The 139,195-nt window shown below is 34.7% G+C and overlaps 2 protein-coding genes across 3 annotated transcripts; one reads left to right on the plus strand and one right to left on the minus strand.

Annotated features, from left to right (window-relative positions):
- Positions 1-22,687: 22,687 nt before the first annotated feature.
- PAR-1 (Serine/threonine-protein kinase par-1) lies at positions 22,688-57,921 on the plus strand. Its single transcript, XM_051212042.1, has 5 exons — positions 22,688-22,738; positions 25,447-26,287; positions 29,924-29,977; positions 38,489-38,537; positions 53,433-57,921. The coding sequence occupies exons 2-5, from the start codon at positions 25,625-25,627 to the stop codon at positions 53,465-53,467; spliced, it is 801 nt and encodes a 266-aa protein (XP_051072183.1). The 5' UTR covers positions 22,688-22,738; positions 25,447-25,624; the 3' UTR covers positions 53,468-57,921.
- A 58,861-nt stretch (positions 57,922-116,782) lies between these two features.
- Positions 116,783-127,560, minus strand: TRMT61A_1 (tRNA (adenine(58)-N(1))-methyltransferase catalytic subunit trmt61a). Of its 2 annotated transcripts, XM_051212043.1 has the most exons (7): positions 127,345-127,560; positions 126,497-126,718; positions 125,555-125,827; positions 124,393-124,564; positions 122,438-122,590; positions 120,194-120,429; positions 116,783-116,941 (listed from the first exon to the last, which is right to left on the minus strand). In XM_051212043.1, the coding sequence occupies exons 2-7, from the start codon at positions 126,665-126,667 to the stop codon at positions 116,828-116,830; spliced, it is 1,119 nt and encodes a 372-aa protein (XP_051072184.1). In that variant the 5' UTR covers positions 126,668-126,718; positions 127,345-127,560; the 3' UTR covers positions 116,783-116,827. The 2 variants fall into 2 exon arrangements, with proteins under 2 accessions (XP_051072184.1, XP_051072185.1); XM_051212044.1 differs by lacking the exon at positions 125,555-125,827 and having other exon boundaries at positions 127,466-127,560.
- Positions 127,561-139,195: the final 11,635 nt, after the last annotated feature.

Consider the following 139,195-nt stretch of genomic DNA (forward strand, 5'->3'; position numbering starts at 1 on the left):
GTTTTGCTGTTACCTCTAGCATGCAGCGTGACAAATGCAAAGTTTTATTTCACGAAGCATGTACGGATCTTACAGTAACTGCTTACAACAGACTTAGTAAAGTGGATCGTGGGTGGGTTTGTAGCACATTCATCGTGAACGCTGAGGTTTTACTGAACAACTTCATCATTCTCATGACAGAAAACGTTGTCAGCAAACCAGAAAAAGGCAGTCCTAAAACGCATAAACAAACAAAGACGCGTAGTGAGGACAAGAAGATGGACATCGACAACACCAGTATCGTCCGAACATGCATCGACACTGGAGAGGACATGCTGAAGCTCAGCACCATCATAACATCGACAGTACTAGACTTCCTCGGCAAACTTTGGTCTCCCAGTACAGGATCCCTGAATGCAACCGTGGTCCCCAAAAACTGTGGGCGGTTTGACCCTTCTCAACAAAGTTGAAAAAGACTGGGTGTCACCGTCTAAGAAGCATAACATCCCAGGAATCGTAGTAAAATCAACTGGTGATTTGGCCGTACAGTCTACCTCTAAGATTGTTCAGCCGGTCAGAAATGAGCACTAAAATTTAAAACACACTTCAACCACCAAACAACAATGTCCTCAACGTGAACGTGCCCGAGAACCTGGGAAAACAATCACTGTTGCAGATGGTTTGTAGTGGCATTGAACAATAACCGCACAATCCACAAAGCTGAACATGAGACTACTCAGAAATAGATATTCAATATTTAACGCGGATAAATACCTAACAATGGAGAAGGCGCGAACAATGAATTGAATGGACTGGGTTGATCGAGTGGCATGGCTCGGCCATGCAGGCGTGGTCTCTGCTGAATGTTACCTTATATCTTCTATTCATATTAAATATATTGTTCCTTCTCTAGCCTAACCTTGTTCTACATCATGTATTGGTAATTGATACGATACGGTGGGTTGGTGTAGTCGATGGTGTGACTTCCACGTAAGATCTTATAGATTAGGCAGTTATATCATGACAAATCTACAAATTTAGGATTAGGCCTATTATAAGAGCAGTACTAATATCATAGTAGACCATAAATCTACATTGGTGAGCCCAACTAAAGAAGCGCAACCTATTATTGTTAAGTCTTAGATCCACCTTAACCTTCTCAATCGATTTTTATTTGTATAAACCCATTATTCTAATAGTCCTCATTAATGCTCACATGTATTATCGTAATGTTATATTGATTAGTTCCCACAACATACTAGCTCATTCGATAGTAAAACTGGTCGTCTATATTAACTTATTAGCTTTGACGGTTCGTTAACAAGCTTTAATAGCATTTACATGCTTCAGCGACATAGACTTGTTTGAACATCAAGCTCTAGCAATTGTGACCTGTAAATAGCGCAAATATACATTGACTAGCAATGCAATCAAGGACTAAATAGTTATCTGGATCTAATTCTCAGTGTTCCTTCACTTAATACCTCATCCTGCTTTAAACTGCACTATCCTGAATTATCTTTTCTTCCGACCACTGCCTGACTAATTTCATATTTTCGAGTTCCATTGCCAAACAACAAGGATGACACTTCTCCAAAAACTTACGACAGCTCGTTCAATGGCGATCACACAATTATCTGGATTCATTCGATTGTTCTGATCAGAGCGAGTGGCAAAAACGTCAACAGCATCAAGCACATCGGAATTAATTGCCATACCACATGTTTTATTCTGGATATTTTTGGATCATTACTACTCCTCACGAATGGCGTTATATATGTCGTCCACTGAATAATCTAATTTTCAAAAATAATCCAGGCGAGTTCAACTATTTTACTGGATGATTCTTTTTTGTACTTAACATGTATATATTTTCCAGTTGCTTTTACCATATATTTCTAAGTGTCCCTAGGCTAAATGCAGTAACTTCTTATGGAATGTTTATAACGCATCATATTCCTGCCTGGAGTTTCACAAGCAGTCTTAACTCTAAAATTATTTATCCGGTCATGTTCATTATTTTCAAATTGTCATATACGTCAACAACCTGCTTGTTAACCTGGCCCGTACATACGTTACACTATATCTTCATGTCTTCTAAATTTAGAAATCATCTGAATCGCCTTTAACATTTATCAATAAACCCATCATAGTCGCTGTTGCTAATCGTATTTGGGTTTATGGATTAGCCTAAAATGCGAACATAGTTTAGATAATAAGATTGAGAATTTAGGTACTATTAACTGCACTAGTAAAATAACTAAATCCTCAGGTAGCTGTTGGTTAAACAAACGTTTAAAATCAAAACTCCGTAGCCTACTAGAATTAACACTAAACGAATCTTTCTGAATTAAAATTTATAATTAAATTAGGCGTCTCGGATTCTTTAACGTTACAAATTTCTGATAATTTCGAATCACCTAAAGCAACAATATCTATTTTTCCACTGACTAATCCTCATTCAACACTATAACTAGTTAAACATAATAGTTTCAGGATATCGTCATAAAGCATTGCCATGACTTGACAATCACGTAATATGATTGATAAAATTAATGAAACCATTAACAAAATCGGTCAGCAAATTGACTTACAATTATCACTAGTGTTATTTTTCTTTTATCTTCATTCACTACAGATGATTACAGTATGTTTCTCTATCAGTTGCTTATTCAGCAAATATCTCAAAACTTTGTCAGTGTAATTGGAGGTTTAGCGACACAATAATGCATGCAAATAATCAGAATAAGCAGTCGAGCAAATCTCCTGCAAACTGAAAACATCAATGTCGAATTTACCCCAACACTGACTAAGGTTCAAGCCATTATCATAGACATGAGTTGGGAGTGTACTCCCCTTGGTTACAACTTATGTTCTCTTTGATAATCACATGAGCATCAATCACTATTAATCATCTTGTAAAAACTTATTTAGCTAAATACATCTTGCAGCACCACATCACTTCGTAATATGACCCATAGGCTTAACTGATTTTAATAACTTATAACCACTATATCTCAATTAAATCGTATTCCGCCTTATAATAAACTGCATACTTGCAACTAACTTGTATGCCCAATCAGCCGGCAAGTACAAATACAAATAAATAGTCTACCGCAGATCAGAACATTGAGTCTAGAGCATGTCTCTTACGAATACACTCATGTTTAACGATTTGTTCCTAGCTATCTGTCCAAAATTCATATAATCATCACTCACGTATTTAAATTTTGTTTTGATGAACATTCATGTGTATTAGTAGTATTACTAAATTCTATCACGGTCAAGTAAAAATGAGGTTGAGAAAATCTCCCCGTAACTAAATAAACCGTATCAAACTAACTGGAACACTAGTTGGAATTCTTCTCCACGGTATACTTTTGTTCCTTCAGTTAGCCTACTAATACATATGCAATTGGAAATCAACTCATATGGACAACATACCGGCATAATTGTAAATTGATTTCATAATTTAAACCAAAACTAATACCAATATTAACATTTCTACAATATTCATTACTTTAATATTTCTAAACACAAAATACTTACTACCTATACGTCAAGTTATTAACCAACGGCTGTTAACACGCATTGTTTTATTATTATTACTGTAATCCCATTTTTTATAGCTCAAATAATCTTCACCCAAATTGTCATTTTAAGTGTGTTAAGCATGAAGGCAGATTTTTTTAAAATTATTACATGTATTTCCCGACCAGATGCTGCCGCCTTCTTTTTGATTTATCTTTCAGCTTACCAATACCCGAAGGATTCTTATTAACCTTCAACGCACGACGATCCCATCCAATTCGGTATCGAACCAACATCACGTTGATTCCGGTGGGAGAGTAGTGTAGTGGCATTGAACAATAACCGCACAATCCACAAAGCTGAACATGAGACTACTCAGAAATAGATATTCAATATTTAACGCGGATAAATACCTAACAATGGAGAAGGCGCGAACAATGAATTGAATGGACTGGGTTGATCGAGTGGCATGGCTCGGCCATGCAGGCGTGGTCTCTGCTGAATGTTACCTTATATCTTCTATTCATATTAAATATATTGTTCCTTCTCTAGCCTAACCTTGTTCTACATCATGTATTGGTAATTGATACGATACGGTGGGTTGGTGTAGTCGATGGTGTGACTTCCACGTAAGATCTTATAGATTAGGCAGTTATATCATGACAAATCTACAAATTTAGGATTAGGCCTATTATAAGAGCAGTACTAATATCATAGTAGACCATTATTCTACAGGTTCTCTCATAATCATGAACCTGAAAGACAGCCCTGATCTTCCTTCAGTCTGCAGGACAAAAATGACGGGATGCTCCGGAAAGATTTAATCAGGAGACTCAAACTCCCAAGAATAGAGCTGTTGACGGTCACACTGCTCATTCGCGGAAAGGACTCTGTGCATCAAAATCACCCAAGACTACTTCGTTTAACGCTTACTAACGCCGCCGACGTAGAGGATGTGTTACTGGTTGGTCATTCACTGAAATCAGATGAAACTGTAAGAACACTGCCTGATATACCGTATTCTGAGCTCAATCTCATCAGGAACACTCCCCCTAAGGACAGAGGATATCAAATCGGGGAAACCTGTATAGGTAGGTTACCTGTCTACTCACATGGGACTCATATAGATAAACAGGGCAGGGAAGCTCATGCGCTTCAAATCGAAACCGTAAACTGCTTATATACGAGCGTCGCAAGTTTACCGAACAATATGGATTAAGTGCGTGAACTTACTAACGCTAATAATACTTATCTGATCGGAATATCTGAAACACGGATATCTTCTCAATTTACGGACGGGGAGCTAGCAATACCCGGGGTGTCTTTGTTTCTTCACGGCAGAAAAACTGGAGTGGGGGACGGAGTATCCTGATACTTTGATTTTGCATAGAGGTTCACCAGCCACAAATTTACTTAAATAAAAATAGAGTCATAGCACTCAAATCAGTACATGATCAATGAATTATTTACATAGGAAGCCTAACGTTTGAAGCACATACCCCGTTTATTATTTCTGAATCCAGACCCCTAATTGGTTTCACAATGAAAAATTCCTTCACAACGGAGGCAAAGCTTACCTTAAATATTGCACTTTTATCTTCACAAATATGAATACCGTAGACAAGAATAGAAAATGTTTAAAGACGCTTGACACGTCAACTGCTAGGATGTGACTCTTTCGTGACTGTAGGTAGCTCTCGTGCTACTGATAGGAGAAACCGAACTAATAGTGAATAGGTCTTTATTTCGATCTTCGCGCAGTCACAGTGGAGCGTGGGATTACCTATTCAGACAAACAAAGCCTCTCAGCATTCAATGTAAGATAGTAGGAAGTATAACGCTTATACAAAATAAGGAAGTGAATGAATACTTGAACTCTATTGTTTTGACATATTCTTAGTAGTTTGAGGTCAACTATTAACCAATCAACCTAATCTGTTACAACTCCACTCTCGACTACACATAAAGATGTAAGCACTTCTCCTTAGAACTTTTATGGTACCGTCGGCTAAAGAATAATCTAATATTTATATACATAGCAATATATGGACTTACATTTCTAACCTCCTGCCCAACCATGATCTGTGGCCCAGTTTACAAACCCAGGAACAACACATATACACTACTTACTGTGATACATCAAAAACCAATGCGTTGTACGTTTTTTACGGTGCGGTATGGCTTATTGTGGAACAGGTTGCCAATAACTATCCATAACTGTGACACTCACTAAGTTCAAAAGACTGATAACTCTGTTACTAGACTCTAAAGAGCTTCATCAACTATTCCTTGGACTCCCACCCACTAGTGAGGCACTTTATTATGGAGCGCTTAGTATTTACACCGATCATGAATATAACGGACTCCGTTGTCATTAATATGAATATAACCAAATGATGAAACATATGGTTTACCCTCTTCCACTAATCATTGATTATTAGTCATGTCCTTATGCACCTACTCGTTACTTTCAGATTTCGAATTGCTCTAATGTTTAAAGTTGTATTATTCTTCCTAAGTGTCAAGTCTTATTTCTTTACAAGTAGCCATATAACTAATTAAAATTATGGATTCTGATCAACTGAGGTATATCATAAGAACCTTATAATGTCATAAACTCTTGTGATTCTCTCAATGTTTTGTTTTTTCACTCTGGAAATTTATATTCCTATACTCTTTCACATTCTTTGACTTGCTATCTGTCCTTACCATCTCTAAACCACATATAATCTGAGCAGTACCCAATAACTTATACCATTAGTTATCTCCATGGTAGTGTGATACAATACAGAAGCTTTAACCATCTCATCTGATTTACTTGTATCATGGAACTAGTAGAGATAGTGTATTCCAACAAGAGGCTTAGATTAAAGCAATATTCATGCACACCACAAACTTAAGAGAGCCTAACATTACAAAAACAGGAAGGGAAATGTTACTGACCGGTAAACATGGTGGTGATAAGTTAACTCTAATCTACACATGTCCGTGTAGCATAACATTTTGTCAAATTACGGCTCCTTATGGTCCAGTGGAATGTCACGAACAAATGGTACTGATGATAATTTGCTATGCAAAATACCTCTTTAAATCGGGTTTGAAACGCTGAATTGGTTCCACTTCCTACCGAGTAATCCTATTAAAAGCAAAACCAGACAATTCGCTAAAATCAAAGCCTACTCATAACCCTATAAAATCTATAAAAATAAAAACGAGCTGAAATGGCTTAGTCAAAATGGGAAGTCAGCCATTTGTGTATCATAATACTGTTTCCATTACCATATTTTAAAACTACACATAATTCTATACTTTCAGCTTCTTCTCAAATTACCTCCATTTATTCACTCCTCTACCCACTCATACCCTATTTACGCTTATTTTCTCCAACGTATTAGAATGCTCTTTCTTGAAAAGTACCTCAGCAGAAGAGAACTAGACTATGTAGTCATACCTTAACTATTCCTTCATAAATAAGAGAACTTTGATAGGTATGAGCATTGTCTGCTCTCCTTCGCGTCCTTTATTTTTCTTGCCTTCCTTTTCAGCCTCCTCGATATATGCCACCGAAAACTTGTATGGAACGGGGGACATCAGCTTGTATCTTCATTAATGCCTCAGGTGTTCCAGAGGGATATAAGGGTACGGTTTACAGAAGCTCTCAAATTTACGTGAATTTACTCCCGACTATCAGTTGCACGTCTCAACGCAACCTCCATACTGACGATACGAATCTTACTAATATTATTTACATTCATTTGTAAAATTGTTATCCCCATAATTTTATGGTCCATGTACTTTTAAAAATATGAAACTCACTGAGTAACCCACCGCAATAAAGACCGTATCTTCTGTAACAATTTGATCTTGCTTGTAAACTGGAATGTCTCATGTAATAGACTGTTATTAGGGGAAAAAGTTATAGTTGTTATTCCTACATAACCTTCAACAGTTTTATTCATCCCCATCTATAGTACGGAAACAGTATTTTCCCTCTCTCTCCAAATGGATAAGGACACCCTGAAAAGTATCCAAAGGCAAGCCACGAAATCAGTTCGGGGACTCAAATCCAAGCCTTATAAAGAGCACCTTCAATCACGAAACCTTTACCCATCAGAGTAAAAGTGTCTTAGATGTGACCTAATGGCTTACAGAATGCTACATACTTTTGGACATTCCCTTAGACACCTACTTAAGCTCAGTCCCAACACGAAACTTAGGGATAACACCCAGAAGCTGGAGACAACACGGCAGAACGAACTGTAGACATACATTCTAATTTTTAAGAGTAGTCAAATGCTGGAATTCGTTGCTGGATGAGCAAGTCCAGCCGACCTTTAAGAGTCATAGAAGAGGAAACTTAATATATTCTTAGGGATTGAAGATGGTATCTTGCCAACCTTTTTTTCCTCTCTTGTATCGATAATATACCTCGGTTTCTGCCTAGAGGTACTTATGATTCACTGCTACTAGATACGGAAGCCCGTTAAGCTAAAGATTCCATCCAAAACCATTTGAAACATTTGAAAAACCTGTAGACAGCTTATCAAACACTCTAGGTGGAAGGTCAACACAAATGAGCTTTCACACGATCGAACGACATAATTATTCTTTTTTCTCGTCTTTTACGAAATATCGAGTTCCATTTTAAATTAAATGGACTTTTCCTATTGACGGAGTGTACAAAAGGTTTAAGATCGGGAGACAGAGCTACTTTTGATGTAGCATGAATTTGTAGCGTGGTGTCGAGTTGAGATTAACTATGAACACCGCTACAGAGAAACACGTGCCAAGTAAATCAGAAGGCGAAGGTTGAACGTAACCAAATAAATCCATAAAATCCCCGAGAAGCCAAATATCAGAAGGCAATTAATGGACCAAGTCGAGTTATATTTGCTGGCGATCTCGTGGTATCGAAAGGATACCGAGATCGTGCCAGGATACAAGCTTGGTTACAGAACGTAACCGAATTCGCGCGAAGCCACAATCAAAGTATAAGAATAAGAATGGAAGCACAATATAGCTGTCATTAGCACAGTCAAACAAAAGCACATTAAAACAAACACTGGTACAGTTGGTTATAATAATGATTCTTTTTATTAAACCAGTCGTGTTCTCGTGATAAATGTGTCACTACAAATTTATTGATTCGTACGAATATTACGGACAATTTTTGCTTTGATTTATCATAACCAGATGACAGAACAGTCAACGTGTTAGGATTATATTCGAGAATGTTTACGTTAAGTTTATCCTTCATGTTTACTTATACACTCACTCAATTCATTTTAGTAATCTTACACAGATTGATGCTTGACCAACACCACAAGTAGTCGTTCTTGATTGTTTTCTACAATCAACAGACATAATACTGTCAGTATCATGTAGTGGTTTTCTAATTTATGCCGTTACAAGGAGCATGAATGGGCAGTAATAATGACTGTATCTTGATTAGACTCAATAATGGTGATATACTACCTACGAAATGAGTCTACTCGTCATGCCTATTTTGTGGCCGATAGAGTAGCACATGTATTAGATGCTCCTCATAAGAGTCATTGACGATTCGTACCATCAAAAATTAACCCAACTGATTTGGTATCTAGAAGTATGACTTGTGTAAATATGCTTGTTGAGGGCTGTGCATATCGAAATAGTCAGCTGCCTGTCTACTGATGGCTTCTTATTAACCCTTCTTGGATTTATAAATGAAAGGGTGTAACTGTCAGCCTAACGGCATGGCTAGGTGATAGAGACGAACAAAACATTTGGCATATGTGTCTTGAAAGAGATGGTACAATGAGTACTTAACCACCCTTCATAGGCGATATAAATAGAGGAGTCCTATGGGGAACTTCCAAGGGGGGATGTCGTATTTATAGCTGGTAAGTTTGCCGCAGGCGGTTGGCCTTTTGAAGTAGAGCAAACTGCTCACATCAGTGAGGACGGGCTTGTTAAACTGTAGGTGTGTTTTTGAGTCACTGTATTACCCGGGTGACGTCAATAATAGTCTTTGCTCGCCTAAGTCTATTGGCTAGCCAAAAAGATCCAGGAAACTGCAGTGGTTATTTATTTGATTAATCAATTGTTCTCTATGGTGGTCTGGCTTTAAGTGACTCATGAAGTTAACTATTACATTACTATAATCTTTACAAACTCCCCTTATGATAATAATCAGTTATTATTTAACTGCTGCTTCAGCGTTATTTGGTTTGCTAATTTGCGTTCATTTGCGTGATATGATCGGGCTAACTGTGTAGTGCTGTAGAATCATGGTCTACTTCGTCATTAGTACTATTATAATAGTAGACCTAATCCTAAAATTGTACATATGTCATGATGTGACTACCTAATCTATAAAATCTTACGTGAGGGTCACATCATTGTCTACACTGACTCGTCTTATCTCAATAATCACCAATATATGATGGAGAGCACATTTGGGCTAGCAATAGAACAGTAAATTTAATATGAATGAAAATACAATAAAATAAACGTGAAGAGTTTCAAAGGTTACATTTTGCTTTTCAGTAAATGAGATGACGGACCTTGTTTGTATAAATCATTATTAGACACATTGATAATCAATAGGTGACACAATCCACTTTCGGAAAATCACCAGAGAGACTTCTGAACCGGGTTGTAGTTTCACTGAAACGGAGGTTCACAGGCAGTCTGTTCTACATGGTTGAGTAGCGAATAACGAAAAAATTCTGGCGTAAGTTTGTGTAGGTTCTAGGAATCGCTAGAATATTCCCCTTATTGCGTAGATTGTGGGATGACATTAGAGAGTATGAAGGGGTGGATACCGAAGAGTAGAAAACACCGTTAATAAGCCGGTAGATAAAGACAAGGTTTGATTTGATACGTCTGATTCAGAGAGGTTCCAATTTGAGTTGTTGACATCTTTGATGATAATCTTTGTTGTCAGAATACTCCAAAGCAGCTTTAGGGAACATTCTTTGAACACCTCCAACTTTAATCAGTTCATTATGTCTGCAATTATTGTAAACTGAAATACCATATTCAAGAATGGGTAAGATACATTTTCTGCGTAATAATAATCTCGATTCGATATTATCGAAGTTTATAATTATTAATCCGATAAGCTTTCTAGCTTTGGATAATTGAGATGCAATATGCTCGGTAAAGTTCAAGCTGTTGCTATATTTTAAACTCAAGTCACGAACAGTGTTAAGGGGTTTCAGTGTATGTTTGTGTATAGCCAGATTTAGGTTAAGGCAGCGGCCAATGTGAATAAATCCACTTTTTTCAACATTAACTAGCAAATTTCACGAAACAGTCCATTTGTATAACTTGTTTATTTCTTTTTGGATTTACTCTGAAATATAGCTTTCTTTGGTGGTAGAAGAGAATGAATAAACTACTTTTAGGATATTGGCAAAAAGGAAAGGTTTACCATACTGAAAGAGAGAATACACGTTATTGATAAAAAGGAGAAAGAGTAATGGACCAATCACGGTTACTTGTATAACCCCACTGGTTGCATTCACAGGTTTAGAGTAGCAAGATCCAAAGCGAACGATTTGGCTACGTTCTTCCAAAAATGTTTTGAGCCAGAATAAAAGAGGATTCTGCATGCTAAATGAAGAGAGTTTCAGAAGAAGAAGTTTGTGTGAGACACCGCCGAAAGCCTTACTAAAATCGAAGTAAAGGATTATCCCTGAATGACCAACATCTCTTCTCTGGGTAATTTGACCAAAAAATTCCAGGTGCGATGTGAAGCATGGGCGTTTAGCCATAAACCCATGTTGGGATGGGCTAATCAGACTAGCCGAAAGTAAAAACTATATTAGCTGCTTTTGGATGATTTTTTTCCGTGGTTTTTGAGAGCACGGATGTTAAATTAATTGGCCTGTTGTTAATAATATCACAACGTGATCCTTCTTCGAATCTAGGGGTGATAAGAGGTGTTTTCCATACAGATGGACAGATTCCATATTCCATGGGTAGGTTGAAAATTTTCAAACAAAACAGTGTGAATTATCTACTGTCTTATTTCACAAATGATGAAGGGATCCCGTCAGGTCCACCATCATAAGACTTTTAGAGGGCAGCTATTACCTGTTTGATGTTGGAGGGTATAAAATCAGTTTTCGATAGGTATCTGGATATCAGCATTGGAAATGTATTGATAGAGCTTTCAGTTCCAGTTTTGTAACATTGCGGGAAGTGTTTTCTGAATTGTTCGCAAATAATATCAGGGTCGTCAACAATGATTCTGTTACCTATGAAGAATTTGGTCGTGCCAGGAGAATTTGACTTTACACGGGATATAAAAAGCCGAAGCATTGAAAATTCTGGGATTTTACTACCTGGTGCTTTATTTTCTATATTCATAAAATACTTGCGTTTAGATGAAACATTTCTGTTGATGAAGTTGAGCATACTCTGAAGCGCATACACGTCATTATGCTCGTAGTAGCGGCGTTTTAATCTCCCTGGCTTTTTTTGAAAGTTTTAAAAGTATTCTGACCCTTATTAGCATTATAAGCTACATGGCCAATAACTGGAGCAGTGCAATCAAGGCAATATATCAGGTTGTAGTATAGATTGACAAACGCAATGTCAACATTGTTCGTGGTAAAATAAGTTTCTCATGGTAAACAATGAATAAGAGTTTTTTGATCAAAATATTTGCTCTGATACATCATTGAAGCTTAAGAGTTCAGTTGTATGACGTTTAAAGAATGAGTGATACTCAATACAATTCTATGATCACTCATAATAGACTCATGACTGGTATGCACTGAGATAGAGTCTATGCTGATTGTAAGCAATAAATCAAGCATACTAGTCCCCCTAGTCTGTTTTCGGACCTGTTGAGCCCATCCACAAATTTCTAGTGTTTCAACTAGCTTGTTATATCGACTTGGTACCGAAGTCGAACCCATGTAATTTTTGGCAGATTAAAATCACCTCCGATGATTTTAAAAGTATGCGGTTGGTGCGAAGCAATGGAAAAGATGTTTGTTAGTAATCTATCAAACTTAGTATCCGCATGAGGTGGTCTGTATATGCATCCCACCAGTAGATTATTTTGAGATCCACAGTTTACAGTAACCCAAGTGGAGCCGTCTATAGCATCAAGAGATTTATTCTCAAATTTGCACTCCTGAACGTCTGAACAGACATAGATAATTGTACCGTCTCCTAATCCATAACATCTATCGGTTCCAAAGAAAATGTAGTTATCTACATTCAAGGAATGATCGGATATAGATGAATTACACCACGTTTCCGTAATAAGTACAATGGTTGAATTTACAAGGAATAAAAGGGTTTTAAGATGAGTAATTTTATTGGGCAGAGAGCGAGCATTGAACGAAAGAATAAGAAACTTAGGTTTATCGTGGTGAAGCAGTTTCGAGTATAAATCGCAAATGGTAGTTCCGTGAATACTCGTAGGATTGGCTAAGGTAAGAGTTGTGCTGCGAGGGGAAATAGATTCAACAACTTTGTCATCATTTGAAATATGTTTACCGTTGTTGGCAGAAAAGCCGGTGGCATCACAAAAAGTCTTTTCACTGCTATTGCACATAACATCTGATATGGGCATAGTGTACATATTGGAAGCCGGACCGAGAAGGCTATGAGGTCTATGTGTGCGACCAAGCGACCATTTACAATTCAGATTGCTATCTATACATGACGTATGGGTGACATGTTCCAGAAGTTCATTTTCAAGGTTTGTGGTTAGTTTCGGCTTCTTCATAATTTGGAGAGGATGGGATGCTGTTAAACATACTTGCGATGGTTTGCGAGGTTCGACTATATCAACGTTAAGTTTGTGGTCAGTTATATGAATGTTATGATTAGTTTTCCTGTTATCCGTTGCACAGTTACTGTAACTGAGTGTTGCACTAACAGGGGTTTGGACTGTGCTATCTCATTCGTCATCAGCACAACTACTTCAGGTTGATTCTAAGTCAACATTCTTAAGAGGATTGACACCACCTACATTGGGATTACTGTCTTCTGGGTTTTGAGCTTTAGGAGATTCAGGAGAGGTTTTCAGTGGCGGCATACTTGTAAAGCTAAATGTCCTCTTAGAATCGGACTTAATTTTACGACCGTTAGGATTATGATGCGTTTGGGGGGTTTGAAGTTGTTGGTTTGTAGCTATCTCTTCCTGCTTTTCGCTGGCATGGTGTTCTATCTGGAAGAGTCTTAATATCCTCGAAAATCCGTTTTTGTCTCAATGAAGTGGAGAAAGTTAAAAACTCACAGGCGTCTACAGATGGGTTGAATTTGAACAAGATCGGTGAGTGCATACTATAGTGTCTTCTTTTTAATCTTGTGCATACACATGTTAAGTGTGTCATATTGCTGGCTCTCAGCAGACAATATTTGATATTTTTAAGGGCATGTGTGTCCGGTATATTAATCGAAATTACTTCTGATACAACACGATCTAGGAAATTATGTACGTCATTCATTTGGTCTGGAGTCTCTGTGAGGTTGGGGTTGGTGAGATACTTAAGCGGATTTAGAATGTTCATGTCAACTTGCAACTTTTTTATATCATCCATATGGTTGCAGTTTACCAACAGAGTCTTCATCATGTCTGCAATGAAAACAACTGGTAAAAGCTTGTCTGCTTCCTGGTTAACAGTGTAGCTCACTTCGTTGAAACTGTCGGAAATCGTGTCAGTAGTAGCGTTAGATTGTGCCGTTTTCTTACGTTTGGCTGGACGCCTAGAAGCAGGGGTCTTCATTTTCTTTTGTGACATGATAAGAAAGTGACGTATGGCAGATGGATTGAACAAAATGTTGGGAATGGAAATGGGTGAAAAATCAATTCCGAGGGCTCAAGTTAGTCTATAAATCAAAACCCATGTTTTAACCAAGAGTGAATGTATCGTGAGGATTAGTGAAGGTATCAAAAACAAGAAATGAGAATGGTTTGAAGATAGTAGTGGGGATGTAGTATGTATGTCAGTATCTGTGTGGAAGCAAAATAGAACATGACTTCAATTCACTCATGTCTGTAGGGCAGAACATTTTGTTTAATTAAGGCTCCTTATGGTCTAGTGGGGTGTCACGAACTTATGGGATTGATGCTAATTTATCATGCAAAATGCCTTATTAAATCGTGTTTAGAACGTTGAATTGATTTGACTTAATACCCAGTAATCCTATTACAAGCAAACTAGACAATTCGCTAAAATATGAAACCTACTCAAGACCCTATAAAATCTAAAAAACTAATCTATAAATAAAAAGGCTTCAATGGCTTCGAAAAAAGGGAGATAGCCAACTGTGTATCACAATACTGTTTTTAGCACTATGTTTCATAACTACACATAATCCCATACTCTCAGCTCTTTTCTGAATCATCTCCGTTTGTCAGCTGTTTATTCACTCATACATTGCTCACACTTGTCTTCTTTAACCTATTAGAATGCTCTTGCTTAGTAAATACTCTAATAAAAGAAAATTAGACTGAGTAGCCATACCTTAAATTTTTTGCATGAACATTGGCTGCTCTGCCTCTCGCTCTTTCTTTTACTAGTTCACTTTTTCAGCCCCTTTGAGATATGGAACGGGTGACTTCATCCTGCACCATCCTCAAAGCCTCAGCTATTCCAAAGCGATATAATGTTGCAATTTCTAGAAGCTCTCAACTTCAATGGATCTATTCTTGGCCATCAGTTGCACGTCGCAACGCCACTTTCATGAAGCGCACCAACTGTTATACTGACTACAGCCATTTACACTTCATATCTTATAAATTATCAACCCTGCTGAGTAATTTACTACAGTGGATATGTAGAATTCTGGTCTACTATGATATTAGTACTGCTCTAATAATGGACCTGATCCTAAAATTGTGGATTTGTCATGATATAACTGCCTAATCGATTAGATCTTGCATGGAAGTCACATCATTGTCTACACCAACTCGTTGCATCGTAACAATCACCAATGCATGATGTAGAACAAGGTTAGGCTAGAGAAGGAACAATATATTTAATATGAATAGAAGATATAAGGTAACATTCAGAGGGGCCACGCCTGCATGGCCGAACCATGCCATCCGATCAACTCGAATCAATTCGATTTATTGTTCCCGCCTTCCTAATCGTTGTGTTTTTCTGTGTTAAACGTTGAATATCTATTTTCCGTGTAGCCACGTGTTCAGCTTTGAGGACTGTGTGGTCAGAGCTCAATGCAAAGGCATATATACATATTCGCTCATAAAAAATCAGTCAGGGTTGATAAACAATTAATTAACAGGGTCAGAACGTGACTATAGAGGAATGAATTGGCCTGTACAGAAGCTAGAATAAGATATATGTGCTTAACATGGCGGCCGACACTACAAACTCTTATTGGGTTATAGTCACTGAACCTCTCGTAGTTCATTCTAATGTTATTCTAGACGCACATAATTCGTCTGTGTTCCAGACCTTTGTTTTGTGCTGTTGATGGATCATAGGAACTTTATACTCAATAAGCAACAGAGTTCACCCATTCATGAGCCTCATTATACTCTTTATATGAGAAGAGTCAACAGGCGGTTAATAACCAACAATACTACCCATCATGGGCCTATGTTTTCAGTAATATAGCTCGTCTTGATCTTCGCAACTACGGCATTTATCATCGATTCTTTGCTACAATACAGTCCATCATACCCTTACTTTGTCCTCATGATTGTCATGTTGGTTGACAACTAGCCTGTAATTCCCGTAACACTTAGTCGATCAATTGAACTAGAATCAATCAAATAGCAATCTGAGTCATTATTCATTTATGCACCTGTCACCCTATCTTGCATGTATACTGTGAACTTGTAGAATTATGGTCTACTATGATATTAGTACTGCTCTAATAATGGACCTAATCCTAAATTTGTAGATTTGTCATGATATAACTGCCTAATCTATAAGATCTTACGTGGAAGTCACACCATCGACTACACCAACCCACCGTATCGTATCAATTACCAATACATGATGTAGAACAAGGTTAGGCTAGAGAAGGAACAATATATTTAATATGAATAGAAGATATAAGGTAACATTCAGCAGAGACCACGCCTGCATGGCCGAGCCATGCCACTCGATCAACCCAGTCCATTCAATTCATTGTTCGCGCCTTCTCCATTGTTAGGTATTTATCCGCGTTAAATATTGAATATCTATTTCTGAGTAGTCTCATGTTCAGCTTTGTGGATTGTGCGGTTATTGTTCAATGCCACTACACTACTCTCCCACCGGAATCAACGTGATGTTGGTTCGATACCGAATTGGATGGGATCGTCGTGCGTTGAAGGTTAATAAGAATCCTTCGGGTATTGGTAAGCTGAAAGATAAATCAAAAAGAAGGCGGCAGCATCTGGTCGGGAAATACATGTAATAATTTTAAAAAAATCTGCCTTCATGCTTAACACACTTAAAATGACAATTTGGGTGAAGATTATTTGAGCTATAAAAAATGGGATTACAGTAATAATAATAAAACAATGCGTGTTAATAGCCGTTGGTTAATAACTTGACGTATAGGTAGTAAGTATTTTGTGTTTAGAAATATTAAAGTAATGAATATTGTAGAAATGTTAATATTGGTATTAGTTTTGGTTTAAATTATGAAATCAATTTACAATTATGCCGGTATGTTGTCCATATGAGTTGATTTCCAATTGCATATGTATTAGTAGGCTAACTGAAGGAACAAAAGTATACCGTGGAGAAGAATTCCAACTAGTGTTCCAGTTAGTTTGATACGGTTTATTTAGTTACGGGGAGATTTTCTCAACCTCATTTTTACTTGACCGTGATAGAATTTAGTAATACTACTAATACACATGAATGTTCATCAAAACAAAATTTAAATACGTGAGTGATGATTATATGAATTTTGGACAGATAGCTAGGAACAAATCGTTAAACATGAGTGTATTCGTAAGAGACATGCTCTAGACTCAATGTTCTGATCTGCGGTAGACTATTTATTTGTATTTGTACTTGCCGGCTGATTGGGCATACAAGTTAGTTGCAAGTATGCAGTTTATTATAAGGCGGAATACGATTTAATTGAGATATAGTGGTTATAAGTTATTAAAATCAGTTAAGCCTATGGGTCATATTACGAAGTGATGTGGTGCTGCAAGATGTATTTAGCTAAATAAGTTTTTACAAGATGATTAATAGTGATTGATGCTCATGTGATTATCAAAGAGAACATAAGTTGTAACCAAGGGAGTACACTCCCAACTCATGTCTATGATAATGGCTTGAACCTTAGTCAGTGTTGGGGTAAATTCGACATTGATGTTTTCAGTTTGCAGGAGATTTGCTCGACTGCTTATTCTGATTATTTGCATGCATTATTGTGTCGCTAAACCTCCAATTACACTGACAAAGTTTTGAGATATTTGCTGAATAAGCAACTGATAGAGAAACATACTGTAATCATCTGTAGTGAATGAAGATAAAAGAAAAATAACACTAGTGATAATTGTAAGTCAATTTGCTGACCGATTTTGTTAATGGTTTCATTAATTTTATCAATCATATTACGTGATTGTCAAGTCATGGCAATGCTTTATGACGATATCCTGAAACTATTATGTTTAACTAGTTATAGTGTTGAATGAGGATTAGTCAGTGGAAAAATAGATATTGTTGCTTTAGGTGATTCGAAATTATCAGAAATTTGTAACGTTAAAGAATCCGAGACGCCTAATTTAATTATAAATTTTAATTCAGAAAGATTCGTTTAGTGTTAATTCTAGTAGGCTACGGAGTTTTGATTTTAAACGTTTGTTTAACCAACAGCTACCTGAGGATTTAGTTATTTTACTAGTGCAGTTAATAGTACCTAAATTCTCAATCTTATTATCTAAACTATGTTCGCATTTTAGGCTAATCCATAAACCCAAATACGATTAGCAACAGCGACTATGATGGGTTTATTGATAAATGTTAAAGGCGATTCAGATGATTTCTAAATTTAGAAGACATGAAGATATAGTGTAACGTATGTACGGGCCAGGTTAACAAGCAGGTTGTTGACGTATATGACAATTTGAAAATAATGAACATGACCGGATAAATAATTTTAGAGTTAAGACTGCTTGTGAAACTCCAGGCAGGAATATGATGCGTTATAAACATTCCATAAGAAGTTACTGCATTTAGCCTAGGGACACTTAGAAATATATGGTAAAAGCAACTGGAAAATATATACATGTTAAGTACAAAAAAGAATCATCCAGTAAAATAGTTGAACTCGCCTGGATTATTTTTGAAAATTAGATTATTCAGTGGACGACATATATAACGCCATTCGTGAGGAGTAGTAATGATCCAAAAATATCCAGAATAAAACATGTGGTATGGCAATTAATTCCGATGTGCTTGATGCTGTTGACGTTTTTGCCACTCGCTCTGATCAGAACAATCGAATGAATCCAGATAATTGTGTGTGCCATCTAAAATGAACTTATGATTGCAGAAAACTTATAGCTGGAACTCACCGTATTTTTTATTTTGGAGAAGTGTCATCCTTGTTGTTTGGCAATGGAACTCGAAAGTATGAAATTAGGCAGGCAGTGGTCGGAAGAAAAGATATTACAGGACAGTGCTTAGTTTGAAACAGGTTGAGGTATTAAGTGAAGGAACACTGAGAATTAGATCCAGATAACTATTTAGTCCTTGATTGCATTGCTAGTCAATGTATATTTACTCTATTTACAGGTTATATTTGCAAGAGCTTGATGTTTAAACAAGTCTATGTCGCTGAAGCATGTAAATGCTATTAAAGCTTGTTAACGAACCATCACAGCTAATTAGTTGATATAGATGATCAACTTTTATTATCGATTGAGCTAGTAAGTTATGTGAACTAATAGATATAACATTACGATAATATATGTGACCATTAATCAAAGGACTATTAGAATACTAGGTTTACAGAAATAAAAACCGATTGAGGAGGTTAGGGTGGAAATAAGGATTAACAATAATAGGTTGCGTTTCTTTAGTTGGGCTCACCAATGTAGATTTATGGTCTACTATGATATTAGTACTGCTCTAATAATGGACCTAATCCTAAATTTGTAGATTTGTCATGATATAACTGCCTAATCTATAAGATCTTACGTGGAAGTCACACCATCGACTACACCAACCCACCGTATCGTATCAATTACCAATACATGATGTAGAACAAGGTTAGGCTAGAGAAGGAACAATATATTTAATATGAATAGAAGATATAAGGTAACATTCAGCAGAGACCACGCCTGCATGGCCGAGCCATGCCACTCGATCAACCCAGTCCATTCAATTCATTGTTCGCGCCTTCTCCATTGTTAGGTATTTATCCGCGTTAAATATTGAATATCTATTTCTGAGTAGTCTCGTGTTCAGCTTTGTGGATTGTGCGGTTATTGTTCAATGCCACTACAAACTCAAACCAAGGCCTGGTTTCTTTAGTTCGGACTTACTTAACAAGTAATAAACAAGACTGGCACCTGTGATTTGACACTTAGCATCCAGGTCATAATATTCTCCTGCCCGATGAAGTTTATTGGTGGCCTTGATGATGGACGGAATAATAACACATTTCAGCAGTTCTAAAATATCCGAAAACCTTGATTTAGTACCTTCATCGGCGAGACTCTAATTAAGGGACGAGCCAATCAGAAGCGTTTGAGCAATTTCAATTATTAACCAATCAGAAGACAGTTAGTATAAAGTAAAAATATATTACAAGAAAGTAGTGAATTACAGTGGATATTCTTCTTTTACATGATTTAAAAACTTGTTAAGGTTTGATAAATGTTCAGAGGTTCTGAATTCATAATGCATACGGTATAAAAACTCGTCCATATGGTTAGGCATTAAGGTTGTAGCCTCTCAATAAACACCTCTGCTCTAAAATCCGCCGTAAACCGATCGTATATTAGCATCACGCCTCGAACTTGGCTCCGTGACCTTGAGATTGCTCAGACGTTCCTTTTGGGCTCGTCCCTAAATTGGAATCCCGCCACCCTAACCCTAAACCCTAATCCTATGGACGAGTTTCTATACCGTATGCATTATGAATTCAGAACCTCTGAACATTTATCAAACCTTAACAAGTTTTTAAATCATGTAAAAGAAGAATATCCACTGTAATTCATTACTTTCTTATGATATATTTTCACTTTATACTGTCTTCTGATTGACTAACAATTGTCAAGGTCATTCAAGATTCGTTCAAAGGTCGTCCCTAAATTAGAGTTTCGCCCCTTCATCATCCGTAGTCTCACTTAGCTTTATCCGTTCTCTTAGGTGTTTAGGTGACTCTTTGACTACGACTTGTAAGACAGACACTGAAGTCGTTCATTACCATGTATTCAACGACGTTGGGATACTCACTCATACAAGCAAACTGTTTGGAAACACACTGATGACCTCTAAGTCACTTTCAGCATGTCGACTATAGCTTTTACACCCTAAAATGACCTACGAACCACTATTGAACACCTATCAAACCTTTACTTGACCATATCTTATGTTTTTGCATAACCACAGTTTCGAATGACGATCTACTCCATTCCAATTGGTTTCAAGTAGCCTTTCAACGCGTCTGTAGAGATGAGTAAAATTTTTATTATAATCATCTGTTTGGAATACTAAGTGAACCTTTGTGATGGAGCAATTATGCTAGTCCAGTATGATGGTTCATATGTCACTAGGGCATGATGATTTTGAGGAGTCAAAGGATCAGAGAAATTACACGTAGCTGTAGCCAAACCTTGCATGAAGCCAAAGGAATGCATGTATCCCTTAGAGATCATATTTTGGCTGATGACCAACCATAAGGATTAAAGGTCAATTTCTGAAGCGACTCATTAGTTTTTGAAATATGAAATTAATTGGATCTGGCATCTCAAATAGACCAATTCTGACGAAGTTTTGTGTGTTGTTTGGGTCTACTAGAGAAGCGTGATGAGAAAGATAAGTCTGATAGTACTATTCAACAATAATCCGGGCCAAATCTTCAAAGTGATGTAGAATGGCTTTAAATGATGTTGAAACACCACTATAACCTATAATCACTATAAATTAAAAGAACGGATGATGGAGGTAGCGTTTATTTGAACAGCAACAGTAGCGTGTGTACATATAAATAATTATGTCTGTTTTTTGGATGGATACAAGGAAACAATATATATTGGATAAAAATTTGGTTACATATAAAGTGTCACAGATAAAGAAAAAAAAGGTCACTATTTTCTCATTATGAAACCCATTCAATAAACATGTCAATTAAGATGTGAATTGAATGCTTACTTTACCGTGCACATATTGACAGCTTGACATATAACTTCGTGCAAATAAAATCTGTAAGAGATACCAAAACAGAGTTTGGACTCAGTTCCTTTGGACGAAAGTGTGTTGTTCTAATCACAGGCAGTTGTCTCTAGCTTTTTGAATATATTTTCAACTAGCATTTCTCTTGGCGACAGATAAAGCTTGTCTAGATAGAGTGATTTGTAGGCTTCCTTTATATGAATTGTGCCGACCTCATGGTACAAGCTTATGCACCTATAACATGGTTTATCAGTGTAAAACATCATTTGACATAAAGATATCGCAAGTATACGGAGTTTGACAACGCCTTAAACAGTTACACATTTATAATAGAAGTATACCAACTAAGTAAAATCAGTAGCCAGAAGCGAAGAGGTTCTAAGATATATTTGGGAGGCTATTGATATGTCGAAGGAACGCTTGATGTAAGCTGACTGATAGTTGAAAGGGCTGAGTAGCATGGTATACCCACTTGTGATCTGGTACGGATGAGTGACCAGGCGCATTCAACTAGGCGAGTCCACCAAAACTTATGCCGTCAGCATCAAATGTCGACGATTTACAGTGACATTTATTTTGGGCGTTTATTTACCACTACAGACAAACTAAAAAAACAGGTGATCACTTCTTGATTGAAAGTAGTGATTACGAACACCCAGTCATAAATTTTGCTCATTAAAGTCAGAAGGCTGACTACCAGTGTAGTTGTTGGACCTTGAAAGAACTCTAAAATTTAGTTTGTTCACATATTAATCGGCATGTTGCCTTTCTTGTGTGTTTATGTAGTCACTTTTTTCCCGTAAAACACTGAACAGTGTTTGTTTTACCAATTAAATAAGCTCCCAGTCCGAGTTTGTGCGAGAAATGAACTACTACTCTTGGGCTGCGGTGAGGATGTAAGTCGTTGTGTTGTGCACAGATTTCACATTGAATAATAGTCTTCAGTGTTTAGTTAAGTCTGTAACGTCTGACGTCACTTTTTTTACACGGAACGACTATGAGACTGTTCATTTTCAAGCCCCATTTTGAGTTTACTTTCAGTTTTGAGATTATCATATCAAAATGACTTGCAGCAATATTTCAAAACATTTGGCTAGTACCCTGAATTTAACAGAAAGCTACACAAGTTTAGTCTTTGCTGGGGTGTCATGATTTTTACTCAGTCATGAGTTATATAGTTTATAAAAACTGGATTACTTTTCAGACTAACTTACGACCAATTTTTTAGAGCTTTAATTCAAATATGTATGCTAAAAATCTGACTTTTGGGTTCTCCAGTTTAGTAGGCATCCTACGCTCGTTTATATACGGTCACCGTGATTGTGTTTCTGTTGATGTTACGGCTTATAATCGCTCTTAAGACTGTGTCACTTTTATATTTCACGTAAGTTAGATTAGTTGTTAGTAGGGAAAGTGATGCATTGAAGCACTATATTTTTTCACGAGTGGTATTTCTCGGGATTCCGTTCCTTATGTATTCTTTTAGGCCTGTGTTCTAGTCTATGAGTCCGATTTCTTGTGTACATGCACCAACAATTTATGACTTAACTCCTAGTTAGAGTCAAAATCAGTGTCGATCTTAAGTTGTGGGTGATCTTAGTCAAGACAGAGAGTCAGATTTCGCCACATTTTAATTCTGGGTATTCGGTAACTTATTTCACGAGCTGGAATTTATCCTCCACTGGTATTAGCCGCTTTGTTAAGAAAACAGTTAGATAACCCAGTGATGAGCTGTAGCTCCTAACTAAGGCGGTTAATCTGTTTATTTTGTAAATTACATGCGTAAACCGAACGATCTTTTAATTGATTTCAACTGCTGCTTGCTTAATACGTTCAAATTCATCTGTTAACTGGACACGATATACATTTTATTGTTATTTTTGATATCGGTTTAACCAGTGGTTTGTGAATAAATTATCCTTCGTCTACAGTTAACATAACTATTTCATTCCCTTGTCATAATTAGCAATTAGCAGTTATTCCAGAGCCATAGCAAACCATATGTACTATTAGCAATATCATTATCAAGTTACAAGATGCTTATTATAATAAATAGGCTTCAAAATTTAGATTCGGAATCAAGCATGATCCATAAACGTACGTGTGTTTACTGACTATTCTACTTTGTTTTTCGTGTGGATTTAACGCAGAGCTCTATAACTTCTGGCCCGATAATTTCATCTCTGTGCTTATAAGGTATGAGAACTTGAACCAATGTACGTTGTGGTGTGCTACTTATATTGACATAAGTAGTATATGATGTTGATGTTAGTCGTGAACAGAAGGTCTGGCAGCAGGGAGTCAAGAGGATCGAACAGTAAATAATGAAAACAAAATGCAATTTGTATGAAAATGCAAGAGCAATGAAGTCTGAACCATTTTGAGACAATCGACGGACATTTTGCAAATTAAGCATTTACTCTATGATTGTTAGATTTTATTAACAAGTCCTGTAATTTTGTTTTAAATACATTCAATTGTCCCCACTGGTGTTCTTGTTCACTACACGTAAGTACAGGGTTCTACGTTATGACTAATGGTAACATGCGTTATTTGTTTTAGGTTAATTGATCTTAATTTTAACAGTTTGATTTTTTCACGTGTAGGTACCCAGTGTATTTTTGTGAAGTATTTTTTCAATCTAGTCAAAAGCAAGGTAGTTTAACGCTTGTGTTGAATAGTTAGGTTTAAAAAGCTAAATACCACCAAAACTGCAGGGATTTAGGTTAAGGTCAACTAACATTCCCTGATTAACGTAGACATCTCATCGAAATCATGACCCCACACACGGAAATGAAACCTAGGACCTTCGTTCTCGAGTGAGAACATTTGACCTTTAAACTGCTGACCTGGGAACCATCAGTGTTGTCTAACATCAATCAATACACGATAGATATTACAGAGGCAAGTAGGTGTTACACAGTGTGTACAGTTGTGTGTTCAATCTGTTTGATATAGTGATAAAAAGTTAGGTAGAGTTTATAACCTCACGTCTTAAAAGTTATTTCTCGGACTGAGGAGATAGCCTACAGTTTTTGGTCGCTATGCACTTTATGGATTAGTAAAATATCGTGGTCTAACAAAGACGAACCTGTTTTAATTCTTTACACCTAGATCTTAGCAGTATGTTTGCTGTAAAATTTAATAAACAACGTATGTAACTGGTAAGTCAGCAACTAAAACTTTTGATTTCTAGTTTGCTACTCACATGCAAGATATCCACCTATTCAATTAGTTAGTCATTCAGTTTTTGAAATGTTAATCATGCCTAGTATTACCGTCGGTTCCTTATTGATGTTAAAATCTGTCTCTATCTCTTTGGTCAATTGTAAGCTGATGAAAGAAACAAAGAGATTCAACTGACCATGAATTGTGTAAAGTTTCAGACTTAGAATAGATTTCTTTCGAAGTATTTCATAGTGGTAGTCGAAAAGTTTTGACTCTTACTTTAAGATGAAATTATTTTCATGTATCTGAATTCTTGTTAGGTAGTCTGATGCTTTCATTTATTGGCAATGGTTGATTATTTGACCGGAAACATTTCATGATGGAACTAGTTGGAGCGCATTCTCCTGTTACTCACATGTTACTTTTCAATTTTCAGCATACAGTTGGAGTTGTATGGTGTATTAGAAGATGAGTTTATTTGTACAAATCCAGCTTAATTGAAAAGCAAACTACAATAAATGCTATACATAATTCTAAACTGTTTTCTACATAATTTTTGTCAAATAAACAGCAGTTGGTCAATCCCAATGCCTGTCAAGACAGTATCATGAAACATGCCCTCAAGTTCCCATCCAGCCTACTATTCTAATCCAAATAGTGTATTACCCCAAGAATCCATATCGATGCAAACATATTACTACAAGAACAGTGTCCCCGTATCCGGTTTGGGTCCAAACCCATCAACAGCGACTCCCCGTGCATCAGCGCTCCCTCAACAAACATCCCTAACTACAAATAATCATTTAGGTGTTCCTGGATCCGCCCGTTTATCATCCCAGTCACCTCATAATGGTCATCCATATGGGAATTTTCGAAATAGTCAGTCAAATGGTCTTCCTAATAACCAAGATGTAATGTCGGTTTCAATGCACGCCCCATCAAATTATTATTATTGGCCTTCTGGGACTACACCTGGACCTAACACTACGCCATACAACTACAGTGATGTTTCGTCACATACATATGCAACCCCTACACCAGTATCCAAACCAAACAATACAGCTGGTTATCTTAACCCTAATAAAAATGGTCTGACTAACAAAAATAGTCCATCCAATCGGGTAACTCAGCAGTTAAAGAATACGACATCTAATTCAAGTGGCAGGCCGTTATGGAAAGATCGACCACATGTTGGGAAATATAGTTTAATCCAAACTATCGGTAAGGGAAACTTTGCAAAGGTCAAACTTGCCCAGCATTTGACAACCGGAATGAAGGTTAGTTCTTATATTTTCATTCGTTAATGACAGTAATGAGACTTTTAGATAAAAGGTATTATTATTGTTAATATGACAGAGTGTGATTTTTCTTTTAACGAATGTTCCTAGTTTTACCATTTCATCTGATTTTCTTTTATCATTTGCCTTAGTCACCAAAGATGATTAGTTATATGTATGAAAAATGTGCTGCATAGAGAGCACTTAATTGTTTTCAAAGTAATTTTTGTCCCCCATCATTTTGTGAATAAGTTATTTAATGTAATACTCATGAAATTTGGTTAGTTGTTCATTTCCCTTTCTGTCTGTTCTGTTTGTGAGCGGCTGCTTCACTGTAATGCGTCGTTGAAGTAAATTTTCACTAACTTTTATAGTGATTTGTTTCCAAGCAAACTGCTTGGAATTAATTGTGGTTTTCAGATCAAAATAAATTTATAATATCAAATTTGTTTGCTAATTTAAAACCTTTAGATTATTTTCTATTTACATCTTGTTATTTTGTCTGTGAGATTGGGTCAACTACCTGTGCAGTTTATAATTTTATGTAGTCGATTGATTTGATTCGTTTTACCACCTCTTACGCGAGGGACTATTGTCGTGAGTGTGGCTAATTTCTATAGTACTTTTTAGTATTGATAGAACCAAATTATGCGTTAGAATTCTCCGATATCAGACGCATTCACATAAGATTCTGTCAGTCTTACGTACAGTCCGGAAGCTAACATACTTCCTACCGCACTAAAATCAAATTTAAGACAACCTGTGGTGTACGCTACTTATGTCTACAGATATAAGTAGTATATAACACCAGTCAGAAGTTGAAACCCTGACAGTAGAAGGCTAAGAAGATCAAGTTGAATGGAAAACAGAAACGGAAATAGAAAGGAATTGTGACTCAGAAAAATCGTACAGTGTGAAGGAAAAATGATGGAATGTTGCAAATAAAGTATTCCCTCTATGGTTCTCATATTTCGCCAAGAGATTTTGTAATTTTGTACTAAACTACATTTGGTTGTCACCACCTATGTTTTCGTTCATCACAACCGTACGCTTTATTGCGTCACCAAGTTAAATTTACAGGGAAACGTCCAACTGTTCAGTATCTATAGCACTTTTGAGCCGTTAGCAATGTCGATTTATTATCTCAGTGGTCAGGTTATTTTCTGATTATCAAAAATATGTCACTATGCATTTCCGCATCTTGGATTACTTTTGATCATTAGATAACATTATATGACACGGTTAATAGATATTAGTTTTTTAATACACTCATACGCTAAACAAAGATCTCAACACTGAATATGTCTTCAGACAAATGGTAATGAAATAATTCATCTTTATGTTGTGTTCTAACTGTGGGACACAGTACAGATAATTTTCTGCTTACATGAACGTCGTTTTAAAAATTAACTGATTTCCAACTGTTATTCAGTTAGTCAAAAGCTAACCACTCACAGACTGAAAACTTTGTCCATTTCTGAACTTCGGAAGAGATAACGAATGGTATCTAGATGTACTAAATATCCGTGTTACTGTTTACATCTGTATTCAAAAGTAATCCACTTGATAATAACTGGACGTAATCCCATCTGATTGGTCTCAATCACTGATTGTGTCAGTCTACAAAAAAACGACAAAAGTCCTCTTGTGACAATCACAGAGGAATCAGTTTGACTAATATAGTGTCTAAAATGTTAGCTTCAATAATACTTCGATGCCTAACTAAAGCTCGTGAAGAGCAGACTATAGGAAATCAGGCTGGTTTTCGACCTGTACGTGGTTGTATAGACCTGATATTCACACTACGTCAGATCCTAGAAAATAGACACACATTCAGATGGCCCACAATGGTAGTATTTCTCGACCTTCAAGCGGCATTCGTTTCTGTTGATCGTGAGGTTCTATAGCAGTGTTTGTTACTGAAAAAAGTACATTAACCTTATAAAGGCTGTCTACTTGAAAACAACCAGTCGAGTGAGAGCTTATGGTGAACTGACATCAGGATTGAATACCTCAAGTGTTGTTCGTCATGGCTGTCCACTCTCTCCATTCTTGTGTCGTATACGTGCTTTTAGAGATAACACTTTCGTCTTCTAAATTTCCAGGAGTTGAATTTCTACCAGGAGGTTCACTTGTCGACTTAGAATATGCTGATGACATAGTTTTATTTGGTGGAGACGCTGACAAAATGCAGAGTCTTCTGACCACTCTAAGCAACAATGCAAGCATGGTCGGGATGAGATTCTCCTCCTCGAAATGCAAAATATTACTTCAGGATTGGGTGGCATCGTCACCCGAACTAATGATTGGGAGTGAAGTAGTTGAGCGTGTCGACCCCTTCACTTATCTTTGGAGTCTCATCAGCCCTTGTGGTCTGGTGTGTGACGAAATCTCAGCACGGACACAAAAGGCTCGACTAGCTTTTACCAACTTGCGTCATTTATGGCGTAGGCGAGATATCCGTCTACCAACCAAAGGACGTGTTTACTGCGCAGCAGTTCGTTCCGTCCTACTTTATGGCAGTGAAACATGGCCGGTAAGAGTAGAGGACATCCGTAGGTTACTAGTATTTGATCATAGGTGTCTTCGAAATATTGCTCGTATATCCTGGGACTATCGAGTAAGTAACGCAGTTGTTAGGAAACGGGTACTAAGTAAGGATGGCAAATCAATTGATGAAGTAATGAAACTTCATCAGTTGAGATGGCTGGGACACGTGTTACGTATGCCCAACGACCGACTGCCCCGACGTGCTATGTTTTGTGGTGTATGAGTAGGTTGGGAGAAAGCTAGGGGAGGCCAGACCAAAACATGGCACAAGTCCATGAAGTCACTGACAAGTGGATTGAGTCATGTTCATGGGTGTAGACTACCTGGTTGGGGACCGCGAGATGATAGCAACCGATGGTTAGAGACCTTGAATGGCATGGTTCAAAATCGTTTGGAATGGCGCAGGTGCGTACACTCTTTGTGTTCTTCCAAATTCTAATCTCCTGATTCCTCCTTGTCTCTTTTTTCTCTTTCTAAATTTATTTCACTGGATTATACTGCTTGAATAACATCTTCAGACCCTGATCTTTCCGATTACTGTTTGTACTTTTACTACCTCTACCACTGTGGGATTTGAATCGACCACTGCATCTCTGTGCTAATGTGGTGTGGCAACTCGAACTGATGTATGCACGTATGAAGTTCTACGTTTTCACTGACTGACTGACTGATAATTCTAATTGGTGTTTTCAAAGTTTCGGTAAAAAATGTATGCATAATTAAAAATATGGCGTAAAACCAAGCTCGAGCTTGAGTTGAGAGGTAATTAATGTGATTTTTCTACTATTACTGATTTTGAATCATGTCATTTCAAGTTTCCATTATCCCACTAATTGAATCTACTAACACAGCTTGAACCAATAGTCAATGACTTTGTAGTTTAATGTTATATATTTAACTGCCTGCCCCTAGATTTTTTTCCACAACCTACTCCAATGCTAACCAGCTTCTGTTGCAAAAGGGAAACGTGTATTAGTTTTGACGAAATGAAACTGTTCTCTATGATATGTTGCTATCCTTACCTGGTTTACTCAATTATTCTGCTGTTTTCTTTTTTCCTCATTGTCATGATCCTCGTCTACAAAGGTTGCGGTCAAGGTAATCGACAAGACATTATTGAATCACTCAAGTCTACAGAAGGTAGGTAATTTTTCGATTGAGTTGTTCATGTTATTTTATGGAAAAGAGAAGATAATAAGTTAACAGCAGGTTTTATTATCAGCTGAGCGGATTTTAAAGCTAAGAACTGTTGAACAGTTGTTTTGTGTTGGGAAATTTCTTCATCCTATCTATTGGTATTGAAATTGTAATCACCATGACACTGATAATCATGGTTCTTGATTATGACTTAAACTTATTTGTGCTGTTATATAACTTATTTCATTGATGTTTATAGTGTTGTTATACCGAACAGTATCGGGTTAATATGGAATAGCTGGCCAGTACTCTTAGGTTTCCAGTGATCTGTTGATGTTACTCTATTGCGAAGGATTGCTGACATTCAGTGGCAACACCATGTCAGTAATGCAGAGGTTCGGCATCGTTTGTTCGGGCACAGAGATGATAATGCAATTAGTGTCACCATCTTGAAACACCGACTTCGGTGGCTTGGACATGTTCTACGAATGTCGTCCCAGGGAATTCCACGTCGTGCATTATTTGCCGACTCTGGGACTGGTTGGAAGAAGCGGAGAGGTGGTCAGTGCATGACATGGTGTCGTGGTATGAAAGAAAGCTGCAAAGGGCTGGCTTCTGTCGGTCCTTCACGACTCCCTGGTTGGGGTCTGAGAGATGGTGCTACACAGTGGCTAGAGACGTTATCAGATATGGCTCAGAATAGAAGCCAGTGGCGATCCTGCTGTAACCTTTTACATTCTTCATAAAAAGTGGTTGTGTTGTGTGGCGCATATATATTGGCGCTCTCTTGTACCAATATTCATGTGTTCAAATAAATAAATAAATAAAGACTACCATTAAACTTACTGAAGACCACATATGTGTATAACTGTTCTATAAATGCTTCCATAACCACACTCTTCAGCCTATTTTCGAAACATCCTACACAGTAGTGGTTGATTTATAATTACTTTTGAGTATTATTGTCTTTTCAGGAATGACTACCATTTTTTCATGGTAATCAACATGGATTATCTGTCTAAGTTATCTTTCTTCATTATTGTGTTAAACAGATATTATGTTAGCGCTGTTTCGCAAGTTCTTATCAATCCTAATCTAGACGGTTCTAACTTCATTTCATAGATGGCAAGGGCTTCTGCTGTTTTGTTCACTCACTGTGAATAATGGTAGAACTGATTTGATTCTCTTGAATTGACTTAACAAAAACTTTCTAATCTCTTGGAGTTGTATAATTCCAGTAAAATGTTTGATTATGAGTTTCCACTTGGTTTTTGTTTATATTTTTCCAATAATTGACAAGAATATCGATTATTTAAGTAAATACATTTATTCTGTTGCATCGTACCCGTTAAATGTAGTTATCTTTTTTCTTCGCCATACTCAAGAAGTTTATTCTCATCTGTTATTCAGGAATATCTATAATATTGTGTAAACCTATATATATATATATATAGTATGTCATTAGGATAAATAAAAATCTTATATATCCACTTGTTTTGGTGTTCTTTAGTGTTTTCATCAAGCTAATTTTAACTGTCAGTAATGGATTAAAAATTTCATAGCTTTCTTTTGATCCCCATTCATGGTATAAATATGGTTTTAATAAAACTAGTAATATCATGCAAAATTTAAATAAATATAGCCATAGACAACAGCACATTTACATTGTCTTATTACTAGTGATGTTGATCTGCTATCCATATCTATCCCTTTGCAATACCGATCAACATTTATGTTAGCATTCCACATGATTGCATTAATTCATGGTAGTTTGATTGCACAGGTGTAGGTAATTCGCACACATATAACAAACATGTTTAATTGAAATGATTTCAAAATAAGGTTTCTCTCTATTTTATTGTCGGGAGGTTTTGAAAAATATTGGGAGATTTTCATCGTGTGTAAAATATGGTTTCTACTGAAAGTTTCAGTTTTTTTTATAGTGATGTATTTTTTTCTGTCCTTTTGATTTTAGTTTTATGAAAGTAACTAATTTGTGAAGTCAATAAATTTTAATCGTTACAGAATTAAGTTATTCGGAATTATTCCTAAAATGAATATTAGACTGACTTTTTCTTATTCGTTTGCCAATTAGATACTGTATTTACAAAAGTTCCTTTTTCAAATTTTCCTTATCACATTACAAAACTTGAAAAAATACAGTTTGTCTTAATGTACAGTAATATTTAACCTTTAATGATCGTGTTCATCAATAATATAACCGGCTCTCTTTTATTTGTTTTGTTTTACCGAACTGAATCTATAACGTTCCGTTCCTGTTATGAATGCTTACTGTTAGAAATGCTATTTCATCCCGTTAAGAGCATAAATCCACTACAGGCGAAAAATCATCATAAAGACATGAATATGTTTGCTCAGGATGTGTATAATTTTCATTAATATCTGAAACCTTTAACTCGAATTTTCACTTGGTTACATTTATATTCCACACTGGTCATTGAAAAACAAAACGTTTATTGCTAAATTACAATTGTTTAGGCTAGAATTAGGTCCCATAGTTTCATAATTTATCGATAGATATTAACCATCAAGTTCATTTTGAAAAAGTAGTTTACCTAGACAATGGGACGTCTGGTTGTGGAAATACAAATCAATAATTATGGCAAACATTGTTTAGCCATAGAACTGTTCTTCATCTAGGGTTCGACATATTTTTCGCTTATCATTTGTTTGATATCGATTCACATTAAGAAAATTTTTACTTTTGGATTGCGGAATAGATTAATTTATGATTTCTAAGTAAAAATAGTCTTAATAATAATAGCGTAAACAAATAAATTTAATGTTTTGGAGCTGTGCAGAAACAGTTTATATAATATAAGCATTTTACTCACTATACTTTTGCAACATAAAACTAATTATCAATTACACTTTTATTGACCAAACTACTATTTAAAAAAAGTTTAGTAAAGAAAAGGGACGTAACAGTGACCACGCCTTAAGAAAAAATATTTATATCAGTTCTTGTCACACTTGGGCCATGTACTTGTCTTTTTTTAGTTTTGTCAATTTAAATAGTGCTTACCTGTCGCCTAGACTACTACTCGCTTATGACGTTTCATTTAAAATGGTAGAGAGCTATTGTTTTGCTTTATATTCCGTGATATTGAGGAAGAAACAGATTGCAGGCTGTTTTTGTTAAATCATATTTTCAATTAATAAAATACTTTAGTGTTATTTTTTCAATATTCATAATATGTTTAAATATATCTATCGTGTTTGACTTATGGCTAGTGAAGTGATTAAATTGATTTCAATTCATTTTTGTATTGTTTGTTTGAATCTTCGCATTGATGTTCAGGACTGCAATTGATCAGTCTCTTATTGGCATACGTGCATCCTGTGCGGATTGCCTTGATATTGCCCTAAGTCATAAGCATTGTAAGTAATGCTTGTACTGGAGTGAATATCAGCTCTGGGATGCAGGTACACCCGGCTAACGAGTCCTAAATAGGACGAAACTCGCGCCACCATTCATCTTGGCTTAAATTGATTTCAGTTTTCGAAAATCATTTCTGTGTTAACCAAGTATTTTAATAGGCCCCAAACGCACTTTCTATTTACTTCATCAGAAAAAAAAACCAGCAGATGAAAAATACTTAGCTAGGCAAATGCTCTTAGGAGACGTTGGAGTTAATATATGTGATACATACAAGTTAAATATATTCCGAACTCTTTAGCTCTTAGGGTTTTATTTGGTTACTCAGTACTAACAAGTATAGACTTTAACGAAGCTTCTGTTGATGGCTTATAAACTTTTAATGACTGTAGTCAGTATCTTGGTTTTTATGAATGATGTTGATGAATTAATAAATGGAGCATTTGGGTGCATACTCCTCTACTTTGCTACCAAGCACGTTAAGTATTGGACGGAGTTTTATACTCTGAACTGGATGGTTTGGTTATGGAGCTTTCATTATTCTTCTGAACATCATTAGCACAAACTTCAGGTAAAAGTAAAGTGTTCGAATTTTTCCACATATGACTCACAGCTTGTCCTGTCGACCTCGATTTTAACTGGTTATTGTTTTGAGTGTATCACATTTGATTCGACTCTTGGTCCAATATTTGTCCATAATTTTTCTGATTGGTCAATAGATTGGATCGATTTCAATGTGCTTGTTGGTTGCTGATTGACCTGAGTGCCAAGCTTCTGGTGCTTTTGGCTTTCCCTCTATCCAAAATCTGAACATTTTTCCAGTTGAATGTGTATCTACGGTTGTCCCCATGCATTGATATAAGCAAAGATATGTCATGACTTTTGAGCACTAATTGATGTTCATGCAGGTTAAGAAGAAGGGAGTGTCCACTTGGTCCGATATAGCGTTTTCCGCAATTTGAACAGTTTACTTTGTAGATGTTTGGTTTTTCTTCTTTCGTCATTTCGTTCTTTGGTTTGCATAGGATTGATTGAAGTGGTTTTGCCGGTTTGTTTGATACACCTATTCCAAACGGCTTCAATAATCTCGTAATTTCTGATATGTCTTCCATATAGGGTAAGATGATCCGTTTGTTGGTTTCGGTGTTTGATTTTGTTTCTGCTGATGAGTTGGGTTGATATTTCTTGGTGAGGTTGCGTAGGTAGCCGTTCTTTTGAAGGATAGTCATTAGATATATTTTCTTCATTGTTCCACCCTGCAACTTTTACCTGAAGTTTGTGCTGATGATGTTGTTCAGAAGAATAATGAAAATTCCACGACCGAACCATCCAGCTCAGAGAACAAAACTCCACCTAAATCATGCACCTGCGCTACAAACCTACTACACGTTAAGTACTATTTGTTAGTGTTATCCACTTTTGTCAATTTCGTTTAGTTGTTGGTGGCAACTACATGTTCACATAATTTTTCGAATGTCGATCTCCGTTTAGAGATAAATTTATGATCCTCACAGATGAGTGTCCACTTCCATTTGTTGTTTACTGACTACTGTTAGATGATAATCATTACTTTTGTTTAGTAGTTTGGCACTTAAAAAATGAACAAAATTTCAAACCTTGTTTATATTTCATTGAATTACTCTATTTTAAACTACTGGTTTATAATCAGAACTATCTCGTATATGGTGTTCTGTAGTAAGTAGCACGATGTAGGTTTTATACTCATTAGTTTCCGGATAATTTCTATTTTGGTTGTTTGTTTTGTTTTCAAAAAGCGAAAGGTCAGTGTTTGTGTGATGTTGACTGACATTCGTCTGACAAAAACTGACTAAACTGTTTGTGTTTATCAAGAAGAATCGCTTGCAAATTATGATTTTTATATAATCCTACGTATTAGTTGACAAAATTTTGCTTCAATTTCTTGTGTCTTAATTCATCATAATTTTGTGCTTCTTTTTTGTTTACTTCCCTGTTAGTTGTCACAGTAATAGTTTTTCATCATTCACTCTGAATGAGCAGATTTCATGTAAACTTATCTTCATCCTGTAAAATATAGTTTGTAGGGTAACTAGTTGTTTCTCGTCATCTCCATTTTCGATGGGTATTCAGATGCTGCTGGAATAAAACATGTCACTTACTAATGTACAGCTAATTCATATCTTAATACATGAATGGTTTTTCTGATTGATAATAAATATAGGGTAAATGACTAATTCCAGTGACCTTTGTGTATGTATTGTGGCAAAGACACCATTATGAAGTATATTGATCTTTGAAATAAGACTACCTTAAACGCAAATATAAAGCTGTGTCTTAAATGCTTATGTATTAAACTGTCGAATATCTGAGCTGTTGAATCTTTGTTCTTGCTCTTGTCAAGAATATTTTTAGGGTAGCAATCTTTTACTCTCAATTTTTTTGTGAATTTTCACATATTTATCTCAAACTTTAGTTAAAATACACAGTTATGACGTCACAAACTTAGCTGATTGTTTAGTACATATATATCTGCATATTTAAAATATATGGGTTTTCAATTCTTTTGTGAGTTATACACATCCAAACCGTGTTGCATCTTATCTCAACATTTGATACTAGTAGCTTGTGGACAAATAAGGTGCAAATGCAGTTATTTGTCTTGGAGTCTCCTTTTAAATATAAGATGATACTTCATAAGCGATCTGGATCGATACCTAATCTAATTATGTAAAGGGAAGTAATTGAGTTCATCTACCTTTCAAGCTAACTTAGGAACCTTATCAATAATAATAACAGACAGAACTTTGGTAGAAATGAGAATACCTCGTTTGAATTTTGCTGCCTTACACTACGTATGTTGTGGATAAGGTATCCTCATGCCTTTCAAGGGGTGGGTATACTTTGCGAAATTTCTCTGTGTTAGCGGAACATAGACTGGGTTAAAGCAAGCTCAATGCACAATTGCTTTGGTGCATGCTGATTGGCTAATTCTTATCCAATCAGCACTAGTCGATAGTTGGAGAATACTCTAGAATCTTCTCAGGTAAAAACTATAAATATACTGACGTTTTTCCCTATTGTGCTTCTGACTTGATTCTTACTTCCATCTAACCTTGTTATTTGGAATATAATCTCTTTCCTGTTCAACCGTGTTCTGATTTAAGGACTTGTCGAGTGAATCGGTGTCCGAGAATACTAAGCAGTAGGAATAGCTGGGTCATTACCGTAAGAAAAGAGATTTATAACACTCTGTGTTACCTTATGACTGTATAGCATGACCTCTAGAAATAGAATACAGGGGTCGATTTCTAGTGTATGACCTCAGATGTCCTTGAAGGATTGTTCACTTATGTTAAAATTGCCGACTGAGTAATTTTAACATTAGCGTTAGAATACTAGACAACGATGGTATAAGTCTTAAACCCTATCATTTCATACTTCTCAATCATTTTCTTTTCAACGATATTTTACACGTTTAGTTTCCATTTAAACTACAACAGCTATTTCGACCTCTTTTTCGTTTCATGTTCTTGGTTTCTACTCTGTGCCATCATTCTGTGGCAAATCAGGCAGATATATACTTAAGTTTATGTTTTTGATAACTAAGTGGATGGCTAACCATTATTAAATTCTGTTCGCTTGTTTCTTTTATACAACATCTAATTCACCCTCTTCTTGTTGAAATTTTCCACCCTGGAGATCCTTCATTTTCACCACAATCCATGATGCTTTCTCGATATTACTCCATTGGTTTTTTAATATGCTATTTTTCTGACTATTTTCAAGGATATTGTAAATTTATGTTTATACACAGCAGTTGCTTTCTTTGTCAGTATTCTTTGGTGCCTCAAATAAATTCTGTAGTGGAAGCTTGACTTCAATGTTAGCCGATAGTTAAGGAAGGGAATGAAGAGTTTTTTATGTCCTTTGATCAAGGAAGTTGTAGTTAAAATTAATTCACTTTTATTATCAAACAAGTTTTGTAGATCATATTAGATAAATTTAAAGTGAACAGAAGGGAAATACTAGTTTGAGTTTTTTCAAACATTTCTGTTACTGCTGGATTTTTTTATACTGCATAAAGTAGGTAAGCACTATAACACAGGTGTCAATTTAATTTGGAATGGGGATAATCTTTCTCATAAGTCAGTGCTATTTATTCCAAAACTTCACACCAATTTAAAGCAGTTTCTTATCTTTATTTTTTGTGTTACTACTTATATTATTTATTATCTAGTATTGAATGTTAATTTATAATGTTGGTTTTTAAGCTTTTTATCCCCTTTTCAGCTTGTTTACCTGTCAGAAAATAAGGCGCGATAACTTTAACCTTAATTCTACTAGTATTTTTTGCGTACTCACTGGTATTTGAGATAGTGCTCAAGTTTTATTCTTCAGTAATATTTCTCATCACTCTATTCACATATAAGTTAGATGGTGTTTGGAGGTAGTCGACAGGAAACCCTGGACCCGGGTTTCGTGCTACTTGGCACTCATGACATTGATCACCACCCAGTGATCAATTAATTGTGACTTTTGGCGCATATTCTTCTCTCCTTTAGAAATATATTGTTAATCTCATATTGGTGTACCACATCTTTTCCTGATTTGTTTTTTATCTCTGTGAAAACTCTAATTATTATTTTAACTCGCTCTAGTTGACTGCTTTTTATGATCCTAAATTGTTCTAGCTGTTAATCCTTTAATTTTCTCAAAATGTTATTCGACTTAAACGTTTCTTACCTCCGACTAGTTTTTCCCACTTGATATAAATACTTATATATTCATTTTATGTTCTTGGCCTTCTTGGTGATTCACTAATTCCTTCTTAGGTTTTTTCTTTTAATTTTATACGAAACTTATTGTGTTTCTAGCAGTCTTTATTTATTGGTAGTAACAAATGTAGTTGTTATGTACTACTTACATTTGTTGCTTCAAACCAATTCCTTAGATCTTGAAAATAAATGTATGGTATGGATTGCAAACTGAAGTTAGTTGTAGTTGATATTGGAACTGTTAGATTATTTATTTGTGTGTCCATTGACTAAAACATCGATATTTTCAGTTAGAATAACTTTATATTTTAATAGCTAAATTACGAGAATATTTTTTTATTTATTGGTTATTTTTCACAGCTTTTTCGTGAAGTTCGTGTTCTAAAAAGCTTGAATCATCCGAATATAAGTAAGTTATAAACTTTATTTTGAAAATGCTTGGTTTAATTAATTTAATTTAATGTAAAATTAAAATACTAAGTATTGGTTCGTGTAGATAAATGATATCTACTAACCTGCTGCTGCCTTAACTAAGCTGGAAGTTGTGCCAGGAGACCCAGTAGTACATGATTGTTGAGCGTTTGAATCTATCAATCGCTGTTTCCCATTATTTAGTATAATTTTTAATATATCATCTCATGTTGAGTTAGTTTGTCATCGCTAGTTTTGTTTTTTATTTTATGACTCGTTTTTTCTTTGGTTATTACCTGATAATGATGTCTTCTATAATTCCTGTGGTTTTCTCATTAAGATACAATTAATATTTGCGAATTATTTTTGTAGGCCTATAAATTATGGGGTCTATATTGTATTATCCATGATCTAATGAGAAGTAATTTGTACGTAAATTTATAGAATATAATAATTGTAAATCACAAAATCCAGTAACAAGAATAATCAGTTCTTTACTTGACGATTTGGATTATACTTTGCTCCTCATAGAGAATAAATTGAAGCAAATTGTTTGTTGATTTTCGTTATCATTGATTTTCCTACAGTCGATCTTAGAAAATAAATTGCATGCATCATAATCTGAACTTCATTCCGTTTCTGTACTGTGATTTTTTATAGAATGAACTTAAAAGATTCCTCAATTATTTGTCGTTTGCAAGATGGTTTATTCTTTTACAATATATTAAATTAACACATTCTATTCTTCACTTATATATATATATATATATATATATATATATATATATATATATATATACCTATTTTCTTCCTGACTTTTTTTTACGTGCCAATCAATTTTTATTTGCACGAATGTACTAATTAACTGTTGCATGTGAGATTTAAAAATTTCCCATCGGTGGAAAAATGTATTAGGTCATGTGATAATATATTGTATTCAAGTTTTATAACACTGTCCTTATCTATTTATTATCCTTATTTTTCATCGTGGAGACGGTTAATTAGTAGATATAACTTAAATTTCGTCTTGATATTTAGCTTCGTGTTTTTGTAATGACAACTTGTAAATATTGATTCAGCCTGATGAAAGCAAAAAAATTCTTGGATAAATAAACTCTAATTTGTGCTTATGATAATCACAATAATCTTAGTTATTCGAACTTGTTAACTGTTTCACGTTCAAATTATAGTTTTTGAGTTGGATGTGGCTCATGTTCTGTCTTCTAGTATCGGTCGCTTTGAAATTCCGCTAAACTATGTTTAACAATTTTTGACAAAATTGTACCATACCACTGTATTTCTGTTGCATTTCGTTTGTCTTAGCACTTATATGCTTCTAATGTAGTTAATCTTTATTGGTCTGATTTCGTATGCCAAAATGTAGAGTTTTGTAGGTACTTCTTTGATTTGTGCATAAGAAATCGGTAGCATTTCCAACGTTTTAATAAGGAAATGGGCGATACTATAGGATACCAGTGACCGTGAAAGTAACATTGCAGTTACAGTTATTAACCTGTCAGATTGGAGGTTATATAACTGGTTTATTTATTACAGAAATGTAACACCAATATAAAAATCAAATCATTTTCTCTTTCAGTATGGGTCGACTTGTACTATGTCCTGAATCACACCTGACTTGTAATTATCGTTTCAGATACAGTATACTGGTGTTCATCGTAATTTGGTTTCCACATCATGTCGTATTCACTGTATGGTTACTCGATAGGTATGTTTATCAGTTTTAAGCCTCTTGAGAAATAAATATCGGCAAATATCACCTAGCTCTTAATAGGGTACAGTCTTGCTATCATGACGTTTTAAATTTCGTTCGGAAATCTAACCGTCACTAACTTGAATTTGATTGACTTATTAATATGGTATAGTTTTCTGAAATAACATTTTTTTTCAAATTACACCAAATTAAGAGTTGCATTAAAAAGCTTTTTTTAATTATATTTTTACAAACAGTTGTCTGTGTTGGTATTTCAATGACAATCTATTAAGTACACTAAACGTAGTGACCAGTGGAGCTAATCCTTGTCGGGTAGAGACAGGTATCTACCTCAGTACAACGGAAGTTGGTCGCGCAATTTCGTGGATTGGTTGATGTTAGAAACTGTCACCATTGGATGCCGGCTCAGTGGTCCAGTTGGTTAAGCGTTCGCGCGCGAGACCGAAGGCCCTGGGTTCGAATCCCGCTCGCGGGATCGTGGATGCGCACTGCTGAGGAGTCCCACAATAGGACGAAACGGCCGTCCAGTGCTTCCAGGTTTTCAATTGTGATGGTCTAACATCAATCGGTTCATGATCTCAATCAAAAACGTAGTGAAGTCAAAATGTTTTTACTTATCCTACATATATCGTTTTGCAGTTCTTAGTTTCTACATTAAATAGTCCGTTTCTAGAAACTTCGATTACTATGACTTATTTTTAGATCATAAATTTTCTCGACTATGTTTCATTATCTTTACCGTACTTGTAGGTCAAGTTCTCTAGTGTTCTACAACTGATTAATTATTTCCACTAACTACGCTATTGTGCTAGTAAAAATTCAATGTGACAGAGTTCCAACCAGTAATCTGATACTGAGTTTTTGATCAGTTTATTTCATGTATCGTAACTCAAATAAAATCGAATCAATAATAAATGTAGACGTTTACGACAACTCATCTGGTTCCCTTTCTCTACGAGTCGAAACTTGTTAAAAACTAATACAGATTATAGTGATAATCCATAAACCTACTTTTGTCATGTCATTATGGAACAAATCACATATGAAGTACGGTCTTATCATAAATTTAGTTCCTTCCTGATTCTTACTGGTCATTCGTATCATACGTATGGATTTTACTACAGAACTTGTCGTGGATTTATACACTAACTGAATTGTCAAATGTTCATTTGATGGTGTTTCCCAGGGGCTGATTGTCATAGTAGTAATTATTATTGTGAATTATTGTAGTTTCTATCTGTAAAGTTCTTCATTTGGATTGAGAAACGCATTTGGTGAATAGATCAGCTTAGGTAGTGAGATAAAGCGGTAGCTTATATGTATATTTATTTGGTAAAAGTGCGACATTGAAATTCAAAGTTACGCTACTAAAGTCGTGACAGTATAATATTTTTGATGAATCCGTTTTTTTTAATCTAATTGTCAAAATCAATTAGTTGCAAGGTATTATTTTCAAGGCGAACATGATATTTACATTGGTCAAACAAATAAATGACCTTATAAGGTAGTTGATGTATGTTGTAAAAATATGCGTAGTTTTCAAATCGATAGTTCACATAGGATACATTGATACAGAACATTTCATATCTATCTATCTGTACGCTAAAATTTCCTTAATACGCACAATATTAATCATTTTTCTGCCCACGATTATTCTTATTCACCTACCCACTCATTATAACCGATTGTTTATTATCACCTTGTGAACAGCTGTATAGTTAATTTTGTTTGAAAGTATAATTTAAAAAAAGCAAAGTTCCTTTCTATTTGTTTTCCTTCCCTTCACTAAAAGAAAAAAGATTTAAAGTGACATTTTCCTAACTGTTGACATGCCATTAATTTACTTGCCATTATTTATCGGTTTTCGGGCTTTGAATCTTTCGCTTCCTCGTCTTCATCCCCTGACTGATACATACACTTTTTTTGCTAATGCTGACCTCATTGTCCTTATTTGTTCTCAATTCAGTTAATTATTTAACATTTCATTATCAAGCCCCCCTTATTAACCTAGTTTTATTTCATTGTTAGCGATGTTTGATTTCTCGTTTTTTTCCAGTAGGAAAACTCAAAAGAATCGACTGATATATATATATATATATATATATATATATATATAAATATATATATATATATAGTCCCTTTTTTCTTGGCTACGTTGAGATATTCTTTTGCTTCGTTTCTGTAGTTTGGGTGGTGATATTTTTGTCTGTTTGTAACCTTTTTTATGCGTAATTATTCTCTGTTCGAGTTACGTATGAACTTTTACTCAAAAATTATGTGTTCGATTAGTTTATTACTAGTGGATTAACAGTTACTGCGCTTGATGTTCAACCGTTGTCATAAGTTCAGATCTCTCTCCTTCTGCTCCTGTTTGGACATCTGGATAGTACCACTAACCCTCGAATAAAAAATAACAAGTCTGGTTCAGACCCGGTAACGTGCACATATGCAAACAAATATTTGTGTTTATTCACGTTTAGGCATGTCGACGTGCATCGCTGTTAACTACTTCTTTTATGTACTTTGCCTAGCAACGCAATTCTCAATAACAATCCTATGTCGAACACAAGAATTTACGCAAAAATATTTTTCAGTCAAAATTAAACTATACCCTTAGTGGCTTTTGACCTAGGCCGCGACAATTGGAAGGATAAAACAGAAGTTACCAATTCAGCCAACTATGATACGGGAAAAAAAATATGTAAATATTTATTTAATTCTTAGGATGTTCTTGAAAATCAGCAATCTGAATTACTCTTTTCAATAGAGTTGAACTCAGCTTCTCCCGTGCCACTAAAAATGTGGAGTCGTAATCGAAAATCTAAATTTTTTCGATTTGTGTCGACTTTTCAGGAAATAGTGTGATTTCCAGTTAAACTTGTTGACGTAACGGCAATCGGTATACCTAATGACCCTGAATTTCGATTCAACCATCACTAGGTTTTAAGGAAATTAAAATGCTCTGAGTAAAATTGTCAATCGTTGATTTTTACTTTAAATGACTGTCAACTTAATACTGGTTTATTAAAATAGGAATTTTCTAGTAATTTTGCACAGGTTCAAAGTTATTTTCTTGGTGAAGTAAAGTTGTATGGATGATCTTAAGAAATTAGTGAAAAAATGCTGGACAATTGTTTTATCCTAGTTTTTGACGCCTCTTCAATAGTATGCTCTTATGATTCCTTACTGAATTAAACACAACTTTATTAACTTTCATCCTAATGAATCAGAATTTAATTGTTCACATTTTTTTCTCGTTTACATAGATTTGTAAAATTAGATCTATTTATCAGTACATAGGGTTGTGTAGATTGAATTTATATTGAGTTCATGAACCGATTAATGCTAGACGATCGTTGAAAACCTCGAAGCGCTGAGCAGTTGTTTCCTTCTAGTATGTCACTCCTCAGCAATTAGCATCCACGATCCCTCATGCGGGATTCGAATCCAGGACTTTTGGTCTCGCGCGGACACCTAACCCCTAGGTTCTGTGTTCGAGTTTTGATTGGTGGTCTAACATTGATCAGTTCATCATCTCAATAGATCGATTTACATTAAGTCGTCATTAATTTAATTTTAAGTCTTCAAATCGATTAACTTAAAAGATCACCGCGAATATGTATTCACTATTAATTACAAAGTTGTTATCATTTTTAAGATGGAAGGGTAGAGGAGTTGTGAAGACTGATTAATTAATTATTTATTTAACTCACAGACTAAAGTCCATTTGTTTTATAAATAACAAGTTTTGTTGGGTATTCAGTGTATTTTGAGTCAATTATTGGGGGGGGTATTCTTATTCACTTTTTCCCAATTTTTAGTTATCATCGTACTCTTAATATATTGACATAACTAACGTCAGTTATTTCATATCTACTTTAAAAAAACAAAAACAACTTGAGAAACTGTTTAGTAATTCTCTTAAAGTAGCGATGAGAATTCAAAGGAACTTTCTGATTTGGGCTAGATGAGCATTCTTTCGACATTATAGAAATAAGAGATTCGTTAAGAACAGGACACGTTTAGGCATAAACCTTTTTCTTTGCAATGCTATTTTTCATTTAAAATGTTTTTCAATCCGTATGACAATCGATAAGCGGGAGTTTTGATTTTGTGTTTATCTGTGAATGTTCTGTAAAATGAAAACAAACAACATAAAATCTACTTACTTGTGCATTTAATGTAAATTGATGTTAATAATCTGGCGAATGATGATTATTTAATAAACGTAACATCATATTTTATAACCAATTCGTTTTGTTTTGAAACGGCTACTATTTTGTATATTATAATGTGTGCATATCGGTTGGTTCTGTTTTATTTTTCGTTAAAAAAAATACCCACCCGAAGCCACTGTGAAATGTGCATAAATTATGTATAACAAAGTATTATGCGATGATTTATATATATGTTTGATAATTAGATTATTATGTAGAAATTATTGTGAATATCAGTCAGTGAATAGCTGAGGCAATTGTCCTGCTATTGGCAGATACCACTGGTTAAATTGATGCAGATTCAGAGAATTACGTACTCATGAAATGAGATATATACATATATATATGTAGATTACGGATTCTAATCTCATATGGAACAGGATGTTATGGCCCATTGAACATGTAACCACCAAGTCCAAGACTACTTTCTGATTACTTTCAGTCACCTAACACCCTTTATTTTCTAGTACAGTTATCTAAACCACTTCAATAGAAATACATATCTATTAATGTTATTGATAAACTGATTGAACTGATCAATAAGTTGCAATAATATTTTTCCTTTTGTAGATCAGGAGATAAGACAGTATCTTTTTCTTTTTAACATATGAAATACTTCATGAAATAAAATTTCTTATAAATAAATAACATTAATCATATGGAAATGATCTATTGTATTAAGAATTATTCAAGAACTCTTTAACATTCTGCGGTTATATTGAAACTAACATTGTGACCGCTTAAATCCATACTAGATGTATGCATTCATTCCGTTTACTTTCTAAACTACTTTTCCTATATGCTATAAATTTTCTTATCTGAAATTAATGTACAATTTCGGAAAATTTCAAATTCGCTTTACATACAATATATACATATATATTCAGTGGAGTTAACCTTTTTTGTTTCTTCTTTAATTAGTGTATGTTTGAATATGCATTTAATTGAAACGTGAACGATTCAGCGGAAAATCAATAGAAATGATTAAACTTCAAGAGTGACTGAAATTCGATTGTGTGTGTTATTTGTGAAAATCAATTGTGTAGCGAATGATTGTGAATTGATTCTTAATTAAATGACCCTATATATATATATATATATATATATATATATATATATATATATATATATCAGAGATAAAATAATACTAGTAACAGTCCTATTAATGTCAACAGTAAGATGACAATGATGATTATATTTAATTTAGTTATCACTTTTGTGAATATTCTAAAACTAATATTGAATGGTTTGTTGTTTGTGCATTATATCAGATATGCACAACATAATGATATAGAAATCAACTAATTTTCTTTTTAATCGATTGTTATTTTACTATAATCTGAAATGGTGTAAAAAAATTTAAGTATTATATTTGAGTTTTAGAGAAATTTTTGTGTCTGTGCGCTTGGGTTTGTAAATGTTTTTGGTCAATCAGTATAGCTTAATTGATTCAATGAATTCGATACTATGCTTTAAACTCGGGTTTTTTTTCCACTAATCATCCGACCGTCTATTCTTTTGGTATACTATGTCAAACAAATTCTCTGTAAGATATTATCTTCCCGACCGTTGTTGCTACCTTGACGTGGTGGTCGGGCTTGCCTATCGTGATGAAGCAACCGAGCTATACTGGCTGGAACAACCGTTCCTCAAGGTCTTACCATGTCAGACAGGTCGGTTGAAGAGCGGTAAGACTAAAAGCAACAAACCCAAGGTCCGAAGGCGAAGTCGCGATGCTGCCTTCCTACAAGGAGGGGTGGGGTTAGAAAAGGTCGACCCTAAAAATGCACACCTCGCCTTATCCCACGGATATCCGTCTCCGGCGGTAAGGTCTCGACAAGTACGGAGCTAACACAAAAGTTACCCACAAAAAGGTCGTGTGTGACCGACCTCAAGCAGTTGTCCCTTGGGCACTGCGGTCACGCTCTCAGGTCACTAAGACCACCCCTAATCCAATTTCCTTTTCAGGTACCTCCAGAAGAACCCTTCCACGGTGTAGGCAACCGGGAAGTGATAACCGTCCTCATACCTCTAACAGCACTCGAGACCACTGTATTCATAATCAACCTCCGTCTTCACTTCCTATTATTGCTCCTACATCGACTTTCACCTCTAAACTTCCTTTTTCGGCTTCCCCCTCAAGTGTCACCATAGCCAACGATTCTAGTGCTCAAAACACTGTCCCAGGTCTATTGAAACCTCGCTTCAAACTATTCATTGGAGCCTTCAACGTACACACCCTATGTCAAATCGTTCAACAGGCTTCCTTGGCTAGAACCCTAGAATCTCGTACCATTGATGTATGCTATGTCTCTGAAACACGCATGCAGGATCCCAGTGTGGTCATTCACTTGACCTCACCTCGGCAAAACGAAGAGCCAACGAGATACACCCTCCGTGTATCTGGTGACCCGACGGCCAGCTCTCGTGGACTGGCAGAAGTAGGCATAGCACTAAGCATGAGGGCGGAACAAGCACTGATAGAGCGGATCCCCGTTAACAGTCGTTTATGCACTGTTCGACTAAACGGCTCCGTAAGAACTCGGAAGGATAGGGACACACGTCGTTGCCTTTTTGTCGTTTCTGCCTACGCTCCCACCGACTGCAGCTCAGATAATTGAAAGATGAATTTTACAGAAAGCTATCTGAACTTCTTCAGAACCAACGATGGACTCAAATAGACCATATTGCCATCAGTCATCGTTGGAGAGGGTCGATAGGAGATTGTCGCTCATTCTGGAGTACCTGCTTGGACTCCGACCACGCCCTAATACGGGCACGCATCTGCTTGCGCCTCACTGGGCGCAAGAAAGCCTCAGTAAAAAGACCCGTTAGAACTGAATTGAGTAGCGAGAAAACCAGAAGTAGGTTCCAGGAACAACTGAGGTCACACTTAGGTAGTTCTGAAAACGAGGTTGACCCAGATGTTGCTTGGAAAGCTATACAAACAGCTGTGGAAACAGCAGTGACATCTATCAGTGATTTAAACCACAGGGTTACAAAGAACCAGTGGATTTCTTCAAGGTCTGTCACACTGATGGATTCTCGCAAACTCGTCCCATCAGGTTCTGAACATGATGAAGAGCGTAAACAAATCAGATCTAGGTTAAGAAAAAGTCTAAGGAACGACCGTGAGCAGTGGTGGGTAACGAAAGCAAAAGAGATGGAAAAGGCGGCGACTATAGGGAACACAAGACAGCTTTACAGACTAATAAAAGAAACTGGAATTAATAAGTCAAGTGTAAGTGAGATTATTTCGGAAAAAGATGATACTCTCATCTGCTCCCAGTCCAGACGTTTAGAACGATGGGCGGAACATTTTAGAGAACAGTTCAGCTGGCCTTCAGCTACTCTACAACTACCCTCCATTCCCAGACAAAGTGAATGGAACATTGAAGTAGGTCCCCCAACTCTTGCTGAAGTTCAAAAGGCTATAGTTAATCTGGAACGAGGAAGGGCAGCTGGTCCAGATGGATTGGCTCCAGAGGTCTTTAAGGATGGTGGTCCAATTTTAGCGATTAGGTTGACTAATATTTTAGCTAAGATCTGGGAGTTAGACGTTATTCCATCTGACTGGTCGCAATCACTTATCGTCCCAATATATAAGAAAGGGTCAAAATCATCCTGTGACAACCACAGAGGGATTAGTTTAACAAACATAGTATCTAAAATACTGGCCTCGATAATTATCAAACGCCTAACTAAGACTCGTGAACTACAAACACGAGAGAACCAAGCTGGCTTTAGACCTGGTCGTGGCTGCATCGACCACATATTCACCATTCGTCAGGTTCTAGAACACAGGCATACCTATCGGCGTCCGACGATGGTGGTCTTTCTTCACTTAAAAGCAGAATTTGACTCTGTAGACCGCGAGACTCTGTGGCAGTGTCTGTCATTGAAAGGCGTACCTCAGAAGTACATAAACCTTGTGAAGGCTCTTTACTCGAACACTACTAGTCGAGTCAGGGCTTATGGCGAACTGTCATCTACTTTTGCAACCTCAAGTGGTGTCCGTCAAGGCTGCCCATTTTCTCCATTTTTGTTTAACTTCATCATAGACCTATTGATGGAAATAACACTCTCGTCGACTGAATTCTCGGGAATTGATCTCCTTCCAGGAGGTCCACTTATCGACTTAGAATACACAGATGATATAGTCCTGTTTGGTGAAGACGCTGACAAAATGCAGAGTCTTTTGATAGCACTAAGCAACAATGCCAGAATGTTTGGGATGCGCTTCTCTCCCTCTAAATGCAAGTTGTTGCTTCAGGACTGGTCTGCGTCAACACCTGAACTAAGGATAGGGAGTGAAGTAGTCGAACGAGTTGACAACTTCACTTATCTTGGAAGTGTGATCAGCCCTATTGGGTTGGTGTCTGACGAAATCTCAGCACGGATTCGAAAAGCTCGTTTGGCTTTCGCCAACTTACGTCACCTTTGGCGAAGGCGAGATATCCGTCAACCAATTAAAGGACGAGTATACTGGGTGGTAGTTCGTTCTGTTTTGCTTCACGGCTGCGAAACAAGGCCATTAAGAGTGCAGGATACTCGTAAGTTACTAATATATGGTCACAAATGCCTTAGAAATATTGCTCACATCTGCTGGGATCACCGAGTAAATAATAGTGACGTTAGACCCATGGTATTAGGGAATGATGGTAAATCAGTTGATGAGGTTGTGAATCTTCATCGACTAAGATGGTTAGGCTACGTAATACGTATGCCTGAACACCGATTACCACGACGTGCAATGCTAACCGGTGTTGGGGATGGTTGGAAGAAAGTTAGGGGTGGCCAAACCAAAACGTGGCATCAGTGCTTGAAGTCACTACCTTCTAATCTGAGCCATGTTGGTAGATGCAGACTACTTGGTTGGGGTCCACGTGACTTTCGTAACCAATGATTGGAGACCCTTGGAGACATGGCTGAGAATCGATCACAATGGCGTCGGTGTATACACTCTCTGTCTTCTCTTAAACTAAGAGATTAAGATCACTTCACATCTTTCTTTCTACGAACTAATTCTTTCTTCCTATACTATATTCTTATTGCAATCTTTCTCCTATATATTACCACCTTTGACCTAACCACTCCTATGAATCCGGTGTTCATCTTGCTGTGCTAATGAGGTATGGCAACCTGGACCGATGCATATATGTGCCTTGTCCTACGTTGTAGCTGACTGACTGACTGACTGAAGATATTATCTTTGTTATTGCACAGATTGTTTGGTTAGTAAGAGATTATTTTCTTGAGAATCAGTTTAAAAGCTTTTTATAATCCATTAAAGTATAGGCGTTGTGTATTTACATTTAACGGATAAAGTTTTTCGGATTTGTACTCTACTGTTTTTCTGCGGGCTAACCGCCTAAAATGGAGTTGGTATGAGTAATTAGGAAGTGGGACCTAGTAGTTTGAAGCTAATTTCTTTAATCGTTAAGCCATTGTATCTACTTATTCAACCAGTCATTAATTCATTTAACTCCATTTCACATCGGGTCTGAGAGTGGTAGTCAATAATAGGCGAAACAAGGGATTTAACTCAAAAAGTATATGTATTTGTTGAATAGAAATCAATAATAAAGCTCAAAAAACTGCCGTATTTTATTTCAATAATATAATATATTTATTAACTGCACTGATAATTTAAAATTTAAGTTGTTAGAACAATATTTTTCCCTTAATTAACTTAATTTACTCATCAGACCATTTTGATATTTTTGGTTACTAGCCTTTGTCATTCTGTGTCCTATTCCATCATGTTGTTGATCACCCAAGAAATGGTTACCATTTTGTCTGCTTCCTATACAAAATGTCTGTCGCTTTTTTAGTTTGAAAGGAGTTGCTAATATGTTTCAATCTCTTTTCAAACTGCTATGTTCATACTGACTGCTATACCTTTTGTTTGCAGCTACCGTTTAGAAGTCTCTGTAGACTAGCGTTCTAATGAAATCACTTAGAAATCTTCAATCTTTTTAATGTTATATTGAAGTTTGCTCGTCAGTTTTATCATTAAGTACGACGATTTCTCGATATAATTTAGTTATGATAAAAAACCGAACTAACCATTTAAAATTAATCAGAAAGAAGGATTATAATTCATTCATTTTGTGAATATCCATGTCTGGTACATGATCTGCTGGACTGAATGTATGTTAGTTTTCTTTCATTATTAATTTTAAAATTTTGTTTGAATTACGACCAACAGGTATTGTATAATAGTCCTAATTCTTAATGTTTAAATCTCTGTCAGTATATAAGTATTTAAACTACATATTATTGTTCCAGTTATTCATTGATAAAACTTTGCACTGTGATGTTATTATGTCCTAAGTTGGATAATTTCATTTAAAAACTCACTGTCGTTCTAAGATGATCTCGGGAAAAGATGACACTTATCTACTCTCAGCACAGACGTTTAGAATGATGGGCGGAACACTTTAAGGAGCAGTTCAGCTGGCCTCCAGCTACTCTACAACTACCCAGTATTCCCAGACAGCGTGAATGGAACATTGAAGCAGGTCCCCCGACTCTTGCTGATGTTCAATAGGCTATAGCTAGTCTGAAACGAGGGAGAGCAGCTGGTCCAGATGGGTTGGCTCCAGAGGTCTTTAGGGGACGGATGTACAGATTAGCGATTAGGTTGACCAATATTTTGGCTAAAATATGGGAATTGAACATAATCCCATCTGACTAGTCACAATCACTGATTGTCCCAATATATAGGAAAGGGTCAAAATTATCCTGTGACAACCATACAGGGATTAGTTTGACTAACGTGGAATCTAAAATCCTAGTATCATTAATTATCGGTCGCCTAACTAAGACTCGTGAACTGTAAACACGAGAAAATCAGTCTGGCTTCAGACCTGGTCGTGGCTGCATCGACCACCCTTTCACCATTCATCCGGTTCTAGAACACAGGCATACTTATCGGCGTCCGACAATGGTGGTCTTCCTTGACTTGAAAGCAGTATTTGACTCTGTTGACCGAGATGTTCAGTGGCAGTGTCTGTCATTGAAAGTCATACCTCGGAAGTAATTAAACCTTGTGAAGGCTCTTTAATCGAACACTGCTAGTCGAGTCAGGGCTTATGGCGAACTGTCATCTGCTTTTGCATCCTCAATTACTGTCCGTCAAGGCTGTCACTTTCTCCATTTTTGTTTAACTTCATCATAGACCTATTGATGGAAATAACACTCTCGTCGACTGAATTCTCGGGAATTGATCTCCTTCCAGGAGGTCCACTTATCGACTTAGAATACACAGATGATATAGTCCTGTTTGGTGAAGACGCTGACAAAATGCAGAGTCTTTTGATAGCACTAAGCAACAATGCCAGAATGTTTGGGATGCGCTTCTCTCCCTCTAAATGCAAGTTGTTGCTTCAGGACTGGTCTGCGTCAACACCTGAACTAAGGATAGGGAGTGAAGTAGTCGAACGAGTTGACAACTTCACTTATCTTGGAAGTGTGATCAGCCCTATTGGGTTGGTGTCTGACGAAATCTCAGCACGGATTCGAAAAGCTCGTTTGGCTTTCGCCAACTTACGTCACCTTTGGCGAAGGCGAGATATCCGTCAACCAATTAAAGGACGAGTATACTGGGTGGTAGTTCGTTCTGTTTTGCTTCACGGCTGCGAAACAAGGCCATTAAGAGTGCAGGATACTCGTAAGTTACTAATATATGGTCACAAATGCCTTAGAAATATTGCTCACATCTGCTGGGATCACCGAGTAAATAATAGTGACGTTAGACCCATGGTATTAGGGAATGATGGTAAATCAGTTGATGAGGTTGTGAATCTTCATCGACTAAGATGGTTAGGCTACGTAATACGTATGCCTGAACACCGATTACCACGACGTGCAATGCTAACCGGTGTTGGGGATGGTTGGAAGAAAGTTAGGGGTGGCCAAACCAAAACGTGGCATCAGTGCTTGAAGTCACTACCTTCTAATCTGAGCCATGTTGGTAGATGCAGACTACTTGGTTGGGGTCCACGTGACTGTCATAACCAATGATTGGAGACTCTGGGTGACATGGCTGAGAATCGATCACAATGGCGTCGGTGTATACACCCTTTGTCTGTCCTTAAACAGTAAGATTAAAATTGTTTTATACCTTTATTTACATGAACTAATCCATTCTTCCTGTATTATATCCTTACACACAATCCTTGTTTTATATATTACCACCATTGACTTAACTACTCTTATGAATCCGGTGATGATCTTCTTGTGCTAATGAGGTCTGGCAACTTGGACCGATGTATATATGTTCCTGGTCCTACGTTGTAGCTGACTGACTGAATGACTGATGTATAGTATTCGAGAGAATATGAGCTTTCCAGTTGATATTTGACATTTCGGATTCATGCATGATAATCAAAGTGAGAAATTTGACGTGAACATGTCACTGTTTAATACTTATCTAATTTCTGTTCACTGATGAATGAAAGTGAAAATCTTAATGGATAGACTATAGTAAAAGAGAGATTTTCCCAGTGATTTAAAAGAGCATAATGAACAAAAAAATCAGTCGTTACATATGATGACAAATAATTGTCAATTAATCTGATTAGCAATTCAGCTTTGCTTTTTATTGGGAAGAGTATGGTGTCTCTACAGTCATGTTATTCATAATACATCCGCTGCCATATATTACAAAACAACGTGTACTGTTTAAAAAATTAATCGCAAATTGTTCAATTGACCAACTTGGAAGGAAACGTTGTGGAAAGATAATTTCAAAAAACCATAAACTAGAATATTAACCATACTGAGTCGAATAGAACTACACTAAAATGACCGAAGGTTAAACGGTTGACAGCCACCACAAGTGGCGAATAAGACATTTCTTCGAATACATAATGATTTCATAAAACTTTCAGCTAATTTAATGTTTATTATCTCTTCTCTACCGGCTTAAACATTGAAGTTAATAAATTAAAACTGAAGAATGAGGAAGAGTAAAATCAATTCAGAGAAAAGAATCAAGTAAAGCGTTGTCAGTATGGAACACATATTGACAGTATATAAAAAAATTATATGATCCGATAATCTATAACATGAGATTGCAATGAATAATATTGTCTACCAAGTGAACAAACAGATTTTTATTTCCTTATACTACTAATATTAACAATTAATCGTTTCAATCCTACGCATCATAATTAACATATATATTTAATGAACTGAATCAAGCAATAAAAATTTATAGTAATGATTGGTAACTTTGTACTGTTATCCAATTTCGGTAACAGAAAACAGACACAAAGAGAATATTTAACTCATTACTGTATTTATGTTTGTTCAGCATCGACAATTAACCATCTCTTCTAATTATTACAATTGTACCATTTTCATTATTTTGAAACTATATCGCTTAATTTGAAAAGTTAAAATAAAACTCATAACCTAAGAACTATGAGTTATTTTCATAAGCTTTGTATTGTCCAAATGCTTAATTAGGTTGATTAATTGTAACGTAATAATACACTTTAAATGAAATAAATGTGAACATTATCAACAAGGTTTGTATAAATATTACTACGAAGAAAAGAGCATTTATTCTATATAAAATATAGAATGATTAACAACCGATTTTTTAAAAGATGATACTGATTTAGTTGACCTGGGTCAATCCAGGGTAGTTTGTATTGCATTAATTCAATTATCTACCATCAATATTTAATCTATGTTAATTACTCATATTTTAAAACAAGATTTTTCTTGGTAAAATTTCTTGTTAGTTTATTTATCTACAATTAACGACTGGGTTGTTACCCATCAACTGAACATTTTGTTGATAAATTCTCATAGGAAAATAAATTGATTTAAATAATAATGCAATAACTGCTTAAATGTTGATGCATTATGTTGCACTTACATGTAAAAAATTATTGTTATTTTACCTATCATGTGAACAGTTTAGTTGTATTTCGTGAAGTCTCCTTCTAGTCAGTTTATAACTATTATATCTAATTCCAACTTTAACCTACTCTGTTCATTCATTCACTTTTAGAAAAAACAATGTAGTATTCATATGATATGATTTCGAAGAAAGTAATGTTTAAATTGTCTTGAATAATTTCTACACTGTATATTAATTGTTACATAACTAGCCTATTTTTTGTGGAATATTTTTGGATAATAGACAAGTTATGGTAGACTAATCATACGAATTCAAGCAATGTGTTTGAATAACTTACCAACTAATTGTTCAAATGTATCAGATCTATCATCAACATAACTATGACCGGAATATAAATACATTGTAATGCAAAAGGAACTTGACTACCTAAATAACCATGGAATTCACAAATCAGTAGCATAAGTTAGTTCGTTAAATGCTGAAACATTCTCAAAGTAAGGCACTATTAACTACACTTTTAGATTTATTGAAATGAATCAGTAAAACAAGCCACAACAACTTTCCCATGCGTTTTAAAACTATCTTGTTTTCCTTTTGAAGAAAGTTAACGATTAAGTGTATTTCCAAAATTTTAAACAAAGAAGAATTTAAGTAAGTGCCTTTTTCTAAACAAAAAAATAAATCACATGGCAATTCAACATCTGAATACAAGAAAATACACTTGTTTAATTGTTTGTTTTTTGATGGACTATCTTACAGTAAAGAGAAGTAAAAAAAAGATTCTTTTCAATTTGAGCAATCATCATTATATGAAATAGATTAGGTAGTGATTTAATTACCTTACTTACTATACCTTATAACCACATGTGCTTAGCATAGATTCAATCTCAAATGATATGTATTTGAAAGAGTGGATAAATAGAAAGTGAAGACATTGAAGTCACTAGTGTTCACCTAAAGAGCGTAATAGATGAGTTACGATTCAAATCCTACAACTTGATACCTAAAAGTCAATCAACCCATTAAAAATAATGATATGTGTATGAATGAGAAATTTAGTATAGATGGGTAAAAGAAAATGTTTTTTATTCCGTTTAAAAACTGTCAAGATGATTAATATGAATGAATAACCCAAAAATTCGATGATCAAAACAGTCCTCTTAAAGAATATACACAAACTACTTGTCTTATATTATGAGATACTCCACGTAAGACTTTTTTGCTGAGAACTCGGAAAGGAGCTGATTTAAAATACAACAAGTGACAATAATACAGCTTAAGATAATACTTTGAATTTTAAATATCACCATACAAATGAAATAAATAGGTGGATCAATTGAAGCATTGGTCAATTAACCGTGTCCAGTCTATTTAACAACGCGTTTCTGAAGAAGAAAGCAAGCAATGGTATAGAGGACAACAGGATCGGTTGTGATATAAATATGTGCAACACTTATTCTCAACTATCTAAATTATTCGACTACAGAAAAACCATAGGTGTGAAACCTACTCAAAATAATCCCATTGGGAAATGTAAGAAGCTTATTTGTTGTTAATGATCTGTACATGAAAGCATATTATTTATTGAATTACAAGGATAATGGCTGGGACTAGTTAAAGTCCATTCTACTTCATAAATAACATAGTCTTGATACTTAGCTTCGCTAATCTGCATAAGTAGAGTTAATAAGTAAATTGGCTAGTTTGTTAAATCATAAACAGTATACAAATCAACAAGATAAATATATCTATCATTAATCCTAGTTCATAGAATGTTTTTCTTAATAAAAGATTTGCTTTTTACTAAGTGGGTGGTTTTCAACTGTGTACACTTTAGTAAATGGAATGACAGTATTTTTTACAACTTTCAGTAGAGATTGTTTTAAGGTTTGTATAAAGACAGCTTTACAAAGTCTTCAAATGATGATGAAGATTTACAGAACAGATGAGTCTTTTGATGGTGTATATGTTAATCATAGTGTTCAGAACGATAGCTAGTCAGTCAATAAGCTACAACGTAGGACCAGGAACATATATACATCGGTCCAAGTTGCCAGACCTCATTAGCACAAGAAGATCATCACCGGATTCATAAGAGTAGTTAAGTCAATGGTGGTAATATATAAAACAAGGATTGTGTGTAAGGATATAATACAGGAAGAATGGATTAGTTCATGTAAATAAAGGTATAAAACAATTTTAATCTTACTGTTTAAGGACAGACAAAGGGTGTATACACCGACGCCATTGTGATCGATTCTCAGCCATGTCACCCAGAGTCTCCAATCATTGGTTATGACAGTCACGTGGACCCCAACCAAGTAGTCTGCATCTACCAACATGGCTCAGATTAGAAGGTAGTGACTTCAAGCACTGATGCCACGTTTTGGTTTGGCCACCCCTAACTTTCTTCCAACCATCCCCAACACCGGTTAGCATTGCACGTCGTGGTAATCGGTGTTCAGGCATACGTATTACGTAGCCTAACCATCTTAGTCGATGAAGATTCACAACCTCATCAACTGATTTACCATCATTCCCTAATACCATGGGTCTAACGTCACTATTATTTACTCGGTGATCCCAGCAGATGTGAGCAATATTTCTAAGGCATTTGTGACCATATATTAGTAACTTACGAGTATCCTGCACTCTTAATGGCCTTGTTTCGCAGCCGTGAAGCAAAACAGAACGAACTACCACCCAGTATACTCGTCCTTTAATTGGTTGACGGATATCTCGCCTTCGCCAAAGGTGACGTAAGTTGGCGAAAGCCAAACGAGCTTTTCGAATCCGTGCTGAGATTTCGTCAGACACCAACCCATTAGGGTTGATCAGTCTTCCGATGCAGCCACGACCAGGTCTGAAGCCAGCCTGATTTTCTTTTGTTTACAGTTCACGAGTCTTAGTTAATTGTCCGATAATTATTAATGCTACTATACATTGATATTTCCTGATCATTGGACTCGTGTCTTAATATTCGTTATAATCAGGTTTATTTACCGAAGTTGTTTTTTTTGTTGGTTTATTAAATCTCTGTTTTCCAGTGTTTTTCCTCCAAGCGCTTCTTGTTTTCATAAAAGTTTTTTTATTAGTTTCGGGTCTTTATCAATTATACTTAAGCATGAATGATTTGTTCGAAGCTTCTAAAAATGTGGGTAACTGGTTGGTTAGTTGGTGCTTTGGATCGAACGTAACCGCTGAAGGATTCTTGAAGCTTTTTTTATGTCCGTTTATTATAGGTGTCGATTTTTGTTTTAAATTTACCTTGAAAATATAAAGCTTTTTAAATGTGAATGTAAAATTTTGATGTCTTATGAAGTGATTACTAACTTGTCACACATACACATAGATCTTTTGTACGATGTACGTGGTATTATTTTTAAAAAAAAACTTTCGAATAAAAATTTTATTTTAGTAGTTTGTATTGTTGTACTATTTGGGTCTTATTACTCCCTTTTTTACCGTTTAGTACATGAGTTGTGTTTTTCGTCATGTCTTGTCTTCTGCTTTGTCGTCTTAACCTACACATGTAGAAATTCTAGCTCTGCGCTCTTCTTGTTTTTTTCTTATTCACTTTCCGTTTGTATTAAGTGTTTTATTCTTATTCATTTCTATTAAAATGAAATGTAAAATATTTTGTTTGTATTCACGAATAGTCTTATATATATATATATATATATATATATATATATATATATATATATATATATATATATATATGTCTCGTGTCACTTTACCGTTTTCGTACTTTATGTGTGGAAATAAAGGATCGATTCTGGTGTCTAGACAAGAGTTGGTAATGGTATTTAACAACATTTACATGCACCAAGTTTATTTGCATACACTACTGCCGTACACTCAAATACCAAGCATATATATATATATATATATATATATATATATATATATAAGTGCATGCCATTAGTCAGTCCACCTATATTTTCCTATGAGATAAGCTGCTGTATTTCTTCCCTTCAGACGTCTCATCATTTAATTTTTGCTTCTGTATATCTTTTCTATATTGATGATTTAGCTGTCTAGTTTTATTAAATAAGTCTATATGGGTTTAATCTTTTGTCCTTATAAGTCTGTTTTTTTAACACAGTTTGATTTGTATGTTTGACCATTAAACGAAAGTGAAAAAAGGGAAACGAAGCAACTTGCTGGTTTCAGTTTTAATGCTCTCCTAAGATAATTATCTATTATATTTCGCCATTATAATTATCATTATCATTGATCGGTTTTTTCCATAAGAATGTTAGTAATGGCTCTCATATTTATATGAATCAAATACAAATAATTTACTCTGATTGGTGTACTACATATGTAATTTTATTTGAGATTACTATCAATACATAATTTCTTTATGTTTACTGATTTTAATTTTCTTTGTTTAAATTTACTAAATTGATTTTCAAATCAGTTATGATTAGAAGAGGATAAAAACTTTGTATTCTCTTACATCTCCACGTCACTTAGCAATCACTGTTTGTAGGTGTTTACAGGTAGTAAATCAGGTGGTTTGTTGATAAATCCTTTAAAAAAAAAATCATGTTATTGATTATTATGTAGGAATTTGATCGGCTTCAATATGGGTAAAATCTATCATTTTATCTTTGGATGTTTCATCTTTTCAATTGGTGATTATTTTTTGCAACGTTATTTTGCATTTTTTAGGCAGTTTTTTTTAGATGGTTGTTTTTTTAACAATCGGTTTTAACTTTTGATTTCATGGAAATTTCAAATCTTCCTGGCTTTTTAACTTAAGAATATTTGTAAATGAATTGAACTCAATCTGTGTTTCCTAATAAGTATTATCAAATTTAAGAGAAAAACAAGGACAAAATGGACTTTTCTTGCTTGTTAATTAGCTTTAAAATCAGGAAGTCGGTAGACAAAACAGAACATTTGTTTACTAATTTTTCGTAATCCTCTATTTGCAAAAGTGGTTATCGATTTTAGCAAGCCTTAGTTATCTTCGAGATAATTGATATGAATACGTCACTTGTTTAAATCCACGTATTTCCAGACAAATTGTTTAATTTAGACGTTTATGAGCTTTTTTGGATGTAATAACAACGAGTGGTAGTTATCAACTTATCTTAAAACATTTGTGTTACATTTGCTCTTTTATGGTATCCTACCGAATAATATCGAATAATAGTTTGGTATTGAATTACCAGGAAAGGTCAAATGAAAATGATATTTAAAAATTAAAGTTTTTAATTGTTTTGAATGGGACATACTGTAGTCCTGTTTTCACATATTTTACTTTCTGAAGATATTAAATATCTCAGAAGAACAGGTCTTTATTCACAGTTGGTTTCTATTGCTTCTAGATTTTTAAATGTAAAAGACACTAGCAAACTGTTCTCAGCAAAGAACATATACACATGATACAGTGTTTTTTGTTAGGGATAAACATTTATAGATTGCATACTTTATGTGTATAACGATTGAAAGGTGTAGAGTGACTAATTGTTATATTGAGATAAAATGACGTGTAATGCAGTCTAAAACTCCTAACTAAATGTTTTGTTTTTTCTACCATGTATCTCCTATCACATCGCTAACTCGATAGTTCCGTTTTATTAAAGATAACTCAAATTTCTTCTGTTATAGCTGCTATTACCATAATTTAAATCATACTTTTGGTTTGACGATCTATACTGTCTATTTTTGCTTATGTATCTTCCACCAATAAAAAGCGATTGTGAATAAGTATAAGTTTAAACTGGTGTCAGTAATCTTCCATTTTCAATTCCTTATTACAACAGTACAACCTGTATTTATGCATATATATATATATATATATATATATATATATATATATATATCAAAATTTATCTGATGCAATTTTTGGACACATTCCTTTTTATCTTGAATGGATATTTATGTATTTTTTTACGTGTGCGTATCATAAACTAGATAAAAGTTATTTCTAATGAGCATGATATCCTCTTTAGTTTATTGTGCTTTACTTAAATGATTCTGAGCTGTTTGTTCATCTTTTCTAATGTTTTAGTTTAACCATTATTCAATTTATTTCACTTTCATTCACTCAGTTTTTTGTTTGTTTGTTTTCTTCACCTGTCTTCATAATGATAATAGTGACAAGCTTGCTTATATATTTACTTTATCGCTTATACTATCGATCGACCCTCAATTTGCCGTATCGAATACTGAAGGTTGTATATATATATATATATATATATATATATATATATATATATATATATATATATATATATTACGTAACGCAAGGTTGATATATTTGTAGTAACTAACTGCAGTTCAAATTGGTATACATTTTAAATATTATTCAAAGCTAAAATTAAATGAATATGTTGTATATGTATACATAGGAGTGAGTGTATTAAATTTTTCGTCCTGAGTTTCGTTTATTGTTTCCTTTTTCCCTGATTTTTGGAACGTTTTCTTTTTGGTATATCACTTAAACTGTAATTTGGAAAAAACTACAGTTTTCTTCATACGTGCTTTTTGACATTACATTGCACTCGTATATATCGGAAAGTTTTTCTTTATAATAAATATATCTGCTTAAACGAAACATTTCTGTTAGACAATTTTCAAAATAACTCCTATTTGTTTTGATCAATAACGTTAAAGATCGATTTCGAAACCATTATTGTAAACAGACTTTTGCTTTGTTGATCAATACATCTTGCTCTGTTTTACTTTATGGCTATGAATCATAACCTATAAGAGTAGAAGGCTTAGGTAAGCTAAAGGATTTAGACATAAGTACCTTCGAACTGTCACTTTCGTATCGTGTAGTAGCTGCACTAACAATGCTGGTGTTACCCGTCGAGTATATAGGGAATGACGACAAACCACTTGATAACTTTGTCACTATTCATCAACTGAGTTAGCTAGGAGTGTTGTGTTTTGTATATCCTACTACTACATACCTCGGTGCGCAACGCTGACTGCAATATGAGTTGGGTAAAAACCATAAGCCCGGGAAACCAAAATTTGGCATTAATTCATTAAATCATTGACTGTTAGTCTTAGTTATATTGATAGATATTGTTTACCTATTTCGGGTCGCTACGATAATCACATTCAGTTGTTTCAGATATTAGGTTACGTGACTCTGAACTGTTGTCTGTGTCTCAGATACGTTCACTCTTTGTATTTCCTAAGATCTTGAGTCTCAATATTCCTCGATTAGTACCTTTACATTTCTTCTTTAAGAATCTTTTTCTGAATGTTTAAATTTATCACTAGTATTACAATTATTTTGACTCATTAACCATTCATCTTGTTAATTTCATCTCATTATGTTGATTTGGTATGATAACTTTGAGTAACATCTATTTGCCACAGGCTTCATATCAAATAAAACCGATAAGCAACAGTAGGAAAGATTATTGAATATTCATCTTAACTTGATATCAACACAACAGATAAGAGGTAATAAATTATTCTGATTGTATCATGCTCAAAACAGTGCTTCGATAAAATATTTGTTCAAATTTTTGTAACCAGTCAGAACTAAATAATTTGTTTCGTTATAAAATAAGGTATGCATTAGCTATTTCTTGTTTAAGTGTTCTTGATAAGTCTTGCTACTTGGACGCTATATTCGGTTCCTAAGCTATTCTCGTAGTCCCCAAGCTAGAACTACATAGAGACCTGAACACAAGAGAAAAAGGCGCAAAATATGCGAGAAGCACTTTACTCCAAAGGTTCGTTCGTATACAGAAAAACACGGGTATTAATAAATATTAGCATTTGTTAAATCATTATATTTTGGCCAGTCCGCTAGGAGACATATTATGCTACTGAGCAATAGTAGCATGCCATGTTGATATTCTAGAAAGCTCCATCGTGTTCTGATTGGTTGGAACTCTTCGGCTCCTTTAGGGCCTCTGGAGGCTCCGTTGTAGTTCTCGGAAGCCGACTCAACAATTCTCAATTTCGAACAATTTAGAATAATGAAAAATATCAAAACTATGGTAAAACATTCACTTTCTGATGATAGTCATGTAAATCAAATGTTCGTATTGTTGTATTTGGTATTGTAACTTCCCTGTCAACCACATCTATTATATCAATGTACAGTGAAACAGTAGACTATGAATAAATACTAAGCCCATTGTTGTTTAACAAGTTTTGAATGCAATTAATCGATAATATCACTTGTGTACTAAACAAATCTTATCAAAAGCAAAACATTATTTATTATTTAAACACATAAACATTGGTACAAGGAGGCATCAAATACATATGCGCCACATAAATCAAATGTGATTTGTGTGAGGGCTGTGATGCTGCCCGGGTGCCCAAACCAAAGCAAGTGATTTTCTTGAGGGGGGGTACAGCCGGAGCCTTCGGCACAAAGGTCTGATCCACAAGACAGTGGAGCAACGTAAGGAGATGCAGTCCCATGGAAGCCGGTGACCAACAATTGGTTCATACGCCATTTGTTCCCGCAGGATACTGGAGCCCATGTGCACCATTGGTTTGAAATCATGGTTTTCCAACTCCCCTAGGTGGACTCTTCATATACACCAACCCGGTTAAAGCACCGGACATTCGCTTTTCGTCCTCTCAATTTCGTAAAGAACACCCCACCACGAGAAGGTAGTGAGTAGGACTCCCCTGGCAGAGGCTATATACGTGTGGCGATGTGAGAGCATTTCGAGAGGGAGAGCTGACTCTCCCCACTCTCGGCCCTACCAGGGCATTTGCGGCCTTTGTGTGTAATAGCGGAACGTCGTACGCTCACTCGATTCATAAAAAATGTACATTAATAATAAATAAAAGCTATAGTTAAATTAAAGATATAGCGAGAAAGATTTCATTTGATTACACGATTTAACTTGACTTTTACGAGGAATGTTATGAAAAATACAACAGAAAGATCTCCTTTAAATTCTATTGTAAATCACATCTTGTAATATTTAAAAATCAGTTAAATTATTTCTCAAGTTTTAGGTGACACAAACATCACATTGATATTTTTAATATATATATATATATATATATATATATATATATATATATACTGATGTAACGTTCTCAAAACTTTGACTTTTTTCCCGTTATGTTATGGAGAATCCTAGTATGAGAGATGTAAACTATCTGGAGTATTTTGGAAATATCACAGTTATGATATTCTTTGCAAATGTTAATGTGTAATCATTCATTTTATGCTATCGATTTTTGTTCTTATTTGAGAGTCATACCGTCTTTTAATTTTTTATACATTAAATGTTAACTTTGTTTTAATTTCTGCATAATATATATTATCAGACTTATTTAATCATTATATTAGCCATATCGTGTATTATTACTTGGGGAATATTCTGAAGTAGTGGTCTCTTTTTTTCTGAAAGAGTACTAATATTGTATTACTCACCTGTCATAGATATTGTATCCCATTGTTTATCATATTTACCTACTCCATTTGAACAATATTTCATTTATAACTAACTTTATAGCTATGTACAATTCTGTATACTTGATATTGGACATAATTTAGCATGTGAACTGATATTAATGCTTGATTTCATTATTCAAGGCTGATAAAACGGAAATCGAAATACCAGCCCTAATAATTTCAACTCTTGTGCTTTAATCATTTAGCTACCACCAATTGATTGTTAAGATAAAGTATATGTAGAAGATTGTTTTGGATATTATGTAATCGAAAGAGTAAAGATTTCGTTTCATTTTAATTACAATTTTTTTTATTTTGTCTTTTTATTTCAGTCAAATTATTGGAGGTTATTGAATCTGAAAAACATTTATACTTGGTCATGGAATATGCAAGTGGAGGTAAGTTGTATGCTAGCATTTTAAGTTACTTTTATCGTTGAATACAATTGCATGAGTTCATGTTACAAACGACATCATAATGAGTATGCATCTCCCGTGTCTTTGCATTGAAATACTATTATTTCCACTGAATAACTGTACTTCAGACTTTTATCATCAATCTACTCTATTTAAAGTAATCTTTTATGAAACTATTTTTAAAATAATTCATTTTTGTATTGTTCGTTTGAATCTTCCGATTGATGTTTAGGACTGTAATTAAGCAGTCTTTTATTGGCATGTGTGCATCCTGTGTGGATTGCCTCTATATTGCTTTAAGTCACAAGCATTGCAAAAAAAGATGATGGTCGCTAACAGTGAGTAGAATTTAGAATGCGCGTTTCGTTCTATTTGGGACTTGTCAGCTGTATAAACCTGCATCTTAAACTTGATATTCACTCTGAAACTCGAACAAAATACCATTCGCTTCAAACGCCATCGCGTTATTCACATAGCTGATGAGTCCAGATAGCCACTAGTTTGTGCAGTGTGGTGAAGTTTTAATTCCTTTTTGTATTGTTTGTTTGAATCTTCCCAGTGATGTTTAAGACTGCACTTGATCAGTCTCTTATTTTTGAGATAATTGATCATCAGAATAAAGTTTTGAATTTCACGACAATATATATATCTACGCAACTAATTGTTTCAACTGTATTGTATCAGTGAAAGAAGATGCTCTTACGCATTACTTTTATGATGTAATATTGTTTTTTTCCAGTCGTTTGCTCTGTTAGTGTTTATTGATGTAGAAATGTTTTTCTTTGTATTCATTGTTGAATTGATTTCGAATGTCGCCTAATCACTTTGTTTTCGTCTCTATATAAAGTTGGTACATACTAGGAATAAATAGTTGTCTAAATATCGTTGCAGTAGGTAGATAATTTTGGTCAGTTGCTTCCTTTGAAATGCCAGTATTCACACATCTGTTTTCAGAGTGCCTTAACACACTTGAGAGTTAAAAATACTCAATGCATTCACTACATCTGACCTCCTGGTCGTTTTAACGATAAAATGCTTTCGCTTTAATTTCATCCAAGATGTAATCAGAGGATATATCTGTCACTGTCCTTCCAAGTCCTATCACTGAATCCCTTTCCCTGGAACATTCTCTCCAAATATTTCTTTATTGCCTTAAGTGTACTACTATTCCACTATTTTGCTCTTTATATTGTTCTCTCGGTGCTGATGTGATTTAGCAAATTAAATTGGTGCGCTAAACAAACGTTACCGCTTACACCAGCAATTCTTGAGTCATGAATTCTATGTCGTTTTGTCCCTCATTCAAGAAACCCATTCAATCAAAAAAGCAACATCGTTCAACGTGTTTTTTCCTTAGTAAACACTTTACTGCTGTAACAGATCACTGCAGTCGATAATATGGCTCTGTTGTTTAGAATTTCCGTCTCATCACTATTGACTCTGTATATTTGACTTCACAGTAACAATTTTCCAGCTTGGATGACTTCACCAGAGATAAACGTGACAACTTCGTCTACATATCAACGGAAATTAAGAGAAAAAAACTCATATTCATTGTTTTATTTTTAAAAACGAATGCTGCCTAACTAACATTTATCTCAGCTGTCTGAGTTTTCTCAATACTCATATTAAAAATTGGTGTTACTGAACATTTAGAAGTGTATAGTGATGACTTGTAGTATCAGTGACTGTAAATTCTTTAAGTTATTATTTTAATCTATCCAATCGTAGAAATTGTAAATAAAAATAACGCTAAACATTAACACTTACATTTACATTTCAAATGTAATTTCAACAAAGTATCATAGTATTAATTTCTGTTTCTAATAAAAAACAAGTTTTAACATGTCACATGTTAAATCTACCTAACTGGTAGTACAGTTTTAGTTATGGATTTCTGTGTATCTCTTTGTATTATTCTCCATCTATGTTTATTGTCCAATAAATATGCCATATATATTAGTCAACTGGTTAGTATTTCTTAAATGTTCATCAACTAAAAAAAATAATGGATAATCTTCCATATACTTCAGTTAGTTAAGTTCGCGTTGTGTAATTTGTAAATTGTAAAATGCCTACTATTTCATATTTTTAGTTCGAAAAATATAAGATGTTCTTTCTTCCCATGATCACATTTTTCCGATTAAAATGCAGTTATATGCATAAATACAGTTTCTATAATTCTCTCAACTTTGTTATACACTCTTCAGTAGTTTTATTGTTTATATTCTATGAATAAAGGAATAAACATTCTAATGAGTGAAAATGACTTAGTGAATCTTTCTAGTATGAAGTATGCCAAGTTATGTCGATGTACCAATTCATCTGAATGTAAAAAAATTGAATAATCAGATTTATTATTTGTTTAATACTCAGAGAAATGTTTGGTGTATAGTAAGTTTGTGTAACAATTGACAGTGCTCTAGGACTCATTTAGTTGTGTATCTAGTTTTTAGGTAACCTTAGTGTAGTCAAGATGCATTAGTGACTAAAGTTTGTTGTTTCCAGCCAGTTATATTGGTCGGTTGTATTTATTTCCTAGCTTTCACATCCGGGTTCCTACTTTTTATAAATAATTCTATTATCTGGTATTATCCACGTCCGTTCCTTGTACAGGAACTCGGAATATTTTTCTGAGTTGCCGTTTTCGATGTTCTTCACTAATTGTCAATTAGCATATAGTGAAAGCTTTAAAATACGAAAGACTGCAAAAGTATCAAAATATATCCCTTTGAATTAGCTGAAATGTTACTTTTATTTATCAAATACTAATAAACTGAGCGCAGTATTGGAACATTTTCTTCAAGTTGTTGGTTTGAAACATATTTATTGACACTTATAAGTTGCTTTATCGTCTTCATTCTACACTTCCTCTCATAAATCATTCATTTTCTTCGGACTACATGGACTACTATTCGAAGGATGTGAATATTAGGTTTTTATCACTGATCGGTTCGAATATGTTTAAATTTGGAATTCACTTTTCTATCTAGCCAGTGACATTTTCACTGTAAACTGCGTAAAAAAAGGCTTTTTTATTCATAAAATTTAAATTAACAAAACAGTTCTTTAATTCATGCTACTTTACATTATTTGCTAGTTTTAAAATTGATTTAACACAAGATTATTGTTCTGAATAAGGTAGTCGCTTTATATTTCAGATTCCCTAGATTAGGTCCTCATTTGAGGACTCGAAGAAATAAGCACTGACTATCAGATTATGAATTGGTTTTGGGAATATAGCTAAAATCAAACAATTAATGATATGAAATTAAAGAACTTTTATAACTACTCATGGGACTTCCTCCTATTGTTGACTCTTAGTCTTTTTACGAGTTATTGTGCGCTAAGAAGTGTATATTATTTCATTTAACAGACTTTTTATTGAATATTTTGTTCGATAAATTATATTAAAAAGGATCTTGTTTGTTCTGTTATCAGTTTATTAGATGAACAAATTCCTTTTTCTATCCAATTTATATATATATGATAGACACTCTGGTGATAGATGTATGTATGTGCAAATATGCCCACATATCTAGTATATCAATCTGTGCTGTGTTTGTGTATGCGTTACATATTCATGAATATAAATATTTATGTACATAGAATATTTTCTGTTTCTTGTCTTAATTCTTGTCTTATCAGTTTCGATTCGTTCATATATTATTATTATTATTATTATTATTATTATTATTATTATTATTATTATTATTATTATTATTATGAATACTGTTATTATTACTGTTGCTAAAATGTCAACCTATCCTTTTATTGATTATTATCATTAGTGCCAAATAATTTGTTGTTTTACATTAATGCATTCTGCCGTTTTATATATGTTCATCCAGATTAATGCTTGTTTATAAGACAAACTAGATGTATATTTGTGTTTGTATGAATATAAATAAATAATTATTTATTTATCGATTCACCCGTTATAGTGTCTTGATATAAAAAGAAGGAAAATACCGAGTTGGGATGAGGAATATGTTGATTATTCAAAATAAATGAAACATTGTTTATTTTGTAAGTTTTAAAATGAAGACCAGGAAGAACTCAAGAGTTCAAAAGCCTAATATTTAACGAGGCTTACATGTCAAAATTGGAATGAAATAACAATGTAACAAAGTAACAACAATCAATGGAATAGCATTTAAGTTCACTGAGGAATTAGAAAAATGTTATCGCGATTATTCCTACCCCCTAAAACTATCCTTTATTAACAAAAGCTAGATAACCTGAGCTTTTCTTAACACTGTCACTTTAAGAAAACTTGCTGTCAGAACCTAGAGGTGCGAAACAGAATTTTGTTTATGGAAATAAAGTTACTGAATTGAGCAGAGGTTATAGATATAGAAAAATTATCCTTTATTCGAAATGTCGAGAAAGACAATGCGTAAAGTTCTATTGATATCATCCTGTCGTTTTTCATGTTGTTGTATTTGGATGTAACTTTTTGCTTTTTTTTTATAGATTGAACTGATTCTGTTCACGTTACAAATAAACTCATATCATATGAATTTATGTTACTAATTATTTTATTATTGACTTACGCATTAAATTCAGGTCATTGGTTATAAATAATAGTCAATTTTGTAAACGAACTTGTTTGATGATTGTTTTGCGGGTGTCCTATTTTTACGTATCATTGTTGTTTTTCATTTTATAATTTGTTTTTTCGTAATTTTGATTGACAACTCTTCTTTTTTTTTTCTGTTGTCTGTTGTTTTCGTTTAGGTGAAGTATTTGATTATCTTGTTTCACATGGTAAAATGAATGAAAAAGATGCACGATGTAAATTTCGTCAAATTGTTTCAGCTGTACAGTATTGTCATCAAAAAATGATTGTTCATCGAGACTTGAAAGTAAGTTGTTGTTCAATAATATTGCTATTCATCCTATTCAAAACAACCAGTCTTTTATTATTTTTATTTTTAAATTTCGACAGTGTAAGGTGTTTAGGCAGGACTTTTTATACCTTCCTTATTAGATCATCTCTCTTTATCTTCCTTGTTTTCAATTATTCCTTTTTCCACCTACTGAGCATTTCGTTTATTTTCGTATCTAAGTATGCCTTGATAGTTATATGTATGATCAGTGTTCGTACTGTATTAGGTAAATACAATACATTTTTCTACTTAACTCCTCAGTACACTAACGAAATTTTCTTCATTATTTATGATGACTAACCAGATTATTGAACTAGTCTATGTTATATTAAAAACCAATGATAAAACCGGACGATACATATAATAACCAATTAATATAGTTTTTAGGTTGTTTCTATGATTCCCAAATTGTTTATGCATATCATCGTTTTTTTTAGAAAAAGTATATATCTACACGTGAGCTATTGGAAAGGAATTCAGTTGATAGGTTGCAAAGTTTACCGTATGCGATAATGATGATTAAAAACAAGAAAATTGAAAGTTCATTTTTCAACACATTTTATTATTAAGCTGATGTTTATGAGTGAATTTGTTTTGTTTCTTTTTGGAAACTGATATGCTAATTTTTATTGTTGTGTATAATATGGTAATCAACTTGTGTTTTGAATAGACAATATGTGTTACAGTGTAAATTTCTAATAATCTTAATTAATAATATGCACCCAATTGAAAACTTCAATCAAATAGACACATCCCTATATGTCATGTATTATTCAAGAACGAAAAGAATGGAAATTATCATATTAAGTTTACGATGAACAGCGGTACAGATACTTTTTTATGTTGGTTGAAGAGTTTTGAATAAGTTGAGTCCTCCTGTACCAAATATCTATGCACTAATGCAACAGTCTACATGTATCTAGTTGGGTATTTATACGACAGGTTTATTCACTTAATCTAGACAATGTATAAATTATAATTTAACAAATCCTAGAATTCCAATGACAAAATAGAAAAAAATAGTACAGCAAGGTGATTAAAAGTTCTTTGTAAAAAGTGTAATTCCCTCAATGCTGATAGAATTTTGGCAAGCAACATTTTATTTGACTTAGTTTTCCTGTTAAAAGGGATGATTAAGTTCCCTGCAATAATCGTATATTATGTTCCGTCGCACCAGCACACATTTGTGCTGGTTCCTACGTTTTTTAAAATTAGCTGACTAGTGGGTTATTTTTTTTATAGTGAGAAGCAAAAGTGTATACCCTAGTAGTGTTCTTAATCAAGTCTTGTTATGTTGATTTAGTCTGCTTATTAGTAGACATTAAGTAGTATTCTTTCAATAGGCTTGATGAAGAACCTTGTGAGTGAATGTGTGAATATTTTCTTGTCTTTTTAGTAGCTTATGTGTTTCAAGATGCTCATATGTTTTTATTTCATGTTTTCACTTCGATTACGTAAGGAAAAAGATAGGTAACTTCCGAATTATAAGTTATATTCCTTATCAATCTCCAAACTCGTATTAATTATATATTTGAAATTTCGTTTCCATTCTTTTCTCTTCAGTCTATTCATAATTCACTCTGGCACACTAAATATAACTTATTGATTATGATAAACTGGTTGCTTACAGCTTGGGAGATGGAAAAGTTCAAATCCACTGTACCTGGCTGGTTTGTGTAGATGTGTCTTCTGAGTATTATTTCCATTACAAACAGATATCATTTAAAGAACTATGGAAAACGAAAAAACACTTGACGAATGTTTCTTTCTATTTCGAAACTTACCTATAACGTTTAGTTCTCTTAGTTTTGTATCCATTCTTTATCGATTCTTGGTATTATTCATTAAGTTGGACAATTTTCTACAAACACTTACCTAGATAGTGACCATCTTACTTTTAATCTATTCAAGTTTGACTGGACTTCCTGATTTCTCAATGAAAATCTGTAAGGTTTGCTCAATGGCAAATGAATTAGTGACTTATCAATTATACTGCCTATACTCCATTGCAAATGCTGAATATCTCTTTAGTTTTAACTTGTTTGTTTAATGCATCTTTGTGTATACACACTTTGTATCTATTAATTTATATTTCTTATTTGTTGCCTTATGATTCGGCATTTCATAAAAGTTTTTCATAAACAAATACAGTACATACACGTACTTCATATTATATGATCGTTTTGAAATTCATTCAGCAATTGGTATAGTTAAATTCAAAATAATTCACAACATATTTGTCAGTTTCCTTTATAAATCGATTCATCTGAACTACTTACTCAGTAAGAAATTAGAATAATCTTTTTCTCATACATATCGTGTTAGCCTCAAGTAACCTCTGTCCTATGACGTTTGCTATAATCATCATCTGATAATAAATATTATGATGAGGTGGAGAATGAAGAGGTTGTTACGTAAACTAAGTAATATGTTGATGTATGTGATAGCAATAATAAAAATACTGCCTGCCAACTGATAAAACAATTTTGAATTTATAGTGAAAATAGTCGAATATCTGATTAAAACTGTGTACATTGTTCAGCCTATGTATTAATTTACGTGGTCTTGTAAACTGTTTGGATACTTTGAAAGTAATGTTTTCACTACAAGTTGATATCCTCTTAAATGAAAACCATTTAAATACTAGACAATGTTAAACGATTATTTAGCACAGTGCTGACTGTTTGTGTAACAAATTTACTGTTTTAGAAAGTCGAGAGAATCTTGAAGAAATAAACCAGGCAGTCACGTTCATCGTAAAATCTTGAGTCCAAAGTCTATATTTTTGGTGACAAATTGTTAATTTTTTCTTCCTAATTCTTTTACGTAAGACAAACCGCAATGAAAATAAAATTATTTTAAAATTTCGCTCTCATCAATTTTGTTACGTTCATTTATACAATTATTCTAACTGTTCTATTGGCATCTGAACGCATACATTCTAACTTGTATATCATTTGCATACTTTGTCTTCAAACAAAATAAGCTATTCGTTGTTGCACTGATAGTTTGCTTTATTTCTTATTATTCGAATAATCTATACCATTTCAAATTTCACTGTTAACGATCACGTTTAGATTTGAGTGGTTTATACGTATCAAGCTTGCTATGTAAGCTGATAACATGTAGGTTCATCAATTTTAAATAATACAAGTCTGCACAAAATACCTCATTTATTAATATTCATTTCAAATGTAGAAAATTCAATATCCATTGTAGTAGACGATTTGGATTTCGCAAATGACCTAGCTCTCCTAGCCCATACACACCGATATTTGCAGATCGTAACAGCCAGTGTAACAGCAGCCTCTGCAATAGTAGGCCGCAACATACATAAATTAAAAAGCAAAACCCTCAAATAAAACACCGAGACCTCCAACTCAATCACACCTGATGAAGCTCTGGATGATCAGAGAACTTTCACGTACCTGGCCAACATAATCGATGGATCTGTTGCCTATAAAAAGGAAAGGATCGGCAAAGCAAGGAAAATATTCCTACAGTCGAAAAACATGTTGAACTCAACTCTATTATCAGCTAACATCAAATTCTCAATCTTCATTACGAACGTCAAGACAGTTACATTGTACAGGGATGAAACGCGGAGAACTACAGCCATCATCAAAAGGATACAAGTTTTTATAAACGGTTGTTTACGCTAGAAACTCGATGTCCATCAGCAACAACCAACTATGGGAAAGAATGAACCATTTTCCAGCTGATAAGGAAATTAGGAAAAGACGCTGGAGGTGGATAGGAAAGTGCTAACTTGGGATCCTGAAGGGAAAAGGAAGAAAGAGAAACCTAAGAGCACATTGTATCGAGAATTGGGAGCAGACATGAAAAGGATGAATAGCAACTGGAAAAAACTGGAAAGGGTTGTCCAGAAGAGAGTTCGACAGTTAGTCCTGGTGAGCAATCTATGCTCCTCCTAGAGTGGTAACAGGAATAAGTAAGTAATTCACAAATACATATATAGTATTGTAATTTGCTAATATTGCCGAATTATTCAGTTTTCTTTTTCAATTTTGTTTCTTAAAGGCTGAAAATTTATTACTTGATGCTGAATTGAACATAAAAATAGCAGATTTTGGATTTTCAAATTATTTTTCTAATTCACAAAAGTTGGATACATTTTGTGGTAGTCCACCCTATGCTGCACCGGAATTGTTTTTAGGACGTAAATATGAAGGTCCTGAAGTTGATGTTTGGTCATTAGGTGTAATTCTATATACATTGGTTAGCGGTACATTGCCATTTGATGGAAAAAATCTAAAAGTGAGTGACATTTTTTGTAAGGATTTTTAAATTTTTGTAATCCTTGTCTTCTTCATTGATGCATGTATTTTATTTAACTTTTTCATTTACCCTATCATTAATTAAAAAAATATTTTTCTCTTATGTTTTTACTACAAATGTGTTATTTTGTTTCATTAATGCCCAACATTTTGTTCTTGCGTTTCAATTCTCTCTATGTCCATGTTTCGTACGTTCCTTTATTTCACTTTGAAGGTAGACAACAGATTGTGTAGTTAAATGTTAACTACTGATGTAATTAAAACAGCGTAAAATTTCCATCTTCATCTTGGTTAACTTTGCATTAGATTGTTCAAACGCGTTCATGTGTTCATTCTTTTTGTTGTAATTTTCATTTTTGACTATCCAAAGCTATTTGGAATCCACTGAAGTTTGAAATGTAAGCCATTAGATGCCAACTCATTGGTATGAAATTTGAAGGCTCTCTATGAGAGCTAACAGTCCTTAGACCGACCCATTATGGGGTTGTAGAGGCGTAATGTAAAATTGTATTCCTATACTATGAAAACACACCTGGGTTACGCTACCTGGTTTTCAGTATTATCTCGATTGAAATGAACACGACACTATGACTAAATATAATTATTTAAAAATTCAGATTTTGTAGATCATTTAGATGTAACTATCAAATTTACTTACTGTTAACCATAACATAAGGGCAGTGTTTTATTCAGTTTTGTCGAACTTTTTCTTGTTAAAGTGTTGTACCAATTTTGTTTTGTTTTACTAAGAAATGGCGACTAGTGTTTTATTTCTCTGGGGCAATATACTATATATCAAATTTATATTTGAAATAATTTCAGCGATTGAAAATTAAATAATTTCAACGTTTCGTCCAGCAAACTTGTATGGACTTCTTCAGGGTAATAGTCAAAATCATCAAAGAAATATATAGAGTTTAACAATTAAATGTAATATATACTGTGCTAATCAAATCATATTTAAACTTAAGTAAATAGAATATCATGAGTCAGTTAAATGCGAATCATGTGGAAAGTTCACGATGTAAAAATAAATAACTGAACAAATTGTGTGTATGCATGTATGTGTAAGATTGAGTTATTAGTAGTTGATATCAGATGTTAATGTTTTTATGTGATGGATTAAATAAAGCAAAATAAAAGTACAAGTTGAAGGTTGAAAAAATGCTTCTGAATCATTGATGTGCATGTAAAATGAGAATCATCAGATACATAAATGTATTGCTAAAAATAGCCCACATTAAGTTCAGTCAGAATAACTATGCATGTGAAATAAACAGGTTGAATAAAGAATGGGTCCAATTACTTGTTAACGAATATTTGTCAAGTAATCGCTAGTTGAATACCATCCTTTCTTGTTCGCCCATATATACAACGCTTCTGCTGTTGATCTTTCTTTATGAGTGTTAGAACCTTTCTGAAGCATTTTGGTTCCTTCAAAATAAATCTCGTGTTCCGTTCCCAAATGTGATTTGATTGTTAAACACTATATATTTCTTTGATGATTTTGGTCATTACTCTGAAGTAATGACGACAAGTTTGCTGAACGAAACGTTGAAATTATTTAAATTTCAATCGCTGAGATTATTTCGAATATAATTTTCACATATTATGACTTCTCCATACTTGGCGCTCAATTTTTGTTAAACTATTCGTTTTAATATTGACGAATATTCGTATAAAATATACTAGTATAAATTCAAAGCTTAGACCTCATGCAGGATATATGAATATGTGAACACTTCAGAAAAGTAATTCTTGAAATATATTAGAATTATTCACTTAGTAATAGATCCTTTTTTAATCGCTGATATCAGTTTCTAAAGGAAAGCTCCATCTAATTTAGGTTTTTAGAAACCCAGCTATATTGCTTATTCAATTTTTTAAAATGTAAAGTGGTTGATTAAACTCTCTACTTGTAAAGCTGTGAACGCATTAACTTTTTACTGCTTGATTTAATTGCTACAGGAACAATTTTAAGGTATACTTGATGTTTCGTGGCTTTTTATTGTCAAAGGAATTTAATGACAGTCTACTTAATTATTGCATAATTTTAGTTTAATTCAATGCTCTTCTATGTTAAGTCTCAATATTCTCTTGACAAATCAATGCAAAGTATAAACCATTAATAAATAAATTCTATACCTATATGGAAGATAACTAACTTGTTTTTTCAATACTATCTGAAAGTTTTTCCTGACACTAAACTAATCCATGCTCAAGCCTTTGTTTTTTTACTTTGTATTTGGTGGATCAGTTACTAGGTTCACTGCAGTCACTTCATAAATGTTTTCTCCCTAAAGACTCACTTTTTTCAGCAGCTACTAACCCGTTACAATTCACTTTACGATGCTGCATTCCATCCTTATCTTTTTTAGAACCTGAGTCACGAAATCTTCGTGAACCATTTCGTTCTATTTTTTCTAGATCTAATTTTTTCTACTATCAGTGATGCGGTTACTTCTATTACTCTCGAATTTGTCTCGAAATAATCGGATCTCGCTGTGCCAGTGTAATATGGCAACATGAACTGATGCACATATGTGTCATGCTCTACATTGGGTACAGCTAGCTAATTGAAATGTTCAGTTCACATATTCTTGCTAATAACTGATAATATTCCCGAATATATTTAGTTCATATTTGGAACTTTAATCGTTTAAAATAGTGCTACTTTTTAGTTTATACGAATGACTTATGTTTCGTACACAAGTCACTTATTTATTTACCATCGGATTGCACGAAATCGTGCAATTTGTTACATTTGTTCAGTTTATTTATCATGTTGTTTATTGTTATCCTTTATGGGTTTGGATAAGACGTTTTATACACTAAAAGGGCGGACAAGGTCTTGCTGCAAGTCTCAGTATTCATTACATCATTGTATCTATCAATTACTTTCTTTCACTAAATAGCCGTTCTTATTTTTACTTCACTCTTTAATTCACTTTTTTCTTAACTATTAATATATGTACAACTGCCGTCCATTCTATAGATTTTTATGTAAAAAAAATCTATTATACACAGTGTAGTTGACCATGCTCTCGTTATTATTTACGTTTGTCACTGTTAACTGTACCATTCATTTCTTGAAATGGTTTTATTAAATATCTATTTCGTTTTAGTGTATTTTTATTTTTATCATTACTAATTCACTAAGTGATCAGTTAGTCAGTTTGTTTTTCAGTTAGTAAACAAATAAGTTAGTTAGTTAGTTATGTGTGAATTCTTCGCACTGAATGTAACTGTAAATGAACTAGACAGTGATCTGCATTTTGTTTGTTGTTTCGTATTTCAAAGTCGAAGTCAACTCATAAATTATTCAATATAACTTTTTTTCGTTCTGCATCAATCGCTTTGTATATGAGTGTGCATGTTGAAAAGTCTGCTCCGATTATTAATAAACATTAAAATACAGTTCATATAATGATAAATATTGAGCGAAAATGTTTTTTAAAAATGACTTACTAGTTTGTTTTTCTTATAAGTTTGCTTGCCTGTGTGTCGTGCTTGTTATTTTGTATTTTCTACTGTGAGAAAAAAGTCTGCTTGAACATATCAGTCATATATATATATATATATATATATATATATATATATATATATATATATATATATATATATATATATATGGTCTCCTGAACTTCGATTATCTGCTTGTTACTTTTCTATTAATTTACATCGACGTTGTGGAATGTAAATGTTTTTATTACCAAGAAATTGTGTTTACATACAACTAAATGTCTTAGTAGCATATGACTATCATCTTGTTTCACAATGCTCTACTGTTTATTGATTCTGTCCCACATATATATTCAAATTCGTTTGGGCGGTTTTACGAGAATTATGTATAACCCAAAGTTAATTCTAATCACGGATGATTTGAGGCGTTATTATCGTTGGAACTAAGGAAGTAGTAGAGTACTATTGGTACTCCTTAGTAGTGCGTACTAAGGGTTGTATATAGTATCGACCTTAAGACCATTAGGTTTTGTAATATGTGTGGTCCCGTTCAGTTAATATGCCCCGTCTATTTGAACATATTTTATTGCCTCATTCAGCTAATGAAATTAAGTGACACTTATTTGTTGTCATTCATGACTTAAACATTTCACTTCTCACTTTGTGCACTCATCCCGGCTACGTGCTGGATAAAACGTTGAGAACTATTTATTTAAATACTTACCATGTTAATTATCTAGTTTGGTAGTTCTGTGCAAATTTATTGTATGTCAAATGAATTCTTCAGTACAAAATATAATCAACTGAAAAATTAATGTAAACCGGAAACCATCATCTGTTTTCGTTCTGGTTCGAAATTCTCGTTACTTTTACTGTTGGTTTATTATATCTTTGATTGATGAAAATAGTTGAAGAATGTTTTCTAATGTGTCTTTTGTACCGAATGTAGTTTTAAATATGTTTCTAAATAAGATATGTTCAAATATTTTAGCTTTGATATCATAGATATGTCTAAGGTTAATATATGCACCATCAAGTATTAAATTTGAAGCTATTTTCGCCCACTCATTTGACATATCTCACATCATACATAATCTCTAAACGACCTGACGCTTATATGTCATACCTTAGTTACATTTAAATACATTTATGGTTGTAAATAGCTGATGAGAAACCACGTAATGTAATGAATTCATGTTATTCTGCCTCAGTTATTGTTTTGGCTTTATTCACATTCATAAAGGGAACCAATAGTTTTCACTCTGATGTAAAACAATACAGTGAAAATAAAGTGGTTCTTCGCATAACCAATTTTCTATAGAATGAAATCTAGGACAGTTGATTAATTATAGTTTGATAACTGACCTTCGAAAGGTTGCAATATATAAATTGTTAACTCTTTAGTTTATTTACGCAATATTATCTTGATTGTAACGATGCAGACTGAGAACTCATAGTAATCTGTTACTTGGTTTCGGCTAAGAATTTAGATTTTTCTGACAATAAGTGGTAATTCTTACAGGTCTCATATCAGATACCATGCGCTAAACTACATGTTAATAAGTGATAAACCGAAATATGTTACGGTATATATAGGATTTAAGCATTTCTGATGAAGCTTTCCCCTTGATTAACTTCATATATTACAGCTCACTGGGTTTAAAGGTTGACGCAGTCTTGATTGTACACTTTTATACTGTTCTAAATCATAATGTTTTAACTTTGCATCTGTTGAGTTACTTAGTGACTTCTATCTTTAGTGAAAATATGAAGATTAATTGATCCACCACACTTTATTTGATATTGAGTAAACTAACTAATTGAAAACGTATATAATAGTTTAAACTCACGACGTGAAATTAATTGAAAGATACTTTTTCTTCATTCAACTTGTACTTTCAATACGTTAGTATAGCTTGTTTGTTTTTTAACAGTTCTTCAATTGATTCCAGTTTGTGATATAGCAGAAAGCCAACTTTAAATTCCTATTTGTTGTTAATTTACCCAAATGAATTCTACATCTACCCTTTTTTCTCTTTAAAAACAAAGAAACTTAATGTATACTGTTGATCTGACTGAAAAGTAATCTTTTCAGTAAACTGTTCTCTTTACGATAAATGTCAAAATGAATTTTGATTAGTTCATTTTTTAAATAGAATTTGATTTATGGCATGCACCATCTTATTATTACTATAAACTTTCGCAATTTTCTCACTTTTAGGAGAGATTTTTTATTCCTTGCTCTGATTTGTTTGTTTCGATATTTTTTGAATCTTCAATTCATAATTACTCTTTTATCAATATATATATATATATATATATATATATATATATATATATATATATATATTTCAGTGATTGGCTTTTTTCATAGTTATTTATGAACTTTTCTAATTAAAAGCGTAAGATAGAGAAAGACGTTAGGGTAAATTCTCGTTTATTTATTTTATCCCGTTTCTCAAATCAGTCTCTATTTATCTATCAGTATAAACGGGGTAACGATGCACATTCTATGCCTTCAACTTTGTTACTACTATTAATACTACTACAGAATATATTTATCTGGTATTTAACTCTATTTCTGCATCTAACTGTTTTTTCTTATTCGTTAGAAAATTGATTAAAACAAGTTTTCTAGTCCGTGTGTATTTATTATCAGTCGAAACAAGTACTCTGAGTTTATACAATCTGCAAGTATAGGTCATTCCTACATTCATTTAAACATTGTTATGTAACCCAAAAATATGTTATAATGGATCATCACCTTTTTAACTGTAGGCCGGTTTAATATACTATTATGTTACCTGCATTTAGCTTTTTTTTTCTACCAGACGCTGTTGTTGATGTTGTCTCATTGGAATTACATTATCTACATTTTTCTACTAGTAGCGTTGACATTTGCCTGAAGATCATTAAACAAAACTATTTATTATGTATTGGTGACATTTATCATTGGTACCCATGTGTATTTTAATTCATATCTAAAATGTAGTGTATGTCAGTATTGTCTTTGTAAGCCTATTACTTGTTAGTTAACACTTTAATAAATATTTTACTTAGTATAATGAATGATATAATGCTATTTCATTAAGAAATACTTATGTGAAAAGAGGTAGCTAAATGTTTGAACCACTAAGTTTTCAGCATGTTGATCATAGATCTCAACTCTCCAGATGCAATTCGATCATAGCTGGTAAGTTTTTTTTCTTTACGAAGTAACAACGTGTTATTCAAATGATCATGTTGTGTTCAACAATGATGTTTTTATCTTTAATTAAAACAAACTTATTTATTGTTAAAGTATAAATACTTCATAAATATAGAATGATTGGCTGATTTCTTCCAGTGTGTATATTTTGTTAACCAAATGTATCTTAGATAAACGTTTCATTTCGATCATTTTTGTTTACTTTGTTTCTCTCAATTTAATACAAATATTAATTCGAATATTTCTATGAATTCGTCATATTTTTGTTTAAAACCATATAAGTTATTTTAGAATCAATAGAAAAGTTTACATACTTATCTGGGTTGGGTGTGTTCAATAAGTTTATGACAAAAAAAAAAAAACTTTCTTTTTACCCTTTGGTAGTTTTAAAATACCAATTGAACTGGTACAAAATCTAAATTGTGTTTTAAAATGATAGGTCATGTGGAATTTGTTAAAAAGATGAACTTTTGGTGAAAATGGTAATAGTTATTCCCGGTGTGTAATAGTTTTTTGTTGAATTTTTTTTATTAGAAAATCTTGTAAATTGTTTTAGTAGTTTGAAGTTGAATGAAAAGGACAAAAATCATGAATTCACTTAAAGTTCAATATATAAATAAATATATTCAATGAACAGTTAATAGTACATATCATCATATCTTACCCAGAGTATAGCTTGAATATATATATTCTAGTTCATTACAATTTTATTCTTGTAATACTACTATTAATAATAACTGAAAAACTGTATCAGACAATAATTGAAAGTATTATCTTTTGTCAGTATACGCTAATCTCTGAGTGTAGCCCCCAAATGCCCTGGTACGGTCAAGAGTGGGGACAGTCCGCTCTCCCTCTCGAAATGTATTTGATGCCTCCTTGTACCAATGTTTATGTGTTTAAATAATAAATAATGTTTTGCTTTTGATAAGATTTGTTTAGTACACAAGTGATATTATCGATTAATTGCATTCAAAACTTGTTAAACAACAATGGGCTTAGTATTTATTCATAGTCTACTGTTTCACTGTACATTGATATAATAGATGTGGTTGACAGGGAAGTTACAATACCAAATACAACAATACGAACATTTGATTTACATGACTATCATCAGAAAGTGAATGTTTTACCATAGTTTTGATATTTTTCATTATTCTAAATTGTTCGAAATTGAGAATTGTTGAGTCGGCTTCCGAGAACTACAACGGAGCCTCCAGAGGCCCTAAAGGAGCCGAAGAGTTCCAACCAGTCAGAACACGATGGAGCTCACAGCCCTCACATATATCAAATGAGATTTGTGTGGCGCATATGTATTTGGTCCCTAATTGTACCAATATCTGTGTTAAAATAAATAATAAATGTTGGTCTAAAATGGTCAATGTCAACTACTTTATCTGTTTATTTAGTTTGTAAAGACTTGACTTTTTGTTGCGAACATTCAATGAGACTATAATTAATGAGAGATACTGAAGTGGGCTTAATAAAATTCAACCGCTGATTAAAATCATAAATTGTTGAAGATTAGTGCAAATAATCAAGAGGATTTAAAGTTGAAAGTTGAGGTTGTGAATTAGAGTTAGGTTTTTCATCATAAATTGACATCAGCTATGATCTCAGAGTGCTATGTAGCTAACGATGAAAACGTTTAGTCCGAAAATCCATAAACTCCTATCCAAAATTTTATTGGTTCAACCACAAATCATAGTCTCGCCAAAAAATTTTATAATTGAGTTAAATGTAACAAAAAGTTATTCAAGTCTATAAAGCATTAGATAGCTATCTTTATTTACAATTTGTCACATAATCAAAGACACGCGACGGGAAATATTCCTTTAATATTTTAGAGTAAGTCATAATTTCTACGGATTATTGACTAAAATCGAGATATTGTTGGCAAATATTTTGTCCAGAAGATCTACACTTAGTAGCTTCATGGGTATTATTTATTAAAGGATATAATCAAGCTATTAAAATTTAATTTTACTATTGTGGTCGTTTAACATATTCTTCTAATATCCTATTAATCTTTGTAAAATTTTGAATGGCACAAGATAACTAACTATTCATTTCTTAACCGGCGGTCTAAAATGAGGTAACAGACCCGTTTATTACTTCAGATCGTTTGTATTTCTGGATTTAATGGTTGCCTTTCATTTTTACTGATTTAGAGAAGATAATGTTTTAGAACTATCTTACTTTCGAATTACGACTTTTTTTTAAAGTGTTGTTGTGTTGTATAGTAGTGTAAATCTATGTGCAATGGTGTACTTTTACATCCCGAGATTGTACGTTCGTGTGAATGTGTGATCGGTGAGCAGATAAATCAACTAATTACCGAGGAAAGTTGTCCTCGTACATCACAACAAAATAATTAATATACATATTATGTAATGGAAAAGTAGACAAGATTACAACTCATTCAAAACGTGCATAATTTTTTTAGGTTCGTCATTAGTTAGTAACATAGAGATGTAACCTATCAAGATCACTGAATACCCATCATTGCGTTATCCAAGGATAGTAAGATAATAGCTTATACCAATAGAAAACATATTAATTATTCAAAAATTTCAAGATTAGCGATATCATTGTGTTCAAATTGTTTTTCTCTTTATCATGCATTAAAAGTTCTGAATAAATCTTTGAATTAGTCTTAGCTCACTAAATGATATTAAATGGATTATTCACCTAGGTTTTTCCTCACATACTTTTACTTTCTTATCATATTTTCAGGAATTACGTGAACGTGTGTTACGCGGTACCTATCGTGTGCCTTATTATATGACGCATGAATGTGAAATGTTACTGAAAAAAATGTTGGTCCTTAATCCAGCTAAACGTATTTCATTACAGGTAAAAACAATTATCTTACCATTCTATTCAATATTATTTTCTGATAGAGATAACCTTTTTTATATCATATGTGTGCGCACACATATTGATATTGATGTGTATATCTCTCTGATCTTCATAAATTAACATAAACGTGATCATGAATAATTCATTAGTGACCTTATAAACTTTGATGGCAAACTACCATAGACTTATGGCATTAAGAAAGACCTGCTGTTTGTCTAAGGCTTTTTTCAATACACGATGGATTAATTTTCTGCTAATAACTTGTGTAATGCATTTTGTTTCATTTATCTTCAACTCATATATATATATATATATATATATATATATATATATATATATATATATATATATATATATATATATATATCAAACGTTAATGATGAAGTTATAGTTTCACTTAGCTTTCATACAAGCATAAAGTTCATAGATTAAACTTATTAGTTTATAATTTTATGGATTGTATTTCATTTAACAATCAAAACCCATTTATACATATTATTATCTGGTCTTCTGTGTTGCTTTAAAAAAAAGAACTGATTTCGGTGTTTTATTGTAATCACATTTCTAATTAATCTTGATTCCTACAGTTAAATTCATGAGTCGATCTAAACTAGAACATCATTGATAACCCGAAATTCTTGTACGGTCGTTTTGTCATAGTATGGGACTCTTCGGTAGTGCGCATCCACGATTATGCACGCGGGCTCGAACTCAGGACTAGGTTTTGCGCGTGAACGCGTAATTTCAAGACCACTGAGGAGCCCCGTACTAAGACGAAACGGCCGTCCAGTACTACCAGGGTTTCACCGGTGGTCTAGCTTAGATCGACTTGTGAATTCAACAGTGAAATTACCACAGTCTCCGCAAATTCCCATACTGATAATCTTTATTTCAGTATGTGTTATATTTTGTATTAATCGTTTGTTTTTATTTGTTGAATTCTCACCTGTTCCGTGTATTTTTTTCGACTAATGTATAGAAATAAATATTAAATTAATTAATTAATTTAAATTATTTATTTTGTTTACATGTTTTCCTTCTTTTAAACCATCCTCTTCATAATTATATTTTGTTTTAAATAAATAAATTCATTTTATTTAAATATAGAATTGATTCTAGTATTTAATTAATTCATAATGACCAATTGTTAGGAGGAGTAAATTACTTAGATAAGATGGTCATAGAATACTAGTAATTGATCATTAACATATTCTTAAGATTTGTCTCGTATATTGAGACCACCGAGTGATTAACGTTAAGTTCAGTCGTAGGGTACTAATTAAAGTTGATATATCGTTTATTAAGATTGTCGAATCTCCAACGACTAATGTGGCTGAGATGTATAGTACATATTACTCAACCACCACCTACCTAGACGTGTGATGCGCTCTGGCGTAGAAATGAACTGGAAGCAATGTTAAGGGTGCTAAATCAATGCTCAGCATAAGTCTGTAAAGTAATTGACTATTAGACTAAAGCATGTCCAAGCTACCCCGCTTTAGTTCAGAATCTATCATAATGATTCAAAAGCATTTACTTTTTATCTTCTCATACATCTTCACTATCAGAATTATTTTATTCTTTTTATCCTACAGATTCGTTCATTCTTGGATTATCTTCTCTGGGCCTAATTTTTCGACTGTCATTTGTATTATTACTACTGTTATTTTCTTGATAATTTCTTGCTGCGCTTGTTGTGTGGTAACTTCAACAGGTGCGCGTATGCTCGGCTCTACATCTCTTACGATTGGTTGACAGATGTAACGAAGGACTAACGTAACTCTATGTCTGTAGTTAAAATAGGTTTAGAATTGTGTCCATAAATGAGTTAATGCCCCATGTTTAGACGATTGAACTGTATACACGACTTGAGAGCACTTAATGCACATGTAAGCATAATCTCAAACATATGAATGAGCTATTAATTGGCAACTACGTGTTAATAAGATGAGCTCTATTGATCGAAATTTCATTTCATTCAATTAGTCTCCCTTTATGAACTTAACGAATTAAAGAATAACAATCAAATCAGAATGATTTGAATTTATTTGTCGTCATGGTTTCTGTTTTGCCATGTAAATTCTTAATTAAATTAGCAGAATGTATCGAACACATTAACAGATAACATAGCATTACATAATTAAAGGTGATGACCGTAAATTAATAAATTAACAGAGTATCACCAGTGATGATCTCTTTCTTTTTTTGAGATTGGTCAGCAAATGATTTTTAAAATAACCGTAAGAGAATCAAGATAAAAATGATTGAGAATAAAGAGATCGCTAAAATAACGAATGTACTTCTAGCCACAATCCAAATACATTAAGATTTGCAAATACAACGCATTATCGATTCATTCGCTCGGTATCCACATATCCCAACAATAACTGATCAAAGCCCAGTCCTGGACCAGTAACCAGAGATTCATATAGACCTGAATGAACAAGTATCTTCCCAGCATATAAATTAATAGTTATTCGCACTCAGTGGATAATTTATCGGAGTTTGGATTTATAGGTACTGCATCTAAGTCTCAGTGTGAGCATCACAGCAGTGAAGGTTAAATCAACTAACGTGTTCTAAATAGGACGAAACACGCATCTTGGATCCCACTGTTAGCCATATTATAACTCTATTAAATATTTATTTAGTGAATTTTTAAGTATTCGAATATATAATTTAGTAATTTAAACTAGGTTGTATTCATAACCGTCATATTCAAATAGGCTGATTAAAATCTCGTTTTTTTATTGTTCGGCATTCTAAAACTTGAAATCCTGCTGTTAATTTGATTATTATTGTGATAATTCCCTTCAGTTTCAATGCATAGTTAAAAGTAGCCTAATAGTAGTATATGATGATGACGATAAGAACACTTATGCATTAGTTAATGAATTGTAGTGTATAATCAGTTCAAATATCCTTGCATACTTAGTAAATGGGGATTAGTTATTCACCACATTTTACTATTTTGTTGTATAATTTTAAAATGTAATCATTCCTTTTTATTATTTCTCATAACATGATTTTCCTACTGAAATTCTCAAAAAGATTTGTAAAACATAAGTAATTTTTAATTACCTCCTTTTTTAAAACCTTTCTTGTTTATTTGGATAAATTGTGTGCTGATTCTAAATAAGATGTGTAGGTCGGTACACACCTACATATTTCATAATGACATTGAACTCGGATGCTGTGTATCCTACATTAGGTAGATCAGTCTTTTTGTTTACTGAACCTGTATTGTTTTATTAACTTTATTAAGCTTTCTATTTAATGAAATTAATAGGATTGACAGATAACTCCAAATTGGTAACGATAATCTCTAAGTGTATATTGATAGATTGTTATACAACTAATTGAAATATCTGTCTTGTAAAGTTTATAAGTTCTTTAAGAATTGATTATTTTAACTTCAATGGTAGTTTGTAAACATTTTGTTTATTGAAATATTTTTACATGAAAAATATGTGGTTAATATTTGTTTCATCATGAAAACAATATTTTACATATATATTTCTACTTAATTATAGGAAGTCATGAATGATCCATGGATGAATCAGGGTTATGAACACAACATACTTAAACCTCATACTGAAGAGCCAGCCGATTATTGTGATCCTGAACGTATTGGTAGGTGTTCATTTAATTACTCGTTTTTTGAAAGAATATCAATCAGTAGCTTAATGATTAAAAACGTTCAATTCTTCACAATTCTTCTTATATTTCTGATTTTAAAAAATAAAAAGAATAGGTTATTGGGTAAATCTCAATAAACAAATGACATTTGTAGTGATCGAACACACGTGGGAAAGACCAGTTTACTGTTTAATGCAAAATTATAGAGTGCTTTGGCAAAATATGGAAACAATACGTTAAATACATAATTTGCACATCTTCCATCAGTTGTCCTTTACATGCTTCATGATTCTTTTCATTCTGTTGTTATTACAATTACTTTCCGCTTCACATTCTTTTCTCTTCAATTGAATCTTCTTAATCTTCTGCTTGCATGCATTCCACTTTTGATTGGTGCTACAAACATACATCACAGTGTCAGTGTGACTAATGATACAAAATAAATAAGTGATTACTCACAGACTTACACTTTCGATCCCAAGCGAATAAATATCACAATGATCAAATTAACTTTGAACTTGCAAATAAGATACTATATATTTATTTTCAATATCATCTACGCATTGCTTAATTCAATCAATATGACTAAGAATTATATCATCGATTGTTGGTGTAAATCTGACTACTACTGTTGCAGAGACTGCTGCTACACTGGTTTTCTTCATCTACATTTGTTAGTATGTATGGGATAGAAGAGCTAGGTCATCTGCGAAGTCCGAAACGTTTAGTTGCATCCAAGCAGTTAATTGCATTCTGTGCTTCCCTTGCGACATGTAGGTCTTCATAATCCAGTCAACTAACAGAAGAGGGAGAAAGGGGGAGAGTAAACATCCTTGCCCGATTCCGGTCCTCACTTGGCATGCATATGTCAGCTATTCCCTATTCACGACTTTGCAGTTCAGCCCGTCGTATGTACTCCGGATGATAACGAAGATTTTCTCAGGTACACTGTGGTGTCGAAGAAGCTACCATAATGTTCTATCCACATTACCAGGTGCCTTCCAAAATGCTCTGGTTCGGACGAGAGTGGGGAGAGTCAGCTCTCCCTCTCGAAATGCTCTCACTTGGCCACGTGCATACAACCACTGCCACGGAAGTCCTTCTCACTGCCTTCTCGTGGTGGGGATGTTGTTTAAGAAATCGAGAGGACGAAAAATGAATGTCCAGCGCTTTAATCAGGTTCGTGGACACAGAGGATCCACCTAGGGGAGTTGGAAAACCTTGACTCTAAACCAATGGTGTCCATCGGCTCCAGGATCCTGAAGGAATAAATGGTGTCTGAATCAATCGTTGGTCACCGGCTACCGTGAGACTGCGTCTCCTGATGTTGTTCCACTGCCTTGTGAATTAGACCTTTAGGTAAAAGGCTTCGGGTGTTCCACCCTAACGAAAGCACCTGCTTCGCTCTGGGCACCTAGTCAGTATCCCAGTCCTCATACAAATCGGGTGATTTATGTGGCGCATATGTATTTGGTGTCTCCTTGTACCAGTGTTTATGTGTTTAAATAAATAAGTAAACAATGAAGTTGATGTGTAATAACGATTTTCATTTAACTAATTGTTCAGTGATGATCTGTGGTGTCACGATTTGATCTGTGCACGACTGATGCTTACGGGATCCGTTCTGTTTATCTCAATGATATGCATCTACTACATGTTAAGGCAAGATTATTTTGATTTCATTTGTTTAGGTTTGAATTTTCCGTTTGTTGACGTTAATAGCTACATTTGATCAGTCTCTTTTCGTATACGCACAGCCCTAACTATCTTGACTCGATAGGTTAGGTGGACAATATTTTAAGCATTTAAAGGGAAAGGCACTGCGTTAGAGTCCTGATATGAATATTAACACTGAAGTCCAGGTGTACCCAGCTGAAAAGTGGAGAATACGATCAGAGACGCCTTTTGGATTCTACTGAGAACCATTATCAAACATTCCTTACATAGTATAATTAATAAAGCGATTTCATAGCTAGTAAATAAATAGCTATAACGTCAAGTAGATTTATAAAGCACAATAAAGATTTGACTATCGACCTGTACCAAACTCTAGACAAACAATAGAATTAGTTGCTACCAATAATTGTAATTGTTAGTGTATGTGAACAACAAGTTGAAATAAAAGATATGTAGTCTGAATAGTAATCAAGAATTTTAATTACAGAACTTCTGCATTATAATAATACACTCAGAACAAATCCAAACTTCTGTGCATATTGTGTACGATCAAAATAACACCAGGATCCATTGTATATTGAGGGATCTAGCTAACTGTTTTTGTATAAATAAATCTTGTTTCAAGGTATGAATTATATCTGAAGATTTAGGAATGTTGGACAGATAACTTTTCATTGTGCACTTAACTTACAAATACTGTCAGACAATTAATGAATATCATGAATCTATTACATGTTCCAGAAGACAGTATATAATTTACCTAGGTTGCCTTTTGTCAAGTTATGTTGGAAGATGCTTTTGAATACAACAAAAATAAGGCCTTGATAACCCCCATCCCAACTCAAAAATGACTTGTTTGTAAACTGAATTTTGTACTACAACATTGATTTTCTGTTTAAAATCCGTACTTTTAGATACGTTGAATCTTAGTTTGATGCTTTTAACTCAGTCAGTCACAACGTAGGACCAGGCACATATATGCATCGATACAAGTTGACATATCTCATTAGCACAACAATATGAACACCAAATTCATAGTAGTTACTTCAATGGTAGTAATACACAAAAGAAAGATGGTGTGTAAGGAAGAAGGAATTAGTTCGTGTAAATAAAGGTATAAAACAATTTTAATCTTACCGTTTGAGGACAGACAAAGGGTGTATACACCGACGCCATTGTGATCGATTCTCAGCCATGTCACCCAGAGTCTCCAATCATTGGTTGTGACAGTCACGTGGACCCCAACCAAGTAGTCTGCATCTACCAACATGGCTCAGATTAGAAGTTAGTGACTTCAAGCACTGATGCCACGTTTTGGTTTGGCCACCCCTAACTTTCTTCCAACCATCCTCAACACTAGTCAGCATTTCACTTCTTGGTAATCGGTGGTCGTGCATACGTAACACGTGGCCCAACCATCTCAGTCGATGAGGATTTACCACTTCATCCACTGATGCTTTTAACTAACTACACCTTGCTAATAATTTTGGCATAATTTCACTTAACTACAGTTGTATCTCGTTATCGCGATATATGTATGGGTTGGACTTCAGGATTCGTATCCTTTTTTTCTAACGAAAAGTGACGAGAATTGTTGCCAGTGTCAATTCGAACATATCAATCATCCAAGACTATTTCTTCAAACTATGTCGTCATCTTAATATTCCTTTCACCCTCCTCCGATACTACTACCATTATTATCATCGTCATCATCTAATCATTGCATTTCCACTATTTAATAAAGTAACAGTCTATTCTCATGAAAAAAAGTTTTTTACAAACCAAATGATAATAATAATAATAGTTTGGAATTGTTTTTATAATAATTACTTACAATAACAACAAAAATAAAACAATAATTCGATAACACTTAACGTGTATGTATTGATTACTTTAACAATTTGTTTTTATTACATTCCATATGGGTTACTTACGTTTCTATTCCTCACTGTCTTAATGTGTGTGTATGTGGACTTGCGAGGAAGCAAGAGAGAGAGAGAGAGGAAGAGGGAAAGATACCTAGTCATGAATCAATAGACTTTTTCATGTATGAAAACTTTCCACTAAAGTTAAGGATACGTAAATATGATTTTTATGTTTGTTTTTGTAAATTATTTAGATTATTTAATCAATGTTCTAGGTATTATTATTATTATTATTATTAATATCACATCATAAATTATTTTGTCAGATATTATTATTACATTATAAATAACTGGATTATTAGTGAAAGATAAGAGAACTGATTTCCTCTTTGTTAAGACAAATTCACTAGGGTAGTCAGAGTTGAGAACATGTTCAATTGATTAATTTTTTATTGGATTTTAAATAGCCCAACATAGTATTGCTTAAAAACACATTTAGAAAGAGCACACTTCATAAGAGCAATATAATCAGATTTAACTTTCAGCATTATATATATAAAGTCGGACAATCCGATTCAATAGAGGTACGGGCCAGAGATCTATCCACAGTAGAATCGCTAGCAAACTATTAACTATTTGTTAAAACTAGATTTATTATTATTTCTCTTCTTTCATGCTAATGTGTATATTTAAATTCTTTGAGATAGACAAAATATACTGTCAGTTAATTAGGTAGATCTGTGCGTTAGACTGTTATTGAGATAATTAAGAGTTTAACAAAAAACTAATTTATTGTAGTATTTCGTTTTTGTTTACACTTACACTTATGTAATTATGACTGTTATTACATATATCAGATATTGATGCTAAATATCTGATATATATAATAACAGTCATAATTACATAAGTGTAAGTGTAAACAAAGACAAAATACTACAATAAATTAGTTTGTTGTTAAACTCTTAATTATCTTCCGTGGAAGTGGTTGTATGCACGTGGCCATGTGAGAGCATTTCGAGAGGGAGAGCTGACTCTCGGCCGTACCAGGGCATTTGGGGGAACGCATGTAGAGTAGCTTGAACATTATAGCCGAATAATAGATTTCAAAATTATTTATATCATCTGGGATAATCTTCCCAAGCTACGTAGTACTGAGGAATGTGTTTCCAGATAACTTGGGTATTCCGATAAGCGAACGTTCATAAATAAGTATCTCAATTGTTATATAATCGGTTCCGGGTGACAATGTTAAAAGTTTTTCTACAAATTGGTTATTAAAGTAATAACTGTGAACTCATTAATTGACTAACTTCTAGATGAATTTTTATCTAATTCTATTGAGACTATTTCAATGTTATTTTTGTAAGAAACAATTATCCGCCAATTTTATTGAAATTATTGGAATATGTATTCATTGGTTGCAAACATAATAATTTCAAAGCACAGTAGATATTGTAATGCATCAATATTCTAATTTCCGTTTAACACGTAGCTTCATTGGTGTTAGCTGCTTATTAGTCAAAATACCTTTTTGGTTTTTATTGTTTTCTTAAGCTTGTGCGTAATTTGAAATGAATACTATTTTTGAGTTGAACAGATTTTCATCAACTGTCTATGACAAATAATTAATATCGATTCTACAATTTTTTTCTGATTAACGTTACTTTATAACCGTAAAAGTCGTAGGGCTATGCAATCAATCCAGACTTTATGTGCTATCAGATATGTACTTTAAAATAATCCTATTTCATTTATCATCTGTTCGTATATATATATTTGATTTTTACATAATTATTTCTTGATAGACATTATGATTCGTATGGGTTTCAAACGCGAGGATATTCATGATTCTTTGACCCAACAACGATTTAATAACATTACTGCTACATATTTACTATTAGCCCGTTATGATCCGCGTGTTCATGGTCGGCTACGAGGTTTGCCTAGTACATCAACTACTAGTTTGAAATCGGATAGTCAGTCGGTACGTTCACGTCAAACGCCAGAAACACAATCTAGTACACCAAACACTTCAAGATCACAGTTTCACAATTCACCATCACATAACAGTTTAGGTATGACATCAGTCACTACTACTGGTTCAGTAACTTCACATTCAATGACAAATGGCGTTACCAGTCGTATTACTGATTCATTTGGTTTAAATACCAGACATGGAACTGCTGTTTCTCGTCCTAACAAGGATACAATTTCTACTACTACAATAACATCAGAAAGTTTATGTACAGACTCCTATGCAAATTCAAATCCATCTACAACAAATTCAAACTCAAACAGTAGTACTCGCGGTTTTGCAAGCTCAGTGCGCAGATCTATTACTGTTTCCGGACCATCAGATGCTAATCAGGTGACAACCCCTTTACCAGGCAAGTATTTTTCTAATCAATTATTTAAACCTTCTGAAAACTTGTGTAATGAAACGATTATTTAATTGTTTTTTTCTCCTGTTTAACTGGTGTTTTCACTGTTTTCAGGTGTATTATTAAAATCATCGGTACTTCCTACATTAACTACTCTTTCACCTTCAATATCAAAAAGTTCATCACCCCCTCCACCGTCTCAAGCACCGCCATCTGATATTTCTCATCAGATACCTGCAACTCAACCTTCAGTTATTACTCTTCATCCTGTTTCTGTTACCGCTCATTTAACACTTGCTAGCATGTCTAACGGACCATCATGTTCAACTCCATCAAACTCTAATTCAGTACCACCACTAGTTACATCATTTACACGACATAATTCTCGTCCACGAGCTGCTACTCGGTCATTTTCTATTCAACCACAAACTATTGCACCATTAGCATTAGATGAAGAAGAAATTGGAAATTCAATCAAAAATCAACGAATGCATAGTCGAAAATCTCCATCAGTTGAAAATAAAATAAATAATCATACTAATGGATTCATGAAAGAATTATCAATTTCTTCGACAAGTTCTGAAGATGCAGTATCTGATGATAATGATTTGTATGATAAAGATTCTGGTTCTGCATCACCGACCTCTGTAAAATTATCTCATTCATCTAATAAGTCACATAAAAGTAAACATTTTTATCATACACATAAAAACCACGCTTCTTCATTCGTGACATCATCAACAACAACACCGACAACAACGTCAACAGGAATCATAATGACACCGACATGTGTTACTTTAGCAGCTGCTCCTAATATTAATTTTAATCATAAAGGCTATTTATTTTCATCAAATGAAAAACAAACACCAGGTAAATTACTTTTCCTTGAAAAATCCATTTTTTTACTTTCTAATATCATTATCGATTTGTCCCTACCAGTAGTTACACATTATGCTTAGATATTCATGAAAAGTGAATTGTTGTTCCATGAATTTAACACTAAACATTTCTAATTGATGATTTATATTAGTTCTCTTTCTTATGTTTTATGAGATAGTGTTCGCTAATAATAACTTCCTGTTGTTGATGTATCAAATAAATTTTCCTTACAGCACAGAGATTACAGTTTCATATTAAGTTATTATGAAGTAATCTGGACATTCATTGTGTGACTTGGGAAAGATTACTGTTTATACAAACAGTTATACTTGACATTTACGAAAACAGATAATGCATTTCAACCGTACAAGTGTTTTAACTTGACCTTTCTTTCTCAGTATATGTATTTATGTAATTGTTGTTCAACAGCTATGAAACTTGATTATGATATGGAAGAGGATTAAAAGAATATATGTAAGTTAACAATATGGAAACAATAGGACTATTAAAAAAGATACCCATAATTCACTAAATTTTCATTGTTCAACATTTCATTTGCTTGTCTACTCACACTTGGAATACGTTTGTTTTGGTTATCGATTTTGAAATACACATATAGATAAACACACACACACAAAGTACCTATATTTACTTTATACCTATGTCCTTTTATTTTACATCAGTAGAAGTAGTGGCAGGAGTAATTTACTATTTGCTAAATTTTTTTGCCTGTATAAACTTTGCTTAAGATAAGAAAATTATGACTATACAATCAAAAACCTTGAATGACACAGTGTAACATAGATGCATCTGAATTCGGTTGTTAGGTATGCTTTCATAAAGTATCCATGCCATATATTTTTTGTGTTTTATATATTTGTTTTGATGTTGGTTGTTAAATTATGGCACTTTTAAAACTCGTTTCAAATTACTACCAACGTAAATGACTTTGATAGTAAACAAATTTTATATTAATTTAATAGTCGAATTCACCAGTCAATTGAAGCTAGATCACCATTGAAATCCTGAAAGCACTGAACGGCCGTTTCACCCTAGTATGGGACTAATCATGCTTCCTCAATAAGACTGCCATTATTAGTTTCTGAAGTCTGTCATTAGTAACCACACAATTATTATTATTATGGATGAGTAAGTATTAGAAAATGTTTTATTTATGAAAATAGACATTTTCGTCAGTCGACTTCAGCATTATGCTTTTTTATATGCTAAGACAGTAAATGATATGCCATATCGAAAAATGTTGATCTAGTATTCTTTTTATAACACTAATCATCTTTATTATCGAATCATTCTCACGATTTATTTTCTTTAGTCAATGGTAGTTGTGAAGATACATCGACTATGAATCATGTCCAGCATCGAGAAACAACACAATTCAATCGGTAAGATCGGTGTATATAAAATAAAACCTATATACTTGCGTAATAATCAAATGTTTACAGATGAATATTTGTGATAAAGTTATCGCATTACACATTACGTTTCTTTTTTATTTATCACGTTGAGATGAAATTGGTTACACATGAGTAAAATGGTTCAACCGATTGTTATTGATAAGCCAAAATAATAAAATTATTATTAGTAAAACAATTCCTAAAGCTCAATCCATATGCTAATATCATTACACATATTATTTTTTTATTTGACAGTGAACATATTACTAATGAATCACTGTCAAACTGTAAAAATATGATTACATTAAGAATTTTCATGTTTATAGTTACATACAAATTTAATGGAACTTTAACACCATAAGATGTACAACAATAAATACAAGCTAAAAATTATATTCGTAAACCTTTGTTTTTCATAAACACTTGATTGAAATAGCTAATGATCGATGACAAATCGTGTTATTTTTATAAAACTGATTAACAGAGATAAAAATATGTAAACCTTATCAATGTCACGGTCATTTTTTAGTTGGATACGTATAAATAAGTACGATTTCCAAGTATCTTTGGTCCCAAATTTATTAATTTTTTTTCATCGTGTGATCCTTTGTATGATGTCGTGATCACGAAGGTTGTATGTGTTTCTTTATGCCAATATTTGATAATTTGTACTATTTTTTATCTTTAGCGCTACTCCAGTTCGACGCAAATCAATTAGTACAACGAGACCTAGCTGTTGTAAGTCGAAACATGCTATTTTGTTTATGTATGCTTTTTCATGTCCTTATTATAGATATCTTCATTTTTGTGCTACTAACAATTTGTAAAGTAGTCTTAGAGTTTTTTCTTCATTTTGTTTTACTTGTTGGTCTAAACCTCATTTGGAGAAATTATGGTTAGTCATTTTCTTTTCATTTCAGTGACAAACACTACATTGACAGTGAATGCAAATTCGTCACCGTTCAATAATTACTCCTCAATATCGACCAATAACGATAAGGAAACTACAACTACTTCTACTGTTTCTTATAAAAATTCAGTTAATTCAACAGTAGCAAATCGTGTTAATTTATTTAACAATGAATTAAATAAGAATAACACATCGTCTTTAGATATTGAATCAAAAAATGTAAATAGAGAACAAAATCAACCAAGTATTTATCCTAAACCACGAACAATGTTTCGTTATCCTCCTAATGCTGCAGATATACTAAAGTATGTTGAGGAATTATTTTTTGTAAAAAAAGCGATTATTGTACTTTATCCAATAGCTTTTGTAACAGTGCTTTGTTTTGGTAATAAGATTATCACGTGTGTTTTTTCCGTTGTTGTTAAAATATATTTACTGCATAAGGTACTCTGTTATCAATCGAAGAATTTCAATTAATAATAATTCTAATGAATATGAATAGTTTATAACTTTGTCTATGTTTGAATCCATCTCATACTGGTAATTTTCTGTACATTCCAATGGTCTTCATTTAATTCCACATATATTTCTTTATTGTAATTCATATATGTTTTGATTCGAAATATTTACAATTGCAATACATTATTGTAATTTACAAGGTACCAAATTATAATTGAGTTCAATTAAGTGTGTTTTTAGACATTTTAATTCGGTATAGATAAATCGATATTGGATTTATATCACAACTGACAATTTATTTCTTGTTAAGAATTAGCAAACATTAATTTATCCTCTCATTGAAATTCGTATTCAGTATTGATGATTTTGAAATTTTTTTAATCTGTGAAATATATTATTAACTAGAGGAATTTTCACTTGACCTGACTTACTTACTTACTTACTTTCGCCTGTTACTCCTAATGGAGCATAGGCCGCCGACCAGCATTCTCCAACCAACTCTGTCCTGGGCCTTCTTTTCTAGTTCCATCCAATTCTTGTTCATTTCTCTCATGTCTATTTCCATTTCCCGGCGTAATGTGTTCTTTGGTCTTCCTCTTCTCCTTTGGCCTTCAGGATTCCATATGAGGACTTGTCTTGTGACGCATTTCGGTGCTTTCCTCAATGTGTGTCCTATCCACTTCCAGCGCTTCTTCCTGATTTCTTCCTCCACTGGGATCTGGTTTGTTCTCTCCCACAGTACGTTGTTGCTAATAGTGTCCGGCCAACGGATCCGAAGTATTTTGCGTAGACAACTGTTAATAAACACCTGTATCTTCTGGATGATGGCTTTTGTAGTTCTCCAGGTTTCTGCCCCGTACAGTCGAATTGTCTTGACATTTGTATTGAAAATCCTGACCTTGGTGTTGGTTGACAGTTACTTTGAGTTCCAGATGTTCTTCAGTTGTAAATATGCTGCTCTTGCTTTGCCGATCCGCGCCTTCACATCTGCATCAGATCCACCCTGTCCATCAATGATGCTGCCCAAATATGTAAAGGTTTTTACATCTTCCAAATCTTCTCCGTCAATTGTGATTGGATTGGTGCATGCTGTGTTGTATCGGAGAACCTTGCTTTTCCCTTTGTGTATATTGAGACCTACTGCTGCTGCTACACTGGTCGTTTTCTCCTGCATTTGTTGTTGCGTTTGGAATAGAAGGGCCAGATCGTCTGCGAAGTCTAGATCGTCCAATTGCATTCTAGATGTCCATTGTATCCCGTGTTTCCCTCCAGATGTTGACGTCTTCATGATCCAGTCGATCACCAGGAGAAAGAGAAATGGTGAGAGTAAGCAGCCTTTCCTAACACCGGTCTTCACTTCGAACGACTTTGTCAACTGTCCTCCATGCACGATTTTGTAGTGTAATCCATCATATGAGTTCTGTATGATATTGACTATCTTCTGAGGCACGCCGTAGTGTCGAAGAAGTTTCCATAGTGTTGTTCCGTCCACGCTATCAAATGCTTTTTCGTAGTCAATGAAGTTGATGTAGAGTGATGAATTCCATTCAATAGATTGTTCCACAATTATCCGTAGAGTTGCGATTTGGTCTGTACACGATCGATGCTTACGGAATCCTGCCTGTTGGTCTCGAAGTTGGGCGTCTACGCAGTCCTTCATCCTGTTTAACAATACCCTGTTGAAGACTTTTCCCGGTATTGAGAGAAGAGTGATGCCCCTGTAGTTATCACACTTGCTGAGATCGCCTTTCTTCGGTATTTTGATCAGAAGTCCATCTTTCCAGTCTTTTGGTACTTGTTCCTTATCCCAAATCTTATTGAAGAAAATGTGGAGTATCCTTGCAGTTACCGCTACGTCTGCTTTTAGTGCCTCTGCTGGGATGTTGTCCGGTCCTGCTGCTTTGCCACTCTTTATTTGTCTGATGGCCATGCTGATTACTTCAATTGTTGGTGGGCCAACATTGATTGGGAGGTCCGTGGGTGCTGCTTCGATATTGGGTGGGTTCAGTGGAGCTGGTCGATTCAAGAGTTCTTTTGAAGTGTTCTACCTACCTGTTTTGTTGCTCTTCAATGTTGGTGATTACCTCGCCTTCCTTGCTTTTCACTGGTCGTTCTGGTTTGTGGCGATTTCCAGAGAGTTTCTTTGTCGTGTCATACAGTTGTCTCATGTTTCCTTCTCTTGCAGCCTTTTCCGCCGTCGTCGCTAAATCTTCCACATATTTACGTTTGTCAGTTCTGATGCTCCTCTTCACTTGTTTGTTTACTTCTGTGTATTCAGCTTGTGCCTTGGTTTTTTCTGCTCTTGTTCGGCTGGTATTGATTGCTGCTTTCTTGTTCCTCCTTTCTTGAATCTTATCCAATGTATCAACAGTGATCCATTCCTTGTGGTGGTGCTTCTTGTGACCCAGGACCTCATGACATGTTGAAGTGATTGCCTCTTTGATCCCCTTCCAGTTGCTCTCCACAGTAGTTCCTTCTCCATTGAGTAGATCATGAAAGGCCTGGAACTTGTTGCTGAGGACTATCTTGAATTTGTTGAGTTTGTCAGTATCCTGAAGAAAGGCTGTATTGAACTTTTGTGATATTGTCCGCCCCGTTGTCCAGTGCTTCTTGAGTTTCAATTTCATCTTGGCGACCAGCAAGTGATGATCTGATGCTATATCAGCTCCTCTCTTGGTTCTCACGTCCTCTATAGTCCTCCTGAACGTTTTGTTGATGCAAATATGGTCGATTTGTTTTGTGTAGAGTGATCCGGTGAAGTCCATGTGGTTTTGTGTATGCGTTTATGTGGGAATATGGTACCGCCTATGACCAGTTTATTGAAGGCACATAGATTTGCAAATCTCTCACCATTTTCGTTCCTTTCTCCCAGTCCGTGTCGTCCCATGACGTCTTCATATTCAGTGTTGTCCGTTCCAACCTTGGCGTTGAAATCTCCCATCAGAATAGTCAGGTCTTTTGTTGGGCACTTCTCGATGATTGACTGCAGCTTATTGTAGAATTGATCTTTAGCGTCTTCATTGTAGTCGTTGGTAGGCGCATAGCATTGGATGATGTTCATTGAAATGCCTTCTTTCTTTGTTTTGAAGGAGGCTTTGATGATCCTTGGTCCTTGAGATTCCCATCCTATAAGTGCGTTTTGTGCTCGTTTGGACAGCATCAATGCAACTCCTTGTGTATGTGGTGCATTTTCTTCTTCATGGCCGGAGTATAACAGGAGCTCTCCTGTAGTTAGTCGTTGTTGTCCAACTTGCGTCCAATGTGTTTCACTGATCCCAAGCACCTCTAGGTTGTATCTTCTCATTTCTGCAGCGATTTGGAATGCTCTTCCGGTGTCCCACATTGTACGAACATTCCATGTACCTAAATAAATGGTTGCTCTGGTTGTCAGAAGGGGCATCGGCCTCGTAACTTCCGAAGGAATTCGGCTTTCATCATGAGACGTCATAATTCTTCTAAATGAAGACCTTCTGACTCCCAAGGCAGAGTTTAAAAGGTTTGAATAATTTTTTCTGGTTAGCGTTTTTTTAGCGAGTTAGTTTTCTACGAGATGGGGTCGCTAACCCCATGCCCGACCCTCCTCCTTTATCCGGGCTTGGGACCGGCAGTAGCCCCCGGAGGGACTCCAGGCGGAGCTGACCTGACTTGGTATACTTTTATTTCGAAAAATTATTCTTCTGTGACAAAAATGTGCAGATTTGACGAGATTGCTAGGAAAACCAGTAACTGATCGGAATAAATCAAAATCGTATCAGAATAAGGAGTAAACTCAGTTTCATATTCTTGATATTCTCATGATAGCACGATTAAATGACTCTTGTCAAAGATTGATTTGTCGATTGTCTATATCAGAAGAAAATATACTGTGTTGACTTCCAAGTTAAATTAACTGTTCTCCAGGATATTTACATAATTTATGATAAACTGAAGAAATTTCAGATTATACTTGTACATTATTGGAATATTCTCAAGCTCACTCAATTGAACTTTGAAATCAAGCAGAAAAATGAACGGTGATCTGCAGTATGAAATAAGATCTTGTTCGTGAACCTCTAACTTAAACTTCCTACTTCAGACTTTTGGCAGATGTTTTTAAATAGGATTTTTTTCTTGCTAAACTTGAAACATCCTTCTATAGGTTGGATTCGATTCGTGAATCTTCTAGTCTTAAGCTGTTTTTTTAGTCACCTGTTTAGACTTGGCAGTTAACTGGTTCTTCTGTAGCATACCTTATTTGTCCTATAAATCGTACTATTACTGATCGTATTATTCTGTCTAGTTATTCAGGGGTAAATTTAAATCATATAACAACTCATTTACTCAGAATATCATTACTTCTGACTACACGTTTTCACCAGTATTATCTTTAAAAGTCATCTACAGGAGCAAACTATGTGATTCAAAGAATGTGTAGATCACAAGTATATCGACTAGTCAATTCAGACAAAACTTTCTGTTAAACTATGATATTTTCAATCTATTATGTCATTATCACTTTTGTGTTCCACTCATTTTAATTTGCCTATGTAATTATTACTTGTCACTAATTGCTTATTTTTCGTTATATTTTTTATTATATAATCGTGTTACTTCTTGTTTAGTAACAAGCTAACTCAGTGTTATAGTTCTAAATATTATTGCACCATTTTAGTAAAATAGTTATTCTTGCTTAAAACGTTTCCTTCAAAAATTTTCGTTTAATAACAAGACTACAATTATTTACCTTATTTATTCATTAACAATCGATTAACTTATAATATTAAAATAAATAATGACAAACAAGTGTTTATCAACTGGTATTTTAGATTAGAATAAAGAAAATAAAACTATGAATTCGGTAAGCTTATACTGAATTCAAAATATTGTATTACAATTTATTATCCAGTAAGTTGAACAGTCACATTACATGTAATGAAACCCCTATATGATATCTGTTTGAATTCAGCAAGAGTTTGAGTAATATTTTTTTCACAGATTGAAATCATGAGTCAGTTGGAGCTAGACCACCATTGAAAACCTGGAAGCACTGGACGGCCGTTTCGTCCTAGTATGGGACTCCTCAGCAGTGCGGCCGTCCAGTGCTTCCAGGTTTTCAATGGTGGTCTAGCTTCAACTGACTCATGATTTCAATCTGTGAAATTTCTAAAATCTCCACAGAACCCATTCTGATAATATTTTTTGTTTAGTTATATAATTTTATGCAGTTTGGAAATCTGTTCCTCTATCATGATCGTCTGAGTAATCATTGAAATTTACACAGCAGTAGACAATTACTTGATCATTCCGGTTTTGAGATTCTTTTAATAATTAGAAACCGCAATTGTACGCGAAATAAAAATGAGGATATTCAGGATTTTGCAACAAGCACTACACCTTTAGATAACCAAGATTAGGGGTCCATATTTTGGCATTTAGTCGATTGATGATATACAGTTTGATCTTCATATTATGTTACCGATGTGTCACTATTTCATTCTTGACTTAGGCAATCCTCTTGTGTTAAATACATTTTGTAATAACAACGATCACAAGCTTCACATCTGACTTATTATATGGTTTAACCGAATCAGAGGAAATTTAGATAGTGTTTAATACAGCTCATTTGTTATATGCTTACAAATAAAATACCATACAATACAGTACTTTTTTTTTACCTTATATTGATAAACTATTCAGTGTTCAACAAAATAATTTTTATGTCTAATAAATATGATAAATTTTGGATTTTATTACTTCTTATGTATCTCTCGTGTTTATTGTTATTATTAATTATCCAGTTTTTATTTATATTCTTTTTTATATCTTCTAGTGAATCTAATCCTTTTCGATTAGTCGATAATACATCAGCAACTGAGTCGTCAATTACACCACCGACTATCCCACCACATAGTTCTCGTTTACCTGGAGGAATGAATAATACAACAATTAAACAGTTCAATAATAACAGTAATACAAGTCAAGCAAATCAATTTTTAGAAGGAATAACAAACACAAGTACAGTTAATAATAGTATTGCTCCAATTAACTCGTTCGGTGCTACAATAAGGCGTCCTACAGCACCTGTCCCACAAAATACTATTGTACCTAATTCATCTGTTTCTATTAATCCAACAACACGTACTTCTTATGCTTATCATTCATTAAGGTACTTATTGATTTTACTCTCCCTCCTTTTTTTGAATATTTTTTGGCAATAGTGCATAGCTAATATATTTAAATTTAAACAATAAGCTGTGTAAGATTTCCACATTAAACTTCTAATCATCATTTGGTAACTTACCTAAAGTTTTGATTCAGCAAAATCATTAGGATTTTAATAGCTATGTATTTTGTAATAAAAGTGGTTAACCAGCTGTGTTTTGAAGCGTTGATTTATCAGTTAGTTGCGACGTGATGATTCACATTTCAATTTATGGTTTTTCTATCTTCTCGGAATGAGTACAATTATCTAGTATCAAGATGACTTATTCCCCAGTTTTTTATAGAATACATTAAGCTAGACTCGATAATTGATTCCGCACACTTTCTCAGTGAATAATTATCTATACGAGCAATTTCTCGTAGCTATTTATACATATTTTTTTAAATTTCTAAGCCCATGTTCCATCGCCTTAAAGCAAATCAGAGCAAATTACTGTATAATGTATTCACCCTTTTATAGACAGTCTGATATCCGTCCTATTTTACAATTAGCGTATGTTGGCGAAATCATAATGAAACGTTTGAACCTTTATCGAAATTTCGTCAGTTATGAACTTGTCAGGATCGATAAAACTTCCAAAATGAATGAAGTTATCAATGCATTCGACTATTGTACTATGGTTTGAAACATTATAACTAGAGAAAAGTAACTTATAGAGGGAAGTAAAAGAAGTGTGTAAGATATCGTAAACTGTCTCAGAGTAATTACATTTACTTATCCTACACATATCGATTATTGGATTTAAGTTGTGCCTTCAGTTGGCAACCACTGATTTCCTTAGTTTTATTATATTTGTTGATTGGATGAATCAGTAAAAAGTCAATCCACACCACTCAAATTATTTTCACAACTTGATCAATAGATCAACGCTTTTTTATTACTTCAACATATCACCATTTATAAAAGATACCTTTGAGATCAGAGTACCTGAACTCTTCTCATATCCTTAAATATCACATGTACATGAATAATTAAAATTAGAACTGTCTTTTATTCTCTTGGCAAATATTTAACGATTTCATTTACAACCCTCATTGATGTTGACCAATGATTAGCAATCTAACAACATGTCGATAATGATGCCTCTTCGATAGTCAAGCCGTTTTAGCTGATGCAAGCATCCGAATATATCTTTAAGTTTCTAAGATAATCATAGATTTATAACAATCAAAGAAAAAGATGTTTTTCACTGAGAAATTATGAGTTCTTTCCGAAAGTAACTGGCTCAAAACTTACTATCTGTTTCAGAAATGGTTTTGACACTTGACAGTATTTTTTTATAAGTTGCAAGACTGACAATTCGTATTAGAAACCGATGTAAATTATTGTTCCCCATATTGTCTTTAAAATCTTTAGTCAGTAATTGAAATGAGATAAAAAAAAGCAGAAAAAATGATTAAAATATAACTTGAACTGTATGGTTTTATAAGTACATAAACAAACTATTAGCACAACTAAAAGATTAAAAAATGTTACAGTACATTAATTTGAACATAACTGTTTAAACCATATAAGACACTATTTAGAATTATTTGTGTCTAATAATATCATCAATCAAGTTAACTATATTTTGATTCGGATAGTATTCACTAAGATACTTATGTAGCTTTAATTCGTCGACCCATTTTTTTTCTAGATTGCCATCTCATACAACTGTTAATAGTTCTACTAATGAAATTCTCTTGCATCATCAACTTGGTCGAGTAAATAATCAATTAGTTCGTCCATCAGTTACCTCCTTATGGTCTAATGGCGTTAGTGAAATTGGCTCAAATCAGTCACCTACGAATTCTCCTTATACAACTGATGCGACAGAGGCTACTCCAAACCTTCCATTCAGCCGTAATCTACCAGAACGGTCAACAATTCAGCATGTACCGACCGGAAGAGCCAGGGAACGTCTTGAAGGGACGTCGGGTGGTCCACGACTTGTTCGTCACCCTGGAACACAAAGTATTGCTCATCCAACTAATGAATCTCACTCTCGTACGTCAGCTGGTAGTTCGAATTTTCCTACCCCAAGGCCTAACAGTCCTGATCTATCAATATCCTCCGGAACTTCATCCGCTTCCACTTTAAGTCATCACGGTGATCGGACAGATTATGATGAAGAATCTCCAACACCAGAAAATGAAAGACATGTTGGTATTAATCAGAGAAGCCATACTATTGAACCCTCTATTCAACCACTCATTCGAAACTTTTCTGTACGTCCTTCAGTTAATCGGTTGGAACATGAATCTATTCACAATCATTCAAATACTAATGGAGGTATCAACAATTTTTTTCGTACCCTAACAACTCGTATATCCAGTAGGTGAGTGGTGAATATATGATATTTGCTATTTTACAATAATAATACTATTACATACTATAAGTATACTTATTTTAATTTAGTCGTTTAAGTTGGATGAACGTAGTTGTTAAAATTAATTAATTATATTTCTTGTATTATGGCTAGCCATGCTGTTAAAATATGTAAGGTTACAATGTGGCCATCAGTCATAGATTGCGTAACCAGAGGCACGTCCCTTCTCACATATATTCATCATATTAACGTCTTGTATGCTGAAATAATTCCATTGACTGTGATTCATGTAGTGTTACCACACATACTCTTCACTTGTACTGATTTAATTTTTGGGATAAAACAGTTCATACACTCATTAAAAGTCTAGTTTGATTGGTAGAGTGTTAATTACAAACAAAATACTGATGCGTTTGTAATATATATATATATATATATATGTTTCGGTACATTTATATATTTCATTTTAACTGCAATCTTCTCTTTTTGTCACCTTGTTCCTTTGGTGTTTATCGTTCTTCACCATATATTTCTTATATTCCTTCTAATAGTAACATATTCACACAGTTGAATCTAGAGATGAATGGAGATTTATAAGATTTTCGAAAGGTGGGGATATTATACTGACAGATTTTGTTGTCGAACTCAACTCCACATATTGAATTCTTTCTGGTTGACAAAATTACATATTTATTATTATTTAATGGAAACTTTACAAAATGTGTGTTGTTATGTATATTAATAGTATTTTTCTTCCTTTTTACTATATTAAGTGTTTTTGATAAAGAAATTTCAGGACTTACTATCCTAGAATTGTATAATATTCAGTTAATCCCATCGAAAGATAAGTTAATTTTATGCTACAAATGTGAAACAACTCTCATTATTATAACTAGTCAATCAGTTGTATATTCCCATTTATCTAAACAGAAATTTTTTTCAAACTTGATAGTTTTTTTGATAAAGTGTTCTGTCCAAGTTATCCAATTTAGTAATTATACTCTGTAGTGGTTGTTGAAGGCACAAGAGACTGAACAGTAAGGACTATATTCTATTTAGTTCAAAAGTTCCACTAATAAGATCCATGTAAATATATCACTTCTAAGGGAAAAATCCGAAAGAAAATAATCTTGAAATTTACTATATGATATGATTGATAATAATCACGAAATCTCTCGCTGTATAAGTCATTCGCTATCCCTGATTTGATTAGCCATGAAGTTTTCTTCTTATAATAACGTTCCACTCAATACCGTCGTGTCTAATTGTTCACTAAGCATACGCCATCATCAGGCACTAGATAAATTCTTCAATTAAAAAAAGTTTTTGTGTACATTTTGATCAGTATAAAGAATTTATTAGTCGTAAACTCCCATTAAACCTCTGTTTCCAAGTAGCATGACTAAACACTACTACAGTGATCGATTAGGACTTTCAGAATAATCAGAAGTATGTGTTGTAAGAATGAAAATTTACAGAGATTAAATTTACATGTAGAATAGAAATTACTATAATCAGAATATCTATACACATTTTGTGGGTAAATTAAATCGAAGATTTCTATGTGAAAAATAATTATTCATCCATTGAGTTGTTTAATATTCTGCTGATATATGTATGCATTATTTTCATATAAAATCAACTTAATGCTGACTAGTTGCCAAGTTTATAATTTTGTAAAATATTTTGTCATGTATGTTTCAATTTTTGCAGCAAACTGTTTCGAAGGTCCGCCGTAATTCAACCCGGTTTATTGGCCACTTCTCCTGAGAACAAGGCATCTAATATGAATGACCCCAATGATCCCGACATGAGAATGGCACCTACAATGGAGCTTGATAAACTGGCTGTCGCATGTGGAAGTCCTCCGCCAGAAACATATCACAAAAATAGTTCTATAAGACTTCCTCGAAGTCGAAGTGGAGTCACTCCACATCGGGTCACTCCTCAGGGATCTCGAAGACTAACTGATTTTAGCACAGTTACTGTTGATGAACGGTCAAGTCGGAAGAATGCAGATGCAACAGAGACTCTGAATCGAAGAAGAAATAAAAATGAAATGAATTTAGATGTTACTGGATCTATGAATCGGAGACACAGTCCATTCTCTCGAGATTCTCGTTCTCAGTCAACACATCGTTCGTCATCACGACATGATGATCGCAGTAATTCAAGACCTACTCCTCCACCAGTCCCAGCTCGTTGTGCAGTTGGGATACCTTGTTCAGGTCAAAATAAGTCTCCTTCGCCAGGAAATGACAATTCAATATCGAATAACGGTGTATCTGATACCACTCTTGGACGAACACGTAGTTTGCGATTCATGTTTCGCAATGAAACTGCTAGTCGACGCCAAATAGAAGAAATGATGCTCGATATAAAACAGGTTTTAACTAATAATAACATCGACTTTGAACAAGTTGGTGACCTAAAATTGCAGTGTGCTTACGGTGATCCTTCACGTGGTTGTCAAATACCAAATTTGACTAATCATAGCCAAACATCTAAAAACTCTAACAGATTATCTCGCTTAACCGATAAAACAGAACATGGTGTTGTACATTGGGAAATGGAAATCTGTAAGCTTAATCGAGCTGGAGCAAATGGAGTACGATTTAAAAGAATCAGTGGATCGACATCTGATTTCAAACGTCTAGCAAATAAACTTGCCTCTGATCTGGAAATTTAATTGAAAAACGCATATATATATACATATTCATAGATATACAGAAATTATTGCATTTCACTTTAAGTAGCTATCGTTTGGGTGATAATCAACCCATTTTGCTGTGTATGTTCCAGTTTTGTTTTGTATGTATATTTAATACTTTAATTTTTATGTAACAATGTTCAGCTATAAATACAATTTGCCATCATATATATATATCAGCCGCTTGATACTTTTCTCTTCTATTCTGAAACACCAATAAATAGTGAAAATTATCTTGTGCCTGAATCTTGCAACACTATTAAGTTGTGTTTGCATTTTCTTTTGTCTCATTTAATTGTATGAATTAATTCGGGATTATTTTGACTTAAAAATCAAATAAACAGCTGATTGTATGTCATAATAATGAATGATTTCAAAACATTTTTATGCTATATCAGTTGAACTGTAGAAAAAACTATAAGCATATATTTGTTTACTGGTTAGCAGACAGTTCTTTCTTTAGTAATATACACCTACTGTTGGTCACTGATAATTGTGTACTATTCTTATTCACTTCTATTTCCTTTCTGTCTTTAATAAAACTAATAGAAAATAATTTTAGGCTGAACAAGAACATTTGAGTTTAATATGGAATTATCAAGAAGAAGGAGAAGAATTGAGAAGGAAAAGATTTATACCTTTATTTCTATTGTTATAAAAAATGGTATCCGATTTTTACTATTAAATTTCTTCATTTCACTTTCACTATCTTATTATTTCTGTCAAGTAGTTTTTTATTCTTATTTGTTCCTGTGGGTGTGTGCATGATGATTGTTTACTGATTAATCAAGGATTTTTTTTATTGTTTTGCCCTTTTAACGAGGATCGGTCTTTTGTTTTTTTTCGCTCTTTAATCCGCACATACCTGCATACACATACATAATCATATACAAATAAACCTGAATTATAGCAGATGAATTAGCTCATAATGATAATTTTGAAATTAACTTGATCTCGATTTTTCTAAATTAATGAGAAAAAAATTTATTCACTGATTGAATTATTGGAAATATGCTTCGTATTTCTGCTCTTCTGTTTTACTTACTGGATGGGAGTTTGTAGAAACTGGTATTTGTATTTTTTTTGTGACCTGTTGTTAGTAAATCCAATTGTCATGGAAAATAATATTGTGTTTAATGAGGGAAGATAAATGTCGAATCAAGGGTGTTTAATTAGATAGAATCGTGGCTATCAGGGAAATCTATAATACGATTTTCATTCTGTTTGGGACTCGTCAGCCAGATGAAGATAAATCTCATCGTTCGTGTCCGTGCCAAAATTTGAACCCAGTCTGTCTCGCATCAAAAGCTTACTCACGATTCACTGAGTTACTGAGTCCAGATAACAAATAACTTGTTCGTTAGTTTAACGAGTCCCAAATAGAACCTGTATTACAGTGCTAACCATTATTCAACTTTACCAAAGCGTGTTGCTAAATATTGATATCAAGAAAATCTGCTTAGGATGCATATGTTTTAGTAAAGACTTGTCAGTTCCATTCCTCAATACTAATAATGGGAAAATACATACTCTTGTTGGCAACAGTGTATTTAAGGTTGTTTACAGTGACATAAATGTTTGTACGTTTCATTGGTTGCTCGTCTTTAACTTCTTTGAAATAGTTTAATGCTGTGGTATTAAACGTTCTGAATTGCGCATTCACTTTTCGAATCCAAAAGAGTTGGAAAATAACTCGTCATTCGAATATAACGAATTTGTCCCTCTTGCACAGAATCTCAATGAAATCCATTGTGGATAAATTTTAATCAATCCACTGAATTTAGTGTCGTGAATGACATCAAAAAAAATTGAGCAGAAGTCAAGCGTTAGCTGGAAGTTTGATTATAAAGGTAACCGTATTCGAATAAATATGGTATACCAATAGCATCACTTCAAACTATTTGACTTCATATGTTTCTCATTTATCTGTATAATTGTTTTCTGAATAGGACTGTCCATGCCTGTAAATTGGTATGAGTTCTGTAATTAGATTCATAACAGTTTCTGGCGATGGTACTGTCAAACTCACGCGAAAGTAAATTACATTCCAGAATGTCAATTTCAATAGATCAACTTAAATGTATTTTGCAGCAGCAACAAAAAGAATTTTAAAGCATCGTAATTGAAAATGATGGCACAAAAGCTTTTAATTCAACAAAATTCAGTACAGGTGTCCGAATTAAGGGGCTTGACTACCGAATCACTGATCAACTCAATGGGCGAGTTTCACTTTGATCCTGATACTGGTGTTACATTTGAATCATGGTTCAGGAGTTATGAAGACATTCCTCAAGTTGTGTTTCCTCATCATGATGACTCTTCGAAGGTGAGAATTGCACATCATAAGCCTGGAGTAGCCGAACATAAAAAGTATTCGAACCTTATCTTGCCAAAACATCCAACAATTTTTCTTTTGATTCTACTGTACAAACATCAACGAGAATTTTTACTAATCAAACTTTTTTATTTAGTTTGCGATATAATTGTCTTAGGACTGTTAAGAGACCTGAAGATGACTTTGTTTCATATTCAGCATTTGTTAATAAGTAATTCAAGAGTTTTAAGTTGCGTTCACTTTCACGCGAGTATTTATCGATTAATGCTAATGATTGTATTATCACTTTACAGTTGGACACTGCATCCGGTATTACTTTGATTTCTCCCAAAACTTGGTCGGTCAAGCACCCATCCTACTAACGACTGCATAAAGAATGCATCGGGCATCTTAATCAAATGTACAGACAAATTTAATGATCTAGTAATTGAATTCAAATGCCATGTTACCGATGAAACTTTCAATCTATTGGATCTTGACTAGATCACAGAATTACAAACGTTCGACCATCCATTTAATCTTATTTGTAATTCAGATTCAAAAATGCTCGATTTGCCATGCAATCGTATTTGCAATCAAGTATGTTAATATGCCCATATGATGCACAAATGTAGGCAGGATTTTTGTTATTGATTCTCAAAGTGATCGCAAGGTGAGGGCACGATCGACGAAATCACTAGGAATAAACCCGAACCAAGCCTCGCTTAAGGGTATCTCCTCTTCTGACTCAATGTTCGGAAGGAAGACTCCGACTTCATATGATAACATACATCCACAAATAAGGCGAGATTATAAACTTGAGGCTGAGACAATTGAACATCAGTTTCTTAATAGGCAACATGTAAGTCACATCTGTGACAGATGATTAAATTGAGATAAGGAACCTCCTAGTTCAAACCTGCAGCTAGATACAGTCACTTAAAATCATTAGGATCAGAGCGGAAGAGGTGATGGCCAGACTAGACGAAAATCATCAAGAAGACGATATTCCCCTCAGTGCCTTCAGTTAAATCCAAGGAGCAAGACATATTTTTCAGAAGGGAAAGGTGATATGGAGAGACAATCAGAAGTAGCCTAGTGAAAAGGTCAGTCGATGGTAATCAGCAGTGACCTAAAGGACAAGTTCATTCCATTGACTAGGAAATGGATCAATTTCCTAAGAATTAGAGTGGTATATATATGAATAAGTATTTGTGCATTTTATTCGTTAGCCGAATACACTTTCTCGTTTACTCTTGTGTTCTCGCTCACATAGTTAATTGAGAGGTCTGCGCATAGCACACTGTGTATCAGCACCAGACATTTAAACACTACTCATCGCAACAATAGTAATTTAGTTCGACTTAATACATACGATTTGGGATAACACTTTAAAATCAAACCTTTTATTCATCAGTGAAAATATATCTCATAATCTTTAGTTAACCGTCTGGCTAGTGAGACCAATTAGTTTCTAACCAGAATGAACATTCAAAAAATTTGAAGTGTCTCACTCCATCAACTGTCGTTTATATATTTTGGTAACTCAGTGTTTAGGCAGTTGTCATAGATCGATAAGCTAAAGCTTGACTCATGGAAAATCAATACAATGTTCCAATCAAGAAGAGAAAAGTTTACGTAGCATATTTTCTCAAACAGATGATGTTTCTAATACAAAAGTTTTATAAACTAGGTAGTGAAGAACGGTACATCGAATCACATTGATACTAACTTGTTGTTATAACTTGTGGCCTTGAGCCCTATTAATATATAACGTATTGATGTCTACAATTAGAGAACAGTGATTTATCGACCGGACCAATGACGCATAAACCAGTACTAGCAGTCTAGAGTCTTTATCGGTCCTTCTTCCTGCCTAGCCCTGCCCGTTAAGTCCAGAACATCAATCTCAGCCTTCGCTATATGAATCATGTATTTCAAACATACTAGGATTATATACAGACCACATCGTACCATATAATAGAAAATAACATTGGTATACGATCTAGCCAAAAAGGCTGTGAATGTAGGAGTCTGTAATTAATGGACTAGGCATAACTCAAGAACGGTAAATCGTGTAATAATAGTTCACAAGTCAAAATAAAGCTTTTAATAAGAGGAACACGAACATACATAGTTTAGCTACTTAATAATTATACAATAAAAACATGTATATCGTATTGGTCCATAAATAGTTCTCAAGAGTTACCATTCCTAATTCTTGTCCAGATATAACACTTGTAATTTCGTGATATCAAGGTTACTCGAACTTAATTGTTTGTCCTTATCTGAAACAGATAGTTTGTGTTTTAAGTAACAAGTGGTCCACTACTATCTTTCTCGTTACTTCAAAATAGCTCAATTTCACCACCGAAAAGTCTGTTTTGACGCAAGAAATGAGTACTGTCCTGTGGAAACTATTTAGCTGACCACGGTAAAACTTACAAAATGCTCTCAACAGTATCTACATATTTCATCGTATCTCATAGATGAGCTCCTAATATCATGATCATTGTGTAAGCTCAAAAGGTCTAAAGAAGTAAATACATGACATTCTCCTGAGATAAGAATTTCAGATTCATCCTGGTATAAAATCTCAAAGCATACAACACTTGGGTGTTCATTGGATAATTCCAGTATTGGAAAAAACCTGGAGTTTCGTTCTACATTTGAAAATCACAAAGTTTAAACGTAAATACTAAATAGTTTCATTGTCAACTTGTTCTTGATTATATACAAGAAATATTCCAGCATTACTGTACCTGTATAGAATTAATCAGTTTCATTCTCCTAATCTTAATTAATACCTAAATATTGCAATTTACAAATTTCTTTACAGAATAAAACTGACAGATAGATAAAGAGTACCATTTTGTTTGATGAATCATACAGAAATTCCATTATAATAAGTAAAATTTAGTTGTTTCTGTTTCCTAACAAATTTGATGCTATAATAATTACAAATGACATTTTCCAGAAACTCGGAATGTTTAATCATACTTCCTATGATTGTTTACATCGTAAGGATGTTTCGTTTACATTATGTTAATGTCTTATACTATGTATGTAGATTACTTGAAACACTAACATTTGTTACTAAAATGGTGTGTTGAATACAGTCATGGACACAGCAAGAGCTTTGTAAATAATGTATCCGCTAACCGAGCTTGAAACCCATGTATTTTCAACGCAATTTGTTTAATATATCCCCAATAGATTAGTGTACAGATACTCAATAATGGCTCTGACATTAAATTGTATCTGTTCAAGATGCCATACTTCACATTATCAATGTGAAGTATAAAAACTTGAAGTGAAAGTATTTATGACATTAGCAACAGAGAACTATAAACAGAATCAAAATAACTGCGAAAAACAAATGAATAGTGTAAAAGAAGATCTGAAACACAGTAACAGTAAGTCCTACTTTAAATAATTGTAAGCAATACCACCCTCCCTTCATTTCTTAATCCATCTCATATCAGTAATTAATGACCATGTGGTCCACCTAAGCTATATTGGTTAATACGTTTTTCATTGAAAACTCATTAGATCATAAAAGTCAATTGTTAATGTAACTCAGATGAGTATAAACTTATGTATCCGGTTTCAAATCAAATTTTGCGTGATGATTACTGATGCTGCTTTAATTAAAGTACTCTGAAAAGGGTTCGAATTGAAGATGGCACAGGTATTCAGTGTTTGACAACGCTTTTACCAGTAACACCTAATATAACTCGTACCCACCAAGAGAAATCAAAAGACAGAATCGAGAACAGAAGTTGTATTTGACGATTGCCAATGTGTGGAGATAGGTCTGGCAAGCTTATTTTGTAAATAGTTTTTACTATTATTTGTATTTGTCAATTTCTCACCGCATGTACATTTATCATTAAATGATTGTACCTGTTGTTTTAGTAAATGACCTTGATCACTTTTTCCGTTGTGATACTAACATAGCGTGACACACTTTTGGCTGTTCGCAAATACACTACTACACACACACGCTCCTTGTTCTATTCTCACGCGTTATCGAGCTAATCGCATTCTAAATCGAATATTATCCACATTTTAGACTGCTGTGCCATTTCTATTACATCCTACGTCAAAGAAACTTACTGGAGTCATATTTACCTCATTGGAGTTATTACTCATAATTGTGGATTTTTGGGACCAAAACTCAACGGAATACGCAACAACTAGCCGATTTAAGTAACGTCCCTGAACTTTTATTTTGTGTTACTAATGTATAAATTGTTATTGTTACATTAACTTTTGGACGTAATAACTTTATCGCTAATTTTTGGTTATTATACTTTTGGTCCACCACAAATGTATCGTAATTGTCTGATCTAGCGATTGCAGTAGATGTTGAGCACGGTGTCCCCACACGTGATCTGGTGAGGATGCACGACTGAGCGCCTTCTGTTAGGTGAGTCCATTAAAACTAATCTGGTCAGCATCCAATGTCGAAAACTTACAGAGCTATTTATTTTGGGGATTTATTTACCGCTACAGAATCATCGACTTAGTGGGTAAAAGGTGAACCGATTAGCCACTAAAACCACGACTCTCATAAGTTGAACTGAAAAGTAGTGAAAACGTAAGTAATAAATAGGTATCGGCTCGAAAAACAGTTCACAACCTAACTCATGGACGAGAGAGGTTTGAAGCAAGGATCTGATGTTACGATAACAATATTAGACACTCATTTAAAAGGTCATGATATAGGTCTAAATTGATTTCACGTCGGCCTTATTATGATTAACAAAATGTACTTCAGAAAGTTGAGAGTTCATATAAGAAGAGGTATGAAAAAATTATACTTTAATTCGATGAGTTATACTAAAGGGTTAAAATTGCACGCAAGAATAATACAAAGTGGAAATGTGTGCCAGTTAACTGACACCTTAATTACGGTGGTAATGATAATAATACTAATAATAGTGGTAATAATAATAATAATAATAGGAAGAAACAATAATAATATCGTATAAATTAAGGAAATTGGTGTACAGTGTAGAATGCTACCAAATGGGGTCGACAAAGTTCTGCGAGAGGGGACCAGTTGAGTTGAGAATCGGACAACTGTACTGTTATTCCAAGGCAAACGAAGAGATCGAATATATATCGTCTGCATACATAAGGCTGATTTATTTAAGTCCATACCGGTGACTGCTGTACACGGCAAGAATCGTAAGTCACTTGGCAAATTACAAAACGAAGAATGGGACTACTCACAGAATTAACAAACTCTTTTCATAACCCCACCTGGATGTGTTGACGAGCACTCAAGAATAAAGCCATGTGTGTATAGCCTAAGCAAGTAGCTCCACAGAATTAATGAACCTGACGAAGACACGTTGATGTGGCCATCACTGGTAACTTTCCACAGATTGGTGGAATCATTAGCTGAGGCGAAATATCATTTGTAGGTATTAAGCGTGATTTTAACAGGTCTATTGGGTGAGATTATGACACTACCTATACCACCTTTGGATCGAAGTCTGGATTACAGAGCTCTCTTCACGAATGTCCTTGCTGTTTCTTGCAAATTTTGATAAACCTAAATAGAGTATCTTCATTAAGGCACCCTTGACATTAGTTTCAATATTTATTCGCCTATCTTCAGAACATATAGGTCTTAATAGTGTCGAGTTGTGATCAGTCCCTATTTACATTCTAAATGTATTCTTATTGAATCATTCAATCTTTTTGGGAGGATGTCAAGCCTGAAGTTATTGAGAATTATTCACCAAAGTACTGTTTTTTTCAAATGATCTACAATGACTATTAACGTTTCTAAGGAAGATCAACACTAACCCACTTTTCCTCAGATTCTGCCATATAATCTTCCACACCCAAAACGATACACACAAGCTTGTTATAAAAGTTACGTATTTTAACTAGACTACTTAGGAGTAACTACTAGTTATCAATATAGGGTTGTAGAGATTATTGAATTTTGATTGAGATCACAAACTGATCAATGTTAGACCACTGAAAACCTGGGAGCACTGGACGGCCGTTTCGTCCTAGTACGGGACTAAGTTGACGTTGTGTTCGATATTTAGTCTTTACGTAACACCTTCAGCAAAGATTTCCCAATGCCTCATCCAATTAGTCAATACACATGGTTTCTTGAAAGTTGACAGCTGAAGTAGGTAATTTTCGCGGAGCTGCGTACTTCGAAATGGATGGTTCAATAGTATGTTTCTATTGTTTCATTGAACATCACCAACACAAACTTATACCAAAGAACGAAAAACCACCAGATAGTTCTTAACATGATTAAAATCGACGAATTCTTATTTCTGCTTCACTCAGCTGACATTGAGAGATAAAGTGACGCATTACAAAAACATCCCGACTATTACATATACTAAATGTCCCAAACTTCATTTGATTTCCATTCAACTTGAGCGCTCAATAGAAATTTAATGTTAACACTGTTCACATGAAAACTCCAGCATATGCAAACAGTTCCATTAAGGAATCAGTGAACAAACAGTTAATATCTTAATATAATCACCCACGACAGCGTCAGTTGAATAGTGAATGAGAAAGCACTGGTACGTTAACAGTATCACTAAGGTTAGTCTGGCCATTTTTACTCAAGGTCCAGTGTAACTGTAAGGCAAAAAATAACGAATAACCTCGCTTCATATCAATATAGCTACAGGAAGTTACCCTTATGTTGACCTGTCATCCGAGAATGCTACTGTTTTATACGCTTCCAATAGACGTGACCAAACCAGCTACTGGAGTGAGAAAGTCAGGTGTGAGTATGAGGCTGCTACTGGTGAAAGAAATCGAAAATGCATCCACAAATCATTCGTAGATACAAACAGATGTGCCTCAGGAAACCAAGTTGCCTATAACGTATTTCTGCTTCCGCAGAAAGTCCAGTCAAATCATAACCAGTAGCGTACGCCTGCCAGAACCCCAAGTTTATCATTTGCTCTGATTCTGATTAGTCCAGAACATCAGTTGCTAATTTTAAATCATTTTTCTAACGCATGTGAAATTTCTAGAAACTCAAGGTATTCAAACCTGATCCAGGAAACCAGGAATAAGATATTACAAACGAAATAAACGAAAAACATTAGCATTACATATTTATTTTTACATAATCTAATATTAAGAAATCTTATTCATCCATAGACGGCATGAATTCTGTACACTCTGTGCTTGAAACATTTGGCTGTGTGCTCGGTATCCATGTGGCAAAAGTTATGTAACCCGTATGACCCCGCATTTTAGGCTACGAAGTGTAAAACAAATGTTCATTAACAATGAATTATCACAGAATTATGAGCATTAGAACAAATAATGTCGGAAATAGTAAGGACTAGGGAACTATGTACACGATTATTGTAAAACGTAATGAATAGTGCATATATCACGAACAAACCTAGTGATACTAAGTTTAAAAGTAGTTAACCGATTCCGCATACAAACAAAAGAGAGCTATACTATTGTGAGCAAAATACCTAATATATTGCTACGTTTGAAGCGATTACGAAATCACCTAAAACGGGAGAACGGAACGGAAGTCAGTAACACAACAATAAGATAAGCTAAACTATTCCACTACGCCCCAGCCCTGCTAACTAGAGGGAGAAGACCAGAATCAACCGAGGGAAATGCATATTGCGCGAACAGTCGGAAGCACGAACGAACGAGCACACAACTCATGTGTATATATGCAGCACGAAAATTTCATTGGAAAACTTCACAAAGTAGTGTACTGAAGGAGGAAACAAAACAATGACATTAAGGTCCTTTCAAGTGGGAAATATAATTTGAAGCCCAAAATGGGTGCTCTTGGCAAGAAAGTGAGAGATCCAAATTTTTAAGACAAAATTACAAAAATAAGACGATTAGCGAGTCATTTCTGGAGATCTAGCATCCCCAAAACCCAGCATTTTTAATAGTTTGTTCTTGGGGCTCACTTGCATCTTGACCGTTTTTATCTCTGTTGTCGAAGTGACTACCTTCTGTGATGTAGATCGATTTGTTGCTGTACTTCTTCTTGCGTAGAGACTGGGGGAAGGTTGAAGGTATTCAACAGAACTTCGAGTAGGTGATCTGGAGCTAACCACTTCCGTAGCTGGTTCCGGTGTCAAGTCTACCTGTGATTCAGTTCAGGAGTCGTGGTTTCGGTCGTAGTCTCGAGTGCACACCAGACATCCAACCTCGAACGTTGGCAACTTCCAGGACCTACTCTACGGTGGTTGTCTTCGAAGGCATCGGGCTGTGGATCGTCCTCAATCTTCTCATGAGGATCTTTGCTGGGGACTTCTGCTCTAGTAACGTATCATTTGGTGTCGTTCGATAAACAAACAAGGAGTTTTATAGTAATTCGACTGGCATTCCCTTCCCTTTTGACTCAAGTAAGGCACTCTTAAAGGTGTCCACAAACCTTTCTCCTTGGACATTTGATTGTAAGGGAGAGGGAGGAAATGTTTGATGGCTAGCCGTCGGCAGAGTTCGTGGAACTGGTTGAAAGTGAACTGCGAACCGTTATCTGATACAATTACACCAGACAATTCATCCAGGTAGATCACTGTCAAGAGCTGCAGCGTTTTGATCGTCGTTAGTGACACGATGGGGAGGATTTCTGGCTATTTCGGAAACGCATCAACTACAAATATATAAGTAGTTCCATTGACTGGGACGGCGAAGTCGGCATGTATCCTGAACCAGGAATATTCAGACTGTGGCTATGAAAACGGCGGCATTTTAGCGTTAAATTTTGCAGCTTGTTGACGCTGCATGCATCTACCTATCAAGTTCATGGTGGGCTGGTCCATGAGTAGCCAATATGCAAAACTTCAAGCTATAGACTTCATTCGTTTTACTCTGGGATGACCAATATGAAACTGCTTCAACACATTTGATCGTAGGGATTCTGACATCACCACTCTCTCCAAACATCATGCATTTGTTTACGATGCCATCTAAACTAGTAGACGGCCAACCGTTAGTAACGTAGTTTATCGTCTTCTTAATGATCGGATCATTCCTGGAAGCAGCTTGGATCCCCGATGCTGACATTCACAAAGCACGAATGGCAGTCGTCGGTTAACATTCTGCGTGATCTCCTATCGAAAGCGAAGCGATAAACATGTTTTCCTCTGACGTAGTGTTCACTGATACGTCGTGACAAAGCGTCCGCCTGACCAAAGTGTTGGGTGCATCGGTACTGAATTCCGAAATCATGACCCAATAGTACCAAGGCCCATCGCTAGAGACGATTTGAAAAATGGGTTGGGACACCAGATTTTGAACCAAAAACTGTAAGAAGCTTGTGGTCTGTTAGAATAGTAAATCCTCGACCATATAAGAACTTGTTGAAACGACGAACAGTAAAGGCAAGGGAGTGACACCATCTTCATCTGACTGTACTTTTTTTCTGCCGACGTTAATGTGCGGGATGCATTCATTATAGCTTCTGTCGCGCCCGGAAGTTGATGTAAAATGACGGCGCCACGCTCAAGGACTGAAGCATCCACAGCCACGATGATTGGCATAGACGGATCGTAGCACGTTAGTAATAATTCCGAGCTAATAATCGTCTTCAGTTTGTAGAAAGCTACTTCACACTCTTTTGTCCAATTTTAAGTGATGTTCATATTCAGAAGACAATTCAGTAAGCCCCGGATATCATGCATCGAAGGGACAAACGCTGACTAATAACTAATTAATCGTAGGATAGAGACATTGGTGGGAGTAGGCATCGATTATATAGCTCGAATATTTTCGAAATCTGGTCGGCGGTCTGCAGCGTCAAAGATGAATCTCAAATATTTCACCGACTTTAAGACCTAACATGCTCAACATTACGAAACAATCATTCAATATTTAAGAGATAAGCAAATGAAACAATCGGTTAAACAAGGAACTAAATCCAAATAATTTAGAAATACAGCTGAGAAATCTTGTACACCAAGTTAATTAAATAATGCAGTTCAGTAATCACACAGACTTGTCAAGGTTACACATATTATTTGATTCCCCAAAAAGTAAATGGGCTGGGGCTCTAATCAGGGGAGAAATTCACTGTATCGTGTCAAACTAGATTGTTAATATTATCGTTTCAATGAACTTGAATGCTTACTTTCGATGAGGCTATTCACGAAGTTTGACCAGGTTATTGAATCAACTACATTGGTTTATGAGGAACCTGTGTTCAGGTTGGGACTCATTTGCAAAGTACAGACACATGCATTGGGCTTCAAATGACACTTGTTCGACGACTAGTGACATTACCCAATGACCTAAATCCAAGATGGTGGAAGTGTCTTGATTCGATGGAGTGTTACATTTTCTAATCTTAAACTGATTTGTTTCACATTAACAGCAAAGCTGAATTAAAATTTTATAAATTTACCTTGCAAGAATTTAGTTTAAAAGTGCTAAATCATGCTTTTTATTGAAACACGTTTCAGTGGTAAACGGACACCCAAGTAAAGAAATACAACTTGATAAAACGTAAAACATTTTGACGCACTTGTAGAATCGGTTCCCAAGTAAAGCTATTTTCAACTTTTGTAGAACTCTCGATACCTTTAAGTTGTTTAGGACTGATCGATTTACCTAGCTCTGGATTTGGATGACTGCGTTTACAATGAATATTCTCTATCTCGGATGTTTTAGGAGGAGGAAGCAGATGTTTGTTGAATTGCGAAACAGAACTCATATATTCACTGAAACCACTTTGAAGCCAAATGGAAGCAGTTTGCTGCCCTATAAATAATCATGGGGAATAGTTAGGTGATAATCAGTTTAGCAGAAAAACTGAAATCGCTATGAAGCAATAAATATTACATTGGAATAAGATTTATAATATCTGGCATTAGGTCCAAACGTAAATGATGACAGGATCTCTAGAAGTACTTCGCATAAAAAAGACTGGTAGTTCGAAAGATTATAAATCAAAGTGAGAGATAAAGGATTTTATTTTAATATGGTGTCAGATCTATACGAATGCCTTGCATCCAAAGTATGATAAAAATTCCACAATTAAATTGCCAAGAAACTCCTGTTATCACAACTTACTGAGATTATGGACCGATCAATGTTAGACCATCATTGAAAAACTAGAGGCACTAGACGGCCGTTTTCTGACCGTAGCTGCTACCTTGACGTGGTGGTCGGGTTTGCCTATTGTGACAAATTAAATAAGCACTTGACCTCTAGACCACTGAGTCGGCATCCAATGGTGTTATCGTCTAATTTCAGTCAATCCACGATATTGAGCGACCATCTTCCATTGATTCCGGTGGATAACTGCCTCACACCCAACACGGTTGGACTCCACTGACCACGACTTCCCTCTAAGACTCTGAGAATTCGTTCTCGAGGCTAGTCACTAACGAGCACAGTGATCACGATCTCAATGAAGATACAACAATCTCCACAACCCCTTTACTAATAATCAAATTAATTTAATTTGTAGAGCAGAATGTTAAAGTCGACGAAAGAACGAGCGTTATAAACCCATGAACGCATACGATTTAGTTTAATTTGCATCGTTCTACACAAATTAGATATGCTTGAGAATTGGTCTTACTACTATATATTTACGTTTCGACCTCTTATCACCCCACTTTTTTGTTCCATATTCACGGATGATTTTGTTGTATTTCTCTTTTAATTCTACACTCATACAAGTATTATAATTTTTTGTCTTTAGATTGTACGTGCTGATGATATACTGATGCAAACTTTCTACTTTAAGAAATGACGTTTAAGCCATTTTAAACCGCAACAAAACTCCAATAAGTAGCGCAGGAGTATCGTTATTACAAAGACAATACGGTAACTGATTTCACCAAGTCTTGTAAGATGTAAATTTCCTAATGAAGATCGAGATTATGGATGCCATAGATAGCATAATTCGAAATCGATCACAATGTCACAGAAACATTTAAGATTTAGCTTCCTTGAAATCTTGTAAATATTGTTACTTGAAATTTATTTTTCTGCTGGATTATATACTTCATTCTCATTTTTTATATCATGCCATTCTCGTCAATGTTTTTCTCCAATAATACTATGCAGTATCAAAATTTAAGACGATGCACTTTCTGCATTGAACCTTATCATTTAAACTATTTTCAGGGTCCAAAACTAAGGATATTCATAGTATGAGCAGTCTATTCGACTTGTTTAAATCGTTAAGGTTTTTTGTGATATTTGGAAGTGTAAAAACAATTAATAAAACGCTTCTCCACTTTTAATAAGTCAAGAAAAATGCTAGTGATTCGTAATCTCAATATCATACGAAACAGGTCATAATAGTGATCCTTACATTTCAAGTGATTCATTTGTTTTCTTGGCCAAATTATCTAAGTAAATCCAATAATTACAGATTTTCGACAATCGGTAATTTGTATTAAGATGAGGAGATCGAGTCTATGAACTCAGTAGATTTGTTAAATAAGTATGGAATCGTAAAGTTATATCGGAATTCCGGAGTTCCGTCTGAAAACATTTCTGCTAACCACACAAAAGGTTCACAAACCATTAGTTAATATTTCGGTCAGTAAACCACTAAGAAGCCAATCCAAACAAACGTTTTATCTACCATCTGTTATTTTTATGCAGATAATAGAGGTGATAAGTTTGACTAAGAGATGTGTGTTTTATTACGTTATCTTTGCTTTAGTTAGATGTTAACAACACACTATATTTCTGAGGAACGTGTGGAGAAATTTATACCCTGATAATAAGCATATGTAAAAATAATTACCCATGTTTGGAATGTTCAACGTTGTTCGTGACACGTCATACTCCCTCTCCAGACATTCAACTGTGCTTATATGTTGAAAACCTGATTCTAGTAAAGCTGTACAGGATCTCTGAACTTGTTCGATACAAGGTGAGAATAAACATACACGACCAACTAAAAAGTAAAATGGATGTGGAAAACTAAATTATTCGCTTAATATGGTTTGCTACAGTCAAACTAAAATTGAGATACTATCAAAAATGACATAAAATTAGTCACAAACCAAATGGAGGAATCCCAACTCACTGTTAATAATAAAATAAAACGTTGTAAGGTGACAATATTAGTCAACGTGCGTATTTATTAAATAGAAAAGACTCTCTTTGGATTTTGGCTTCCATCTTGATTTCAGTTGGTTGATGCTTATATTTTATCGTACATAATAAGTCACGACGATTTGATTTCTGACCAACAAAAAGACGTTTTTTGATATACTGCAGATGAACACCTTAAAGAAATTTTGCCAGACATATAGAAAGTGGATTTCCAGTCATTTTCGTAAAACAAAGGGATTACCTGACTACAAGACAAGAATCGAATTTACGAAAAAGTGAAGCAATTGGTTCGACATTACATATGAGATACAGATACTGAAGGTATACAGCATAGAGGCTAAATGTATTCAAAGGGCGATCCATGGCATCCTTGACTGGTTTTGTGGACTGTGTGAAGGAACGAAAGTTCCAAGCAGAGTTTCTCAAGGTAGATAAGTTTAGTAGCCGAGAAAAAACCAGATAATCGAAAAGTAAAAATATTCACTTATGAACTGTAAATCTAAATTTCCATTTTAAAATCTACTGATTGTTCGCCTCTTAAAAATTTCCTCTAATTATCATTTTGCTGATTATATGCTGACACGCTGTTTGTTGCAGTTTTCAAGTTCATTGACTGAATCAATCTTCACTAAACTAACCACCGGAGATGAGGTAAATGTATACTAGATGTACAAGATCCAGTCTTCTGAATTTTAAGGAACACAGAAAACGATCTGCAAAAGCAACATAGAGATGGGCTACACGGTTTTCGCCTCATTTCAGACAAACTTCCTGCACATTATAAACTATCGTTTATAATGCCCTGGTACGGCCGAGAGTGAGGAGAGTCCGCCCTCCCTCTCGAAATGCTCTCACATGGCCACCCGTATATAGCCTCTGCCAGGGAAGTCCTACTCACTGTCTTCTGGTGGTGAGGGTGTTGTTTACAAAAATGAGAGGACGAAAAGCGAATGTCCGGCGCTTTAACCGGATTCCAAACCAATGGTGCACATGGGCTCCAGTATCCTGCGGGAACAAATGGCGTATGTACCAATCGTTGGTCACCGGCTACCATGGGACTGCATCTCCTTACGATGCTCCACTGCCTTGTGGGTCAGACCCTTAGGTCAAAGGCTCGGGGTGTGGCCCCCTAAGAAAACCACCTGCTTCGGTTTGGGCACCCGGGCAGTATCACAGCCCTCAAACACCGAATGGGACTTGTGTGGCGCATATGTATTTGGTGCCTCCTTGTACCAATATCTATGTGTTAAAATAAATAAATAAATAATCGTTACTCATACATAAACAACTTCGGAAACTAGGCATAATTTTAATGACTATTACTTCTGTTACCCTATTAAATTAGCCTTCGGTTGATTTCATTTTGAATATTATGGTTACATATACGAAGCAACTGATGGACGATTCAGTGACCCATAACTTATGGATCACGGAAGTATGGACAGGATATTAAAAATAACTGAATTCTTCCCCTAATCAGCGTCAAAACCTACATTTCGTTACTGAAACTATGATGAAGTGGTTAAAAATTAACTAAATAAGCTACTGAGTCATAGCTACTCATGAAAAAAGAGAAGAAATATTTAAGTTTGTTTCGAATACTATTTTCAGATACTCTATAAAAAAAATTACAAACTTTACTTGAATCAGGGCGGAGAGTACGTCCAAGATGAGGAATAACTACCCATGGCCTAGGCAGATCCAAGACAACAGCATCTACACCATTAGGATTTAATTCACTCCCGACTGGTGGAAAATAATCATTACAAACATCACGGATATCAACCTTCACAACATCCCCAAGTGAATGTGACTGAATAAATCATGGGATCAAATAGAAAATAATATGGAAATGAGTATTCTTGAAAAAAACTATATCGTAATTTTACTCTTCTAAAATTAGATGCATGAAGAAACGTGTGCATCGAAGATAGAAATTAACGGATAAGCTAATTCCGTGGTTTTTTGTCAACAATGATCTACAGTTCAAACTTTTACTTATTGTAATGAATCAGTATTTACTCTAAATACCCATAACTAAATGGTACATTGTAGAACATCATGTGACATAAAAGAACAATGTATGGTAAATGTTATGACTAGTGGTCGACTGTTATGACTGCGTCGCCAATTGTTTTATCTGGTCGTCGCTAAGTCTTATGTCGAAATAACTTGTCACTTATACTTGTGAAACGAGGAACCACTAAAATTTCCACGATGCGAAAGTAAGAACACAAAGACTGGTACAAGTAAAGGTTTATGAACCCCGAAACACGACGACGACCCTAGCCGAAAATACACTCATTTATACATTGATTGTACATCTATTTTGATTATTAATCAGGATGAAATCATATATATCAAAAATACCTAGAATTATAACAAATCATATGCTGTGTCATGCTCAGCATAGTTCATGCTAATTTAATACAAGAATACCGTATCTTGAACAAAAATCACAGTCAGTAAAAGAATGTAATTTTGCTTTTTAATCCCAACATATCAGTAAATAAGACTCAATTGTGCTATGCCACACAAAATATTCTAGGATAAAATATGTAGTGTTTACGGTAATGTAATTAGTGGATAAATCAGTTCCAATAGGCATTACCTAGAATTTTCCAGTTTCTGAAATATTCTATCACAATGACCTGACAATAGACTTAACGTTTTCTATGCAATCAGGAATAACGTTTAACTCAACAGACTCCTGGACAAGTATCCATGAAGACCATTTCCACCATATCAATAACCGAAATATACAAATCTACTTAAACCTACATAAGCAGAAAACAAAACTCACATTGAACTCTTCAGATGCCAACTTAACACGTTCACTATGAAAATCAAACGTATGAACATGACCATGGGGTAATACGGCTTGAGCTAAGAAATGCGTCAATGATCCGCTGCCTGTCCCCGCTTCGAACACCCATTTCCCAGGAGCCAAATCTAAGCCCCCAACAATTAAACTTGCATCACATGGATAAATTATTTGAGTCCGATGAGGCAGTGTTTCTGACCATAGAGCTGGACTTAACGCTAATATATACACATATCCACGCGATGTTTGTATCTAAAAGCCCAAGAATAAACTCAGTGATAATTATGAAGTAGTTGTGACGACGGTGATTCTAATGTTCGATTTTGAGAAACGAACACGACAAAAAACCCATACAAGAAAAGAAAAGAGTGGAACTATCTGCGTCAGTAATCTTTATTGTCGAAAGCAAGCAAAATTGTATGAAACTAATTTGGATAAAGCTCTAACAAATCAGTAAGAAATTGCAGAAACGGAAATACTCTTTAAAAGGGAATATTGTCAGACTGAAGGAATTATCTTTAGTTTTCACCGTTTCAGCAAAACAATCAACTATGGGTCATATCCATCATATAACTAATGAACTACCAACCTTATAGAGAGAATCAGTTCGGTTAGAAAAGCCCTTCTAAATCACGTTAGTATGTGATATAAAGTAAACATTTTGCTGTTGATAATTTGATGAAACCTTGATTTTCCTCTAAAATATTGCAAATCATACACTAGAGCATTAGTAACGAAAAACAAAAAGTAGTCGTTTTGGACAACTGTGAGACTACTTCAATCAGAAATGTGTGAGACCTAAACACACTTATTACATGTAGTGAGGTAACCGGCAGTAGTGTTTTTATTCCGAACACCTAATTAATAAGTAATACTAGTAAGACTAAAAGTAATCACGGAAACGTCAGTCTGTCAACATACCTTCGATCCATACTTTTTTCCTACACAATCATCATGTCTCAATGCTCCAAAACGTGTCTGTAACACATCGCCCTTCTTAAGCACTGTAGTTAGATTCTTGAAACTCCCCAAATCGATTATAACACAATCTCCATACTGCGCTACATCTTTTTGAAATGCATCGGGAGACATGACAAATTTATATGCGACGAACCACTTGTTTTATATTCGGGAAACGTGTTACTGAGTTAAAAGGAAATACGGAATTGCATTAAGTAATGACAAGATTACTCTAGAAAATTAAGCATTACAAATCTGTATACTCCGAAAACTTTATCAATAGATGAACCAACATTTTATATAAGACACGAGCTCGTTCAGACCGAAGTTCACAGCTATCGCTTTAACAAAAGGCTAGAATGTTGCTGTGCTTGTACACAACTGGCCAAACTATCTGAAAATATACACAAACTCTGAACTTGTTGTAGTATCTGATGTGCTTAAATAAAAGATCATAAGGCATTGACATTGCATTATAGATGAATTTCTCGACAATTCCTGTAAGATTTAGTTAAACGTAGATATTTTACTTTAGTCCTCGAATACCGAAATAGAAACATAGAATGTGACAGAATGCAATGGTGACTCCCGTTGCTGAAAATAGCTTAGAATTAAAACCACGAGAACGAGAAAGTACGACATGCATTTGAGTACAGACTTAGGCGCACACAGTAGTATATTTATAAAGTAGGCTAGCTAAAAACTAATTTTTAAAGACTACAATGGTGATTCAGTGGGAAAACTGAAAGCAGTATTCTTTTTTCCTTCATAATCGAAAATTCATCAAAAAGCAGCTGAAGATGACTCACAATGAATGACTCAACATACATACTTAAGGCTTGTCAGAAGAGAGGCTAACTGGGTTACCGGGATAAAAAAGAATGAGCGGTCTCACTTATTTTCTAAAGCGCTAACACGAAAACCACTAACCACACATCGGCAACCACCCCTCAGTGGCAACGTCCATCGTTGGAGGTCGCTGAGCACTTGAAGGTCAAACTGTCATAGAACGGTTTGTGCGTTGCCTCGACAATTTGTAATGTTTCCCGGAAGCGGTCAAATCAAGAGAATTTGAAACTTGGTTTTAGTTTAGCCGTACTGTCTAATAGCTTCCAACCCTTAAGTGATGAAAGCGAAAGAGCGAGTGTTTTAGAATGGAGTCGTGATTTAGTACTTGCGAATTAACTTTGGTTTTGCATGCTTGGTCTACTTCAAAATGATTCAAATGGTTGTGGATGGAATAGAAGAACATTTCGCTTAGCGAGTTTCCGTGTCTAGTTGCAGTGGATCAATAATATCTCCGGGCAGGAACCAAGGTATTTTAACGATAATAGAGGAAAATGAAATTGGTAAATTATGGTAAGATATTATCCTTATTCCTTAAAAATAAGTCAAGTTTCCTCTTAAAAGACTCCCCGGAAGTTGCTTGAAGTAGCTCAGTGGGCAGCGAATTCCAGTATTTGACAACTCTTAAGGAATAGAATCTGTATCTAATGTCCGTTCTGCTGTGTTGTGTCTAGTTTCTGGGTGTTATTCCTTAGGTTTATGTTGGATCTAAACTTAAGTGGGTGCTTCTGTACTCTAAATGGGGACGAATAAAACTGTTAAAGATTATGTGGAAAGCCCTGCCGTCAAACTGGCCAAAAGTGCGCTCGGAAGGCATTTTTGTCATACTTAGCGTAAGACTTCAAATCGCAGGTTACCAGCACTCCTAAATCTTGCAACTTGAGATACTTATGGAGAGGGGTTTCCTAAGTTGTAACTGCAGTCTGCAACATGTCGCAGATGGACTACTTTACACTTTAAAGTGTTAAAGGTAAGTCCGTTGTCGTCTGATCAACTATGAAGTCGAGTCAAATCCTCCTGAAGTGCCAGTATATCCTCTTGGCTGCGTATCTCTCTCCAAAGTTTCAAACCATCAGCAAAAAGTAGTAAGTCGGACGATACTTGTTGTGGAAGATTGTTTATATAAATCAGGAAGAGAAGAGGTCCTAGCACTGAACCCTGAGGGACCCCACTAGCACATTCCATAGCCTGAGAGAAAGTGAAGTTAACCCTGACTTTAAAATGTCGATTTTTTAAATATGAGGTGAGCTAGTCAGTTAGAGGTGCCTTGATACCCAATCGTTTGAGCTTATCGATAAGACATATATGGTTGACCCTATCAAAAGCTTTTGAGAAGTCAGGGCAAATGACATTAGCCTTCCCATTGTGATCAAGTATGATTCATCTGTCCACCGCAGTCGGCAGGTTGATTATATAAGAATGACCCTTCCTGAAACTATGCTGTCGGGGTGAAAAGAAGTTTAAAGGTAATAAATAGTCGTGTATATCGTCTCATATCAGGGACTCCATAATTTTTGAAGGTATAGAGATATGAGCCACTGGTCGGTAGCTTGATGGTTCGTTGCGTCGACCTCCTTTGAAAAGTGGTGAGATGTGAGACAGCTTCCAAATTTCCGGTAGTTTGCATCGGCTTAGCGAGTGTGGGGACATCACGCTAAGCGGTGTTGCCAGGATTGAAGCTGCTTCCCTCAGTATGGCAGAATGAACCCTATCCGGACCAGGAGAAGTGACTTTTCGTAGGTGCTGCAGTTTCCGGTACATTAAGTCAGCGCTCAGGTTCACCTCGTGAAGTCCTGTGCGGTTGCCGATGAAGCTCTCATCAATATGGCTAATGTGGGTCGATTGAAACGTCCGAAAGTATTGTTCAGCCAGAAGGTTCGCGGAGTCATCGTCTTTATTGGCCTGGCCATTAGGACCTAGCAGTTGCAAAACCTCAGTTTTGGCCTATCGACGAGAGGCTTCATAACGGAACAACCTTTTTGGGTTGAAGACAAATTTATCCATAAGCTTTATCTGGAACTGAAGCCTATCTCTTATTGCCTTTGTGCATATATCCCTTATATGTTTGTATTGCCTGCACGCGCCGTTGTTATCAGTTCGTTTGCATTCCGCCCAACAGTGCCTTTAGCTGAGCAAACGAATGGTGAGGTTCTTGATAATTGTAGGTTGCTAGTAGATTTTGGGGACAATTTGAAGAACAGACTGTTTTGTAGCACATAAGATCGTGTACAGTAAGAAATCCCGATGAGCGTCCACATCGAGTTGAGGGTGAACTTCCGAATCCACCTGTTGTAGATTGTCCCGTAAAGCTGACACATCCAACCGTTCGAAATTTCAGCTACTGTTATTAGTGGGATGTCTTAGCTCAGTTTTGCTGAAAAAATTGAAGTCTATAACGGCGTGATCGCTTCTTCCCAGGGGAGCCAGGATTGAGAGGTTGTCAACTAGGAATTTTTCTTTTGTAAATACCCAGTCTAAGCGCGACGGTGTCTGACTATCTCTCCAACGAGTTGCCGATTTTACATTTTCAAGTAATCCCCGACCCTTAATCAGGTTGAAGAACCGAGCTTCGATAGAGTTTTCACCCCCAGTGTACGTATGCCGTTCGAAATTGACCTTAGGAAGACTGAAGTCTCCTAGAATCAGGTGCGTAGAGCGGGATAATTCTTCCAGCATACCATTGTCGTACTCGATGTCAGTATTGAGCTTCCTGTAGATAACTCCAACTAGACACCTCGAGGTGGTGAACAATCTTACTGAGCACCAAACGGATTCATCAAGATTAATAAACCCTTGGTTATGCAATTGATGCACCTCCAGGCATAATCGCAGGTATAAGGCTACTCCACCCTCTATCCCTGTTTTTCTGTCATTGAGAAACATAGACATCCCGGTTATAGCTAGCTCCTGGTCCGTAAACTGAGAAGTTATCCAGGTTTCAGATATTCCTGTCAGATGAGCATTATTAGCATTCCTGAGTTCATGTAGCTCATCCACTTCATTCGGTAAACTCGAGGCGTTCATGTATAAACAGTTTATGCTGTCAATTTGAAACGCGTGAGCTTTTCTTTTCTGCTTGTCTGTATGACCTTTACGTGAATGGATAGGTAGCCTACCTATATAAGGTTTTCCGAGTTGATAACTTCAGCCTGAATTATTTCTCTTGAGGTTTGAAGATATTAGATACTTGGAGTACTACAAATTGTAAGGTTTAATTTAGGTGTGTGTGTTTCAAAAAGGGCAGTGATTGCCTTTGCTTTTGTGTGCCGGTTACATCAAAAAGCATCCTCTGTCTACTTTAACTCGAGGCATTTTGGTTAAGGCTTGAAATTTTGTTAAACTTCGTCTTGTAGTACGTTCTTTCTCACTGACTCTGACACTTGTGTTCAGATTGTGTTTTAAACCTTCATCTCATTACAATGGTTGGCAGTACATATAAATGTGGACAGCCAAATTGTTTATTACTCGTGGAGACAGGAATGCAATATAATAAGTCTGAAAAGTGATTCCAATAGGATGTGTACCCGTTTAAGTCTCACCGCATACAAAAGATGTTTGAGGCCTAACTCACACTGGCTCTGTATGTTTCGCTGTACCAAAGAGTTAGGTCTTGAAAGCAAATGCTACCACGGCCTGTGTGGATGAACTAGGAGGTGAACTAGAAGCATTAGTAGACAAATTAAGGCCACTCATTGTAACTGTGGAGGAAACTTGGTTAGTCAACGACTTCGACATTACTCCAGAATTATCCGGATACCATTGCCTAATAAGTGATACATACAGATGTAAGAAAAAAGTGGTGTCCTTTTATACATAGCCAACAATATAAATATCCGCTCCCTTGCTTACGTATCCATGATAGTGGAACTTTTGTAGTCGTTAACTGTGAGCCCACTTCTGGATGTTGTACATTTATACTCGGTGTCATATATCGCAGCCCAATCTGCTTAGCTGGTGACTTTATTTTAGAGCGAATCCAGCTATGGTGGGAAAATAACAGATACTTGATATCAAAAGACTTTGGTGCACCTGATATTAGTTGGACTGAGATGGCCACAGTAGGATCTATGAACTCGTATGCTAGTAGGTTCCTGATAACGGTAATGGAGCATGCATTAGTACGGCATGCATCCAAACCCACACGTTTTGGTGCAAACTTAGGTCTTCTATGATGGACTTTGTAATCACTCATGAGACTGAGAATATTATCGACCTAACTATTCTTCCACCGTTGGTGAATGGCGATCACTCTGTTTTATCATTCACGTTTAGTTCTACTGACATTATATACAATCAGGTTAAGCTTCTCCTAGCTATTTAGAGAGCTAACATATCAGCCATTCAGAAGTGTGCCGGTACGACAGATTGGTCACTAGATTTAATTAGTAACTATCGACCCGTTACCTTAACTAGTGCAGTCGTAAAACTAATGGGAAAAATTATTAGGATAGCTGTTATAAACTGTGTGGCAAGAAATAATCGTTTATCCGGAGAACAACGTCATTTTCGGAGAGGCCTATCACTTTTGACAAATTTTCTCATTGCAAGAGAAGATTGTGCTACGGCAAAAGATCGAGATATTTCTGTAGATATGATTTTCACAGATGTAAGTAAAGCCTTCGATGAGGTCTCCCAGTCTGGTTTTAAGTTCAAACTAGAAAGTCTCGGAATCCATTATACAGTCATAGATTGGATAAGTGATTTTCTCCATGACAGAAGGCAAAGGTTAAGGGTAAATGGAGCCCTCTCCTCATAGGAATCTGTAAAAAATGGGGTTCCCGAAGGCACAATCCTCGGTCTTTTTCTCTTTTCACTTCATATGAATGAATTACCAACTGTAGCAAAATCATCCGCTCTACTCTCCTCCGATGACATCAAGATTTGGGAACCCAGTCACAGTATGGCAGATAGAATAGTATTACAAGATGATCTCAGCCCATCGGTGGCATGGATGGACAGGTGGTCACTAGAAGTAAATCCTAACAAGAGTGTGGTGACGCAATTAAAAAACTATGATATTTCGTATCACTACACAACCAGTGAACTCTGGACCCGCTACACTAGCTCTTTTTGTTCGTATTCCTGAGCAGTCGTTATAACCAGCCTTTGATTTTTCAACCACGGTTTAAGAAAACGGCCTTTTTACGTATGCGATAAACAAATTTTTTCTGAGTTATAACAGAGGATCGGGCGTTAATTTAGGCTACCAAGTAATTACCACCATGTGTTCCTTCAGTATAAATTGATGCGATTCCTTGCTTTGATAATTTAATAGTTGGAAGTCAGATATGTATTGGAAAGTTTTGAAATAACTACTAAATAAATTCAAAAATGTTCAGTTTGTAGGGCTTACGCATCTAGTAGCAATAAATGATTAGTGTCTTCATGTATAAATTATTTCATACGGGAATGTTGCGTCTGGAACATCCACGTCCATATTCGAAAATAGAATACAGTGTACCTAGCTATCTTAACCGTCAAACAGAAACAAGTGGGCGAATAATGGCACAGAAATCCGATTATTCAACAATCACGGCAAGTTCATCCATCAGTATAACAATAGCGACATGGTGTCGATAACAACCGTTAAACAATCGCTAAACACTCTCTCTGACTCCGAAATCCAATCAGAGACTGCAAGTCCCATATATAATACAACCACGTGAGAGTCATAATATGGGGATGCTGAGGCCAAAAAATGGAACGTTAGCACGACAGAATAAGATCAATGGTGTCAACGCTTGCTCCTTCTACAAGCAGCAATAAAACATCAGTTAACACTATTATTCTTCGTATGAACCTAGCCGAAGAAATTGAAGCCTTTTTACTGAAACTATCGTCTGTCGTCTGCTACGTCTGGAGGGATCTTTTCTGTTGTTAAATGCTGTGATGCCATAAGTCCATCTTGTTTTATAAAATGGAATCATTTTAAATGAGGACTGTATCAGGGGCTGAAATCATAACCCATTTTCCTTTCATATAACATAGAAATCAAGGAACACCATTCAGGGATTTGGGAAAGTCCTCCAAGTAATTTGTGCACGGACATCTACCTCAGAATCAGAGTTCTTGACTAGACAACCAAATAGTATACAATAATACTGGATTAAAAACAATCTGAAATAACTCGAAATTAAGCTACTGAAACATGCGTAACACGGACTTTATGGCAGAAACGTTACTACTGTGGTTAAGTTGTAAAACAAGATAGGTTTTACATGTCAGGTTCAGCAGGTGATATATTCTGTGTCCAATCAGTCTTTCTGTGTTAAATCAGAGCACCTGTAAATTTTCATCCTTTAGGGGAGACGTCGTGTCGTCTATGTCCTCAAACGTTATGTATTTTGACAGTGCGTCTACCAGACTTTGGTATAATATCTACTTTATGTACTCTAAACTTGGCTGTACGAACTTGTGGTGGTCGGTATTCGATATAATCCTTGAACTTCGTATACAGCTCGTCTTGATAACCGTTCTATATAACGTCCCAACGGTTTATTAATCAGAAGGCAAATACGAAGTGTTGATTACGTTTATTACGAGACCACACACATATATCCAAATGATCAGATGCGTTAAACAAGCATAGAAGAGTTGTGCCGATAGGCAAGCAAGCGAGCGAGAGCCATAGCAAGAGCAAGATGAGAGTGTGTGAGTGAGTGAGTATGAATAACATGGACATATATATAGCATGTGAAATGAATGAGTAATCGAATCAAATAATCAGTTAGTAGTAAGATTAGCAGAGTGAATAAATGCGTAGGCCGTAAGCAATATTCAAGCATACGTATTTCATACAAGCACAAAATAATAAGGGTACAATCAATTGTTATAGTGCGGATGACTTTGTCCGCTAAATAAGTTAGCAAAAGGGCTTAACTGCGTTAGATGAGACTAAACTCATTTGCACGCAAGTCGCTATAAACTCAACTGAGTAACCTAGAGGCCGTATAGCCTAGCAATGCTATCCATTTGACTATTCTGTACAAATGATTCTCATAATAATGTTATATATTTCCGTATTTTACCTTCCGATTATGCCATTATCTTGAGTGTGTGGAATAACGAGTCAGTCATACAGGAATCCATACTGCAGCAGCTTATACTTTCCAGTCTTGAGTGAAATATGTTTGGAGAGACCTTGACGCAGAAAAGCCATGGAATGCTGATATCTAGCCTTTTTAAACTTGGATCAATGTAGAAAAATTGAGAAAAGGCTGATGATATTAAGAAACAATTTATACATCCGTGGGCAGTGTAAAATACAAGTACAAATGATCCGAAATATCCCATCAGAATGCGGCGCGAAATTTTAAATCGAAAACTTTCTTTAGGAACATTTCGAATTTTAAAGGGCAGGATTATTTCGGACACAACTTTCACATTCATTGTCTTGAGTACAAGATCAAACTGTTTGTTCAAGTTTTAGTTAAGTTTCAAGTGGACTATTTCCCCAAACATTTGAGTTTTGTTCGAAGGATATATTCTCAATAGTGAGTGCAACAATGTTACGGGAGAACTGAAGACTTTTGACGGATTAAAACCTTTTATTGTACATTAATAATTTACTGTGCTTTTGGATGTAATTGTTTTACTTAACTTTTGAACTTGTTTGTTTATGTCATTATTTCGGACATTTTGGTTTGTCTTTGGTTTGGTATTTTGGTGCTCTCTTTGTCTTTGGTTTGGTATTTGGGAGTTTTGCTCCGGGAACCTACAAAATTGAAGGTTTGTTTTGTAATTGTTATAATTATTGTTGTTAGAACGACATTTGGTCGATTATTTGTGAATTACGAATAAATTTGGTATCTAAATTGGAACTTGGTTTTGTTGTTAATTTGGGTTCGTAATTTGCAAGTAGATCGATAGTCCGTACTTCAATAACTGGAACGAGCAAAACTTGGACGTAACAAACAATGAGACCCTAATTCATTTTGATTTTGAAGCTTCCAAAAGAGATACGGAAACGAGCCTTCTCAAAATGTGATTTCTGAGTGATCTCCACTCTGATGCTATAAAACCCCCACAGGAAGTTAATTAGAGAAGGAGACGTTTCCGATAACTTGGCATGATGATGTTAAGTGCCTATTAGAAAAGCGTTTGCACTCGACCACACTGAAGCAGTCAAATTGGTTAGTAACTGAACATTTTATCACTAGATTTAATTGAAAGTAATGTTCACTACCTACTACTCTCGATTTTTACTCGATCACTGATCATAAGGATAGCATTGTGGTGTTTGAATGAACTAGTGATACTTTTGTACTTGTTGAATGCTCGATTTCGAATCCTAAATACAATACATTCGTTCGTGCTTGTGTCTTGATTCTTGATTCAATTGCGTTAATTCTGGGATTCGTAGTTCATACGATAATTCAAATAAATTCAAATATTTTTTCCATTTAAACTTCCAAAAAGCTGAATGGAGAGGCCATAATCGAACTTGTCAGCACAGTGTGCCTGAGTTACCAATACTTTATCAACAAGGAGAAATTGTTATGTCGTTTGGACCTGCTAATATAACGCGTGACTAAATCGCTAATTAGAATACCGATTTATATGACTTTGGCACTGTGCCAGGCCAATGACACGTAATCCAGTATGAGCAGCCTACAGTCAACTCTGAGTTATTATTGGTCCTCTGAAATAGTAGCCCCACAACTTACTCAGGCAGTGCAGTCCAGAACACCAAAATCAGCCTCCGTAATATGAATAATCCACTTCAGGCATACACAGTTTGAATACAAACAAATCAAACCACATCACACCATAAAATAAAAGATAACAATCATACAAGATCAGGCGAAAAGTGGCTGTGGGTGTGAGATACTGTAACTAATAAACTGGGAATAACTTAAGAATATTGAATCGTATATTATTATGATGTTTCTACCAGGGCAAGTACACGTTATTTTCACAGGCATAAACTATAATTTACAACATTGATTTGCATAGAAAATGCTTCCCAATTAGTGTTGTTTAAATAAACGAAATGAATAAAAATTAAAGTTATTATATTCGTGTAGATGTTCCGAAGAGTTAATGAGTAGGTTTATGCTTTGTTATTGCACTACAGATGATTAACAATTTGTAGTGGAACAGACAGATGTACGATTAATCAGCAGATCGAACTCATAATAACTCTTGTTGTTAGAGTGAGACATAGTTAAAGCCTACAGATGAGGGAATACAGTAATAAATAGTGTTGAGTTGTGATATTGAACAAGGTGGAGTGGGTTCAAATGATGGAAGAGAAGACGAAGTTAAAATAAGGAAGGTTGTTTATTAGAATGAAAAGTACATCAAAAGAGAATATAGTGTTGAGAAATACCAATAAGTACATCATTATCATTTGATTTCCTATTTCTTTTTTTCGTCTGGTGATGAGTTGCTTTCAAATGAATGCTCAACAATGATTTATAGTGTTGTGATTCGGTCACTGCAACACCAACCTTTAAGGAATCTTACCTGTTGATCTCAAGGCTGAGCGTCTACTGAAACTTTCATTTGGTTCAGCAACACTCTGTTGAAAACTTTTCTTGGTACTGACAGTAGTGTGATGCTTCTATAGTTCTCATACTTGATCAAATCTCCTTCTTTTGGAGTCGTTAAGGGTTTTTCTTCTCTGTAGTTTGTCGACACTTTCTCCTTCTCCCAAAACTTCTTGAATAAAAAGTGAAGCATGTTTGCAGTTACTTCATGTCTGACTTCAGTGCTTCAGCTGGTATATTGTCTTTCCTATTCTTGATTTGTCTGATGGCCATCCTGGTTTTAGCAGTTTTCCAGGCCTCAGCTCCTCATCACAGAACTGTCTTAACGTTTGTATTGAACATTCTGACTTTGATGTCGGCATGCTGTCTGTTGCTCGCGCTATTTCACACTTAATTTTTTTGACGGATATTCTGATTTTTTCCGTCAATAGTGGAGTGACATCTATAGAAATATCCGTAGTTGGTTCTTCTATGTCCGGTGAGCTCGGGGAAGCTGGTCTATTCAAGACAAAATTTAGTATAAAAATCATTATCCATGTCATTATAAATATAGACTTGCTATATAAATGAATTTGTTAATAAATAACTTTTGTCATTGTAATAATTCTAAGGAACTCTCATTACAATAACAAAGCAACTAATAAGTTTAGTCATTACTAAAACTTCAAAATAATGAAAAAGTGAATATTTCAAAAGGTTAACCTTGAAAAACTATCCTTATCGTAAATAATATTTCATTTAATCAAACAAGAAAACTAAATTTTTGAACATATTTGATATTGTAATAGTGAACACAGATACACTTTCATAACCGTAAAAAACGGTGCAGCTATTTGGCAGTAAAATTAGGTTAGTTTCTGACAAATTTAACTCTTTCATTGTAAAGTTAAGCCCCATATAAACTAGTACTTAATATTTAATCTCCTACTTTTAAAACACGCTACAATGATTTGAATAAAAATAAAAGGATGCGTTTTAAATAAATTTTCACAATATGCAGTTCTTGATAATTGTAGCATTTTAAAATTGGCAACGGTAAAATTAGAATATAACTTTTAGTCCATTTTATTAATTTTAATAAACAAAAACGTCTACTGCAATTGCGCGTAGACTACAACCTGTTTCTGGCTAGCAATAACTACTGCTACATTCATCACAGATGTGCCTACGGGCATCCTTCTTTATCATCTCAAGCACGGACCCTGATTGATCACATCTCGATCAGCTACCTCTGACGTGGTTGTATACAAGACTGACGCTCCATTTGTGTCACCTATCTGGATTCTGATCATTCCCTTGTTTGCGTTAATCTTACCTTACTTTTCGTCCGTCAACAAATTCGTCGTTCCAGACGGATCGATGTCAGTAAATTGATTGCAACTTTCGTTGCAACTAAATATCGAACTGAGCTAATTTCAAGGATAGCTAATATTTTGTCGTAAAGTACAGATGAGCATGGTTACAATTGCACGACGCCATGAAAATGGAGAGTAGAGCCGCTTGCGGCCTCGCGAAACGTCCTGCTTATAAGCACTGGGTTTCTTCGGGTTCCTCACAATTCATTCAAGCCCGTCAACCTACTTCGGGTAACTGTGAGTTTGACCACAAACGGCGACTGTTGCGTAATGAAATTGGGCAAAGCTTGTGTGAAGACCGAGAAGCTTGGTGTTCAGCGTGCTAATGAGCTGGAAGCAGCAGCTGGATTTGGTAACTACTAGAAGCTCTTCCAAATCATCCGAGCCACTGGCAGCAAGAAGTCTGGTGTGAGTGAAACAACCTGCGAGGATGACGGGATGCCAGTCACTAACATCCATCGACGTCTTGGACGATGGGGAGAATTTTTCGAAGGGCATTTCAACTGGCCTGGTGCTCCGGCAACATAGGTCAGACTGTCCTGCCCTCCATGGCCGGTGACGACTGATCCACCAAACGAGGAGGAAGTCCGCAAGGAACTCCAACCCTTGAAGCGCTACAAACCACCGGACCCATATAACTTACCTCCAATCCTTTTTAAAGATGATGGTGACTGTGCGGTCAAGGAATTGACTGGGTTGTTTGCAAATAATTGGCAGTTCGAGAGTGTTACAACGTCGTGGAATGAGTCGATAATTGTCCCTATCTTAAAAGAGGGTTCACGTCATTTCTGGAACAACTAGTGAGGGAGAAGCTTACTTCTAAATGCGTCCAAAATTTTGGCTTCCGTCATACTTCGTAGGTTGTTCAAAACCCAAGAGGGATTTACTCACGAGGAGCAGGCTGGTTTTCGTTCTGGTATAGGGTGTATTGATCATATCTTCACCCTTCGCCAAGTGTTAGAACACCC

Source organism: Schistosoma haematobium, chromosome ZW (assembly GCF_000699445.3).
Source record: "Schistosoma haematobium chromosome ZW, whole genome shotgun sequence".
Taxonomy (NCBI): Eukaryota; Metazoa; Platyhelminthes; class Trematoda; order Strigeidida; family Schistosomatidae; genus Schistosoma; species Schistosoma haematobium.

Excerpts from the sequence above, each read along its gene's own strand:
- PAR-1 (XM_051212042.1), top strand. The coding sequence starts at position 25,625 with ATGCCCTCAAGTTCCCATCCAGCCTACTATTCTAATCCAAATAGTGTA. Across the intron at positions 26,288-29,923 it reads ATTTGACAACCGGAATGAAG|GTTGCGGTCAAGGTAATCGA; the intron begins GTTAGTTCTTAT and ends TCGTCTACAAAG. Across the intron at positions 29,978-38,488 it reads ATCACTCAAGTCTACAGAAG|CTTTTTCGTGAAGTTCGTGT; the intron begins GTAGGTAATTTT and ends TATTTTTCACAG.
- TRMT61A_1 (XM_051212043.1), bottom strand. The coding sequence starts at position 126,667 with ATGTCTCCCGATGCATTTCAAAAAGATGTAGCGCAGTATGGAGATTGT. Across the intron at positions 125,828-126,496 it reads GAAAAAAGTATGGATCGAAG|ATACAAACATCGCGTGGATA; the intron begins GTATGTTGACAG and ends TTGGGCTTTTAG. Across the intron at positions 124,565-125,554 it reads TGGCATCTGAAGAGTTCAAT|TCACATTCACTTGGGGATGT; the intron begins GTGAGTTTTGTT and ends TGATTTATTCAG.